Source organism: Gasterosteus aculeatus, chromosome 3, assembly GCF_964276395.1.
Source record: "Gasterosteus aculeatus chromosome 3, fGasAcu3.hap1.1, whole genome shotgun sequence".
NCBI classification, from domain to species: Eukaryota; Metazoa; Chordata; class Actinopteri; order Perciformes; family Gasterosteidae; genus Gasterosteus; species Gasterosteus aculeatus.
The window spans coordinates 16,256,073-16,397,329 of record NC_135690.1 but is presented as its reverse complement, the minus strand read 5'-3'; the positions used below and the strand labels follow the sequence as shown (position 1 = coordinate 16,397,329).

The 141,257-nt window shown below is 48.7% G+C and overlaps 3 protein-coding genes, 1 long non-coding RNA gene and 4 other non-coding genes across 26 annotated transcripts; 5 read left to right on the top strand and 3 right to left on the bottom strand.

Moving 5' to 3' along the window:
• Positions 1 to 810: 810 nt before the first annotated feature.
• On the top strand, positions 811 to 15,254 carry LOC120815833 (kinesin-1 heavy chain). Its single transcript, XM_040170850.2, has 26 exons — positions 811 to 1,284; positions 5,038 to 5,125; positions 5,229 to 5,302; positions 5,391 to 5,495; positions 5,828 to 5,876; positions 6,319 to 6,374; positions 6,456 to 6,543; positions 6,670 to 6,794; positions 6,964 to 7,068; positions 7,886 to 8,031; positions 8,165 to 8,313; positions 8,455 to 8,642; positions 8,910 to 8,978; positions 9,818 to 10,024; positions 10,181 to 10,324; positions 10,503 to 10,691; positions 10,778 to 10,895; positions 11,152 to 11,207; positions 11,335 to 11,444; positions 11,572 to 11,673; positions 11,811 to 11,871; positions 12,115 to 12,186; positions 12,296 to 12,400; positions 12,549 to 12,765; positions 12,848 to 13,013; positions 13,171 to 15,254. The coding sequence occupies exons 1-26, from the start codon at positions 1,159 to 1,161 to the stop codon at positions 13,172 to 13,174; spliced, it is 2,919 nt and encodes a 972-aa protein (XP_040026784.1). The 5' UTR covers positions 811 to 1,158; the 3' UTR covers positions 13,175 to 15,254.
• Positions 15,255 to 16,236: 982 nt separating this feature from the next.
• LOC120816033 (rho GTPase-activating protein 12) lies at positions 16,237 to 43,861 on the top strand. 18 transcript variants are annotated; one of them, XM_040171264.2, is made up of 18 exons: positions 16,333 to 16,698; positions 21,321 to 22,091; positions 35,399 to 35,659; positions 36,428 to 36,574; positions 36,777 to 36,857; positions 37,278 to 37,406; positions 38,094 to 38,162; positions 38,703 to 38,764; positions 38,854 to 38,935; positions 39,221 to 39,322; positions 39,437 to 39,535; positions 39,785 to 39,884; positions 40,173 to 40,292; positions 41,111 to 41,209; positions 41,338 to 41,415; positions 41,499 to 41,633; positions 41,903 to 42,008; positions 42,628 to 43,861. In XM_040171264.2, the coding sequence occupies exons 2-18, from the start codon at positions 21,384 to 21,386 to the stop codon at positions 42,800 to 42,802; spliced, it is 2,553 nt and encodes an 850-aa protein (XP_040027198.2). In that variant the 5' UTR covers positions 16,333 to 16,698; positions 21,321 to 21,383; the 3' UTR covers positions 42,803 to 43,861. The 18 variants fall into 18 exon arrangements, with proteins under 18 accessions (XP_077955846.1, XP_040027198.2, XP_040027196.2 ...); XM_040171262.2 differs by having other exon boundaries at positions 36,362 to 36,574; XM_040171263.2 differs by lacking the exon at positions 38,094 to 38,162 and adding an exon at positions 37,600 to 37,659 and having other exon boundaries at positions 36,362 to 36,574.
• Positions 43,862 to 70,388: 26,527 nt separating this feature from the next.
• Positions 70,389 to 70,917, bottom strand: LOC144405439 (uncharacterized). Its single transcript, XR_013467033.1, has 2 exons — positions 70,650 to 70,917; positions 70,389 to 70,539 (listed from the first exon to the last, which is right to left on the bottom strand). It is a non-coding gene; the product is annotated as an uncharacterized LOC144405439 (long non-coding RNA).
• An 806-nt stretch (positions 70,918 to 71,723) lies between these two features.
• LOC120816354 (contactin-associated protein-like 4) lies at positions 71,724 to 127,182 on the top strand. Of its 2 annotated transcripts, XM_078099711.1 has the most exons (24): positions 71,724 to 71,944; positions 85,851 to 85,961; positions 90,109 to 90,302; positions 91,794 to 91,941; positions 94,339 to 94,536; positions 98,548 to 98,723; positions 98,822 to 98,950; positions 100,071 to 100,338; positions 100,448 to 100,591; positions 101,560 to 101,731; positions 105,435 to 105,541; positions 106,641 to 106,760; positions 107,435 to 107,635; positions 109,336 to 109,498; positions 110,623 to 110,750; positions 111,336 to 111,506; positions 113,057 to 113,275; positions 116,738 to 116,977; positions 117,989 to 118,213; positions 119,827 to 119,960; positions 120,704 to 120,791; positions 123,517 to 123,735; positions 124,124 to 124,195; positions 125,307 to 127,182. In XM_078099711.1, exons 1-24 carry the CDS (start codon positions 71,788 to 71,790, stop codon positions 125,501 to 125,503), a joined length of 3,981 nt encoding a protein of 1,326 aa, XP_077955837.1. In that variant the 5' UTR covers positions 71,724 to 71,787; the 3' UTR covers positions 125,504 to 127,182. The 2 variants fall into 2 exon arrangements, with proteins under 2 accessions (XP_077955837.1, XP_077955838.1); XM_078099712.1 differs by lacking the exon at positions 124,124 to 124,195.
• Positions 102,351 to 102,433, top strand: trnal-uaa (transfer RNA leucine (anticodon UAA)). Its single transcript has one exon. It is a non-coding gene; the product is annotated as a tRNA-Leu (tRNA).
• Positions 102,928 to 103,010, top strand: trnal-uaa (transfer RNA leucine (anticodon UAA)). Its single transcript has one exon. It is a non-coding gene; the product is annotated as a tRNA-Leu (tRNA).
• Positions 103,484 to 103,566, bottom strand: trnal-uaa (transfer RNA leucine (anticodon UAA)). Its single transcript has one exon. It is a non-coding gene; the product is annotated as a tRNA-Leu (tRNA).
• Positions 103,763 to 103,845, bottom strand: trnal-uaa (transfer RNA leucine (anticodon UAA)). Its single transcript has one exon. It is a non-coding gene; the product is annotated as a tRNA-Leu (tRNA).
• Positions 127,183 to 141,257: the final 14,075 nt, after the last annotated feature.

The following is a 141,257-nucleotide window of genomic DNA, read 5'->3' as shown; positions in this document are numbered from 1 at the left end:
CACCCTCTCGCTGCAGTGGAAGGCCAGTAGAACTGGTATTTGGATTAGCCAAGCAAATGAAAAAGGATATCGCTCACTGTTTCAGGGAGCGGCCCGAAAATGTGTTTGCCCTGGCTTTTGCTCCATTACGGCATCTGTTGAGTGAGGTCAGACGTGATGCATTTTTAGTTAAGAGGAGCTCTCGCAGCTGCCTCTCTTGATGACAGCTGAGTCACAGGCTACAGTAATGTAAGTTCAATAGCACTATTGTCCTGAAGACTTCCGTTAAATCCTCCTGAAAGCAGCTTTCCGGAAACATGTCTACCCCGCTGGATCAAAGCCGGCGTCAGTGTTTTCAAGTCTTATCACACTTTTAATCAGTGACAGATTAAAGAAAGAAACATCTTGATGTACAGTAGGTGTGGTTATTTTAATATTTCCTTGCTAAATTAAATATTTGTTTCTATTATGTTTTAACCTGAATGTAATTAGAATTTTTTGGCTCTATAAAAGTAAAAAGAAAATCAATATATCTTTATTATTAATGTGAGTATTTAGCTAGATACGTACACAGACAATCCTATGAAGTTTTCTCTATCCATTAATTATTAATCTGCACAACAATATATATTTATATTATAATGTACAATTACTGGTACAGAGGATTATATCCAAGCACTCATTCCTTGCACGGCTAGTGCTGCATGTTAGACATTTTTTAGGCTTTAACTAGCAGTCCACTTAATTTCAAGAATATGACATAATGGGTTTTGACAGATAGAACCACCAAACAGAACATCTTTTTAAAAAGCTGTTCTCTTGGCGATCAAAATTTTGCAGAGATCATTAAGGTAACTTGTTCTTTTAGGTCTTGTTTTCTTTTACAGAAACACTTTTACAGCCGGACGGAGCGAGGAGGGGAGCTGACGTCATCGTGCTCCACATCAGCAGGAGGGGCGAGGTGGCTGATCCGCCGGTATCATGGCTTCCTAACATTGAGAGGAAAACAACCATTTTGCTCGAATGCCCGACAGATTATCGCCCTTCACCAGAACATTGGATTGAGACAGAGGGTCTCGCCCCTCGCCCCCTTTCTCCCCCCTAAGGCCGCCCCTAGGCTCCAGGATATACTTTTTTTTTTATTGTATTGGTGAATTTCCATTCGTAAACCCGCTGAAGATGGCCGACCCGGCGGAGTGCACCATCAAAGTGATGTGCCGCTTTAGGCCCCTGAACAGCTCCGAGGTGGTGAGAGGAGACCGATACATTCCCAAGTTTCAAGGGGAAGAGGACGTTATTATCGGGGTGAGTCATCATCTGTTGAAGGGCCCCAACTACCTATTTGACAGCCTTCTCGAAGCGTACGCCATTTTTGATTGTCTTGCGGCTAGTAGTTGGTTAGCGCGTTAGCTTGTTGGCTAACGGAGGTGTTAGCTGTTAGCTAGCGCTGACCTGTTCACCGCTGCCTTACGCCGTCGGCCCTCCGCCGACGGCATTAAGCCGTTGACTCACTCGGTCTCCAAACCGTGAATAGTGGGCAATGGCACCCAACTTTAACATTTGAACAAGCCAGTCGACTTGCTGTTGGCGCAGAATGTCACTTTTTTTTGCGGTTGCCCTGTCATGGCTAGCGAGCTGTCATTCAACAAAGCCCCAGACACATCGCCTGGCACAGGTTGCGATGTTGCCCCAGCCTTTAGCCTGCCTGTGCTGCACCCCCCGCACTACCACCGACACACCGGTTGATAAGCATCCGTGCATTCTGTAACGATTAAGCTGTTAATTATATGCGGTTTGCGTCAGCATGAAGCGGGACGCTAAGCCAGCTTTGATTTAAGATAGTCGTGGCTAACGTACTAGCAGGCTGGGCCAGCTGGTAGTTGACAGATTAGCCGGCCTTGGCTAGCTGGGTAGCTGTTAATACTTTTGCTTGATTTAAAGCTAATGTTAGTTAACGCTTGCTGGCTAGCTGGTACCACGGACACTCATTTGTTAGAGCACGTCCAGAACCTTTCATTGAATACAACATATAATAGACCTCCGTGGCCTATCTGACCATGATAACGTCATAATAATGTCATTGGAAAGTGAGCAGTCGAACTATATGCAGTCTTCTTCTTTCAGTGACTGGACATTTACAACACAGGCTCAACAAGTTCAACATTTTCAAGGCGTCCTGGTTTGGATCAAACTGAAGTTGGTTGTCTTTGGATTAATTAGCAGTAGAGATAAAGCACTTGATAGGGTAAATGTCATGTGCACAATTCCCACTATGTCAAAAGGAGGATGGAAATGTCCTTTCTATTGCTGTGCCATATTACCTCCCATTTTACTGAATCACAATTTGTCCAGAGATCAATTCGCATATGATGTGCACTGGATGCCTTGACATCTATACAGTGGCCTGGACGCTGTTTACATAACACAACCTGTGTTCTTGCCATTGCATTTCTCTGTACTACAACATCACGGCAGCATGCAAAAGGCCTTTTGCCTTTCCTAACAGCTAGCAATTAGAGAGCACAACAGCAGCTGAAATGTCCGGCTAACCTCTCAGGTTTGTACATGCTGAACATTCAAAAATATAATCCGGGTTAAACATTAGTTTTTCTTCCTGACGCCTTATTTTTTTGCGTGGACTTTGTCTTCACTCGCCCTTTTATCAAAGGAGTTTACTAGGCAATATAAACGGATCTTGAATTGCATTCACAAAGTTGTACGTTTTGGCTTAGTGGTTATGAATCATGATGTACATGGCTATTCATTTTCTGTCATGCAACACACGAAAGACAAGACTATTCAAGAAGGCAGCTGTGGAGACTTCCTGAATAGTTGACACTATTTTGAGGACTTTAACAAATGGCGAGTGTGCTGCCTGCGCCCCTCTGGCATCATGTGGCCCAGCCCAGTTCAGAGTGCTGGTCATAGTCCCAAAATACCAGTGCATATTGTGAAGGATGCAAGTTTTCCAGTGTGGAGCTTTGCAGGCTCTGCCGCTGTATCTACTGTGAGAAGTAACTCCATCACAAGCCTCCTGGGTAATCCTCCTGTGTTCTCTCTCCTGGTCATCAGCTGTTGGACCAATCAGAGAAGGCAGTTGGCCGGTCACTCGTCACTCTCTGCGGGTGGGGAGGGCAATTGTTATGGTTATGTGCTTTTTCGGACGCTCTTATCCAGGGCGACTGACTCACATGGCCCGTATTTGTATCTGTTTTTGAAACAATCAAGGGCGTGGACCCTGTTTTAGGGCTGAAGCTGACCTCGCTGCGCCTTCTAGAGACGTCGAACTAGCGGCCTTACCGCTGCCGGCTGTGGTGCTTGCAGATATGCTTGGAGATATTACCGACCACAGAGATTTAGTTCTTCCAGAGCAGTACGCCCTCACTCAGCTGTGCGCTGCTTAAAAGTCCTGCCAGCTTTGTGGTGAGGGGAAATGAGGATGACAAAATTTGGTGTTGTGGGTGCCGTGAGTAGCTCCGTTTGCTCGCTAGGACTAGTGTGCAGCAGGTGAATTATTTATGTGTCCTTTACTTCCCTGTCAGTTTTGCACATAAAAGATAAGCCCCTCATTTTTTACTGTCATCTCTTGCATGCATACAAGTAGCCTGGTGCCCCCCCAGCCCTCCCCAGGACACACACATTTTTAGTGCAATGGTGGACTTGCGTGAGACATAATTGAAAAGAAAAGGCTATAACTTAAAAAGAGATAAGTTAAAGTGATCATAATGCATTTAAACAAGTAAACAACCGACATGCATTGCAAAAGCAATTGACCTGTTATTTCCCTGCCAGCTGTATTCCAGGAAGCTAAAATAAAAACTGATGACTTATTTTGCATAACTGCACACAAATCCAATTTCATGCATCATACATTAAGAACCACGTGGCTGCTGCAGAATAACGTGCGTGTCTGTGTCCTGAATGGCTTTACCCGGGCAAATATCATAACAAAGTCATCGGAAAGCAGAGACGTGACCGAGCAGCTAATAATACTTTGACAATGCTTTTCGCTGTAATTACATTCTCGGCGAGTAATCCCATTAGACAGAAGTGTAGGTAAGGATGCCAGTAGCAGTGGTAACAATGAGGACTTTAATCTGGGGCTGTGCCGTTTGCTGACAGCGTCTGGCAGTAATGATAGTGGCTCAGGCCTCTTGTTCTGGACAGGGTTAATTACCAGGATGTGGCTGCCGGGCTGAATGATCAATGTCTTAAGATGCTGCTGCTCTGTGTTCTATCGCGCTGTAATTTGGATGTGGCTGTCTGATTATGAGTTCTTAGCTTCATTCAGAGTTTAATGCCGCTGCGTGACACGCGTGGTTTCATCTTGAGTTATGAACAAGCCCGCCATCGTCAGTGACACCAGCTGCTTGTCACCATCCTCAGCCTTCTACCACACTCACAGGTTGTTAACGCTGAATCGATTCCTGATCTTGCCACCTGGGCGATCTCGTGGGGAGGGAGACAGTGTTGTTCTTAAACTGCCCATTGTTAGAATCCCATCCATCAGGCTGGATACAAGAGGAGTTAACTTACTTCAAACCCCCAAAGAGAGCTTGGCATCTCGGTTGAACCTCAGGATTGCTTGCAACATCAGTTTTTTATTACCCCTGCGGTCGCCCCTTTAAATCCAGCTATTGATTGCTATCACAATCACTATCGCTAACACTGCTTTGAAGTTTTGACTTGCCGGCTCTTAAGCCAGTGGTGAAAGCTTGGACTGTAGTATATTTGATTATGGTTGCCGTGCCGAGATTGTTGTAAAGAAGTTCAAATATGCCCGACCAATCAGAAATGAGTGTCGTGGTGAGAATGACCATGTAGCACGAGGCCCGTCTCACCGCTCATTTCCTGTCACCCTCAACACATCTGGAATGCCCGGTGTGCCACGAACAGATGTTAAAACACTTTGTTGTGTGTTGATAAAGTTGGTGCAAACAAGGAGCACAAACGGACACATGCATACAAATCGTGTCGCGGATTATTGCTTTGTATCGCACAATACTTCTTCGTTGTGGTGCCACAGCCGTCATTCACGCTCTTCTGTCTTCGTTCCAGGGCAAACCGTACATGTTCGACAGAGTGTTTCAGTCGAACACCACACAAGAACAGGTTTACAACGCCTGCGCCCAGAAGATTGTGAAAGGTGAGGTCTCACTCTTGATCGTATGCTCTCATCACCCAACGGCATGGACACAATACATGAAAGTGAGCGCAGCATTTTTAAACCAAAGCCTTCTGTCTCATAGATGTTCTGGAGGGATACAATGGGACAATTTTTGCATACGGCCAAACGTCATCTGGCAAAACGCACACCATGGAGGTGAGGATGACTTCTCTTTTTCTAAATCGTGTCGTGTTTTTGAACCAAGAAGCTTTGCTTTACATCGTCACGTCACATTTGTCCGCAGGGGAATCTCCATGACACGGATGCAATGGGCATCATCCCCCGGATAGTTCAAGATATCTTCAACTACATCTACTCCATGGATGAAAACCTGGAGTTCCATATCAAAGTGAGTAGTTGGGAGTGGCAACCTGGTGCTCTATTTCCCCTCCCAGTTCATCGTCAACATAAGTGATGTGTAACAGGTCATGCATTCCCTGTGTTTTGTCTTTACACATAATTCTACATACTTGGTGTAGAAAGAAGGCAAATTCAAAGTGGCGAGACTTTAACTTGAGTTCATAAAAAAATACCAAACTAACTCATGTTGACTGTGAAAATATTACTGCGTATTCTTGTAAAACCTGTAAGTCACTTTGCTGCTGTTTTTATCATCCAAACATTTTGATAATCTTACAGCTGGGCTGCCAAATAATGGGATTTTTTTTTCTCTGTTCACAGGTTTCATATTTTGAAATTTACTTAGACAAGATCCGGGATCTTTTGGATGGTAAGTATGGCGATAGTGCAGTGAACACTGTAGATCTGGCTTAGCTGTACAACAGTAACAGATGTGACAGAACCAGCTGAAAACGTTGTGTAAACACATCCATTTTGTTGTTAAATGTCTTTGACAATGGCGTCAAAATGGGCTGCAGAAACGTGGAAATATATTTTTAAAAGCGTGTCATATTTTCCATTTTTGATGATGATGATAAGCAAAAAAATGATTTTGTTAAATGGAATTGAAGACTCTTCTTTCTGATGGCTAACGGCGATAGCATGTTTATTACACGGTACATTAACCTTCTGAGTCGAAGTTTTCTAGTTCCTACGTTTGCAAGTCAGCCAGTCGGGGAAACGATGTGGAATCAGTGAGATGAAATTGGAGGCATATCAGGGATATCACCTGCCAACATGCCAGGTCCATCTAAACGTCCTCTCACCTGCAGTGTCGAAGACCAACCTGTCGGTGCACGAAGACAAAAACAGAGTCCCGTACGTCAAGGTGAGACTCCACCTTCCTGTCGCACGTGTGATACCCAGTGAAAGGCGTTTGTGAGGCTCAACCTTCTGCTTCTCCGTGTAGGGCTGCACTGAGAGATTTGTCTGCAGCCCCGATGAGGTCATGGATACGATCGATGAGGGCAAATCAAACCGACATGTAGCAGTCACCAGTAAGACCTCTTCCCGTAGACCTTTGTCACAAATTCATTCACTGTATTTATTTATTTATTTATTTATTTTTTTTCCCCTTTTGAGGCTGATGCGTTTGAACGACCCGAGCTCTGTTTCTCTTTCAGACATGAACGAGCACAGCTCCAGGAGTCACAGCATCTTCCTGATAAACGTCAAACAGGAGAACACTCAGACGGAGCAGAAGCTCAGCGGCAAACTCTACCTGGTGGATCTGGCTGGCAGTGAAAAGGTACAGACAAAGCATCCCTCGTGGATATCGGTAGGCTCGTTAACCTGGGCCCTTTCGGTGGCCCATCCCCGCCCCTGTATTGTCTACTTGTGCTTCAGAGTGACTGACTTTAGGACTGCGTTGAGGTTTCTTGCTGTTCAGGTTTGTTCAGGTTTCTCTATGTTCTCAGGTCAGTAAAACGGGAGCAGAGGGATCTGTGCTGGATGAAGCCAAGAACATCAACAAGTCTCTGTCGTCTCTGGGAAACGTCATCTCCGCTCTGGCCGAAGGAACGGTCAGTAACTTTTTGACTCTCTTCGGCGGGTCGTTTTTTTACTTAAATGCACGTGTTGTTCTGTGGGGTTTCATCTCCTCATTTGCTGTGTCCACCAAAGCATTCCTTCCCACAGTATTTTAAACGTGATTGGCTTCGGGAGTGGCGTGTATTAAAGCGATGCTACAAATGGCAGCCGCATTACGGTGGGCTTAATGGGGCCCTCGTGTCTGGTGCACCGGACCGAACGCGCTGTGAGATAATAGAGTTGATCTGAGTCTGAACAACTCCGTGATATCGCCCGAGATGTTTGCTGGTCCATTAAATCCCACCGTAACCTCTGGTGAGGCTATAAAGCTTTCTCCCAAACGTATTCTAAACACCACTGTCAGTCAGTGTTTGCCAGCCGCGCAGCCCGGAGATGCTTTTCCCATCATCTAGAGGCCCTTTGTGTCGCAGAAACAACTTGAGCGGATAAGAGATTTCCTTGCAGCAATGTTTTTCTTAAATGCCTTTATAGTGATTTCACACTTTTCAATTTTAATCAACAATTGGTTTGTTCTTGAGCCCCTTGGAGCTGTAAACAACCTGAGGGAGAGAGAGGGGGGGTGGGGCTCTCAGATACACAAATGATGGTCTAAAACAAGTAAGCTATTATGCAGAGATGCCTCACTGCGGACTGAGCCGTGTGGTGTCTAAAGAAGTATTGCAGGCTGCTTCAGCTTTGCCATTTCTCTCAATACTACTAATGCAAGTTAGTTTTTGTGAGAGTTGGTCCTCTTTTACCCGTGATGTTTGGTTAAATGTCCCTGCATTCGTTTGTGTGTTTGTGTACTAGGCCTACATCCCCTACAGAGACAGCAAGATGACCCGTATCCTGCAGGACTCTCTGGGTGGTAACTGTCGAACCACTATTATCATCTGCTGCTCGCCTTCCTCCTACAATGAGTGCGAAACCAAATCCACCCTCATGTTCGGACAAAGGTTGGTAGTGTAGCCAGGTCTCCTTTAATGGGCAGCCACACAAGTATTAATGATCATTTGGTGGCTGCTACATTTCTTTTTGGAACAATACAATGTTTGCGTTGAATGAAACCTGTGTTTTTGTTTTCTTCAGAGCAAAGACCATCAAGAACACGGTCACCGTGAACGTTGAGCTGACGGCGGAGCAGTGGAAGCAGAAATATGAGCGGGAGAAGGTGAAGAATACGACCCTGAGGAACACCGTCACCTGGTTGGAGAACGAGCTCAACCGCTGGAGGAACGGTGAGGCATTGGACTGCGTCTTTGACATGAGAAGATTCCTCAAAAATAGAAGCCAATTTACTTGACTACTTGTTTATTTGCTAGCGCAAAGCTCCTTGCACACTCCTACTCAACGCGTGTGCATGCGTATCCCCGCCTCAGGTGAAAGCGTGCCGGTGGAGGAGCAGTTCGACAAGGAGAAGGCCAACGCCGAGGTGCAGGCCCTGGACAACATAATCAACGAGAAGCAGGCCTCCACGCCCAACGTGCCGGGCGTCCGCCTCACCGACGTGGAGAAAGACAAGTGTGAGGCCGAGGTGGTCAAGCTCTACAAACAGCTGGACGACAAGGTGAGCCAGATGTGGGTTTGTGGTCTGTGGCAAGCACGACCGTCATCGTGAAAATAGATATGACAATTTAAAGCTGCAACATTCCTCTGGCTCAGCTGACTGATCAGGGGTTCAGCAGTCAATTATTCAGAGGGAATAATTGGTGTTCTTTTTATTCCGACCTACATTTTTATCATCGGTCTCTCAGCTCGTACCAAATCGCCTCCAGTGATGCTTCTGGTGCCTGCTGTGAATATTAATGTCTCTTCGGGTTCCCGCTCTTTACAGGACGAGGAAATCAACCAGCAGAGCCAGCTGGCTGAGAAGCTGAAGCAGCAGATGCTGGACCAGGATGAGGTGAGTGGATGTTGATCAGCTGTAGGCCTCAAACCGCATATAATGTGTATTTAGGGCGGGTTCACACCCAAGGAGCAATGGGGACAAATACTTTTTCTTTTTTATTATCAACGGTGTGTTTTGTGCATCGTAATAAATTGTCTTTGCCTGGTGTACTGCTATTAAAAATGTTTTTAATTCTAAACGCCAACAACATTTAGTTTGATGGAAACATATTGTGAATATTGGCGCATTTGTTCCTGGACAAGTGGACTCTCGGCCAAACCATCGTCGTTTTACAGGATTGCCATCTGCTGACACGTGTGTGTGTGTAACCGAATGTGCACACTCGCTGTCAACCCGCCTATGTCAGCAAATCTTGCCATTTGAATAATGTCCTGTTTTGAATAGCAGGAAATATTGTGGCATTGACATTATGACAAGCTTTTTGTTTGTCGACGGCGCAGTCGCTGTCTGCTGCCCCCAGATAGTAATGCACCCAACAAAGCCCCCGCCTGCGCCTCACTTTAAGGCCAACACACCCATGGGTGCACAGATGGGCACAAGTACACGTGCTACCTTAAGTCTAACATCTGATAGAGTTAAAACAAAGATGTGCGCTTCAGAGACATTTGTACCAGACAAAACATTATTTTATGCTGTCAATAAGGTAATTTCATTACAGCCCTAAAGGTTGTCGCTTTGCCCTCATTGCAATTGTCATAATTATTTGCTGGTATTTAGTAGCAGACTTAACGGGCTCGTCCATATTGTGCCTATTGTAAGAAATACTGACTACACCCTAATGCCTTTTTTAAAAGGCGCAACATAATTAAACCTCTTCTCTCTCCTGCTTGCAGCTTCTAGCCTCCTCCCGTCGCGATCACGAGAACCTCCAGGCGGAGCTGAACCGCCTGCAGGCGGAGAACGAGGCCTCCAAGGACGAGGTGAAAGAGGTGCTGCAGGCTCTGGAGGAGCTCGCCGTCAACTACGACCAGAAGAGCCAGGAGGTGGAGGACAAGACCAAGGAGTTTGAGGCCATCAGCGAGGAGCTGAGCCAGAAATCGGTGAGCTGCAGCTCAATGAGTCTCTGCGGTGTTTGTGTTCATACGCCTCGTTACATGCACACGGATATCGCTGGCACAGCTCATTTTGAGGGGCCGAAAGGTAAAATCTGCACAACGTTCTCTGCCCCCCCCCCCTCACCCTCCTCACCCCTGCAGTCCATCCTGTCCTCTCTGGACTCTGAGCTTCAGAAGCTAAAGGAGATGTCCAACCATCAGAAGAAGAGGGTGACCGAGATGATGTCGTCGCTGCTCAAAGACCTCGCTGAGATCGGCATCGCCGTGGGCAGCAATGACATCAAGGTACTGCCGTGCCCTGTGAATGGTTACTATAGCAACACTCGGGCTGCAGCAGCAGCGACACAAGCTTCCAGGAATTTTGTTGAAAAAGATTGTCGCAGCAAGAGAAATCTCAGTTTAGATACTGAACACCAGGGACTGTTTCTTTCCTTCTTCAACTTTTGTTCTTCTGCCTTTCCAGCAACACGAGGGCAGTGGCCTGATAGACGAGGAGTTCACCGTGGCCCGCCTCTACATCAGTAAGATGAAGTCAGAGGTGAAGACCATGGCGAAGCGCTGCAAGCAGCTGGAGGGAACCCAGTCAGAGAGCAACCAGAAGATGGACGAGAACGAGAAGGAGCTGGCTGCCTGCCAGCTGCGCATCTCCCAGGTTCGTAGAAACAAAGAGAAATAAAGAGAGACTCATTTCATGCAGGTCATATGCATCAACACCTGTACCGTTTCCCCTCTCTGCAGCATGAGGCGAAAATCAAGTCCCTGACGGAGTACCTGCAGAACGTGGAGCAGAAGAAGAGGCAGCTGGAGGAGAACGTGGACTCTCTGAATGAGGAGCTGGTGAAGCTCAGCGCTCAGGGTATGTCAGCACTCCAGGAGAGAGCTTCGCTAACCTTCCACTTCCAGGCCATTGGAGGCCTATCGCATGAACGCTAGCTTTGGAATACAAGTTGAACAGCTTCTTTCGCCTAAACGTCCCTATCCAACTTAGAGATTTGAGATCTGCTTGTTTGCTAGAAATGATTTTTTTGTTGATCCATCATGCAACTGAATTGGAGATCCAGATTGTGTTGTTTTAAAATGTGGTGTGTTATTCCTGCATTTCGGTTTCACAGAGAAAGTCCACGCTATGGAGAAGGAGAGTGAGATCCAGACTGCCAATGAAGTCAAGGTATGTTTCTCGGCCCCACAAAACAATAAACGCAATAAACACAGATTCTATGAGAAAAGTAGATGTTGACTTTGTTTCTGTATCCCGTCTATTTGTTTCATGTATGTCTGCATTCGTGTGTGTTCAGGAGGCGGTGGAGAAGCAGATCCACTCTCACCGCGACGCTCATCAGAAGCAGATCAGCAGCCTGAGAGATGAGCTGGACAACAAGGAGAAGCTCATCACCGAGCTGCAGGAGTAAGGCTCCTTGTTCTTGTTCCTTTCTCCATTGTTCACAAATAGAATGATGACGGCCGCCAGGTGAAAGGAAGGTTTATTTGAATGCTTTTTCAATAATACTCGCTGCTGTGTGGTCTCCCATCAGTCTGAACCAGAAGATCATGCTGGAGCAGGAGAGGCTCAGAGTGGAGCACGAGAAGCTCAAATCCACCGACCAGGAGAAGAGCCGCAAGCTGCACGAGCTCACGTACGTTCCTCCCACTGCTCCACGCGGGCCGCCGTCTTCACTCTTGACGACGCGTTCCAGTTTCACCGACACGTAGCAGCTCATAGCGGTGTTGTGTTTCTTTTTGGTGTTTACTGTTGGTTTTTCTTGCTGCTCAGGGTGATGCAGGACAGAAGGGAGCAGGCCAGGCAGGACCTGAAGGGTCTGGAGGAGACTGTGGTGAGTTCCTCTAAATCAACTGGTGTCTTTGTCACATCAGACAGGAGAGCTCTTTCCCTTCGGAGGTGTGATGTCACACCCACACGTGGCAACGCCAAAATGAAAATACCAATATTAGTTTTCACACTACATTAAAAATGCTTACAAATGACCAATTCCAGGTTTTAAGAAATTGACAGATATTTACATTCTGTTCCAACCATCTCTATCTAGTTGATTTGTTTTCTTTTTTTTGAATCCAAGGCCAAGGAGCTGCAGACTCTGCACAACCTGAGGAAGCTCTTTGTTCAGGACTTGGCTACCAGAGTGAAAAAGGTAAACCGCTGCGATTTGTAGATGTTTCGTTGACAAGCAAAGGAAGCCTGTAGTTCTCTTGCGGTGTATTACTCCAGTCCTCATGCTGGTGTTTTATTCCACCGTGCAGAGCGCTGAGATGGACTCTGACGACACCGGCGGCAGCGCGGCACAGAAACAGAAAATTTCCTTTCTTGAGAACAATCTTGAGCAACTCACCAAGGTTCACAAACAGGTAGGACATCAATAAACTCACCAAGCTGAGGGATCAATGCTGTTTCTTCTTTCTCTGCCTTTCACTCCTTTTGTTTGTTTGTTCCACCATCTTCTCGGCCTTTTGTCCATCAGGCTTCATTTAACTCTATTGCCAATGTCCCCCACAGCTGGTACGTGACAATGCAGACCTGCGCTGTGAGCTTCCGAAACTGGAAAAACGCCTTCGCGCTACGGCCGAGCGGGTCAAGGCCCTTGAGTCTGCTCTGAAGGAGGCCAAAGAGAACGCCGCCCGCGACCGCAAGCGCTACCAGCAGGAGGTGGACCGCATCAAGGAGGCCGTCCGGGCCAAGAACATGGCCAGGAGGGGACATTCGGCCCAGATCGGTAAGAGGCGCCTTTTTCTGCGATGGGAAGGATGCACGGCCCGCAGTTCCACCCTCACTCTCCTCCTCTTCCTCCTCCTCAGCCAAGCCCATCCGGCCCGGGCAGCAGCCGGTGGCGTCTCCCACCCACCCAAACATCAACCGCAGCGGGGGGGGCTTCTACCAGAACAGCCAGACGGTGTCCATCCGGGGAGGAGGCAGCAGCAGCAGCAGCAGCATCGCAGGCGGAGACATTAAGCACGAGAAGAAGTAAGCGTCACACACGGAGGGTTAAAGTTCGATGCTGGTACCGAAGAAGGAAGCACTGAAATGTGAAAGCATTAAATCTTTCTATATTATGATTTATGAATAAAGTGTGTGTGTGTGTGTCGTCTAACAGCTTCCCTTTCTCTCTAAATGTCTGCAGCTAAGAGCGGCGGCACTGAAGGAAGACACCACTGAAGAAGCCGATATCGCCCCATCTGACAACGCGTCATTCCAGGACAGCGGACAAGCTCCTCGTCGCTGCTTTGGAGCCACGAAGAAGTCTCTGAAATATGACTATATTTATATATATATATATATATATATATATAAATTTTCCCGGCCTGTACAGCTCCATCCACTCCCGCCCCCCAATTCTCATCATGACTTAACTCTTTTCCTCCTGGATGTAATAGTATTAACAATAAAAACAAAAAAACAAAAAAAAGAACATTGAATTTACAAAAGGCAAGATAATATTCGTATCCACGAGCACCTCAAACGTGGAGCCTGGGCTTCTCTTTTTTTTGTTTTTGCACTATTGTCATCCGTGGTGGTCGTCGTCGTGCGAGTGGTTCTGCACTGTGACAACAAACAAATGAAAACACAAGCTAAAAATGATGAGATGAGAAAAACAAGGAGACCCAGCTCGGCCCTGTAGGCCAACCTCTACGGTTCATCGCTGAATGGAAACCGCAAGAGGAGGGATTAAATGTAAAAACCCACAACGTGCGACAGCGTAACTGTAGATTTATTTAGCTAAACACCTGTCGAGGCCAACTGTTTTTATTTTAAAATAAAACCTGTACTCACTGCTGGTGACTTGATGAGAAGGATGTAAAGAATGTAGGTGGGGAGACGCGCGCACTTAGCACAGCCCATGCTACGTAGCTATATGTGCTTTGGCCACTGGTCTCAGTGGTTTGTGCCGCTGGGAGCTCTCAGACTGAGATGTCACACACGGGCGGCTTCTCGCGTCGCCACTTTCCTTCATTTCATGATTTTTCTCCAGGGATGCCCCGCCTCTGTTGTTCTGGGGGGGGGGGGGTTCTCCTTTCTTTCTTTCTTTCTTTCTTTCTTTGGTCTTCCCTCCCTCTCACTTGGTTGTTTCCAAGAGATTTTAGGACCTGTAACTGTGCGTGCCCTTTTTTGGTTGTAAGTTTGCAGAAAGCAATGCGTTTCGCTGGGTTTCTATGTACTGTATCTCTGTTGTTGTTCCATTGATGCTTGATTGGGGGGGGGGGGCGCTGACCCTTGCTGCTGATCAGCCAGTCAGGGGAGAGCAGGGTCTATGATTGCACAACCATCAAACTAAATCTAGTCGAGGGTTTTGGGATTCATTATATTTTATTGTCTTTGTTGTGATTTTTAATTCCCACCTCGTTTTTGTTTTTTAACCCGGTAAAGCTCCGCTGCATCGGCCAAGAGCCCGTTGGGATTGTCAGCCCGGCTCGACGACACTTACCATCTCGCGCAAGTGCAATACACTGAAAAGAATACACTGTATGTCAGGATGGGTTTGCAGCCCCCACCTCCCCCACTCCTCTTGATTGTTGCTTACCTTTGGCCCCCTGTAGGACTATAAAAGCTAGACGGTGACTCGGCAGGTCTATCGCTCGCAGCAGAGGAGACATCGGATGCGTCAAAAAGCTTTTAGAAAGTTTCTAACTACAGCCTGTTTTTGCTGAGACTAGTGCAACAACTCTAGCTTGAAAAAAAAAAAAAAAAAGGCTGGGGGGAGGGGTTGATTTCTCTCCATCGGTGTCTGCTGTTAACGGGAGAGTCGGTTTGATGGCACTTCTTCACCTCGTGTGCACTCCGTGTGTGGCTGTTTCTGGTTTATTCCCTCTGTGTAATCTTCAACATTAGTTAAGACTTTGCAGCATGGACCTCAACATGTTTATCCTTTGACCTGTCACCAAAACTGGACGTGAAATGAGGGAGGGGGAGTGGAGGTGTAACTGATAATAAAGAACCCAGCAAAGAATAGTAAAGGTGTTGACCTGAATTGGATCGCCCATTAATTCTAAATTTGAAAACAAAGTGTAGCCACTTTTTTTTATTACTGTGTAATAGTTCGTCATTTTTTAGAGGGTTTTGAGGATCCATCAGTGGACAAGGTACTGGATCATTCCTGGACAACTGGGACGCAAAGAGCAAAGACTTGAGATGGGAAGTTCATGACATCAGTTTTGGATTGATTGCATGATGTAAATGTATGTGTGATTAAATAATTATGAGAAAGCACCTCTGTTTTTGTGTTTTTGTAAGATTGAGCCATTATTACATACTTGCACCGTGATGTTATTACATGATATTTTACATAATTCTACTGGGGGCATTGCTTTAGTATTCATGGAGCACTTGAGACACGCATCTAAATGATTGTTAAGTCCCTTTGCGTTTTTTTTTTTTTTTGAAAAAGTGACTTCAAGGAGATCATGCTGAAAGGGTTACAAATCCCAAACTAAATTTGGTAGTTTTGATCAACGATGCGATGAGGTCTATCTGGATGAAAGTGGATAATGTTTGTTTGTCCTCCACGAACATCAGGTCAAGTTTTTCAGTTTCGTAATTGGGCAACCATGAGTTGAAGTGTAACCACCACTCAGTCACTCCCAGATTTGCTCTACTTAAAGAAATTAAATAATTATGTCTGCCCACATGGCGCACTCACCCGCTCTCCCCTGGTTGCCTGGCAACTGGTCCTAGCCAAGAAGTAGTCCGGCACATAATCCCCTCTAAAACTGAGATTTCTTTTTCAGAAACCACATGTAAAATGTTAGTAAGTGAGTTTTATATCTTCTGGGTCGGGATTTACGCTTCCATATTTTTTAGACAGAGCAGGAACAATTATTCTGTGTCTCTGCTAACCTGCTAAGCTAAGTTCGGCAATTGATGCGAACGTTTTAGCTTATTTAGCTTACTTATTATACGGACATGAAACGATCACCAAAAGCTAAAAATGGTCACGCAAAATGTATGCGATATAACGGCAGTGGAGAAAAAACGCAAAGCAAAAACTGAAGAGTTACCATTGTAATAATTTATTAAAATAGTGGTTCTGTATTTCAACCATCGGGTGGCGCTGATTCCCTGTTTGCGTCCCATGACGCAGGACCACAGACTCACAAATTAGACAGGAGCTCTCACTCTAAAGGGATTCCGAATCAGCATATGGAGACGCTTTAAATAACTACATTCAAAAACAAAAACTAATAAAACAGGAGATAATCGATAAACACCAACTCTTCGTGGGCAATATTATTTAAATGGGACATGTTTCAATTTTGCTTAAGATATGCCACGCGATCGTCCTCTACCCCGGAACGGTCACCATGGTAACGGAAAAGTTTACACATCACGTGGTTGCGTGTCATTTTTACTGTGGCAAAAAAAAAAAAGTGGAGTGCCATGTCTTCAGAAGAGACGATCTTTGCTCTCCGAGGTAGTTGCCAAAGTTGTCGGGGCAGGACGCGAGCACCGCTGCGGATTACACCGGCCAGGGAAGAGCAGGAGAGACGGGCCGACCGGACGCGCGCACCGAAGCAGTTTCCTGACGGTAGTCGGTACCCCGGAAAGTTTTTTTTTCCACGGGCGGGGTGTATTTTCACACCTCGACCCCCCCCCAGGGGGAGCGCGTCTCGGTTGTCGGCGTTACCCCTCGCAGTGTCCCGCCCCAGGGGAGAAGGTAAGAAGGCTGACGGCGCTCGGGAGACCGAGGAATGTTTTAGCAGGGAAGCTAATTGGCTAACTAAGCTAACGTTAGCAGCTAAATCAAAGCGGTTGAGGGCTGCGGGCTCCGCGGTGGGACCACACAGCGTGGACGCAAGTTTCACATCGCTACCGAGGTGAACGAAAAGTACTTTATATCGCTTATTAAGTTTGGATTAAACGTTGTACAAATACCAGGAACTAGTTAAGTAACGTAATCCCTGTTGGAATGCTAGCCAACGCGCCTCGTCCCGCCACATGAATCCACTAACCGCTGTGTGAGGTTTATTTACCTCCGCTGGGGCAGTTGTTGTGTGACATAAAGTTGGCGTGGCTGTCACGGTGTCCGCTGCTTTGACCTTTGGCTTTGGGACCGATAGCAACGTGCGTGGGAACTCTCCTCCTCTGTGGCGGTTTGAAGAAAAGTGAATCACAGCAGAGCTGGTTGGCATTAATTTAAGTTTTATACCAAGAGGAAACATGCGACCGAGGAGTCAGCTGCTTTTTCTTATTGTAAATTATGTTATAAGGGAAACTAAAAATGTGTTGATTTCTGACCTTCTCACCTGTAACAAATAAGCAGCAGGCAGATGTCACCATGTGCTTTGGTCTCTGACGGCCTGCAGCTCTAAATCAGACTAACATATCAAAATGACACGGTGTGCCATGTCTGTTGTGAACCTCTTTGTTATGACAGCGAGCTGACGTCTCGTGGATACCACCCCCCCCTCTCATGATGCCCTTCTTCCCCAACATCAGGATACCTGCCCGGATCTAAACGCGTATCAGATAGATTTGACTTCATTCCCATAGTCCACATACAGTCCCCTGCAGCTGGCGGCGGTTTTGTTGAGGTGAGGTGGGGGGGGGGGACACGGGGGACGCGGGGGACCTTGAGTAGTGTTGAGGAGAGTCCTAAGTGGGACAGGCTGTGCTGAATCCAGGCTGTTTGGAGCGCCGGGGGCCTGTATTTGGTGTGGCTACGTGTGAAGGTCGCCGCGTTCTTTGCCGCTCTGCGATGTTACAGAAAGTGTGACTCCAGATTCCCGTTGGTTTTGAGGTTCAGTTGACCCAAAAATGACAGAAAGACGCACCGCTCTCTGACGAGCAACGCTGGTGTTTGGTATCTGTCTCTAAAAGGTGTGAGATTCCTTCTTAAAAGCATGAAAAATCAGGATATCATTACAGTTGTGCAACCTGTTTGTGGTCACACAACGTTAGCACTCAACATTCTCTTTGAGCCGTTACTTGTTTTCCTGGCTGAAGTGGTTCCAATGAATCCTGCAGATGTTGGTGATGGCCTTGTGTCTGCCCAGCTGACCTCTTGGCTGCTCTGTACACGACACCGTGTGACCATTTAGCGTGAGCCCAGTGGGCCTGATTTCACTTATCTGCAAATAACTCCATCACGACAGCAAAATAACTCGCATGGAGTAACCGCCGGCTGAACCCTACCCGGCGTCATGTGAGCCGTGGTCAAAAACGCTCTTTCCCAGGTACTGCTTCAAATACTCCCACACTCGTTTCCCCTCCTGTCTCTTCAGCCGACGGCCTTCCATCGTGTCCGATAGCTCTGGAGGTTTTAATCCCCCCCCCCCTCGACTTAGCATTACCATTGCATCGAATTAAAGTGCGTCCCCTGACTTTGCAGATTGGACTCTGGGAAGATTTGTGAGCTAAATGGCTCCGTTGATGCTGCAGCTTAATGAGTGAAACAGACAGCAGCCTCCAGGCGCCGATCCTTCTGAATACCACAAAGTCTTTGACATACGAGCTGTAATATCATGCAAAACTGCCTTAAAAAAAAAAGAAGCTCAAATCTGTCAGTTAATTATTGGTCCTTAGATGTTGTACATTTGCGTGACCTGTCGGACAGGTTTAAGATTTCCCTTGAAGGATATTGACGAGGAGCAAATGAGTGATGAGGAAACAACCGGGGTGAAATGTTGCAGTGCAACATTGTGCAGGAAATGAGCCGTCTTCTTTCCGCTGCCGGGACTCCGACTGGCAAAGTCTCCCGACCTTTTCAGGGGCGAGCGCCTGGAACAGAGCGCCTGGCGGTCGATGTTGAGTAGGCGGAGAAAGTCTGGCCCGCTGTTTGCTCCAAGTTATTACTCCCAGAACTGGTTGGCAGTACAGAAATGTGACAGGTTTGACCAAAGTCACTGTGCAGAGCGCAGACATTTTATATGAAGTGACGGATTGTGAAAAATATCACGCTTAAGCGTGGACGACGCAAGCGAGGGCTGAATGCTAATCCCGATCATTCTAATTGATCAACCTATTCCTACTGTGATGTGTGAGGCTTATTATCTTATCTAAAAATCAACCTCGATGTCATTCAACGCCCAGAAGCCAGCAGAATCAGCACGTCGCAGGTTACAGACCCCCCCCCCCCCCTGCGGTGACCCTGTCAGGAGCTATCACGACGGTGCCATCGCCGCTCGGCACGAGTCTTTATTAAGCTAATGCCAGACCGGGTTTGGTCTCCGATTGGCTTTGGACAATGTTCCCGTTCCACCACAAGTTCAACTGCACTACAAGGAGTAGCTGCAGAAATGTAAAATACTACACATGTGGATGTAAGAAGTGAACGTCAAAATTGCAGTACTGTCTTGTTGGTCTGAATTGGTCAATGATTTATGTTTAAAAGAGAGATTATGTTTCTACGGTGGGAAGTTTTTTTTTTCTCTCCTTTGAGGGATTTGTATTATAAATATTTTTGCAGGAAATTTAATTTCCGAGATCCAGAGCATTCCTGGGATGTGCTGTCATGATTTCATAACGTGGCGTTTCACTACACCTCTTCAGCTAGAGAGTGATGACAAAAGAAGATTCTCGTAAGGCCACAAGAATGAGTGTCGCTCCACAATGTTCCACTAGCAGCCTGGAGATGTGGCGGCGTTGCCTGAGAGTGGGAGCTTCTATCGTCCAGCTGGATGAGTCACACGGTGTGGAAACGCCTGGACGTTGAAGCCCGTCGCAGCCGCGATTGTTCCTTCTTCAAGTGGCGTGACTTATCGCCGTGGAACGACACGACCGTAGCTCAGCTGGGAAGAATCTCTTTCCTCATTCTGGAGCTCCAGGTGTTTGTCTTCGTCGCCGCTTGGATTATTATTGTTGCGCAACTCCAGCTCGCCCACGATGCTCCCCACAGATCAGACCTGGCTTCTTGCATGAAACGCTCCTTGTTCACACCGGCGTTTGTCGAAATAACTTTTAGAAGCTCAGCTTGCTCAAGGTGTGCTGGAGCCCCACCTCATGACGTAAGAGAGAGCGAGCGAGTGTGTGTGTGTGTGAGACTGCAGCAGAAACTATGCGTGTGTGATCTGACTAACCCGACCGCTCAGGAGCGCCATGCCTCACTTGCTGCTGGACTCGCCGCCCCGGGCGGAGCGAGTTTGGGCGGAGCGAGTCAGAGGTGGAAGGAGCCCACCTGAGCCCCGTCACTGCCTCCGCTCCTCGTGTCTCGCCTTCTGCGGCGCTCCGAAGCCTTCAGGAGGATTAAACCTCTGTTTGTCTTCTAATCATTCGGTCTGATGAGTTGATTCGGCTCTAAGAGGCTTCTTGTCACCTCTTGTGGTTAATGAGTATATTACCAAAAGGTTACGGACAACATTTATATGTGTATCTATATTTTGTACAATTGGTTTTCAGTCGATTCTTAGCCGCTTCTGCAAATGTTCAACAATTCAATTCATTTTATTTTATATAGTCCAAAATTGCATATTACAAATTTGCCTCAGAGGGCTTTACAGTCGGTACACATGCGACATCCTCTGTCCCCAAAACCCTCACATCGGCACAGGAAAAACTCCCCAAAAAATGAAAACCCTTCCACGGGGGGAAAAAAGGGAAGAAACCTTAGTGAGAACGTCAGAGGAGGATCCGTCTCCTGATGGACAGACTACAATGGATGTCACAGAATGAACAATGTAAAAGATTTACAATACATTCAATTCCTTTAACAGAAATTATTCAAATAATTGCGAGTAGCAAGCCAGATGTACGGCAGGACCACTGCCGCGACAACCACCATCAGGTACAACCACCATCAGGTAGAACCACCACCAGGTACAACCACCATCCGCAGAAGCTTGTGGGGAGGGAAAGCACAAAGACTTTAGGAGAGGCTAATGTTGGTTTATGATGACAGTAATATGTTTAATATTTAAAATAATAATAATGATGATGGCAGCAGCAGGTGTCAGCAGGGCCACGGCAGGTGTCAGGACCTGTCAGGACAGGGTCCAGAAGGAACTACGATCTACGGGAGAAAGCACAAAAAACTCCCGGAAAGAAGCTGAATTGGTCATGTGCATTAATAAAACTTGGATTATTGTAGAAAGAGAGAGGAGCTCGATGTGTCCTAAGAAGTCCCCCAGCAGCCTAACCGTATAGCAGCTTAACTAAGGGCTGGTCCGGACCTGAGCCAGCCCTAACTATAAGCGTTATCAAAGAGGAAAGTTTTGAGCTTTATCTTAAAAGTGAGTGTCTCTGTGCTGAAGGATGTCACACCCCTTACCCCCCCCACCCCGCCCCCTCTCCTCAAATGTGATACATGGACACTTACTTTGGTCCCTTGTGGTTTTCCCTCAGGAAACAATGCCGATAGAGGTCTTCCTTAGGCGGTGAGCCGCCCTCCGGACAGTCCGAGGCGTCATGGCGGAACTGCCTATAGCCCCGGGCGAGGTCTACATCGAGGTGGAGTACGACTATGAGTACGAGTTCAAGGGGCGCTTGGTCGTCATCCAGCAGGGGGAGTGCTACATGCTGGTGAAGAAAGCTAACGAAGACTGGTGGCAGGTGAAGAAGGAGGAAGGGACCAAATCCTTCTACGTGCCCGCGCGCTACGTCCGAGAAGTGCGCAAAGCCCTCATGCCGCCTCCGAAACCTCTCCAGCATCCTCCCCCCGCCGCCACCACCACCGGCCACACGCCTCCGCGCGCTGTGGGGGCGCTGTGGGTGAAGCCCACCACTCTGGAGCTGGCGCCCCACGGCCCGTCCACCGAGAACCTTCACCGGCACGAGTCCGGCTCCCGGCGCTCGCCCTCCGCGCACACCGCCTCCTCGGGGCATTTCAGTCCGCCCCGTCAGCGCCGGGGCAGCGACCTCCACCAACCCCACCCCCCCGGATCCCCCACCGACCACGAGCGGCCTCTGCCGGACGTCCTCGGCGGAGCGCCGCAGCCCCCTCCGAAAGGCGGCCACGGCAGTCTCCCGCTCAGCCGAGCTCGATCCCCGGACCTGGGCCGGGCCCCTCTGGACGCCGACGCCGCCCGGCACTGTGACTCCGCGGGCGAAGAGAGACGCACCAACGACTCCGAGTCGGGGGACGAACTGAGCAGCAGCTCCACGGAACCCCCCCAGGTAAGAAGCCTTTCACCAAATGTGGATTTCCCGGCCTTAGTTTGTGCTGTTGATTGTTTGAATGGTTTAATCCACGTGGAGCTCTCTGCGTTCATTTTGACTTTTAACCCCCCCCCAACTTCCCTCGTTCATTCGTTCATCCAGTTGTGTCTGTGCAAGACTTTAAAAGTGTGTTTTGTGCAGCTGGTTCTTTACATTTCTGCCGTGTTTGAGCGACCTGACTTGGACATTACTTGTGGGGGGGGTCCAGAAATCATTAGCTCAGGCTGCTCCTGAACAAGAGCCAGAGTGAGAATAGAAACTGGCCCTTTGTGGTTTACGCCTCCCTCTTTGTGCAGACAGGAGGGGGCCTGTAGTTCAAGTTACATAAATAGTCTTACTCTTTTCAGTGTTTTTCAAGGTGAGGAAGCTTGAGAGAAACTGCTGTAGGCCGAGTGCAGCTCGTTCCCATGAGATGCTTTGAGAATTTTCCAGGCCAAGTAGATTCTGCTTAACTTTGCGTAAATGACTGTTGATACTCACACAAACTTCCCTTTCCTCACACGGGGGTCGTAAACTTCTCAGAAACCTCTCGCTCTGTAAGAAGGGAAAGGTCATCAAAAAGTGGGTGAATGCGCGCGACGCGATGGAGTTCCTTCCTCCCCGTAGCCACCGGCCGCCATTTAAACAGCAGGAGAAAAGGTCACGGTGGTGGAGCTTGTTCCGGTAATCTCCACCACACATCACAAGTGAACGGTGTGATTTATTTTTCATTCTACAACAAATAAAATAAAAAAAGACACGTTTTATATTTTTTGTTGCTTGTTAAAACTCTTGATACTGTCTGACAACTACGTCGTGTCTTTACGTCTCCAAACCAACGGCTGTTGCTCCCAAACGTCTACTGAATGTAGCAGCGGGCGCGTAAATGCAGGAAGTAGAGCGTGAGTTTTCCAGCAGAGGATTCCTTTACGGCTCGTCCAGCTGATGAACTCGCTTGCTTTTGAGGAGTAACGAGTGCGACGGAGCGGAGTGGACCACCACCTACCCCACCCCCTCTCTGTACGCGACCCCGGAGCCCACTTTGTCACCACTTTAGAGGCCGGTCGGCCATCAACAGCCGCCGCTCTCCTCGTGCTCCGGGCGTTACTCGTTGGCGCTGGTGTGATTCTGTCCTCCGTCAGCGGCTTAATTCAGATGTTGTTTTCAAGCTCCCTGCTTATTGTGAACTTTTGGATCAAGAGTCTTCTTTAATATCATATTTCCTTCTGCTGTCATTAGGTCGTGAATTTATTTATTTATTACTATTCGTGGAGTTTCCTTTTGTTTCTCTTTCCTTTTAATTACTTTGATCCAGTGGAGATGATTGGAAGTAGCGTTTCATCGATCCTCGGTTCAGAGACGTTCCTCGACGCTTTCGCGTGTTGGTTTGCGTCTTCAAGCCGCCACGCGTTGGACTTTGTTCCCACCCGAGCCGGCGCTCCCTCCAGCCATCCAATAGAAAGGGCCGTCCAGGTCTCAGTGTGTTTTAATTTTCTGCTTCACCGCACCTCCTCCTCCTCCTCCTCCTCCGCTCTGCTGTTTCTTTATCCTCGCTCATCTGCCTCCAGGATGAAAAGAAGCTAAAAACACTCGTCTGTATGTAAGAAACTCCCCTTTTCAGTTTTCACTTCTGTGAAATGTTTAATCCTGGCAGCTGAACCCTTTTCTCTTTCATGTCCTCTTGTCTCCCGTCACGTGAGAACACGTCTCGATATCGGGCGTTATTAAATAACGGACGACGGGGGAGAGCTTCCAGGTGGCTCTTCGCGGGATGACGGATCGGAGGAAGCACTTCCTCATTCCTTGGCAGGAAGTCGCGCCTCTTGTGTGCACGAGGTCGTTAAACACATCCGTGAACGTCAACGCACGTCCATCGCACATGTAATGAGTCATCTATTAATTCTATACACACACACAGTCTGAGGGATCTATTAACTAGAGCCAGACCATCTGCACTGTCGATCCTCTTTTTTTTCTTCCTTGTTTAAAAAGCAGTTTTATATCACATGCTGCAACCGTCGCAGGGTTATTTAGAGGCTGAGTCATCCTCTCTCTCAGCTACTACTTCAAACGCCTTGCTCAAGGGCACTCGAGGTTGACAACTCGAACGAGCCGTTCATGCGTGTGTCCTCCGTCCCGCTGGCCTCCTCTCGCTGCGTCATGTTTCCTGAAAGATTGTGGGTGGATTACGGCCGGTGACCTGCCGTCACCGAGCCTCTTCTCTCACATCTGGGTCAGCGCTGAGCCGCCGCCGCCGAGCCGTCTCCTCGTTGTATTGTTTATTAGATTGTTGTCGAGAAAAAAAACGGTGAAAAGTGTCCCCGTCTCCCAGAGCGACGTCATCGTGTTGAAGTCCGATTAAAAATAACAAAAAGTCCGTCATTTCAGGGGAAAAATAAACTGTATCTTATAGTATTCTTGCTCGATTGGGCGTTTCTTTTTTATTTGGGGCGTCTTCGAGCCTCAAGGTGACTTTCACAGATGTCCCCTTTATGGAACGTCACGTTGAGCAAACAGCGACTCATCGGGGAAAAGGCCCCTGTGGGGGCGTCGGCCCGCGTGCTCATTACTAACGTTCTGAAGCCGCCCGGAGGGGTTTATTGCTCTGTTCTCAACCTGAGCGCGCGCACACACACACACACACACACACACACACACACACACACACACCAGCTGACCTGCTCCTCCCAGTGTGTTTGGTGCTTGTGCAACTGAACAGTGGCGAGTTTGACTTTCTCTCTCTCTCTCTCTCCCTCTTTATTCACACTCTCCTAAAGTTGCACCGAACATTAACATTTTGCCACTTGTCCCACCTGAGGGATCACCAGCTCCCTGTTCTGTTTGTATGAAATACATTCTGCTGTGTGGCAGACGGTCATGTGTGACATCTAAAACCATCTCACTCAACACTGTTTGTCTTATTGGATCTTGGGGCGTCCACGTGAAAGCCCCACTTGTAGATCCATATTTTAGCCACGTGGTGATAAATCGATACCTCCCAGAGGTAATAGGCCGACGAGGAGCAGTCGGACGTATAATAAACGTCCTGGTGGTGATTATAGGGGATCGCACTGTGTGTGTGACTTCTTTGATTAGAGACACAGAGAGTGTGTGTGTGTGTGTGTGTGTGTGTGTGCGCGTCCTCACTTCACAGAGCTTTTCTTAATCCCTTTGGGAGCTTCCATTGGATATCTCTCTCTGTGTGTGTGTGTGTGTGTGTGTGTGTGTGTGTGTGTGTGTGTGTGTGTGTGTGTGTGTGTGTGTGTGTGTGTGTGTGTGTTGGGGCGTCCTGTGTTCATCACGTATCCAGCCCCACTGAGCTCTCTCTCTCTCTCATCCCCCCCCTCCTCCCGTTTATGTAAGAACGTGTGAGTGAATAGTGTGTCTGTGTGCGTGTGTCGGGCCTCAGAGCGCCACAGTGGCATCTGAGTCGTGGCGAGTACGCTGCCCGCCGTGTTTCACTCTTGTCTGCTGTCCTCGCCGGCAGCCTCCGGAGCCCCCAGCATGTACCCGGACGGGAACCAGACGGTAGGACGGCTTCTTCGCCTCGGCCTGTCTTTTGCGCGTTCGCCGCGTCCCTCCCAATGTTGAGTCCCGTCGGAGCGAAGCGGGCGCGCGGTGACTATCGCTCATTCCGGCGCCCTCGGGTGTCTTTTTCTTACTCACTGTGTTCGTCGCACTGTGACAGAATTATCTTTGCGCTGCCTCCTTCACGTTTCACCTGTCGTGCTCCTGCGCTCGCGTCCTGATCCCAAGTCACGCAAGCGGAGCGGTTTGTGGATCCCTGAAGTTCCGCACACGCGCCGGATCACGTGACCGTCCCTCCTCGGCCCCCGTGTCCGCCGTTGCATCCTTCGCGCGATAACGTCGATTAAACCAAAGCTGCCCTGCGGCCAAAGGCAGCGGGTGAGGAGGTCCCGGAGACGTCCTGTGAACCGGCGAACGGCGTGCAGCAGGACCGCTGAGAGGCTCAGGTCCGTTACATAAGAGCCGCTACGTAACGTTTGTTTGGACAGCTGGCTGTGAGACGGACCAGGGGGGGGGCAGAATATTCTATAATTGTACAGTCAGAATGATACTGATACGAACACGATGTGTTTTACGGAGTTATTAACTGACTGTAAACTTCACTCAAGTCTCTTAGAGTATAAATTTACTACTCAATTTAAAGTTTAAAGTAAAGATCTCGTTTGCAACTGACATAAACAAACCTTTCGTTTTTTGCGACTCATCAGAAAGTCAGAACTTTCAATCAGGAGGACCTTCTTTCTCGGCAGTGTTTGAACCACTAAACAGCAGGTGATGAATGAGGATCCTTCAGTGTCGTTACAGCATAAGGAAGCCAGTGTGTGAAGGGGAGTAATATGAACTGGCTGAGGATCAGTGACACGTCTCTCTCCCATACGTTCATCTCTAGATTGGTTGAAAGGTGATTGTGTGGACGCAGCGAGGCATTAACGCTGTAATGTCAAATGGACACGCCTCTAGTTTCAATAAAACGTATTTGTCTTTAGGAGTCATATCCCGAGAACAAAGCGAATTGTCTCTGGATGTTTTCAGTCAACGTTTTAACACAACAGAACGTTCCCTAAATGTTGTGTTTGTTCGATGTGGAACAAGATTGCTCAGTTGTAACGTCTTTTTGGGCTGATAATTACTACCCAGACTGCTTCTTGTTGGGCTGAAACCACCTGAACGGTCCAGAGCCTCTTCCCTGTGTTTTCTCGTACCTGCTCAAGGCCGCCTCATTTGGAATTAATCCTAAATTACCTCCCGACACGTTTGGCCGGTTGCTGAAATCAACGCCTCAGTGGAGCCTTTTTAACCGCACAGCTCGCCATCGTTTCTGCTCATTCGTCTCATTGTGGGTCCTCTGACCCCGGGACGTCTGTGCCGAGCGGGGCGTCTGGAACTGGATGTTTCTGGTGAACCCGAAGAGAACGAACAGTAGAGCGTCAGTCGACCTGCACAGTCATGCTGGGAAATTAGCTGCACCCTGTCAGCTCTGCTTTGCTTTCATGTCGGCTCCTCTCCTGCAGGATAAAAGCTCCACAACTTCCGGTGTGGACTGTGCCCCCCCCCCCCTGGGATAATTCCATTTCAGATTAGATTAGTAGATTATTCCAGGAGCCTGCTTGGTTCCTCTTTCCTCCTACGACAATATTGCCTTCAGCATCGCGTGTGTGACGTCCCGCTTTTGCACTTATCTGAAAATGATGTCAAGATTTCCCCCTTCCGGTCTCGTCGAACTGGTTTGGCTCGAGCCGGTTCTTTTTTCGTCTCGATACAGGTTTTATGTCGTAGAAGCGAGAGACACGGGGGGCCACTTTTGTTCATCAGCAGTTGAGACCAGAAATACAGGTTTGGGTTCTGTGAATGGCGAGTAGGAGAGCGAAAAGCAAGCAGCCCTTTGAGCGAGCTGCATTCAGGGATTTTTACTTCTCTCAGGAACCTGCACTTTAAAGATGAAATGAAAGTATGAATGTGCTGATGTCTTGGCGACCATCTGTTATCGCAACGCAGCCGAGCTCCAGAGCAGAGAAATGGGTTTGGTGGCTCAGTACCCGATAGGATGATCTGACGTCACCTCGTTGTTCCCCTTCAGCCCTGAAGCTCGACTGGGGGGGGGGGGGGGGGGGGGGCGATAGCTGTCTATTGTCTCTGCTGCATAAGCTCCTATCTCCCCCCCCCCCGTCCTATCGGAATGACCTTGCACGCCGCTCATCCCCGGGAGTGAAAGCCCGTTGATGGGAAGCTGGCAGAGTTGATTCGAATCGCTTCGTCCCGTCTTGTACCTCCTTCTGCTTTCTTTGGTGTTTTAGTGTCGGTCACGAAAGCCGCTGTGTCTTTTTGTCACTTAGCCGCCCGCCTGCTACGGCTGGGACGAGGTGCTTGACCCCCACGGGGGGGCTTCTTGTCGTTCCCTTGGCAAGCCGGTTGAATCCCGCAAAAGGTTCTTTAAGCCACAAGCTCGCGTCTGTCATCACTGACATTGACATTTTGACACGGTTGATCACAAGATATTGATCAGTATCTTGAAAAAAATCGGCATTTCTAACCAGGCATCCACCTGGTTTGCTGATTACCTGTCCAACAGGACTCAGTCAGTCCAGTTAGCCAATGCCACATCATCCTCACTTGAGATCACTAAAGGTGTGCCTCAGGGCTCGGTCCGAGGACCTATTTTATTTTCTATTTATATAAATGATCTTTGTGTAAATGTATCAAATACTGCCTATCATTTTTATGCTGACGACACTGTTATTTATTGTTGTGCGTCCACGGTTGTGCTTGCATTTGAGTTGTTACAATCTGCTTTTAACGCCGTACAGGACCGCCTACAAAACCTCAAATTAGTTTTAAATGCCAACAAATCATAGTTATGGTGTTTCCAAAAGCTCCTTACTCAAATGAAAGTGTATCTTCTGTAAAAACTGCCCAAGGTAAGCCAATAGAGATTGTCACCAATTATAAATACATGGGTGTTCTTTTAGATAGGGAGCTCTCTTTTAAATCACACATTGAAAACCTGGTAAAAAAAACTAAGACTAAAGCTTGGCTTCTTTTACAGAAATCGCTTGTGTTTCTCTTTGAGAGCGCGTAAAATGCTTGTCTCGTCAACTTTTTTTACCATTAGTTGACTATGGAGATGTGCTGTATATATGTGCTTCGTTCAAAAGCCTAGCAGCTCTGGACACTGTATATCACAGTGCACTGAGGTTTTTCACTCACACATCACTGTCAGCTTTATATGACGTCTGGGTGGCCATCTTTGAGCACTCGGAGAGAAACTCACTGGTTGTCCTTGATCTACAAGGCTCTCCTCGGTATGGTCCCGTCTTATCTATGTTCACTCCTCCGTGAAGCAGAAAACCGGTACGCTTTAAGGTCCAGCGACATTTACTGCCTGTACATTCCACGAGTGCGGACTGAATTGGGGGGAAAAAAGCGTTCAGTTTTGCCGCCCCATCAACATGGAACAATCTCCAGGCTGAACTGAAATTGTCTCAACCTGTATCTTTTAATATTTTCCAACGTCTCCAAATGGACGGACAACAAAAATCTATTGAACGGGGCCCATGCTTTTGACCATTTTTTCTTTGTATTTTAGTTTTTTAACTTAATTTGTATTGTGGTTTTACTCATGTCATGTATATGTATTTTATGGCCGTTTTTTAACGACGTGTGCTGCTGCCTTCTTGGCCAGGTCGCCCTTGAAAATGAGATCTTGATCTCAATGGGACTTTTACCTGGTTAAATAAAGGTTAAAAAATAAATAAAAATAAAATAATTGAGCAGGTTTACTCATTAGCTCATTTGAAATAGATTGTGATGAAACACAAACCTAAAGAGATGTTATGTTTACACCCAGCATGTGATGAAACATCACCTCGTCTTCCTCACGGCTGTGACCGATACATCAATGTCGTGCTAGCTTGACGTGACGTAGCTGTAATAGTGCTTTAGGGTGGATGACCTCATTTTAATTACTTTAAGGGTTAAATCCTCATCTGACGTTGAAGCAGTGCTTCGCCCGCCAGCGCTGCTCAACCTGAGGAAAGTGCTTTTTAAAAGGAGTCGTGACTTGGAGTCGTGACTTGCTGCAGGCGGGATGAAGGATCATCCTTATCCACGGGGATCTTCCCTCCTCATACCTGCCCTCCTCCCCCTCCTCCTCCTCCTCCTCGCCCATAAAGTGGTGCGCTGTCGGGGCATGCGGCTGTAAGGAAAGCGGGACACGTGGGCTCCTCTCTGCAGCCGGAGGAGGACTTGGAGCACTCGTTTACCTCCCCGCCGCATTCTTTAAGGTGCGCAGAGACGAGTCGATACTCGATTCTCAGGTGAACGGAAAGAACTGGGAAATATTTAGAGGAAAAGATGCACAAAAAAGTAAAAAGGTGGGGAGATTAAAAAAAGGCACTTTTTCTGCAAATATTCCAAAGGACCTTCATCCACATCTTTGCACCGATCGTCTTGTGCGTCGTTTTCCTCGTCGTTACTCGCTACCCATCACGTTGGCTCTTCACTCGCTGTGTAACGACTCCTTAAACTGGCAAGTGACCCCAAAATGTGACCTGGCGGCCATTATCTATGCAGAGACAAGAAGCCAGAAGCTGATGTTCATTGGGGAGAAATCAATGTTCTGATCTGGAATCTCTTCGTCATCCGATACCATCAATGAGAATAATAACTTTATTGTAAAACCGAGTTTACCCAGCTCAACAGCTAAGGGGGGAGATAAACTAGGTAAAGATGGCTCCTTAGGAACCGTCACAGAAAAGGGAGGTAGTGACGTTTTGGAAACAATGGATGTCTCATGTAGAGTTTTGATTGGATATTTGTCCTCATTCTGAAAACCTTTTTTTAAGCCACAGTGTGTCCTCTTTCTATCGGAGGTCACCGCGCCGCGTCAGAGGGCCACAGAGCCGCATTCATGTGGGTGAATGGACCCCCGGCCCGATGGAACCAACCGGCCTCAGAGGACCCGTGTCTACGTTAGGAGGAATAATCCTCCGTTGTGTTCCTCCCCGCTGGCTTTTTGGTCTTTAACCCGTTCAGGGAGGTCCAGCTGCTCCACACTGGCACCGTGTGTGCGTGTGTGCGCGCACGTGTGTGTTTGTGTGTGTGTGTTAATCTGAGAACGCAGCGACACTCAAACAGGCTTTGGTTCTTGCTTCTTTACTGGATGAAAGCATCGCTCAGAGTAGATTGGGTTCTTTTTGTCGTGGACATTAATCTTGTCCGGTTTTGTGCAGTTTGTTTCCCCTCATGTGCTGCTGGATGGGAAGTGGACGACATTCACCCCGTCTGCCACAGAGGGGTTTCAACACACACACACACACACACACCCACACACACACGGCCATCGGTTTATCAGATGAGGTTCGCGAGTGTTAAACGAGGTCGGACAGGAAGTTAAATGCTTTCTGCTTTCTGACTGAAGAAGCTCCGGTGACCTCTGAACCAGTGACCCCAGACCACTCACTCTCTCTCCACCGTTCTCATTGCATCAAGAAGTCATTCATCAGAACCGGAGAGGCCATATATTTTTTTTTACATACTCGCTGCTATTTCGGTTTTCCGGGTCGAACTGGAGACACAGGCGAGCAGCTGTTCTGCACATTACGTTAACGGAGTCGCAGGAGTTTACTCCAGCGGTCCGATAACGGGCGCCGGGACGTAGACCCCCGTCAGTAAGGATTCACTGTCAGAAAGCCGGTTGTGATGTTTATGTCTAAAAAATAAAACCCAAAGGCTAATCTATTGTGCATGTAGTAAATACGCCTTTCTAATGATGAGGAATGATGATTCCTCATTCCTGTTTTAACTCACCCACCAGGACTTTGTTCTCTCATTTTATGCTGCTCAGACCTTTTTGCAGATTTGCGCTTTCTACCTGGCAACAGAGCTCCGTGTGGGATAGTGACGTAAAGCACGCTGTTCTCAAAGTCCCTTCCATCCCATTGCATCATGTGTCTTACCTGTCCCCATGCTGTCCTCACTGGACGCCCCCCCCCCCCCCCCCTTCAACCTCCACCGCGCACAAGAATCAGCGCCATTATCTGCAAGCGGTAGAGTGGAGGATTAATCATTCGATGGAGGCTGTCAGCGGTTCTACCGTGTGGCCTCGGAAAAAAAGATAAACACACATAGCTGATCATAAATTCAAGGCTGAGTAAACAGAGAATGTACTGAGAAAGAAAAGAAAGAAGTGTGTATCATGATGGGAAGAGCTACAAGCCTCTGGGAAATATGTCAGCGAGCGACGCTGAAACCTCCTCCCACTTTAAGTCTCGGCGGCTTAAAGATGTCAGCCAGGACGTTTGAGAACTAACAGTGTTTTTCCGTAAAATGTGATTCTGTGTTCAGGCGTCGTGTCTCAGCCTGCAGGGAGGACACACACACACACACACACACACACACACACACACACACACACACACACACACTCAGGCACACAGAAAAACACAGGCACACTGGAAAGTGTACTTCCTCCTACGTTTGGCCAGTGCCAACACTAGTCACTTTTCGCTGGTGTGAAACTTTGACTCGTGCACTTTTGTTTGTCCTTTCAGGCCGTGCCGTCCGCCGCGTCGCACACTGTGTCGCACACTGTGTCGCACACTGTGTCGCACACTGTGTCGCACACTGCGTCGCACACTGCACAACTTGGGGACATCTTGCTTTGAAATCAGAATTCCAACATAAACTGTATTTAGGAGGTGGACGTAGCTGGTGTGACGTCACCGCTTGAGGCCCAAAGTTCCACATTTTTGCCGTCGCCACCTTGTGTTTTCTTTAGTGTGAGGCTCCGGTAGAGACCTGTCAATCAGAGTTTAGCCCCGCCCTAAAGCATCCCTCGCTGTTGGTTCCATTTGACTCTAAATGAAGCATGAATGAACCCATGTTTACAACGTTTACTGAGGGAATAAATCCAGAGAGAAGTAGTCATTTTCTCATTGACTTGTACATAAAGTACTAAAATAAACCCATAATCCAAACGTTGACATCCTGCTCTGTTTCAGCTACACATGAAATGCTGATGAAAACCACGGGTTGCGTAGCACAGACGGTCTTTCCCGTTGTGGGTCTCCTTGTGCAGCTTCCGGCTTCGCTCTCGGAGATCCTTCCTCTGTCGCTCACATTTGACCCATTTGGAGACTCGAGTAGATCAGAGATAGATTCAGAACGAGAGCAGGATTCCTCTGGGGACCCCCGTCTCTGGCAGCCTTCATTAAAAGAGGGCACCGCCCGGCCCTCCTCTCTTCTCTGTACCTAAACTGTACTCCAGATAGATCCGATCTCTGCAGTGGAGGCATTTATCTGATGTAGGTTTGTCTCAACAAAAGGGAATTGAAACCAATTGAGACTCCCTCGTGATTTAAAACGCCCAAAGTCCAATAAATGAATAATGCATTTGATTGTAATTTCTTTCGTGACTCCATTTTTTGCACAATTCTGACACCACCTCTCGCGCTGCAGGAATTTATGTAAACAAACGTCCTTATCCGGACACATGGAAGTGTGACGCGTCCTAGCGAGTGTCTTTGTCTCAGCCCTGCATGTGGGCGGAGCTTCCGGGCCGGGCGTCCGCTGCTTCCAGTCACACGAGGTCGACTCCGGCTCCTCGCCGTGTTTTCCCTGCACCGCCTCTTCTCCTCTCACCGCTGCCGAGTTCGCTGATCTCTTTGGGTGGCGGCGGCGGCGTTTCCCGAGGCCCTCCTCCGCGTTAGAGCTGCAGTGCGTTTGTCAGATTTTGTGAGATCACCACAGACTGAAGGAGTCGGCGGGCCGGAGGGCGTGTTCTTCCTAAAGCCGCGTGCTCTTCAAGCTCCTCTCCAGGAGGAAGTGCTCTATTTATTTAGGCTCCTGGTCAACTATTTGTGTAATCTGCACCTCACTCGTCTGCACTCAACGCTTCCTACCTGCTGTTAGTGAATAAAGGTCCTTTCAAACTGCTTTTTCAATTGTGTCTGTGATGCAGCTCCACAAAGCTGCCTCATTTATAAAATATACACATTTTTTTATCCAGGTGTATGGATTAGTTTTGAATCTCACAGCAATCTGGTCAAAATCGGGTTTGAATCAGTAAGTGACTTGAAGGGAAAAGCCAGCTACAGTGGAGATGTAAATATATTCCAATCATGAGGCACTTTTGTCAAGTGAAAAAAGAAATGACACCAGGAAGTAGCAGTCTGTTTGTTTTTGTGGAAACGTTTGGACATGCCTGAACCTGCTTGTTGTGTGTCGGTGGAAACAGCTAACGCGTTTGTCGGCAAAGTGTGTGCGTGTGCGTGTGTGTCTTGTGTTTGCACTGCCCAGTTGCCTGCAGGTATGCAGCAGAGCAGGTTCACCTGTGTCAGACCGGGAAGGAGGAGGGAGGAGGAGGGGGTGCGTGTGGAGTCAATGGCCAATTCCCTTTTCAGGACGTTTTTTAATCATTGCAATTTTGAAATATGCTTTTCTTCCTTTTCCTTGTCCGGCTCTGTGAATCGGGACCACGGCTTCGCATTCCAACGGACACAGAAAGCGTGCGACGCCACTCGTTCATTCTCCGCCTCTTGTTCTCTCGGCCTCTGATGGGGCTGGAGAACACTGCGCCGGCCTGATTAGTATTCCACCGCAGAGCCGCAGGCGGCCCGGATAATCCCGAGCAGCTCCATCCATCTGGAGCTCTCGGACACGTTGGTTTGCTGAACTCGGGTTGTAATCAAATCAACACACTTTTTTTAAGTTAATGAAACCGCCTCGTCTGCGAGCTGTGAGAGAGTTCCTCAAAGAGAGTTCAGCTTAAATGACTTCTTCCTTCTTGGAAAATGCTGATTCATAAAAATAAAAAAAAGTCTTCCAGAAAGAGACTTTTCCTCTTGAGGTTCTGGATATTTCTGGTAAATGTGTTTGACTGAGGCTTACTGACCCAGCTGTATCGCTTCTTCAAATCGCTCGCTTCTCTTTTGGGCCGACTTCTCCTCTTGAATAAATAATGACTCATCAGGTTGAAGAGAACAGTTGGGCTCTTATTTTATCAGGTTTTTGATCATCTGGAACATTTTAAAAAAGACTGGATATTCACGTTCTACATCAACACAGCCGGGGAAAAGAAACTCTGCGCTTGAATGTCATTGCGGAAAGTTTATTGCGGCTAAGTTTAATTATCAGAACCGCTTTGGGAGGAGAACAACGTGGTTTTGTTTCTGCTCCATCGACCACCACCACAGCTGAATTATGTATGTAATGTAAAATCTATGCACTCTCCACTGTGGTGCTGCAGCCGGCGTCTCCGCCTCCGTCAAGTCCATCGACCATTCCATCCTCTGCGGGGTCTCCGGCTGCTGGCTGCTGAATATTTCATCCTTATTGATCCCCGGCGAATAAAACCCCCGTCTGGTGTTTGTGATGCTGAGCGCCGGGGTTCACACTACATAGATACAGGAGCTAACCTTTAAATCAATACTGATGTTCATGTGCTCTCTCCCCCACGAAAACATTTTATTTGTACAAGCTTCTAACTCCGTTTAAAGCCAGAATGAGCCGATTTAAACATACAAACTAGAGGACGCATATTTAGCCTGAGAGGAGGTGATTGACTTGTTGTGGCATTAATGGGGGGGGGTGATTGATGGGTGCTCAGGTGGGGGTCTTTTCTCGATAAAACAGTTTGCCAGCTTGCTTGTGCAGCTGTTGATTTGCACTCTGAAAGGTGTGAATCTATTCCGAAACTGTCGAACCTTTCCATGATTATATAAGAGTCACACCTCTCTCCCCCTCCCTCCCCCCTCCATCAGACGGTGTCCTCCCGCCGCTCCGAGTCGCCCGTCTACGCCAACCTCCAGGAGCTGAAGATCTCCGGGAGCCACGTGCCCCCTTTCCCCTCCGGCTCCTCGCTCAACGTGATGGGCGACTGGGAGACCTTCAAGGACCAGAGCGGCAGGTACTTCTACTACAACCGCTCCACCCAGGAGAGGACCTGGAAGCCCCCGCGAGTCAAGGACACGAGCGCCGGCAGCTCCAGGGGGGAGAGCCAGAGCGCAGGGGAGAGCTCCGAGGTACGAGTCCTGTGCAGAAGGTTCCCGTGTGGGGGGGCGGGGTCTGGAGTCAATGTCAGTCACTGGTTACTCTGAGCAATAGCTATTAGCTCATGAAACACCTGGATCGTTCTCATTGGTCCAAACTGACTGGGTCGCTCGCTCAAAATGGACTGACTTTGCAAAGATGTTGTCACTCAATCTGGTTCTCACAAGCATAGAATTACAGCAACTCACACACACACACACACAACATGATGAGTCGGAGAGAAAAAATGCTTCATAACATGAGCAGTACCTCCTGACCTGTTGTAACTGTCAGACAGGGTGAGATGTTCCTTCAACACTGACACAAAAAACAAGTTCTGTCTCGATTAACTTAACGATCTTCTCCACACACACACACACACACACACACACACACACACACACACACACACACATGCAGCTTCTGAAATGATTCCACTTTTAATCTAATTGAAGAACAGGGAATCAATTGGGGCGAGTCATGCAGTGGTTGTACCACGCTGCCCCCTGCAGGCGAGCAGCCGCCGCTGTCACTCATTCGCTCCACGCTCGGTTTCCTGATGCGTCTCCTGGTTCCTCTGCGCTCTGTTCGGGGGTCGTTTGGTGCTCGAACTTTCTGCTTCACTCCATTCGGTGAAAAGATTCCCACTTTCTCTTCTCCTTTTCTCTCCCCTCTCTCTCGCCCCGCGGCGTCAGACCACCCCTCTCTCGCTCTCGCCCTCTTTCTTCCCTTTCCTCTCGCTCTCCATTGGTCGCCTCCAGCCGCCGTCGTCGTCGTCGGAGGACGCCTGCTTCAGCGCCTGCTCCAGCCAGTCGGACAGTCAGTACGGCTCGCCGCCGCGCGGCTGGTCGGAGGAGATGGACGAGCGCGGCCACACGCTGTACGTCAGCGAGCACACCAACGAGAAGGTACCGGCTGCTCAGCTGGCTCTTTGCGGTGGTGGTTCCTGGGGATGCATGATGGGAGCGGCTTCTCCTAAAGCCACAGAGTGTTTCCTACACGCAGATGAAGCAGGAGAACCAAAACAAAAAAAACTCATGCAGATTAAAAGAAATACGTGATGTTTCCGTGTGAGGACCTAACGAGTCCCGTCTGTGCGTTCGCCTGCAGTGGTTAAAACACGTGGACGAGCAGGGACGGTCGTACTACTACAGCGCCGACGGCTCCAGGTCAGAATGGGAGCTGCCGAAGGTGAGAGGTCATGGCGCCGTTCAGAGTGATGTGACGAGAATGTTCCGTCCTAGTTGGTAATGCAATTATTTTATGCATTTTTTTAAACTATTAACAGCAAACACTGTTGTACTACACAGTGAGATACAGAAACACAATAAAGTACATGAATACATTCAAGTTAAAATCAATTAAGCATGAAGGTGAAGAGCTCCGCCCCCTGCACCTGCCTGCAGTGAGATGTGTAAATATCAACAGGGATGCTGCGCTCACATCTTCATTTCAGCCGCACACTAACAAGACCGACCTCCAGTCGTTTCTTCACACACACACACACACAGACTCGTGGGAGCGATGGAACGCTTGTTGCATTCGGCTGTTAAAGCCCCGTAGGAGGCGGGGCCAAAGCGAGCAACGACCTCCCTGTTTCCTCCCCTACAGTACAACCACTCCCCCCCCCAACCGCCTGGAGACGCTCTAAAGAGCTACAGTCTGGACAGGAAGCGCGTCGACCCCATCGTCCTCACCAAGTTGAGGCACAGCACCTACCTGCCGGACGCCAACGACAAGGTGTGACACGCGCCTCAGACCGGCCGGAGCTCAAATGTCTGCAGAAACGATAATTGGATGACGCTTTTCTGTTTAAGTACAGCCTGAATGAGCGTGTGTGTGATGTGATGTGATGTGATGCCTGTTTCATCTCACGAGTCCAGATGTTAAAATTGTGGACCGTTTATTTATTTTTTTCTTGCCTTTTCTGCAGCCGTTAAAAAACAGGCGTTTCCGCGCAGGCTCCGCCCGCCCACCCTCGCACAGACAGCAAGTCAGTGGCCCGTCCAGTCGACCAATCGGCCGCTCGCCCCTGAATCTAAAGCGCACAATCGACTCGCATGTCAACAAAATCAATAATCGCATCTTTTCGATTCGCCGAGTTTGATCGAGTCGGTTCGCCCCAATCAATCGGTCGCAAACCCGATGAGGAGGTTTCGGCCTCAGACATCCACAAACGGTTCGTCTTGCACGCCGAAGACGGAGTGGTTTGATAAATTCTCGCCTCCACATCTAATTACCCCCCCCCCCCCCCCCCCCACCCCGGGACCCCGCTCAGGTCCTCGACACGCTGTAATCCCACTGCTAATTGCCCTCGCAGTCCTCCACACGTTGTGTTCCTAACCTCTCATCTTCTTCCCATTAACCTCCTGCTGTTAGTGACTCTGTGTGTGTGTTTTCCCCCCCCAACCCATGTCTCCTCACCAGGACGCTCCTCCGATGCACAAGCCCACCTCCCCCGACTCTGACTGCTGCCCTCCGTCTCCCCCCGCCTCCGTTAGTACGCCCCCCTGCCCCCCTTTGCCTCCCCCGCGGGCTCCGCCCTGCGGGGGGGGGGGGGTCCGCCTGCTGCAGCTCACGGCAGGGTTTCTACACAGGAGGGTCGCGTGGCCTCCGTCACCTCGCGTACGAGTCCTCGACCAGAGGGAACAACACGCTTGAGCCTGTGTAGAATCCGCGTCGTGGGCAGAAGTGATTCGGGGCGCCAGGCGGCTGCTTGGTTTCCGAGTGTCCACCGGTTGTTTTCCCGGGTGCGCGGCTCCTCTGTGTTTCCCCCCAAAAGGAACAAAAGATCCGCTGAAGTCTTTTTCTGGTTTTGATTTAGTCTGACGTCTAGTGTCGAGTCACGAGTGGAAATGATGGTGTTCTGAAGGCTGCGATTGTTCTGGTGGCGGGTGGAGCGGGTGCTTGTGTGGCGGTGTTTTCTCTTAATTGTTTTGCTGATATTTGCTTCTGACGTCTCTCTCCTGTCGGCCTTCTGATGGGTGCGTTGCCCTTTTTCCTCAGACCCTCCCCTAATACTTAGTTTCTCTCCAGCCGTCAGAAAAAAGCAGCGACCTGAATGTGACCAAGATCACCGAGCACGGCAAGAAAGTACGGTGAGTAGGAGTAGTAGTAGGACTCCGGCCCGGACCCGCGTTGCTCCGCAGTGAGCCCAGCTGAGCGTTTCCTGTACCGTCTGTTGCAGGAAGAACTGGGCGTCCTCCTGGACCGTGCTGCGGGGATCCACGCTGATATTTGCCAAAGGCCAAGGAGGCGGAACCAGCTGGGTGAGTGACGGGAAGCTCGTACTTTATTTCTGTGTTCAAGCTCACGAGCTTTTAGTTGCAAGCATCTGTGCTGCGAGAGCCCACAAACTCTGGCGCCTCTGCAGGTCATCAGCTCCGCAGTGATGATGATCGGCAGTTTTTCTTCCTTGAGAAATTGAATCTCGGGCACCTGTCAAATGACGAAACGCGGCAGTGAAAGACTTGTCATGTCACATGACCAAGTCGTGCGCTCTTCTTCATCACTTGTTTGGTCCGCTCTCTCTCTCTCTCGTTCTCTCTGTGCAGTTCGGGGGCGGTCAGTCGCTGCCAGAGTTCACGGTGGATCTGCGGGGCGGCTCGGTGGAGTGGGCCTCCAAGGACAAGTCCAGCAAGAAGCACGTGCTGGAGGTGGGGTGGACCTCGCCTGTTTCAGCCTGTGTTTGTGTCCTCGAGAGACATCTAATGGAGACGCTTCAAAATAAAAAATAAAAAACCCCAAATCTCTCCCTCCCCCGGCGGCAGGTGAAGACTCGTCAGGGCACGGAGCTGCTGATCCAGTCTGACAACGACAGCTTGATCAACGAGTGGCACCAGAAGCTGCAGGAAACCATCAGCACGCACGTGAGGACTTTGTCTCACTCTGTAATGAAAATGCACATTTAAAGTCGCACGTCTTCAGACGGATATTTGCTGTTTGGCAGTTGTGAAGTTTTCCTGGTTGCTACGAAAAAATACAAACGATTTCTGGAAAGCCACTTTGTGTAAACTAACACAAGCTGAGCGCTTGTCACCACTGTTGTAGCTTTACTCCCCCGAGGGTCCAAAGGTGCCCCCGTGAGAGGTTTTTACGACTTGTATCTAATCTCTTAGGCCTGGGAGTCGGACGAGGCCATCGAGGAGGACATGCCCGAGTCGCCCGTGGCAGAGAAACCGCCTCCGCAAGAACTCAGGGACTCAAAGAAAGGCCGAGGTCTGTTGGGCGGATGAAATAACATGCGCTGAACGTTTAACAGTGAAGCACCACGCGAACGTTTCAGTGACACTGAAAACGCGTCACGCAAAGTTCAAAGCGTTTAATCAAGTGGGTGAAAGGCCAAATCGGGTGACGACGCGGACATTACGCAAGCGCCACACGTGCCCTATAAGAGAAGTACGCTTCAGTCAAGAGTCCCTCAAAGCGCGCAGCGGCCCGCCATGGCGCTCAATGCGTTTAGACGAGCGGTGGACAACTCTGTCCGGTCTCATCTGTCCTCTGCAGGCGTGAAGATCTCCTCCAGCATGGACACCTCCGACAACAAGAAGACCCGACACAAGCTGAAGAAGTTCCTGACCCGCCGTCCCACGCTGCAGGCCGTCAGGGACAAGGGTTACATCCAAGGTAGGCCTCGCGTTCGCCTTTTGTTTTGGACGTCTCACCAGCAAGAAACGCACCATGAATCTGTTTGTTAATTGTGGCCTATTTTCATTTTAATTCATTCTCTAACGAGCCGATTTGCTCCTGAAAAAGGTTTTAAAGGCATAATTTTATTTGTATAGCACTTTTCATACACAAGGCAGACTCAAAGTGCTTCACATCATAACATTTCATGCAATAAAGTGAAATAAAATGCAGGAATTAAAAGACAATTAAAAACAGCAAATAAAATTATATATTAAAATCTTGTTTAAATTGTTTAATTAAAAGCAGAGGTTAAAAGTGCAATGTAGGTCAAATTTAGCAGAAGGCGAAGCTGAACATAAAAGTTTTCAGTCTTGTTTTAAACGTGGTCAGAGTTGGGGCAAGTCTTAAATCTTCAGGAAGTTTATTCCAGCTGTTTGTTGCGTAGTAACTAAATGATGCTTTCCCATGATGTGTATTTACTCTGGGAATCACTAACAGATTGGTGTCAGAAGATCTTAGTGATCTTGAAGGCTTATGTAGTGGAAGCATATCAGTGATATACTTTGGCCCTAAACCATGTAGTGATTTATATGTGAGCAGTAGGATTTTGAAATTAATTCTCTGACATACTGGGAGCCAATGTAAGGATTTAAGAATTGGTGTAATGTGCTCACATTATAGTCTTCCAATAATAAGTTTCTGTAGCCATTTTTCTAGATGTTTCTTTGGCCTTGTAACGAGCCCGCAGGAAGAGAAGCCGCGCCTCCTTGTGCGAGTGTCTTTACGACGGTGCTCTTGTGTCTCCGTGTCCTCAGACCAGGTCTTCGGCTGCAGCCTGTCCAGCTTGTGCCTCAGGGAGAGCGGCACGGTGCCGACCTTCGTCCGGATGTGCATCGACCATGTGGAGAACAACGGTGGGTTTTCGATCCCAGGTGACGGTAACGGAACCCGCAGTCCAAGAAGGGGCGGGGCTTACTGCCACCTTCTCTTCCGCTGCTCAAATAAAACTGACCGGCGTTTTTGCTCCCATGGTGCCTTGCAGCGCTGTCTGTAGACGGGCTGTACAGAGTCAGCGGGAACCTGGCGATCATACAGAAGCTACGCTTTGTGGTCAACCACGGTGAGTTACACGACGGAAGAAAAGGAAAAGAGAATTAGACTCAAAGCCTCTTGGATGCGCGGACACATTGTGTTTGTGTCCAGATGAGAAGGTGAACCTGAACGACGAGAAGTGGGAGGACATCCACGTGACCACCGGAGCTCTAAAGATGTACTTCAGGGAGCTGCCGGAGCCGCTCTTCACCTACACCTTCTTCCACGACTTTGTCGGCGCCATCAGTACGTGACAGGAACTAAATTCCCCCCCTCCCCCCCCCCAGTTAGCAATAGTGGAACATTTGATTTGAGCTTCATTTTACTTTTCACGGCAGATTAGGAATTCTGATTTAAAATAATAAAACCACCCAGCTGGTGATTCGGTAGCAGTGACTCCGCCGTCGACCAGCAGCATCAGAGGCCGTTTGTCCAACGCGTCGGGGAAACGATAGAAGGAACTATTTGATGAATCCAGGTCGCTGCACTTTGATGAGTGTTTTTCTGCTCTGCAGAGATTTCAGACTACAAGCAGCGAGTTCAGTCCATCAAGGATCTGGTCCGACAGCTTCCCAAACCAAACCACGACACCATGCAGGCGCTCTTCAAACACCTCAGGAGGTAAGAAACTCCACAACATTTTAAAAAGAAAAATAACAGCCAACGGGCACCTCCCCCCCCCCCTCAGAACCATCAAACCGTGTTTTCACTCGCACGGGGTTAAAGATGACAACACCATTTAAATGTTCATGAGGATCTAAAGCAGAAACAAGCGAATGTTTTGGTATTTCTGCTCACGCTCCCTTAAAATCAATCCTCCCAAGGATTTAATTTCTCGTCATTTGTGACCCACAGAGATTAAACTGTAGCTTTGTTTAGTGAAGCTGACGGGAAAATACAAACGCTGCTTATTATTAACTTCAGCACATTAACGCATGTACTGTTCTCAGGTATTTTCATTTTCCGCTACTGAGACAAACTGTTACTTATTTTTTATATTCTGAATAATAATAAGAAAAGAATGAGACTATTTTGATGCTTTCAAATTCCTCCGACTTTAACCGGTCTAAAAGTGAGTACTTCTCCGTCCTTTAGATGATACTACTCGTCTGTTTTTAAAGTTCATCCCTCCTTCTTGTTTTTATTTTGTCAGTGTTTGAATAATAATAATAATAATAATATTATCATCATAATAATGATAATAAATCCCATTACAAGAAATCTAATAATGCTCCTCCAGGGTGATCGAGTACGGCGAGGAGAACCGCATGACCACCCAGAGCGTGGCCATCGTGTTCGGCCCCACGCTGCTGAGGCCCGAGACGGAGACCTGGAACATCGCGGTCCACATGGTCTACCAGAACCAGATCGTGGAGCTGATTCTGCTCGAGTACGAGAACATTTTCTGCAGGTAGAAAGAGACGCCTGGATGAGCCGCTCTCTCTCGCTCTCTCTCTTTCTCTCTCTCTCTCTCTCTCTCTTCCATCAGAGCCGGGTTTGGCCCGGCTTGGATTGGCTCGGCTTAGCTTCTTTTCATCTCAATCCATCCTGTGGGGGCCGAAGCCACGCCGATACGTCACCAAACCAAAACACGGCTGTAACGAACTAGCGACCAAAACAAAAAACAAAAAAAACGTTTGCACTTTCCAGTGTGTCGTGTTTCTCCTGCAGCTGCATTGGTGCCACTTCACTGCAGAAAGGTGACGTCCTGCTGTCGCGACACTGGATTCTTAAAGTAGCACGCGGGCCCAACGGGCCTCTGCTGCTGACCGACCGAGACCAAAGCTAAAGGAGGGGCCCTCGGGGCCCTCAGGGGCCCTCATGCACTGTACTGTACAACCCCCACCGTCACTCCCGTGCACCACACTGGAAACGTCTCTATGCGTTTGGCTTGAGACGTTCAGACGCTATGAGGAGGAGAAGGGAGGATTTCTGAGTGGCTTCAAAGTGTTTTCTTTCGTTCCTTTTCCTTCCTGTAACCCTGACGCACTGGACCGGGTCCTCTGAACACATCAGAGGTCATCTCTCTGTAACATACGTCTGCAGGTCTCCTTTAAGCTTTAAGAACAAATCATCTTCTAGTCAGAAGTTTATAATGAATAAAAAAAGGTACTCAAGTGTCTTTCCTCGACCCCTGGATATTAAACGTTGGGTTGATGAATCTGTACAGTGTTTTAGGTGTGTGGATGAGGGCGCGGCGGATGGATGGATGAATGAATGAATGGAATCAATGACCGTTTATTGTAAAAATAGTAAATATAAGTATGTACGCCTGGAATGTGGAAAATATGACACAGGGGAGGAATCTCTATTGTGTGATCGTTGTGTGACGAACAGATGAGGGGCGACGTTATGAACTCAGGTTCACCGGCGTGTCGGGTGGACAGAATGTTGTTGAATGTAAATCTCGCGAGTAACTGTTGGGCTTTAACTAACTGGAATAAAGAGCTCTATTAAGAGGTATTTCCAAAGGAGACGTGCTTTTTGTTTTTATTCATTTATTCATACATTTATTTATTCGTACATTTATGCGTTTTATAATGTTTTTATAATAATCTTGTCACAGTGAAGCCAAAATATGAATATATTTAGGGTTCATTAAGTCAAATGCATACAAATTAAATCCAGCCTACTATAAAACAAAGTCAAAATAAGTCATAAAATGTCCAAAAATATTGGATCAAAAAATGTTTTGAAGAAAAAGTATGTTGGATAAAAATATCTGAGAAAAAAGTAAAAACATATTAGGTAGAAAAGAAAATCGTCTATTTTTGTTTTGTTTTTTGACATATTTTTACTTTTCACAATCCAGCTGCCTTCAGGATTTCCTCAACACGACTCACGCATACGTTTTATAACTGAAATGCGGCATCGCCACAGACTGTGTAATAACACAAAGATCCATGCGTCTCCGATGACGCTGATCCCTGCAGACTCCTACAGATGTCTAGTTCAAACCCCCCCTAAGCGTCTCATGTCGGGTGGAGCTTCGCTTCACATCAACATCTTTTCCTCTGAAACGTCTGAAAAGGTTCAGCTCTTCGCGAGCAGCAGCAGCAGCAGGACGTGTCATCAAAGTCCTTTTGTTCGCCGTCTCTCAGCAGCCTCTCCGTCCTGGTGAAGTTGCTCCCTCGGGGACCCAGAGAAGAGAAGTTTTGCTGAGCTCGCATGCTCCTTCTTTAGGAATGTCCCACCTCCACCTGACGGAGGAGTTCAGGACAACATCTCGTCGTCACGGCTGAATACACGTATGAGCAATTCATCTGGATTCACTGATGACTGTGACGTTAGGAACGCTGCATTGGTTCTCTGCGCATTAATTAAACGGTGATGTGTTACACGTAACCAAACATACTTAGTTGACATCAAATAATTACAGCCTGCAACTAAGAAATATTTACGTTAAAATTAGATCCGTTAGGAGAAAGATTATAAAGGCCACTCCCAAACACAAATAAATATACAATAAAAGAAACCGCAGCTTCTTATTGTTGCACTTTGTGTTGATGGTTGTTAAATGGAACAAATTGAGGATTGAGAGAACTTCATGCAGCCGATCTGAGGCAACATGGACCCTGACCCCCCCCCACCCCAGTCCCCCCCCAGCCCAGTCCCCCCCCAGCCCTCCCTCGCCCTCGACTTAGAATGAACTTGAAAGCCATAATTAAATCGACACGGTGGCAGAGAAGTTGTGGTGTCAGGAGATCCCCCCCCCCCCCCCCCCCCCCGGGCTCCCTCAGGCTCCGGCCGATAAGGCCGAGCTGACATCCCGTCTGCGGCTGCACGCCGAGCGATAAACGCCGTCCACGCGGACCGCAGTCTAACCCCCACAATGCAACTTGGTTTTTCCATTTTTCTTAAGAGCTGTTCTTTAAAGTGTCATGTAGATTATCGTAAACGACTAATGAGGTCAGTTTCCAGTTTGGATGAAATCGTAACCTGGGGGGGATTATGAGGGTGGACGTCGATGAGAAAAGGACTCGGTAAACATCGTAAAGGGTTATGGTTCAGGTTTATGCTCCTGACCGCTCTACTACGCCACTCCTCTGCATTCCAAACGCGACGCCCGCCGTTGGTTACCAGCGTTTACCAGCGTTTACCACACCGCCACATCCGCGTTGGTTTAATTTAATGGCTCTGCGCTCCCTTGATGAGACGCCGCCTGTCTGTCACTTCAATCGATGCCCTTTTCACCGCAGTTAATTCAGGGTTTGGTTAAACAGCCGAGTGACAAACGTCCTCAGAGGACGAGGAGACACGAGGAACATCGACAATGGTGGACAGCGTCAGGTCAACACACACACACACACACACACACACGTGGCCTTTCATCTCGCTGAGTGTGTGTGTGTGTGTGTGAGAGAGACACCACCTCCAACCAGCTCCCTTCCCATCTGCACCTCCTCCGTGTCTCTAACTACCCGTCCTGCATGGTGATCACATTCCCCTCGGCGGCGGTCACTTAGGAGGCTGCCGGAGTTCCTCCCGCTCGCTGCGCCGCGCCGGCGAGTGCGTGTGTTCGTTCGCGCACTCGTTTCAAGGTGTCGACGTGCACCTGGCTGAGTTTGAACCCGGGCAGACTCTGCATGCGGCACGTCGGTTCTGTGCAGCTTGGGTGTGGAGTGTTTTCAACCGGTACATCAAAAGAGGCCTAATAGAAGATGATCACGCGGCTCCAGATGTTCTGTTTTATAGATCTCTCTTTGTCAATAAGGGGAAACCGTCTTGGGGCTTTTTGTGCCGCATCAAGCTCTCCGTGCTTTGGAGGTCCGGGGTCACGTTAGTTCACTCTTTCCACCCAACGACCCTTTTCCCCACTGATGAAACCTGTTGGAGGATAAAGTCCTTCTGAAGGACTTTTTCTGGTGCGATCAGGCACCTCGAGGAGGTTGCGCGTGACCGACACGCCACACCGGCTGTAACAGCCGCCCAAACACACCAATCGTGGTCGTCCAACAGTGCTGTTGTGCTCAAACAAACTCTTTTCTGTTTCCTTCGTGACCGAGTAGCTGAGGCTTTTGAGTGACGAGACGCCGCTAAAATGTACGAATATCCGTGGTCGCCGTGTAAGTCGAACTCTACGGGAGAAGATGCCGCCGAGCGTCTGGAAGCTGCTCGCTCTCTCACAAGAAAAGGGAACGTGATACGATACGATACACAGATTCTTCTCTGTCCGAATGAGCTGAAGACTCATTCTGTCAAAAAGGCGTTTCACACCCAACTCCCTCCCCACCAAACGTTCTCCCTGCTGCTCTCCTCCTGCCGAAAGACGCCCGCGGCTCCGATGGCGATCACCAGGTTGGGTTTCACAAGCGGCGCTCACGTGCTTTGAGTTGAGAGAACGACAACACGCCAAGAATTGTGTTCATTTTCTGTACCGGGGGTTTAAACCTGGGTCGTGATGGCTGTGTCTGCACGCCGCGCCGGCCCGAGTCGCGAAAGAAGCCGAACCCTCCGTTCCAACAATTCAGTTGGGAGGACGCAGTGAAATATGCAACGACTGCGATGGGTGTTCATGATGGGACGGCGGGGAGGCCGAAACGTCCTCCTCTAACGCAGAATAAACTCACTCCCCCCCCCGGGTGGATGAACCATCACCTCGATCGCCTCAATCATGGCTTATCTGCTGATGGATCTGAGGCTTTGTGCTGTAAGCTCCGCTGAGCTGACGGGCCGGCTCATTTGGCGCCGACTGACTCCAGCGGGACAGATCTCCTGTTCAGGGTGACGTGACACCTGCTTCAGAAGGCGCCTGATGCCCTGAGGACCCGGTTTGGACGGGATTTAGTTCTGAGGTGCTGGATGAGGGATCGCGTGTTTATTGAGAGGTTTGTCATTTATTTAAAGTGAATATTTTTAGAATCCGCCCACGACAAACGTGAAGTTACTTCCTCCAAAGCGCCTTGTTTGAATCCCCTCGCCGCTCCTGTCGGAGGTGACGGTTTCTCTCGACATTTTGGTCTGATGGCTGACAGCAAAATGGCAAAAGTTCCAAAGTTAATGTCACTTGAGGCCAAACTGCTAATCCCCAGAGACGCTGTGACATTTGTCTTAGAAGCAGATTGATCGATATGTGGGCAGAGCTTCCCCCGAACAATGAAACCAAAACACACACAAGAACAGGCCTTAAAATACTCACTGGAATAAAGCAAAAGCCTTTTTTCTTTCTCCAGCTTCTCCAAGTTCTCCAGAGACTGTGAACATTTGTAAAATTGTAAAAGACGGATAAAGAAATTTGATTCAAACTAGAGACACGGAAGCTGTAAAAAGATACAAAAAACAGCTTTGAAGAAGTTTGATTCATTCTTTTGTGTGGTTGATTTTTTCTTTGCGGCTCAAAGAAGCCAACAGAAAGCAATCTGATCTTCTGAGCTCTTTTCTTCACCAACGCTGCATTTCTCAACATAGATGACATTCGAGAACTTAATCTGATCAACATCCAGTGGAATTTTAAACAGCAACAGATTTTCTCTGCAGCAGCTGTCTCCATCAAGGGCAAAAGGCGGCAAATAATGGAGCGTATTAGCATGAAGCGTCAAGAGCTCTGGGATTTGTCTGCTGCGCGCCGTCTCCCGGGAAATGTGTTCGGGCGCCTCGAGGGGCATCGAGGAGCACGCGGAGAAACGGCTCCAGCGCCGTCGACCCGCCGACTCGAGCGTGGCTCGGCTCGTCTGTGGGCACCGAAGCAGGAAGAAGCGTGCTCGTCTCGCCTGATGACGCCCAGCGAGTTCCTCTTGTCCACTCGGCGGCTGTCAACAAGTTTTCCCAGCGGAAAACGTCCCCACACTTTGATGTCAGAAGTCATTCGCGGAGCAGCGGCCCTCTCTGGCTCTTTGAGCCTCGTGAGGAAAATCCACTTTCTCTCCGTTGATCCTCCATCCAGCTTCTCAGACTTTGTCATTTTTCTCTCCAAATAATTCCCTCTTTTATATGAAAAAAAACAACCTTGGGTGGCGAGGAGGGTTAAAAAAAAGGAAACGCGTTGCCTGTGGCGACGGAGGAGGCGCGTTGGCAGCAAGTGGAGACAATGTTTTCTCCGTGTTTCCATCACTAATCGCTGCGTTACCCAGAGCAACGCAACAGCTGTAGGAATCACAGCAGCGTGACTCAAAGTGGGGAATCCTCCCGCTCTGTGTAACAAGTTAACGGGTTTAACTGCAGCTGAGATGGACGGCGGGACGCCGCGGGACTGAAGACGGACGACCGCAAAGGGACGCAGAGACGCCGACAGAGAGAGTTATGCAGATTTCCAGAAGCCTTTTCCACTGATGGTTTCCAGTGTAGATTGTGGTGTAATTGTGCAGCTGTTTGCTGCTGATAAACCGCTGGAAGAGTCCCGTCTCCACTGGATTCTATCAGGAGGCCGTCAGACACACACAAAGTTCTGGCTTTGTTCCTGGCGGCATCGGCTTTACCTCTGTGTCCGTCTGCACCAAGAAGACGAGTCGGCGTGCGAAGGGAAGACAGAAGCAGCAGACGGAGACAGATACCAACACCTCGGTGTCTTCACATGCACATGCAGCTCTTATCTGCAGCGGCTCACAGGGTCGAGCGTGCGCGGACTCTTGAGATGCTCCACCGCGTGAGCTTCACAGGACGTCCATGTCTCTCAAAACACGACGCGGCGTCACCCCGCGCAGCTTCCTGCTAATGAACGTCCGGGCCCACGCGTCCAGACGGCTGCATGTGTTTCGCTCGGAGCCACCACGACCACGCGGCGGCTTCGTCGCTGGTTCCTCTTTGTTTCCGTGGTAACCGTGTAGGGTCAGCGGTCCGGCGGGGGGAGACGCCGCCGCGGCGGCGCGGCCGGCTGTCATTAGAGTAGTCAAATATGTTCAACACCACTGAAAGAAAAAGTATAAATGCCACTGGCCGCGCAGCGCGTACGCCGTCCTCAGATAAATGTTCTCCACTCCGTGAAGAATGAGAACCAAACAAGAGGTGTGGAACCTTTGTGGAATGACTTTTCAGAGAGTAAGCACTTGGTGAGAGAAGCAATCAGTGAAGAACACCCACTCGTCGTGTGGGCAGGGGTTTGTTTCCTGCTGGGATCCATGTTCTGCTAAACGTCTTCACTCCCAGTATGCAGAGAAATGTTGGATGAAAGAATCCGCTAAGCAGCGTTTTGTTAAAAGACAACAAAATCTGTTCTTTATTCTCTGTTGGCGCATTTTCCGTCTACTCAATTAACCCCCCGAGGAGATTTAAAGCGTGAAAATCAAGGCCTGCGGGGAAAAAAAAGCGAGAGGAGGATAAGGAGAGAATGGGATAATTAAGGAAATGAAAGCAGAAGACAAAAGGGCAGATGCTTCAGGGGAGGAGGGCACGGCAGGGGGTGAGCAGGGGAGAAGAGGCAGGTCGACTCGGCCTCTCATTATAAAGGTCATTAGCGGGTTCCTCTCCTCTGGCGGCCGATAATAACGTCATTTAGATCAAAAGGCTGCTTAATTTGAGACCTTTGAATTCTAGTTCAGAGAAAATAAGGTCGCCGGAGAGAGGTGGAGAACCTCTCACTGCAGCGAACGCAAGCTTCGGAACATAAATACTTTTATCTTTCTGTGACCGGATGAGGGTTTTCCCCTCTCTCTTTCCTGCACACAGGGGTGTGGACCAGCACACCTGGGGCTAATTGTGATTGATTGGGAGAGGCAGGGATATTACTTAAGCCTCTGGTGTGTGTGGACTCGTCCTGTGGTCTTCTCCTGCTGGGTGTCTGTGGAGACGGCCCGGGAGGCGCGCTTTATGTTTTGGCCGCTGCCCTAGGTCAACATTCTGCTGTGGTGTGGTAAGGGAAATTTTTCCATCTTTTGTGCCTTTTTAGTCTCCTGTGTCGCCGTGTATGCGGCACTAATGTGCATCCTTCCATATAGTGACCCTGTCTGGGTCATGGATGTCCCCACGTGGGTGGATGAATGCCTGGACTGCTGGTGTTCGGTGTCTCGGTACGATGCACGCCTCCCTTTTTTTCAACACATTTGGGCGTTATTATAAAAATCTAAATGGTCTTAATTGTTATAGTGTGGGCCGCTGTCTGTGAGTGTGCGCGAGGTGGGTGCTGCCGCCGGGGTCTGTGGGCAGCTTGACCTGTAATTTGCATAGCTGGACCCGGCTGCAGCCTTGGACATGCTGTTGTGGTGCTATCCTGGTGCCGCGACCAATTAATGGGCCGATCTTCCCCGGCGCGCTCTCTCCCCCCCCTCACTGAGACTGTTCTTGATACCGGCTAAAAACCTTTCGGAAGAACAGTACAAATGTGGCTCTCTATTGGGTGAACTGTTGGACATATTACATGTTTTCTTTCCTTTTTTTTGTTTGAGTTGAATTTGTTTACATCTTTATTATGCATGCGGGTTTATGGATTTGAATTGTTTGATTTGAATTTGTTTACATCTTTATTATGCATGCTGGTTTATTGATTTGAATTGTTTGTTTGTTTTCTTTATAGTCCTCAAACTCCCTATCGCAGAACATATTGCCATTTTAAAAAGAGTATTAAACAAATAAAACTATATTTTTATAATTATCTTATGGTCTCTGACCCCTGATTTGGTGAACGGCTCTGCGTGCCTTAATAAGAATGGTATTGGGCCTATCCCAAGTGGCGTTGCTGGAGATTATTCTTCCTGGAGTGTCATAGGACGCTCGTATTGCCACAAGTGGCGTTGCTGGCAGGACTGATCAAAACATTAAAGGGGCAGAGACCATAGATGTATGTATATATAAATTTGTTTTGTTGTTCAAACGGTTTAATTATTGTGTTGTGTTTGTGATCAAGAACAGTTTCAGTGGTTTTGAGGGACCTTACATTCCATAATTCTCATCTCTGTGGGGCTTTTGGTTCAACTTCCTCCGCTGTCATGGAAGAGGAGGTACAGCAGCTAAAAGAACTTGTGTTGCAGCTTCAGGCGGACAACGGGCGACTCCGTCGGGAGTGCGCTGCTTCTTCAGACCCCGGTGGCAGTGCATCCGGTTCGACGGCTTCCGGCAGCGGGACCCCACCCCTTGCCCCCTCTGTAACGGAGCGGTTAGTGGTCATTCCGAGGGACCGCAGGTGTCCAATGTTTAACGGTAGGACAGGTTTGGGAATAACTGAATGGGTCGAGGAGGTGGAGGCGTGCATGCGTGCTCGACACTTAGCTGCTGCTGAACAGGCTCTTTTCATCTTCGATCACTTGGAAGGAGAGGCAAAGGAAGAAATTAAGTTCTGCTCGAGTGCTGATCGAAGGGACCCTGCTAAAATCTTGGCCATCTTGAATAAGCTTTATGAGTGTGATCAGTCCTACATCGCCCTACAACAGGTTTTCTTCTCCCGGCGACAGCTCGAGGGTGAAACGTTACAAGAGTTTTCTTTAGCGCTCATGTCTTTAATGGGCCGTGTTAGACAACAAGCCCCAGATGGTATGCCCAATGCTGATGTGCTGCTCCGGGACCAATTTATCGAACATGTCCTTGACTGCTCTCTTCGCCGTGAGCTTAAACAACTTGTTCGTCGTGATCTGACCATGGTTATGATGGAACTTCGCGCTGAAGCGGTGCGCTGGGAACGTGAAGGTTTGCCAGGTGGTGTGCGAGGTCGTAGCTATTCACTGCCTTCAGCTCTTGGTCTTCAGTGTGGTGTGCAGGGTCGTGTTCAATCTAGCCCTCGGGTCTCTCCAACAGAACCCACTTTAGGTGAACTGATGGATCTGATGAAGCGCCAGCAAGAGCAGTTGAACCAACTTACCCAGACTGTAGCTTCACTCCGGGCTCTGCCCCCACCGGGATTAAGGTCCCATGCTGGCCCTGTCATTTGTCGGCGGTGTCAGCTGCCTGGCCACTTTGCGAGAGACTGCACTGGGGAAAGGGTTTACCGCCAGGGTCCAGATAGGTCCAGTGGTCAGCAGTCAGACAGTATTAGGCAGGTTCCGCCCAATTGGCAGCCGGAAAACTAGCACCCACTGAGCTATTGAGCCACAGCTCAGGTGGGGAGCCCTCAGGCTCACAGGAAGTTGCGACATGTGAATTGGTTGCCTCCTGCCCAAATATGGATGTTTCTATTGGGGGGGTGAGTGTTTCCTGCTTGGTGGACACTGGGTCCATGGTGTCCACCATCACAGAGTCTCTCTTCATGGCACAGTTCGCACCTTGGGGCCAGGATTGCCTTCGGTCTTGCAATTGGCTTCAGCTTCGAGCGGCAAATGGCCTGACGATCCCCTACATCGGCTATTTAGAATTGGATGTAGAGTTGTGCGGAAAGGTCATGCCCCGATGTGGAATCCTTGTAGTGAGGGATCCCTCTGGCGCTGAGTCTTCTTCCCCGGGAATCTTGGGGATGAATGTTATTCGTAGTTGCTATAGAGAACTTTTCGGTGCGCTGGGACCTTCTCTTTTTGAGTCACCTGTAGTTTCACAGGCACCGCGTCCGGTTGTTGTGGCACTACAGCAGTGCCATAAATCAGTTGGTCAAGAATCCGTCTCCGCTACTGGCACAGTCAGAGTTCGAGGTAGGGGAGCTGTGCGGGTACCAGGAGGCCACATGAAGTTGGTTGCCAGTACTTGTTCGGAGCAGCTGGCAGGTGAGACGGTTCTGCTGGAGCCTCCTGAGACTGGGCTACCCGCTGGGCTACTTGTTTCATCTTGCCTGGTGAGGGTCGTCCGGGGCACGGTGTACGTCCCCGTGGTCAATGTGGGGACAACGGCTGTTCTGCTCTACCCACGGACTGGTCTGGGCAATCTAAGTACAGCACAGGTTGTCAGTCTGCCAGCTGGCGTGACTGAGGATAGGACCACTTGGGTGGCCGTTAACACTCAAACTGTTCCTTCCTCTGTGCCTGATAGGTTGGAGTCTGTGGCTCTGCCTGCGCTTGTTGATCCAGATAGGGAAAAAATACGGTCCTTGCTGAAAAAGTATGACTCGGTCTTTGCCACTCATGAAGGTGACTTGGGCTGTACCAATCTCCTTTCCCATGACATACCCTTGCTTGATGATATCCCAGTCAGGCAGAGATATCGCCGCTTACCGCCTTCTGAGTATGAGGCAGTGAAGACTCATATCAATCAGCTGCTTGAGTCCCAGGTCATACGGGAGAGCTGTAGTCCGTACGCTTCACCAATTGTGTTGGTGCGGAAAAAGGACGGAAGTCTGCGCTTATGCGTGGACTATCGGTTGCTAAACAGCAAGACTCGGAAGGATGCATTTCCTTTGCCGCGAATAGAGGAAAGTCTCGATGCGCTGTCAGGGGCCCGCTGGTTTTCAACTCTCGATCTTGCCAGCGGTTACAATCAGGTCCCTGTTGCAGAACAAGACAAGCCTAAAACAGCCTTTTGTACCCCCTTCGGTCTCTTTGAGTTCAATCGTATGCCATTCGGCTTGTGCAACGCGCCGGGCACCTTCCAGCGATTGATGCAGAGGATGTTTGGCGATCAGCAGGGTCAGTCTCTCTTGCTCTATCTCGATGACATCATTGTGTTTTCATCCTCAGTAGATCAACATCTGCAGCGTCTTGAGATGGTGCTCAGGCGCCTTCAGACTGAGGGCTTGAAGGCTAGGCTTGAGAAATGCTCCTTTTTCCAACAAGAAGTGGGGTACTTGGGTCATGTCATCTCATCCCAGGGAGTGTCTACTGACCCCAAGAAGTGTGAGGCTGTGGCTGAGTGGAGGCGACCACAGAACACATCTGAGCTGCGCTCATTTCTGGGGTTTGCCAGCTATTATCGTCGATTCGTCGAGGGGTTTGCCCAGCTGGCGGCACCATTGCATCGCTTGGTGGCTGAGACGTCAGGCAAGAGGTCCAAGAAGGGTGCCAGTAAGACTCTGGATGCTGTATGGACTCCGCAATGTGAGCAGAGTTTTGAGGGACTGAAAGATCGGCTTGTCTCCGCTCCTGTGTTGGCATTCGCAGACTTTTCGCGTCCCTTCATTTTAGAGGTAGACGCTAGCTATAGTGGCCTGGGCGCTGTTCTCTCCCAGGAAACTGACAGTGGGGTGAGACCAGTGGCTTACGCCAGCAGAGGACTTCGGCAGACTGAGCGTAATACGGCGACTTACAGCTCCATGAAGTTGGAGTTCTTGGCTCTTAAGTGGGCTATGACAGAAAAGTTTCGAGACTACCTGTTGGGTCACAAGTGCACGGTGTACACCGATAATAATCCGTTAAGCCATCTCCAGTCTGCTAAACTGGGGGCTACGGAACATCGGTGGGCGGCTCAGCTTGCAGTTTTTGACTTTGAGATAAAGTACAGATCCGGTCGTAGTAACCGGAATGCTGATGCCCTTTCAAGACAGTATTCTTCGGGTTTAGATTCTGCTGTCCCGTTGTTGCCGGGAGGCCAAGTCTTGCCTGACCTTCAGCCTGGGCAACCGTTGGAGCAGCCTGTAGTAGCCACTTTAGCCCTGGTCTCTGCGCTCCCAGCCCATTCAGCTTCTGATCTCCAGTTATTACAACAGAATGATCCCTTGTTGAAGGAGATTATGGTGTTCTGGCGACAAAAATCTCCACCTACCGCAGTTGAACGGCGGCATCTTTCTAAACCAGCTTTGAAGATGTTAACACAGTGGGGGCGCCTGGTGGAGCGGGATGGGGTCTTGTTCCGCCAGGTCCTTCGCTCAGATGGGGGGGAGGGATTCCTCCAACTGTTGCTGCCTGCAGTTCTCCAGCGGGAAACCCTGAATCTGCTTCATCAGCAACATGGCCATCAAGGTATTGAAAGAACCACAGAGTTGGTCCGGCAGCGTTGTTACTGGCCCGGGATGTCTACTGACATCCGCAATTGGGTGCGTGAGTGTGAGCGGTGTCAGGTCGCTAAGGACTCTGGACCGGTGCCACATAGTTTTATGGGCCATCTGCTTGCCTCCCGACCAAATGAAATACTGGCCATTGATTTTACACTGTTGGAGCCTTCTCGAAATGGGTTTGAAAATGTGTTGGTCATGACAGATGTTTTTAGTAAGTTCACGGTGGCTGTGCCTACACGTGACCAGACTGCCTCTACTGTGGCCCAGGTTCTTGTGGCAGAGTGGTTCTATAAGTTTGGTGTGCCAAGTCGCTTGCACTCTGATCAAGGGAGGAGTTTTGAAAGCACTTTGATCCAACAACTTTGTTTGATGTATGGGATAACTAAATCTCGTACTACTCCTTACCATCCGGCAGGAAATGGGCAGTGTGAGCGCTTCAATCGAACACTGCACAACCTTCTCCGAACATTGCCCTTGACACAGAAGCGGAATTGGGCATCTTGTCTACCTTATGTCCTCTTCTGTTATAATACAACACCTCATCAGAGTACTGGGGAGTCCCCTTATTACTTGATGTTTGGCCAACAACCAAGGCTGCCCATTGACTTCCTTTTGGGGCGTGTGGAAGAACCAAGGCCGGGTGAGGTGCAAGGATGGGTGGCAGAGCACCAGGAAAAGTTGAGGGTTGCCTTTGATTGTGCTCGTGAGCGGCTGCTTACAGCAGCAAGTCGTCGGAAGGAGCGGCATGATCAGCACGTGAGAGAGGTGCCGCTGCTGGTGGGCCAGCTGGTGTATGTGAGGGATCATGGTGCCAGGGGCCGTCATAAGCTGCGAGATCTGTGGAACTCGGAGGTTCATCAGGTGGTGAGTGCTTCATCGGAAGGGGCAGTTTATGCAGTGGCACCGGTGAACGCACTGCACAAAGTAAGGAATGTGCATCGCGACATGTTGAAGGCTGTGGTACAGCCAGTTGAGGTTGATCTTTTACCCACTCAAGCACCATCACCTTTGGGTGTGGCTCAGCTGGACGAGTCGTCAAATAGTGACTTGTGGCTATTGGTGTCCAGCACTACACCAGGTGCCCCAGCTCCTGGGCCCCTCGTACCTTCCACAGCAACTAGGCCGGACCAGGGCCTATTGCTTCCGTCCTTTCAGTCACAGTCGCAAGTGCCATTGTCCTTGGCCTCGGAGCAGCCTAGTACGAGTGGGCAAGTTATGCGTCGCACCACCCGTCCCACTGCCGGGCATCATTCGAATGTTCATCGGCTTCCTCAGCCTGTTAGGGGTACGGCTGGCGGCCTGGTCGGGAGGCCTTCAGACCCAACAATGAATCTGCAATCTGTCATTTTTCGGCCATGGTCTTGACCTAGGGGGCCTTCTTTACCGTCGGGACGACGATACAAAAAACGAGGGGTAGGTGTGACCGGATGAGGGTTTTCCCCTCTCTCTTTCCTGCACACAGGGGTGTGGACCAGCACACCTGGGGCTAATTGTGATTGATTGGGAGAGGCAGGGATATTACTTAAGCCTCTGGTGTGTGTGGACTCGTCCTGTGGTCTTCTCCTGCTGGGTGTCTGTGGAGACGGCCCGGGAGGCGCGCTTTATGTTTTGGCCGCTGCCCTAGGTCAACATTCTGCTGTGGTGTGGTAAGGGAAATTTTTCCATCTTTTGTGCCTTTTTAGTCTCCTGTGTCGCCGTGTATGCGGCACTAATGTGCATCCTTCCATATAGTGACCCTGTCTGGGTCATGGATGTCCCCACGTGGGTGGATGAATGCCTGGACTGCTGGTGTTCGGTGTCTCGGTACGATGCACGCCTCCCTTTTTTTCAACACATTTGGGCGTTATTATAAAAATCTAAATGGTCTTAATTGTTATAGTGTGGGCCGCTGTCTGTGAGTGTGCGCGAGGTGGGTGCTGCCGCCGGGGTCTGTGGGCAGCTTGACCTGTAATTTGCATAGCTGGACCCGGCTGCAGCCTTGGACATGCTGTTGTGGTGCTATCCTGGTGCCGCGACCAATTAATGGGCCGATCTTCCCCGGCGCGCTCTCTCCCCCCCCTCACTGAGACTGTTCTTGATACCGGCTAAAAACCTTTCGGAAGAACAGTACAAATGTGGCTCTCTATTGGGTGAACTGTTGGACATATTACATGTTTTCTTTCCTTTTTTTTGTTTGAGTTGAATTTGTTTACATCTTTATTATGCATGCGGGTTTATGGATTTGAATTGTTTGATTTGAATTTGTTTACATCTTTATTATGCATGCTGGTTTATTGATTTGAATTGTTTGTTTGTTTTCTTTATAGTCCTCAAACTCCCTATCGCAGAACATATTGCCATTTTAAAAAGAGTATTAAACAAATAAAACTATATTTTTATAATTATCTTATGGTCTCTGACCCCTGATTTGGTGAACGGCTCTGCGTGCCTTAATAAGAATGGTCTTGGGCCTATCCCAAGTGGCGTTGCTGGAGATTATTCTTCCTGGAGTGTCATAGGACGCTCGTATTGCCACATTTCCAACATTCGGATTGGCAAAAGTCTGCGAGGACGTGATTCAGAGACGCGGGAGGGAATTTAATGTTTTGAATCCTTGTGCAGCTAAAAATACAAGACTCAATATGGAGAGAAAGTGTTTCTCTTATTACCGTCTTAATATCCGTCCGAAGGGGAAGCGGCTTCCGACTGAGTGTTCAGCCCTTCTCTAAAGAAACAGAAGAGCCGCAGAGCGAACCTTCACGCTTGAATCGTGGTTGGACGGTAAACGCGGCGGCCGTTGTTACGTGTGGCCGCTGCCCAACCTTTTTCCAGCAAGTCAACGTCCAATGTAAATAGCCAGCTAGCTAGCTTGCTAATTCCCCGCCAGGTCCATCCAACGACGAGCTACGGCCCGTCTGCTTCCTCCCCCGGCGAGCTGATCGGCACCATGACGACGAACGATTTCGACTGGAGCGAGAAATTGTTGAAACTCTCTTCTGTCGTCAGTGACGTCGTGAAAGTTGTATCAGAAATTGAGGGAAATGTAATTCTGTACTGGAGGGCTCTGCAATATAAAAACTACACAATCTCCGCCTGTATGACCTCATTTTAGTTGTTGAGGGAGCAGCTAAAGTGTTAGCATAGCTTAGCACTGACTCGTTCCAGGTAGAACTCCACAGAGCTGCTGTGCGGAAAAAGACCACCTCCAACGTCTACAATATCGTCGGCCAGCGTGCCGCAGACCTCCTGCTGGGCCGAGAGGCAGATGCAGACAGGAAGTAGGTGTGCGTCACACGCCGTGCGGAGACGCCGCTCTCGCTGTGTCGGCGCTGACGGCGCTCAGCTCTCAGTCCTCATCGGAGCCCCACGTCCTCTCCCCGCGCGCCGTTTAACGCCTCAACAGTTATGAAATCATTAATTAAGCCTTCATCAAATCTACTCCCACAGAGGCTGCTGTGTGTGTGTGTGTGTGTGGCTGTGTTTTACCAGCCTTATGGGGACATACGTCTCTTCACACAGCTACATTGTGGGGACTCTCCTTTTAGGAAGAGAATAATGTAAATTGGGATATTTTAGGGCAAAGACTAGTTTCTCTGAGTAGAAGTCAGTTTGATCAATTGCCAAATTTCTAGCAAATCACAGCCGGCTGTTTTCTGAGACTCGATGGCGGTGACGCCACAGTGGTGACCAGAGAGCATTGTTGCATCACGGAGGAACACTCGGTCACAACGTGGTCCAAAGGGAAATTAACGCTGCTGGAAATGAAGCTACGTTCCTGTAAGTGTTTAGTCTTTAGGAGCCTGTAAATCATCAACAGCACATTAAGGGCCGCTGTGATGTTCCAGGACTCACCAGGCTGAGGTTCCCCTCCTCATTACAACAGCCACAGAGTAACACAGAGGCTGCAAAGACCTGAGACAGAAGCTTTACCGTAATGGCCGGTGTATCATGTATATTTGTTGTTTTTTTGCCTTTGTTAAAATAAAATTACCCTATACTTATTTTGTTCTTAGGTCCTGGTTTTGTGTGTGCGTGTTAATCTACCGGCAGGCGATCCAGAATCCTTTCAATCAAAGGCTCGTATGGAAAAGTATCCCGAGCAGTTTAGTGTGAAAATCTTCTCAGTGAATTCGCCAAATGGTTGTTGTTCCAAACTTCAAATTGGCTGAACATCTAAGCTGAAGCGGAGCCTCCTGCGTCGGCCTCTGAAGGCAGAGACTGAATACTGAACCTTCCCAGAAGAAAGGAGGAAATCATTTACAAGCTGGAACAGACTCAAGGGACCTTCTGAAATGAAACGTTTAAAAATGAAAAGAATTTTTTTTTTTTCCAGGGTCTCTGTCCTTCTCTCTGAGTGCAGAATGGTGTCCGGGTCAGATCGCGGGTTCTTTCACGCCGGCACAATGATGCCCTTGCTCAGAGGCCCGTCGGCAGCTCACCGGATGATTAAGGGACTCGGGTTTGCCGTCGATGAACGCGAGACAGTGGGAATACGGCGGTTTGTGGGACGTCCCCCGGGGAGCTCCTTTGATCGCCTTTCATCCTCTCCTCCCTTTCTTCTTACCTTCTGTCCGCCCTGGAAGACGTTACGCGACGGTTGGCTCTAAGTTCTGAACATGTCTCCGCGTCTTTGTTCTCGCTCTGGCTCCGTCCGTCTCAGGTGTCCTCCGTCACCGCACCTGAGAGCTGAATGTCTCTCCCGTCTCTTTGAGGTTGGTTGTGTCACAATTTACCCCGTCGTCCAACCCCCCCGGTTACTGTTGCTAGGCCTGTCAAGCCTTCGCCCGCTGCATTTCAATACATCAACAATATAAGTGAGAGAAAACTGCCGATTTAGTTTTTTATTCAATCTACTGACACAAAAGTGAAAAATGCTTTTCATAAGAACCCCACAATTCTCTCAATGGGTGAAAATAACATCAGCTACGGTCACATCAACGCGTCTTTTCAACCTTCAGAGCAGCCGAAAACAATTAACACGCTTTCCTTCAGTTACCTCCACTGAGTTTTAGTTTCCTTTGTCCCATACGAGCCTTTGGACGGAGCTGAAAAGAAAGGATTGGATTTGATTCACAAGGACGTCTTTGTGTGTTTTGGATGAGCGTGTTTTACGAAGGTGGAGGCCAAAGAGGCTGTTTGAAACGCTGCGTTTCTCCTTAGTTTAATCAAAGGTCGGCAAACAGGATGTGATGACAAACCGGGCCGGACGGGACCTCGTGCATCAGGGGTCCGGATTCCCACGAGCACACACACAGAAATCATGCAGCTCTTATTAGCTCCATGGCCGAAAGCCGCACTCATCGATAGCAGGTCTGGGCTCTGTGCCACGCGGCCTCTGTCCACCTGCAACACGCTGGCTGATATTTAGGATTTACAGCAGGAACTCGCCTCTGAAAGGAGGCAAACTACCGGCCTGGAGACGTGAGGAGGCCTCAGAGCAGATGCTCGTTGCGTGTTAGGGGAGCACATCCACGCCGGGCGTCGATGCTTCTTTCAGCTACGAGGCTTCGGCCCGCCGTCATCTCAGTGTTCATTTTGCTGAGAGAGCTTTATTTTTAGTGCCGATGTGATGTGACTGGTCCCAGTCCAGTTCTGGGAAGAGTGGTTGGACACCATCGACCCACCGCTGTCTGCTGTGTTTCTATGAAGACTATGAAGTTCAACAGGATGAAGCTGAATGTTCCTGTCAAATAAAGTCAAATAAACTTATTTGCCCAAATTGTGAGTTGAAAATTAAAATGTACTTTTTGTAAACATTTTTTTTCCTGAGTTCCAGCTTAAGCGGGAAACCCTCTTTTGTGTTGCTGAACTAATCATTTCAAAATCACTTAAATTTGAGTTTTTAATTACCATTTACAGCCTTCATTTAATCTTAATTAAGATTCTGAACTGCTGAATGCAAATGTCAACACAACCGTGTCAGTTTTCATTTCAATATTTATTTATCATGTTGTTGTAGTTTGAAGGTTTTTCTTCTTCTCCTCTTTTGTCGGGTCAAAGCATTCATTAATTCTACCGGGACGAAAAGGGCCCATTAAGCATTTAATAAGTCTTGGTGGAACATAAATGAGTTTAACTGGGAATAAATTACCTGCTGAATCACAACTGCTGTTTTACGGCTCTGAGGAGGATTAAAATGAGTTTGCACCTTTAGAGACTGAGACGGAGGGAAGAGACAGAAGAAGAGGAAGACTTTTTCTTCCTCTCCTCGGATTGCCATGATTTTCCCTCCTGGCCCTGAAGGAGAAACGATCCACTAACCCTCTGAACCTGCAGCCACTGAAGCACAAACAGCTCCAGCCTGATTCAGGAGAGTCATTAGCGTCTCCATTAATCCTTTCGCACTCAGCGGGTCGGCTCCCAGAATGCACCTCAAACCCTCCTGGACTAAACAAGCACGTGTCCAGTCACTGAGAAGAAGCTCCTCACAGCAGAGCCCATCGGTTCTTCCTAATATTCAGCTTGGAGAGAAAGTCACGAATCCAAATAGAGCCGTGCGGGTCAGATGTTTACGACGCTGAACCAGCAGAAGGTTGGTGGCGTGTTGGTGGCGAGCGCTCTGAGAAACGTTCCAGCTCCCCCATGAACACGCTGAATGGCCGTACGATTGCTTGACCTTTGCTAGCAAAGTGCTGATGGGAAATGAGCAGCTTAGCGGACTTTATTTCCATCCGAGCGTCGCTGTCAGTGTAGATCGAGCACGACTGGAAGGGACGAGAGGTGTCGGTGTCTGAAGAGCTTCTTTTTTTTTTTTCATTAAGGAAAACAAACAGCTGTTATTTTTCTTCTTCCCCTCTTATGAAAAGATAAAACATCCCCTAAGAAAAGGCGCACGAATCCTCCAACTCGCACTGGGCTACGGTATTGTATAATATGGAAATGTGCAGAATCTTTGGCCATTGGACTCCACCCTAAACCGGGATAATCAAGGGGTCCTGCTCGGCAGAATCCCCCCCCCCCTGGAGTCCAGACACTGGTGGTGCTGGTGAAGAAGAGTTGATGAAAACCAAGGACGAGTGAAGAATGCCTGATAGCTGATGGGGGCGCCTGATGGGTGGAGGAGGGTCGCATCCGCTTTCGGCACTGAAATGAGCCCCGACAGCAAACACAGAGAGAACCCCTTAAAAAGGTTTGACAGCAACTATGTGATGAGCGTGTTCGCAGTGACTTGATAAAGCAAATGATGTTTCCAGCGGGGATTTCCTTTTCCCGTCCCGGACCTTTGGTGATGAGGCCGGTGCTGAATTTAATGTCACTATCCAGTCAATAAAAAAGACGACTGTGCAGTCGCCGCACGTCTTTTCTCCTTCACTGTTAGGAGCTGCTGTTGGAAACAACTGATGCCCGGGCTCTTGTAATAGAAGCAACGCCCTGCATGGAAATGTCCTCACCTGTTGGCGGAATTGGGGTCAAAGCCTTCGCGGGGTTTTGTTTTGTTTGCCCAATGCAACAACACCCGGCGGCGCCTTCGCCGCCCCGTCCGTCTCCCTCGGCGGTCGGTAATAGATGTTTGGATAGGAGGAGAAATAGTTTGCTCGGATCCGTCAGCGGGAGATTGGGGCGGATTGGTAACAAGCGTCGACCCCCCGCCGAGAGAAATGAGAAGAAGCGCGGGAGGAAATGACAAGTGCGAAGGAGGAACTTGATCCGAATGGAGAATGTGTCCCGGGGGGCGGAGCTAAATGCATTACGGGACGGGGGAGAGCGGGAAATGATGTCATTACCAAGAAGTGTGGAGCAGGTTATTAGAAATGAATAGTTTCCCAAATATACGTGTGGGCAATTTTCCCTTTCACGAGTTTGGCGTCTGAATCCGAGACAGCAGCACTGCAATTTTTTGCAAAATGACGGGAATTTACAATTTTGTGGATTGAAGGACTATAAACACACGCACAGTCCGGTATTGCATCCCTGCATCTTAATTGCTCCTCGTCCACAGTCCAGCATCCCGGCGGCTGTGAACTGCTTCTTCAATCAGTTGAAACTGCAGAAATCGACTGAAAAGTCTCAGTGTTTTAACGGTCAAGATTAAAGTCGGATGGAAGATGCAAGTTCCGCATTCTTCATTCTTTCGGTATTTTCTCACTTCGCTCACGTCACATTATGAACTACAGCAGCAGTCCGAGATTCTCCGCCTGAATCTAGACACTCAGTTGTGTCTTCATGTTGTCTCCTGATCGGGGGTCCGTCCACACCCGTCCATGACCCACAGACAGTCACTCTGTGCTAATAGCTAATAGCTTCTTCATCATTTCACACTATTGAGGCAGCTTCTCTCTCCTGGCGGCGTTTGGTTCCAGACGAGGGAAGCTGTCAATCACCGCTGTTGTTGGGACTCGGCCGCCCCCCCCCCCCCCCCCCCACCCCCCCGTTGTGAAGCTCGGGGTTTAATATCACGCTTCACAACACGCCTCAGGGATCCCACCGCTGGCTCATACCTCAGAACAGACAAAAGGTCATTCACATACTTACAGGTATTTAGGGGAAGCTGTGACGGCAGCTCGCTGCCAGAACGCCCGTCAACCAAACGCACACACGCGTGTAAACCGAGGCCGTTAAACGCGGCGAGCGGCTGGCGGTCTTCACTACCACCGAGGGACGTCTTCAGCCTCCTGCTGTTTCCGCCGTGATTCAGCCGTTGGAGAGCCGGTGAGCCATGTTGGGCCACTCCTCCTGCACGCCTTCAAGATTTACACCCGCACGGATATAATTGCAGCGGCGTTTTTCCTCTTACTGCTCTCCTGTTATCGTCCTCGCCGTCCTGTGTAAGTGTCTGCAGGCAGACGCCGCTCGCCTGACTCCATCTCCCCGTTTATGTCTAAATAGGGAGAATAATAGGTGGTGATTCCGTCCTTTGTTCACTTGATGGAGGGAATCTGCAGTTGTGCAACAAGCGTCATGGTAAATAAGTGGGTTTGTGGCCGTTAGTTCTTAATTGTCCTCGCAGCGTCACAGAGAAGACACCACATATTCTTCATAAGAACTTTTCTGACGTTGTTCAATTTAGATAAACGCGTCTTTATCACATGACTTGCGGTGGGTTTGTCCTATTTCAGAAGGGACGATCGTAATACGAAGAGGAAGTAAAATACAGCTCACCAACATGCCTGGCATCTCTCCTAAAGGTGAGACAGAATTTGGCTGCTGCACACGCAGTTCGGTTTATTTGATCAATGCTAATCTTATCCTTTAAAGCCCTGTGCTATCAAAGCCGCTTGGGTCGATTCCCCCCCCCGCTGTGACTTTGTAATAGAGCGCAGCACAGCGCCGCTGCAGCAACACGTGCTCTTTTCCTCCACTCGGTGTACCAGCGTGATTCTGAGGTTTCTGCACCGTGTACCTGAATTCATTGCCGTGGTTCCCTTTGATATAGTATTAATTCATCCCCTGTTTAGCCTTATTCCCCCCGTGGTTACGTGGGTACTATTCCAGCCGGGGTCTTTAGTCTGAGAGCCTCGCCGAGTACCGGCGCGTCGCCTCTGGATATCCGTCTGACGGGGTCGACTCGGAGCCCTGGATCTGCCGCTGGTTCCGTCCTCTGGAGGCTGCGCTGCAGGCGGCTCCTGCAGACATCCAGGTGGTTTGATACTTGCTCTTGTCGCTCCGCTCCCTCGCTGTGCAGCTGCTCTGCTGTCCAACACGTCTCGTCCTCCCTCCTCTGTGACCCAAGCGTTTGGGAGCGGCTGGCGTTCCTCCGTCCGGCCGCTTCCGTGCTGTTGCCCCGCTGGTCTTCTGGCGGCCTTTTGGTCACACGTTTCTTCGTCCTTTGTTTTCTCTGAGGAGCACAAACTGCACCTTGGCAACAGTGACTTAATGGAGCGGACCAACCTTCAATGCAAAAAAGCACCCATGTAAATCCGGAATAAACTCAAGTGCTTAAGAAGTCAGGACGCCGTTCTACTTCCTTCTCCTCTCAGGTAGACGTTACTCAGCTCTTTCTCAACCGTTGCAAATATCAAATTTAGATCCTTTTTAATGACGCAGGTGAATTTCAGGTTTAATAAGAACCTGATTTTCTTTTAAAGAGGCCGTTAATGCAAAAAAAGCTCCGGCTTTGGTGCAGAGGAGCCGCTGCCTCGTTTCCTGGCAGAGACGCGTGGAAGCCGCCGACCGCTCGACCCCCTGGAGCTTCCAGGAGGCCGCGGGCCGAACGACCACAAAAACCCGCCGCTCCTGGAAGAGAAGCGCAGAGGATCAGCGCAGCTGCTGCCGCTGGTCGTCCAGCGCCGGGATCCAGGGATGAAACGGGAGGAAAAGTTACACCGAGCTCACTTTGAAGCGCTGTTTGTATCTCCTCGTCTCCTCGCCTGTTTTTAACCGTTGTGGAACGGGACGTGTTGTCTAATAAATGCAGTCTGAGCCCGAGAAGAAGCCACTCGGTGCCTTGCTCAAAGGCAGACCAATTTGAAATGAGGCCTTTTTAATGTGGCGGCTGACGTTGGCATTTCTGCTGCTGTGGGAAACAGAGCACGCAGTGACGTTGGGCTTCTGGACGCCGGGGACGTTGGTAATCACAGCTGGTGGCTGCAGATGTGCGGCGCAGCGTGAAGGGCTTACCTCTCCATTTGCTGTTTTATTGATGCTTCCCTGTTGTTAGCTCGGCTGTTCCAGAGCAATGAGACGAGTGACGTGACCCGAGCTGAATCACAGTTATTATTGTCACATTAAAATGGGATCCGGGGGGGTTTGTGTCTGCTGGCATGCCGGGTGAGCCGAGCATCGGCATTCAGATGATCACTACACCAACGATTATTTACTCAATATCAGAAGATCTGTTCATCTGCCAGGTCTTTTTTTTTGTAGGGAGTAATTTACCCCCTCATTAAAAACATAGAGACGCTTCCAGTATTTGCGCTCAGCTAATCGCCACCTGGGTCAAACACAGACGCGAGAGAAGCATCGGTCTTATGCAGCTCTACCGAGGAAAGAAAATAATCCTTTTCTTGCCGCCGCGACGCGTCCCTATCTGCCTTCTCTCCATTTGAAAATAAAAAAGCAATACAGATAAATCAAAAGCCCCCCACAGCCGAGCGTTTTCTACAAAAGCAAACAGGTGGAGGAGGAATGCGTTTTATAGGTCATCTGTTCCCTGAAAGTCCCGGTGAGAGGGAACCATCGTAAAACTGTGGGGACATTATTCCTACAGCCGCAGACGGACGAGAACTCGACGGCTAAACAAAACCCTTAATCCCCCCCCCTCCATCACCTGGGGGAGCTCTGATGCAGAGCGGCTCACCTGTAGCCCGCCAGGCAGAAGGGCCTCTGCGAGGGAACCTGCGGCGGTCCTAATCATGTGACCGGCAGCCTGCGGGCATCTCGCGCCATCTGTCAGGGGAGGAGGTAACGGCGCAGAACGGAGGGTCCGACACCTCTAACAACCTCCATTGTCTCACACGCACACACACACACACACACACACGCACACACGTGCACATGCACACACGCACACGCGTGCACACAATGGGGTTTGCAGGAGATGATTTTTCCTTTACTTTTCAGAAGTGTTCTTTTTTTAATTCACAGAGAAGTTCCTTCAGACACCGGAGGTAATTACACGAGGCGGTTAAGCGCGTTGGGTGTCAATCCTCTTATTAAAATGACATATTCTTGGATTTAAACGTTTCAGATGGACGGATTAACCAGCGACCGTCGGGGGGGGATTCATGTCAGATGGAGGAGAGGATCATTTGAGCGCCGTTTCGTTTGTTTTTTCTTTGCGTTCAGAGGAGTTCGGTCTAATTACACCTCGCAGAGGACTCTGAATGGAGCTAGCACACCGTTGACCCATTTTGATGACTCATGGCGTCCAACACTCTCATCCATTAGTCGTCTCTGCGACTGCCCTCGAAGGCCCTCATCCTCACATTTGGGTGCATACTGTTATTTGGGGTTTCCAACAGAATTTGTATGCGTTCGTTTGGAGAGTCGAGGGATGCGTTCTGGGCGTCGGGGTTAAATTCCCCTCCGGGTGTCGGCTCTGGTTGACGAGATGTATCGGCGAGGTGTCAGAGTACAGTGGAGCCGTTTCTCCGCCTCCTCTCTGGCCTCCATCAGCCTGATCTCTGCTCTGCTCTCCTTGAACCTTCCCACTGCCTTTTTTGTTTCTTCTGTTTTTTCAGCTTGGGCCAATATGGCAGCCGGCCTCGAACCGCAAAGCGTCGAAACCGCCCGCGGCCGCCGCCGGCGTGAATACAAAGCGGGGTCGGAGAGCATCGACCGGCGTGACGCCAGGGGCACTTTAGGCCTGCGATGCCGCGGTTTACTCCGTCATACGCTGAGCAGCACACACGGATGGGCCATGTAGCAGCAAACATCCCAGTATTGAGAGAGTATTCCTAGAATAACACATTTAATGCTGTTTAGCAGTGAAGAGAGCTGCTAAGGTGGGAAGAGGACGTAGCATCAGGACTTTTAAGAGGCTCGCTAACCTTAAAAAAGGGACATTCGTTAGCTCAGTCGCTAACGGGCCCGTGTGCTGACCGTGATCGCGGGCAGAGGACTGGATCCAGCAGCGCTGATGTCATAATGTTAAAATACAACCTCACAGCAAAACGTGTAATAGCTACGTTGTGGAGCGCGGTATTCTCACGCTTTTTGGGGAGAAAGCGTGAGAATACCACGTTTCGTTTGCAAAGAGGTCACGTGACCATCAACTTCCCCTCAGCTAAAAAAAGAAAAGTCGGTCCATTATCTGTGAAAAACACAATATTTTCAGCATTTGTATGCATTTCTAGTGAGAAGTATGCGTTATATTTTCATAATCTTTCATCAGAGAACGTTTCTTAGTTTCTGGTGATGTAGTTTCAAGGCGATGTAAATGAATGGGCCGAAATAAAACGTAGTATTGTCACGATTTTGGGGAGAAAGCGTGAAAATACCACGTTCCACAACGTGGCTACTACACGTTTTGCTGTGAGACTCGGTTGTAAAATATTCTAAGGGGCTCTGCTGATCTCTGTCCCCTCATTGGTCCACATGCTCGACAGTGCTTCTTCGTGCCGGGGGTCAGAGGTCGATTTCTGCAGTCAAGTTTGACCCAACATTTCCTCTGAATGTGCAAATGGTTAATTGTGGAACGCTGTCACCTCCCTCTGCACCCTTCTTCACCTGACGCGGTGGTGGTTATCCAGAGAATCTCACAGAATTACTTACCAGACTCGCCTCTAAAATATTCAGTTCCTACATAAATATTCAGCTTTCCCAAAATGATGTATGAGAAAATGTTCCCGAAGTTGCCGGTGGGATGATCTCATAATTAGAAATCATAACTCGTATAACTCAGTTTCAGTTTCATTCAAATTCAACCCCCCCCCACCTCCCCCCTCAGCTCATTCTCATGCCGCTCTCCTTTCCGTGTTTCGTCCGTGTTGGAGGAGAACTCGGCAGAAAGAGAAAAGCCGACGTGATGCAAAATGACCGTCTGTGATTGAGCTCGCTCTGAAGGAACTATCTTCCAACAACAAGAAGATCCGAATGTGAAGTGCAGGGTCCTCATCTGCTACAGGAAACAACCACATCTCACATAGAAACCATCTGTTTGTTGAATGAAGGAAGATGATTGAATCTGATGGGGGGGTTTAATTGTAACTTCCACTTTACCTTCATCCACGCGTCCGAGCTCTCAGGTCAAATGTGTTGAGTTAAGATGAGCCAAGTCCTCATTGTGTCCTTTACTCTAAACCCGAGTGGCCCTTGTGGGGTTGAACTTGTGCTGTATCACTTCTTTCTTGCATGTTAAAATGCTAAAATGCTCCCGTCGGCACGGAGGACAGAGTCAGTTGACTGTGTCAGGAGAAGGAGGTGAACTATTTATTTGCATCATATGTCCGGCCCCCGCCTGTATACGAATGACGACATTCTGACAGCTGCTAGTTTCTCATTCCCGTTCCCTTGCAAATTGCTACCCGTCCCCCCGTCCCCCCGTCCCCCCTCGCCTCCCATTACCTCCACTGTCATCACATTTCTGTTTGAGTTCCTTCTGCTTCAAAATTCTCCAAGCTGACACGGCGGTGCTGAATTTACCAAAAATGAGCCATCTTCTTGAGGAGGAGGAGGAGGAGGAGGAGGAGAGGCCTCCATCTCTCAGCCCCTCTGTGTGTGTGTGTGTGTGTGCGTGCGTGACGAGAGTGTTATTCAGAAACAAACTTCCTCTTGATTGAGAGACGCCTCTCCCTCACTCTCCCTCTCCCTCACCTCCTCTCCGGTCCATGACCGCGTCCGGGCACAACTTCCTCTAATTGGTCCAAAAGGTCAAACAAAAAGATGGTTCCACACCAGAAGGATCCAGCTGCGGGAGGTGTGAAGGAAGCCTGAGACGAGAGAAGTGAGCCCCCCCCCCCCCACGCTGGGCCCCAGTTTCACCCACAAACAACCAACGGAGCCATTTACAGATAAAGTGACATTCCAGTGTCCCCGTCCTGTTTTTAAAGGAGATATTTCATTTCTGAAAAGCTGAGATGTTTTTTGCCTCGGCACCCAGAAGGTCTGCTGTTTCCTCTCAGGGTGCTTTGACAGCCGCCGAGGTGTGTGTCCAGTGTGTGTGTGTGTGTGTGTGTGTGTGTGTGTGTGGTGGGATCCCTTCTTGCCCACAAACCCTGTCCGTTTCCGTGTGTAACATAAGGGTTCTGAAGCACTTTGCTGCGTTGATTCCTTGTTGCTTTGAAGCAACAAGGAATCAACGCAGGAATCACGACCTTTCATTCAATCATTCATTCTGAATTTTTCCAGAATAATCAGCAAAACGGACGCTATTAAAACCTCACGGAAGACGGTCTGGTGGTGTCGTTTATTCTGGACCCTCGAACCTCGACGGGAAGCTTCACTCTCAGCGTTTGCTGCCGAGCAGAAATCAAGGTCGCGAGAAGGAGTCTTTGCTTTTGTCACCAGCACTTCAGAAGCAGCAGAGAGGCTGATTGACCGCATGGCCGTTTCTGGACTTTTTCTGAGCGACTTTTTCCTTCTGCCGGAGGAAAAGAAATGTGTGTGCAGTCAGCCGACGAAGAGAGGCGTGACGTTCCTGTCCGCTGTTCCTTTACGATTCCTACGATATCTTTCTCTCATGGCAGCCGCCCGTCTAGATCTATTTCAGGACACTTTATGAGGTATTTTGAGGAATATGTTGTGCTTTAACAATGAAAACAGGATTTTCTTTCCTATTATCAGCCCCGTCTTTTGTTAAGTTACTTTACGAATTAAATACAGCATTAACATTTTACACATAGAGCATAAATTTAGACTCAAATTTATTTGATTTACTGTTTGGAGGTCTGGAATCGTCTGAAAATATACCACGAGCACACAAGATGTTCAGTTCTAAAGTCTAATATGATTGTTTATTCATTAAAGTGAACCAGAAGTATTAATAATAATAATAATAACTTCTTCTCGTCGCTCTCACTGGTTTTCTGTTTCTCTTTCGGCTCACCCACCACTGGCACCAAATGTTCCTCTGGGGTTCATCTGTGAGACAGACGAGGAATAATCATTAATGTTCATTTATTGTGACTAAATCACATTCACCGTGATGAGCAGCCAATGCAAAGGGCTCATTGTCCTCACTGTCCACTTACTCGGCGGGGACGCCAGGAGCTTCCCTCATCATGCCGCACAACTCGATTTCCTTCAGCCGGATGCAGAGCTCACATATGTCGTCCGCCTCGCTGCACGGGGCCGAACCGGGACCCTCCGCCGTCCCACCAAAGACCTCCAGAGGTCTGTACGCGGGCGCCGTCAAACCGCCCGGCGCGTTGTTGTCGTTGTTGTTTTCCTCTGCGTCCTCGTGGGTGGAGGGGAAGCGACTGACCGCGGCCATATTGAGCGTGTTGTTTTTGCGTGGATTCAAAGAGGAGGGAAGGTTATGAAGGTGTTCTGGAACCAGGAAGGGAACACGGCACACACCCAACTGCCATGTTGTGACAACCAGGGTGCACACAGAGCTGTGATTGACAGGTGATCTCCTGAGAGGGGGGGGGGGGCGGGATATGCGTAACCGTGGTAACCCATGGCAAACTCCTGGGCCCCAAAAAAAAATCATGATTTGTAACTCTGAAGCAACGTTTTTTTTGTGCTTCACAGAGCCGTCACCCGCTGTCGTCTGTCATGAAGGTTGCCGTCACTACCGCATTGCATTGTGGGATATTCCCGCCAGGCAAAAAACTAGTGAGCAGTTTGTGTGCTTTGGGTTTCTGACACCCCAAAAACATCTCACGTGCTGTCTTAGCGTTCTAAATAGCATTTTTTAGTTCGTCAGACGCAACCAGAGTCTGAAGGATGAATTGTTTGTTTAACATTTGGGGAGAATTTGCAGGTTTGTTTCTTCAGCCATGTGGTCAGTGAGCTTCCTGAAGCCGGCCTACCGGCTCTCCTCCACTTTAGAGATTAACCTTGTTCTAGAATCAAAGGCGTTTGCAAACAGGAGACCATCAATTAAATGAGTTGAGCTAACGGACCCGACGGAGAACTTTGGTTTTCAATTTCAAATGAAACGCATGTTGCTACTGATCCCGACACGCAAACTAAATGATGCACATATTATTTTGTATATTTACTTCACATTTTCCCTCACCCTCCCTCTCCCTCTCCTTCCCACTCCCTCTCTCTCCCTCTCTCTCCCTCTCCCTCCCTCCTCTCTCCCTCCTGTCGGGTTTGAGGAGATCTCTCTTGGAGCCGGAGAGGAGAAGTTGTCCGTCTCTCTCTCGCGTCCTCATCATGGATTCTAGGAGTCATTCTAGGAGTCGTCGTAGGAGTCAATCTAGGAGTCGTCGTAGGAGTCATTGTAGGAGTCCTCGTAGGAGTCAAGGGGCCGCTGGGATCGTCGCTCAGGTCGCGCTGCTCCTCTGCAGCGCGCGCGGGACGAGCGGAGAAGGTGAGCGGGCGATGCGGCGTTTTTAGACACTTCTCCCCGGAGGAGACGCGGCGAGTCCGGGCAGCGCGCAGCCGGAAGGGTCGCGCTTTAAACGGGGGGGGTCCCGATATATGAATGATATTCCACCAACGTCATCGCGGGCGTGTGAGCGATATTAATGTAAATGATGACTTATTTGCGTAAGTGTACCAATGATAACCGGATGAGTTAAACGGTGAATTGCGGACCGAATAACGTTCACGCACGTGCCCCCCCCCCCCCCCCCCCCCCCCCCGCCGCGCGCCTTTAACTTTTATTCCACGTCTTATTTACTTATGTTTTGTAGTTTGAGGACTGAGAGCAGCATCTATGTGGAGGTTCGTGGTTCATCCTCCGGGGGGGCTGTTTGTTGGTGCTCAGTGCAGAAGCATCCTGGGTCCAGGCAGGACTGGAGCGGGGGAGGAGGGTGCAGAGGGGGGAGAAAAAGCTGCTCGTCCCTCCTCTCTGCTCCCCCCAATGAGCATCATGTGTCTTGTCTTTGTTTTCTCCCTTTTCTCCCCCCCCTGGCTTCTCATCGGCCCCTCTGTATTTCTATTATCTTTCCTCAACTCCCCCTCACAAATCCCCCCAAAGCTCTGCTTTCATTTGTAGTGCAGGAGAATATGTTGGGCTGAATTTCCAGTAAATGATTTATTAAATGATGCACGAAAAAAAAAAAAATCTTTCCAATTTTTCACTCTTCTGCTCCAATTCGTGAATTCACGGAGAGGATCCCGGTTCTTCATCTTGTGATGTTGCTACAGAGAGAGTGAAACAATGAGAGACGGCAGTGAGGAGGACAGCATGTTTTTAGGTCCTCCTCCGTCCTTCCTCTGTTCTTCTTCCTCCACGGAACCACCGTCTCACTAAAGTATCCGTCTCCCCTCCTGCTGTGTCTCCTCTGCTGTTTCTCACTCAGATCTGCTGCAAACTTTTAAGTCCTCCTCTTTCTTCCTCCATCCTCCCGATACCTTTGTCTTCATTTCTCTCCTCCCCACCTGCATCTCCGCCCTCCTGCTGCTGTGGCACTCTTTCATCTCCAAGTTCTCACTCTTTTCTATGCCTATATATATATATATATGCAAACACCTATTGGTTATAATATATATTTGGTTTCAAATGATACGGTTTGGTGAATATCAGACGTTAATGTAAAGGTGCTCAGTCTTAAATGTGAGCATTGATATAAAAGCAAGCGATCACTTGGTTGGATTTGGGGTCCTGGCGTGTTAGGCATGTTACGGTTTGTACGCCAGCTGTGAGCCTCTCAAAGCCGCGGTTACCCAGAAGCCCCCTGGTTGTGTTGCTTTGCGGAGAAAACTTTCCATCTTTTAAAAATCTCCGTAACATGAATGTTTCATTGCCTCCGGCTTCATTAAAAGCATTGTCTTGCTACTTTTATATGTTAAAAAAAAAGCCCTACAAAATGGGGTTTACCACCTCGCAAGAAATAAAATGAGCAATTACAATATTATAATTTTTTTTAAGTGTATTCTCACACAATTGTGTCACCGTGTCAGAGAAACTTGTTGGATTCCATTATTCATGTGTAATGTAAGGCTGATACAAACAGTCTCTATTTGGTGCAGTTGTTGCAGAAATAGTTTTCTGCTCTTCACTTTAGTTTTGTCTTCCTTTGCCTCCCTCTCTCTCCCTCTCTCTCCCTCTCTCTCTCTCTCTCTCAATGTCTCTTTATCTGTTTAAACCACAGCGGCACATTGAGTTAAGATGGAGGAAGATGGAGGGACTCCCGGCCTCGCTGTGCGTTTATCGGCCATGAGACCGTCACACCAAAGGCCCCTCTGAGCCGCCACGAGTGGTGGTTTTAGTCACGTGTCTCGTGGCCTCGGTTCGGCGCTCGGCCAGAACGGGGACGCGCTGGCATTTAAGCGCGCGGCTCCGCTTTTGCCGTTAATCACGGTGGCGTTTTTTGACCCGCGGCTCGTCCGAAAGTCCAAAGGTGGAAGTGTCCTTCGGCAGGACCCGAAACCGCAAAGCGCCCCTGATAAGGACCAGGTTGTGCTGGTGAATATGCCTTGAAACGCTTCGCCTGAAGGTGTAAAGTATCTCCCGGTCGGGTTGAGAGGTAATGCATTATGAAAGTGCATCTTTCCAAAGTTTGCTAAGCGAGGGGGGGGTCAGGCTTTAGAAAGAAGCCCTTTTTAATACCCGATAGAAGGCAGTCACAGGGCCCAAAATATGAAGGAATAACCGAAAACCAGTGGAATGATTTGTAAGTACAGTTCTTTCTCATTTGATTTCATCCTAGAAAAGCACGTCTCCGTGTACTTCAGCCGCCTTTTTGTGACAGCAGACAATCCACGTCACAACAATCGCACTTTTAGATGTCAACACATTTCCAAACAAACGTCGCCGCCTCGGCTGATAAAGAGACAATATTCAAGACTTTGCAAAATCAGAAGAGTTTAAAAATAGATTTTTAAGACTCACGCGCCGGAGCGGTTCAGCGCCGCACGCGAAGGTCAGACCGGATTCTATACGTTGGGCCACCGGATCGTTGGAAACATCGCGTTGGCGAGCGCCGGGTGTTCACGGTCCATCGGTGGCCGTTTAAACGGTTTTAACGGAGATGCCGACCGTCACAGATGTTTTTATTGTACGATTGAAATCGTGGGATTGAATCGGAACGAGTCTGAAGGGTTTTAGCAGACGTTCCCCGGATGACGGTAGTAACGCCAGGGGAGGTTTCTTTCATTACAAGTTTATTTAATTAGAGCCGGTTGTGTTTCGCTACTGTTTATTGCTTCTCTCCTGCGTCTCTAATTGTGCCCTTAGAAAGTTTCGTTGTCTTATAACTGGTTTTGTTCTGATTTATTTCACCGGCTCCTCGGAGCTCTGCACTACTTTGCATTCGTGTCTGTATTAATTACTGGATTTAATTAGCTTTGCGGTATTGTTGGCTGGTGCTTTTCCTCAGGTGCCTTAAGAAATCCTGCTGATCCCTTGATTACTTGTACTGGATTTCGTCTGCTTGCGTGTAAGCGCTCTGCGTTTTCGCGTCTGCAGCCTCCAGCGTTGCTCTGATGCGAGAAGGTTCTTCCGTGAGCCTCGAACCAGACGTGCTTGACGGTCGGATCTGAACAAATGTCTGATAATTCCTGTTTCTTCCATCTCGCCCCGTCGGAGAAGTTAAATGAATACATCTTCAAAGTGTTACGTCTTGAGCCGCTTCCACTTAATTTCCCAGAATGCCTTCTGTTTCCCAGCACGTTGTTCTCTGGTGCGCTGTGAACGTGTGGGAGGATGGAGTGATGGCGATGAAGTAATGAGCTTCCAGTGGAGAAAAAGTAGAATAGAGAGGCAAAGAGCATTGTTGCAGCGTCTGTAATATGTTGTTCCTCTCGTAATGAGGCTTTAGAAGTGGCTCCTTTGGGTGCAAAATTGGTCTCCAGCGTCTTCCCAGATGAGTTTCTCTGCGTGTGAACGCAGAACACTGCGACAAAAGTCAGATGCCTGAAAGAAGCTCTCGCTGTTCAATTGTCTGAGGCTAAACTTAAAATGAAAGGCTCCCAATATTCAGAGCACATGTGCACATGGCCCAGCAGCTAACGGCGCTAACGGCGTTCACCGGAGGGGAAACAGGAGGCCGTTCTGCTGATCAATACGACGGTCCAGATGTGTGGGTGCATCACAAAACAATTAGTCATCATAGTGGGTGAAGGTTTCGACGGCCTCCGTCACCTCCTGAGGGAAACATCTGGCTCTTTAGCTCCTCCAGCTAGTTGCTAACTTTGTCCAGTTTACTTAATCGGATCGGAGGTTCCTTTCCGGAAAAAAACAAAACAAGACGCTGAAACGCTTTGTATTCATCATCATCATTTGGTGTTAAGTCTTTAAAGCCCAGTTTGTTTCCCCCGAACGTTGTGCAGCAACCTGAATGAAACACAAACCATCGATTCAGTTCATCGACCCCCAAAGGGAAGCCAAGCTTTAGTTATCATGTACAATATTTATTACAGTTAAACAAGGAGGATGCTGGTACCCATGCAAGCACCCGAGGGGGAAGGAGGGGGTTTCATTAAACCAATGTGGAAAATGAAGTCATTATCGACAGAGCAGGATTCAGGACGGATCGATGAGGAGAAGAGTCGTAAGCTCCTCGGGAGAAAGAAGGCGAATGAGAAGAGGAGAGAAAAATTAAGCTTTAATGTTCCCTGTGGGAGAACTGGGTCATTGCTGCTGGGAAGAGACAACACACACACACACACACACACATCTAAAAATGTAACAAATCCCCCAAAATACTGCACGATGGATGCAAAAGTGTGAACTCGTATATTAGTCATGGACGAAGCGGATCGCTTGCAGCCTGCGTGCGTGATGACGTACGGGCAGCAATGGATTCACCACGAATCAATGCTGAGCAGATAAAACGATTCCATTCGAATCGCGATTCATGGTTGCCGATGATTAACAATTAATTATGGATATTATAAACAAGCAAACAACAATTAATGGCAAATGTATTAACCTTTTATTTGAATCAAGTGCCATTTTCAATGTGAACATTACACAATAATTACACAATGTTTGGATCAATTCACAGAACCCCGGATTTTCAACCACATTGTAGGGTCGCACTTCTTTACAGATAAACTTGGCAATTGTTACTGTGATGTTGAGTTTGGTGCTGGCGAGGCCTGAGGTGTCAGCAGAGCTGCAGTTACCTGCTGCTGCTGCTGCTGCAGCGGTGACGCTGCTAGAGGTCCTGACTGTCGGCGTTGTTTAATCCCACGGCGCCTTAGTAGACGGCCGGAAAGATTCGTCGTGTTTCTGTGTTTTTTTTATTTGTCTTCTACATATTCAACAAACAGCGACCGACTTATTTAGAACACCTCCGTGTTTGCAAAAGCCAAAATGTTTCCACGCGCTGGATCGATGAGATGGTTTGTAAACGTCTCGCTCGCAGTCGTCTCCTCCACGCTGTGTTTTGTTGTTCAGAGTTTTGTACTTAAATCCAATGTGCTGTTTCCAAGTATCGATGCAATCGATTAATTACCATTTCAATCGATTTGTAATCGATACATGTCGTCCGGAACGCCGATTTGCGGAGCACAGATCGATTCAGTTGGATCGCAGGAATATAAATCGATTAATCGATTCAGTAAATGAATCGTTACACCCCTAATAGACGGACATTTCACAACCGTTGAGGGCGTGAATTAGGTTTTGAGGGTCTGAATCGAGTTGACGCAACGGACCCCTTCGCCTTGACGGAACGCTCTCATCTGACCATCATAAACCGTCACCGAAAAACAAACATGGCTCCCTGGAACCAAGGAGAACTCCTTCAGCCATTTATTCCCCAAAGAGCCCACCCGTAGAACATCAGCCACTTAATAACTTTGCTCTCTGCACATTTCATTTGTTTCCAGCGCTCGGGGCGAGTCGCAGCTCAAGCCGTTTATCAGAGTGAAATGAGCGAGCTGAAACACGTCCGGAGAGGTTCGATATTTGTGTTTCCCGCTCTCGCAGTAATTCGGCGTCTCGAGCGGCGGAGCCTGAAAACCCCGTTCTGTAAGTGGAGCCGCTTCATGTCCCTCTTTGTAGGAGACGGCGTGGAAATGCAGTTTATCTGCTAAAACGTCCGTGTCCGAAGCGAACAGCGAAACGGGAAGTTCCTCCTCAGCAGCAGGGAGTGGAAACTGAAAGTGGCTCCATCGATTCTTCATTCAGCTTCATCGTTGGCCTCAGACAACCACCATTAAGCAACAGAAAGATACTGTATGGTTCTTCATTTTAATACCTCTCCCTAGCATCTGAAATAGAGCATTGAACAAAAACGAATAATGGGCTTCTGTTCAGCCGTGGATAATTGTGGATCGTTTAACATTTGCCTTTGAACCTGATAATTCTGACACGGAGACTCGTCGCGCCGCCCACGCTGACAGCTGTCAGCTGAAGTCTCACTTGATTATTGTTAATAATATCTAATCATACAGAAGGACAGAGGGAGCGTCTACGGCTTCGTCTGCTGAACAAAGAAAAAAAGACTCCTCGCAACATGGCGGAACAATATATGTGTGTGCGATTCTCGGCTCAATCGCATACCCTTTAAAACACGCGGCTGCCGTCGAGTTTCTCGAAGCTCGTTCCGCTTCGGAGATCCTTCCCTCATCTTTTAAGTGTTGCTTCCCCCGCTGGTGTTTATCTCCCCGTCGTCTCCGCTGATGTGGAACCGCCGCAGCGTGTGTGTCCTCTGATCGCGGCCCAACGGAAGATAATCTGGAGAGCGCTAAGAGACGTTTTAATCCTCGCCTAATGGCGGGTAACTCCTCTTCCCGCGCGTCTCCGTGCTGCTTTGCGTCGCCATGGGTCGCGGATCTGTTTGAGCTGACGACTGAAGAAATGCGAAACTCCCGGCCTGAAAGTGTCAAATCTGAAAGGAAGTTTGTGCGCCAGGTTGTAATTCATTCTGCTTCCGTCCCGCTGATTAAACGTCAGGAGGGCTGACGTGACGGACAGGTAATCACAGAACCCGCTGACCGGTGCGTCCGCTAATTAGGCCTTTCGGCTCTGCGTGGTTCCGCTTATTTACGTGCTCGGTGTTGGAGGAGCGGCTTTAGATTATTCGGCGGACTGCAGACTCCGGAGCGATTTAATACACAGTCGCAGTAAATGATTGAGATGCTGGAGGCTGATTGGCAAATTCGCGGGCGTCATTACTGGCGGGCGTCATTACTCGCGGGCGTTGAAGGCAATTTGTTGCCTTAAGTAAGAGTTGGTTATTTGAAGCTCCAGCGGAATGTTGGAGGTGTTTGATTAAATCCGTAAACTGGAGAATTGCCCCTCAGCTGCTGCAGCATCCGTCTGGTTAGAGGAAAGCGCCGAGGACGGAGGTGCACGCCGGAGCGGTCCGCCGTGCAACGAACTCCCCGGCAACCATTTACCGCGTGGGGGGGGTGGGGAGGGGCTTCCGTCCAAGATGGCCGTCTGATGAGGTCACGAGACTCATACATAAAGGGATGTTACACTTGCAGCTCCATTAGGGGCCAGCGGATGCTTTAGTTATGGTCATAATTGGATATTTTACTGGGGACATTCGACCTGCCAACTGTAACTGCATTAGTCACCAAGGTCACCGCGCTCTTTCAGCGCCGGGAAAACCGATTATCCTCGCCGGTGCAATCGCGGCATATCATTCCACAGACTGTGAAGTCAAACCGACGGTTATATTGGCTTGTATGCAAAGTTCGAACCTTTGGCCTGAGTGTGTAACACCAGAGAAACTTTAGCGTCAGGATTCATCCTCTGGGGATTTAAACAATGTGACAATGTCAAAAATAAAAAGGAATGAATTAATATTATTTATGTTGTGAATCACTTTTCATAAAGTCACAAAGCTCCCCACAAGGCTACTAATTAGAATCTATGAATTATACTGCTGAGAGGAGTCAGTGGCACTGAGCTGGACACGAGGAGGAGGAGGAGGAGGAGGAAGAGGAGGAGGAAAAGCAATGAAAGGTATGAGAGGATAAAGTTTAGGGGGTCAGAGTCTGCAGGCTGTCTGGCTGCAGGGCTTCCTCTGTTTCTCACAACCGCAGTGACATTTTCTGCTGCCTTTCCCATTTTATCCCTCAGTGACTTTGCCGCGCGTGTGCGTGCGCATGTGTGCGTGCGTGTGTGTGTGTGTGTGTGTGTGTGTGTGTGCGTGTGTGTGTCTGTCCCGGCCACCATCTGCTTTCTGGAGGCACCGCCTCACATCGTTTGCGGAGATTTGACTTCATAAGATGAAGCAGCAGGAGGTGGAGGATGACCGGGAGGACATCAGGTACGACGGAGAGTGGGCGAGGGAGGAAGGAGACGAGGAGGCGACCGTGAGGAGGAACTAGGAGCCGACAGTTCTCACCCGCTTCCACCAGAGTGTGTGTTTGTGTGCGTTCATGTTCACTTTCTGCATAACCGCGGGAATATAGATATATTGATGCCTGGCGATTTCGCCCGTTGATTCGAGTTGTTTTGCGTGTCGGTTGCTCGGATACGTTATCAACCGGGTGATAAAATGGTTCAACTCTCAGGAAAAGAAAGAAAGATTAGATTTAAGACAGGCGGAGAACAAATGTGTGTAATACTGTTCTGGAGGGAAGCCACCTGCAATCCTCTGCTCCCAAAACCATCATCATCACCGCCACCACCACCACCGGCCTCCTCTGACAGGGAGTCCAGAGCGCCGCCGCCGGGAGGCGCTTCATCAGTTTTATCCGACGCGACGCGTTCCGAAAGTTTGATTTACGCCCCGACGCATTGGCACCGTCGGACGCGGTGGATTACAGGAAGTGACACGGCGTCCTCTGTCCCCCCCGGGGGAGCCTTTGATGAACAGCCGAGGAAGACGATGCCGAGGCCAACGCTCGATCACAGGTTGTAATTCGAGCGGAAATACGCGGAGGAAGCCGGCGTCCCGATGAAGTCCTCGTTCCTGTTTGTTGCGCTTGTCTCTAATCGAGTATTCAGAAGAAACACACATCTTATTTCTTATTTAGGAAATGAAATGCAGCATTTCAGTCGGTCAAAGCAAAACCAGATAAACAGAATAAACATTTCCAATTATTACATTTCCGTAACTGTGATTGCTTTTTGAATATGCAATCATTTTGGTCTAATTAATACTGGATTCATTCAGGTAATAATGAACAGAATAATTATCCATCAAAAGCGTTTTTGTTGCCTGGTGTAAAAGTCGTGCTCTCGTTTTTTATTCCTGAACTGAAGAGAGAATCGGTGGATTTTCCTATTGCAGAAGTGTGACTATCTGTGCGACGGCAGCTTTGCTCTCTTTGTGCTGAAATTTCACATGGAGAACAATCTGCTGAGAGCAGCATGTGACCCGCCAGCTTTGACAGGAAATATTCACCACCATATCTAATACCGATGCCCTAATCGCAGTCTGTCACGACTCCACAACTTCTCCCCCCAATTAGTCCGTCCCGTGACGGGTCGGTAGTTCAGAGCATCGGCGCCCGTCTCCTCTGGATGGGACAGAAAGTCCTATCTTGGTTGGTCAAAGCAGCAGCCTTTGTGTCTCCAGCCTCAGGGGAAGATGGAGAACTTCAAATTACCTGCCGAGAGGTTTATTTATACGTTCATTTATAACGTATAAACTGTGCAGTGCGGCTGTGGGTGTGACAAAGCTACACGCACACAAACACAGGCACAGGTGGGGCTGTTTGGGGTGTGATCTTCCTCCGGTCACTGGAATCCAGTCTCCCCCACCTTAACGAGATTACTCAGATGGATCTTTTCTTCTCCCCCCACGCTGCTTTGACGAGTAGCGAAGTGTCTGCAGAGCCGTTTCAAGACGCTTAAAGACGCTTAAAGTCGTTTAAAGACGTTTAAAGACGTTTAAATACGTTTAAAGTTGTGCATCGTCGGCTTGTGGTGACGATGAATTGGAGGGCCGTCGCGGTTTTGCCTTCACGTTGACCCGCGGGGGCTCAGGGAGGCGTTCTCTAATTCCACGTGTTGAAGTGAAAAATGATCTTTATCGTGAACCAGTAATTCCAGTTAAAATTAAAAGTATTCATCGCCCGGCGTTCCTGGCGACTGGTTGTGCGTGTCGTCCCCCCGCAGTGCTTAACGACGGACGCCAACGTCATCCATCACCAGCTGACACCAGCTGAGCTAATTAGACCCACATGTGGGCCGTGAGAGGCAATATTATCATTAAGACTTTCATAATTATTAATGAGCTGTTTCGGCGAGCTAGCATGCTAATTAGAAAACTCCCTGCGCTAACGCTAACTAGCCTGCTAGCATACTAGAAAGAGCAGCCTAGCTGGAGTGGTAAAACAGCTGGTTAGGGTTCCAGATGTGCTGCATTCACACACTCACGTACTTACAGAGTATCGGAGCCGGCAGTCGTGGTTCTATCAGCCCGTTCATGACGCTCTGCTGCCGTACAAACGGCGCCGCGCGCTGCATCCGGTCGAAGCGCTGCAGGCGTCTGACCTGCGACTTACAATAAGTGAGACCAAATAATTTACATGTTACATGTTAATACCAGGAGTGGGATTCGAACCCACAAGGCCTGATGCCCATTGGGTCCAACGCCTTAACCACTCAGACATCCTGGACACGTTATTAACAAATGTGCGTTTTCTGGCACGTTGATGTTTCATCCTCTTTTTTTTTAGACGGTCGAGAAGACGTTGAAAGGCGGTTTTAGGCGTTCGGACCTCATTTGAACTCGATTTAAACAAGATTTCAACGTTAAAATGACGTCTAGCGCTCGACTACAGACTTACGCTCACAATATTTGAGCAGTTGCATGCGTTACTCCCTGTGAAATGACTGAAGGTACAGTATGCTGCTCAGGCACTCGTTTGCATAAAAATAGTTGGTATAAGCTCTGGTGCAATTAAACGTTTTCAGTTTTATGAATCCCCCGTGTTTCCTATTTTAGATAAATTAGATTTGCCGAGGTGCATGGATGATGTGCATATCCTCGCGTGGAGTATTTTATTTGAATGACAGAACACAATTACATTATGTGCCGAACATTTACTCCCCACGGAGGCATGTTGCTCCGCTGCTCGCTATTAAGAGACGTTTGCAGGCAAATATATTCAAGCTATTTAGTCAGTGTGGCCAGTGAATTAGGAGATATTTTATTATACCCATCAGCACCAGTGATGTAGCCCGCAGCTTTTATTCGCTCTAACTATAATAACCATAATTACTGCGTTCTAATTTGCAGTGAATATTTGGTGCATAAATAAAAAAATCTCGACGGCTTCTTTCAACTCTCTTGTCTTCGTTAATCTGAGCGGAAACTGGCGGTTTGGAAAAAACACAAAAATAGTTTTAAATGCTGCTCGTCGCGGTGTTTTTGATCCATCATTTGGGGGATGTCGGCCCACGTGGCCACTCGGCGTGACGAGCCTGGGGGAGGAGGAGGAGGAGGAGGAGGAAGAGGAGGAGGAGGAGGAAGAGGAGGAGGACCGTTCCCTCTCAACGGCTCCTTGCTGCAGACTGCACGAGTCTCCTGAACGTGTGGCCTCCACTCTCACCGATTGAGCTCCAACTAATGATCTTATTATCGGTGTATGTTTGCCGGTTGAGGGCCAAAGGCCGGAAAGAATCGACATTATGCAGCAGCGCGTTTGACAGGCGGGTGAAGAATTGAAGATGAGGATCAAACACTCCTGTTGTTAACGGGGAGAAGTGCTGAGCTTCTCAGTCCGGAGGCTGTCGGGCCGGCAGGAGGCTCGTTATAAAAACCACTATGTGGAGAAAAAACAGGAATTAACTGAGCTTTTCGCTTCGTGTTCAGCAAAATTTGACATTTTTCATGTTTTTCTTATTTCGCCAACATGTGCTCACACCATAAACGAGTGAACAGGTGGCTTCGCACTGATTTTGAAATGAATAAAGGGACTTTTTGGGCTCCTAATCTGGTTCGTCAAGCAACTAAAAGTAGCTGGTGGAGGTTAAAGAAAGATTCCCTTTTTGGAAAACAAAATACGAAGTTATGGAAGAAAACATAAACCAAATCATCATCCTCATATGACACCATCGGCAACGGTACGGTCTTTATTCATATTTACACATGTTGTTGATATAGATGTTCCTCCTCTGTGGGAAACTTCCATTCAGCTAAAGAGAGCAATCGCACTGTATGAAGCAAAGTCATACCAGTCCTCACTAAGCGTTCCTATGGAAACCGGACCGTGTCTCCGTGGATGAGACCAAAAAACATGTCGGACAGGAGTCGCACGTTTGGGTCTCGTAGTTCGTTTCTGTTCCCACGATGAGTTGCAACTTCTATCTTTGTTCTTTACATCTAGAGGAAAATACAAGGATCCAAAGCATCTCCCTTCTTTCTCTTTTTAATGCTTCCTTTGTTTGCACGAGCAGCTTTGAACCTCCTCTTCTGGTCGATCCGAAAGTAGGAGTTGAGAACGACGAACGTGGCCGTTTCTTCTGCTGCAGGATGATCGTGGCAGGCGAGGCCGTGCTTGTCGAAGGCCTCAAACCTCCGGAGATCTTTTAAACGCTCATTTGAGCAGAATGACAAACTGTGTGGATGGACGAGCTGCATCGACATAATAGTTTCCTCAACAATTGTGGCTGAGATTTCAGTGACTTCTCTTCTTTTATGGTTTCATCTGAGGCTGACACTCCTTTTGTGGGCCGGTATTAAATCAGTTTAATATCCTGCTGGTGTCAGTAAAGACACCACAGTATGCCTTTATAATTTGAAGAAGGGTCTCATCCCACGATGCAGTGTGAAACGCTGCCAGTTGTTTAGTCTGCGAGGTGAGAACCCGACAGGAGGTGCGTTTGTTCTCCAGTGGACGGTGAAGCTGCAGCCGTTTGTTATTCAGAGGACGTCTCTGTCCAACGCCGCCGAGGTCGCTGTCGAGGTCCGGCGGCTTCTCAGCATCCGGCTCCATTTCCCCTCCGAGTCGTCTGCTCGTTTCTTCGCCGGTCACGATGCCGCCGACGCCGGCTCCCGAAAAAGGGCCAAAGCACCGGCGGAGAGCAGGTCGTCCCGGTGCCGTCAGGCCGCTCGTTTCCTCAGCGAGGCTCTGCACCTCGACGCGCATTATCTCCTCAGAGATCACAGCGCTCGGCGTCGGAGAGCCGTCCCTCTCGTTTTCACCTCTTCAGACTGCTGCAGTTCAGCTGCTTCTCCCGCCGCCCGCAGCAGCAGGTGTGTGGACGCCTGCAGGGAGAAAGAGTTTCAGAGTCAGAGGACCAAAGAGCCGGAGGCCTCATGGAGGCTCTGCATTTAAAGCAGAGGATCTCATTCTGCACCGAGCCCAAAGCCGCTCTATTACCAATGATAGAGAGGAATCCATACGTCAAATCAACCAGATCATGACATAACATCCTAAATGAGATCTTCGGAGGCCCTGCTGCATGCGGAGAAGCTACCGAAGGCTCCCCCCCCGCCGCTGTCCAGCCGAAGCGCTCGACCCCCCGAGGTCGACGGAGCGATCGCGGCTAAAAGCCTCGTTGTCAGAGTCGGCGGGCTCGGATCGGGCCGCAGCGCCAGTCGTGATAATTGTCTCTTGTCTCGGCGCTGGAGAATAACATCCACTAACGGGAGGCTGTTGGATGGAGCCACAGTTAATTCGGCTTTAGCTCACGGAGCTCGAGTGCGAGAAATTGTGAACATTTATCGAGGCGACGTTCATGAATGAGGTGAGTGTGGGTTTATTCCTCATAAAACAAACACACTGTAAAAGCATTTTATCTCAAGTAAGGGGAAAAGCTACAGCTTCATTTGGGAATTAATTGATTTCCATTGATTTTAGAGTCAATTAAAACAGGCACACAGAATAACAACAGTCCTGAAAAGCACCAACAGACAGTTAAATGACAAATAAATGATACAAATAGTGCAAATAATGAAACACTGCTGGACGAACTGCATGATTGATTCTGTGTTCGCAGCAGAGCATCTGTTGGTGTCTGAATACGCGCATTTGTCGCACATTGTGTGTTTAGTGTGTCGGATGAAACTGACAGTGACACACGATGTGCGCGCGACGTGAAGTCGGCGCGCTAACAACTGTAAGATCAGGATCTGCAGCGACAGGAGCAGGTGTTTTCCGGGTGTAAATGATTAACGCGTTGATCGGGGAGACGCTCTGCAGGGACGAGCTGTCGCCGTCTGCGTTGGTTGGGACGGGACGAGCGAGTGATCCTGCGCTGTCACGAAAACAACACCATAGGCGCCGTTGTTGAAGAAGGCAGAAGTTAAAGCCTTAATTCAGTAACTTCTATTCCAACAAATTGTCCCCGCCCTAAAAAAATGGGCACACGGCGCTGAAAATACTCTGAAACGATTCACAAGCTGTTTGAGAACTGAATCCTTTACTAAGTGTGCTTTTCTTTGTGCTCTGTGATTGGTCGACAGAGGTGTGCGACGGCCCGCTGGTGTCCAATCTGCCGCCGGCGTCCTTCAGAAGCTCCTCCCAGCTGTCCAGCAGCCACGCGCCGGGCTTCGCCAAGCTCAACAGGAGGGACGGTGAGGACCGGGGGCCGCGTGTCCAGTCGAGGAGAGAATATAGAGTCCGCCCGAGTCCGGCGGGGAGACGAGCCGCGCTGCCCGATCGCTCCTGCGTCCCACGGGAGACAATTAAGCTCGAGAACCGGCTCCACCGGACACACGCAGACAGGGGCTCCAAGTGATGTCACAGAGACGTGGTTCTCTTTAGATGCTGTTTGTACTCCAGGTTCAGAAGGAGGAAAGCGCCCGTTAAAGCGCCAGCAGGGAGTCCCGTGCTGGATGAGCGGCTCTGACAAAGTGAGATCATGTGATGCAATGTGGGAGGGGGAGGGGTGGGGAAGGGGGAGGGTGGGGGTTGCTCCACTGCTTCATCCCGACATCAAAGCCCAGAATGAGCTGGGAGGGTTTAGATGGGTTTTATTCCGGATCTGAATGATTTTCACCAGCTGTGACGCTGAAGGGATGCGGGCCTGCCGAGCGCGGCTCGCTGCATCACTTCGCTCCCTCTTTGTTCGCTCACCTGGTCCCGTTTACACAAAGTTAAGCTTTTTACTTCAAAGTGCCTCTGAAGAATCCGACTCACCTCCACGAGCTGCGAGAACATCACGAGTTGGAGGAAGTGGAAGGTGCACTGACACTCTGTCTGTCTAGTCAGAATTTCAAATTAAAAGTCGATGCAAAATAACTGCGCACGGTTCTGCTGCATGATTAACAACCGCGTTTTACCTCATGCGGCACATTAAAATGCTTCACAAACAACTGATATCATTCAAGCGTATTCCTAATCAAGCCCCGGCACGTAAGAGATGGATACGAATAACTGCGCCTGTGTCACATCCCCCCCCCCCCTCCAGAAGCATTCGCGATGCGATTCCAGCTGCTCGCCAGGAAAATCAATGAATAAATGAAGGCCTCCCCTCTTATTGCTGCCGCTGCGTGCTAACACAGTGCCTCCTCCAGTTGTTCTCCGGAGGATGCAATTACCCGCTAAGTGAACAGATATTATGCCTTTTGGAACACTACCTGCACGGCATCTGTGCGAAGCATCGCATCAGCCTGTCGGGCCTCGCAGCCGTGATCCTGCAACATGACACGCACGCACGCACGCACCCGGAATAACTCGGGCAGCGCGTTTCACAGGTACGCCGACGCACACGAAGCAGACGTTTCGCACTGAACGTCTCACCTCGTCAAGAACCAAATATTCACTTCAGAAATGGCGAGACCTATTTTTTTTTTTTTCGTTGCCGCCGGAGGGAACAGACGACCTCGCGTGACCTATTTCTTTAACAGCGGCAGCTTGACGGAAGCCGGAGGACCTGACATTGACCCGGCGTAGCTGCCGGCTCGCAGTCCGACACCAAAAAGCCCTGATAGACTATTGATTGGAGATGAATGGCCTTTTTAACCGGGAACCGGAGGAGGAACCCACCGCCTCTTTGTTTCTCTCTCTCGCCCTCCCTTCTGCTCTCCCTTTTCGGCCTTTCTTTCTTTCCCATCCGTCTCCTGAATCGTCCCCGTCCATCGTCCCTCCGCTCTGTTCAGTCCGCGTCCTGCTGGAATCATTAGTCTCTGTCTTTCTGACAGTCTTCAGTCATCGTGACGCCGCTGCAATGGTGCCGCATCCGACCTGAGTGTGACGATTGTGTGTTGCGCCACAATAGTGGCTCAGTGGAATTAAACTGTAATTGGAGCTCGTAAATGTAACTGTGTTAAACGAGCCAAATGAACCAGCTGTGTTTTGCGTCTGAAAGGTTGAAAGCCGCAAACGCTTAAATATCTATGCGATGTTGTCATGACAACAACCTTTTTTCGACCCAATTAAAATAAACGCAATAAATTGGCTGCACATCAGCAACGCTGACCTTGGAACAAGTTTCCCAACGGGGATGCAAAATGGTATTTTGGAAAACAAATATGATGCAATCAGAGTAGAACGGGATTTCTTTTATTTCAAACACGCAAATCCCTCGTGCTTCACCTGCAGAGAAGCTGCAGGTGTTTTCCGGCCAGCTGCTGCTGTCGGTTCGGCGTCGGACTCTCTGTCACGCCGGCGCCTTATCGGGCTGCCGCTGTGGATTCTGATGCAAATGACCGGCGCTCACTCCAGACTTGGCGCTGCGAACGGTCCATTCCGCATTCATTCTGCTCGTCTCCCTCTGCCGCTTCCTCTCCTCCCTCCCTCCCTCCCTCCCTCCCTCCCTCGCTGACCCCCCCGTTGCTGCTGTACCGCGGATCAAACGGGCGCTTGTGTAATCACGGCGAGGTGCAGACAGGCTGTGGCTGCAGTTGGCTCGCTGCACCTCGTACCATGTCACAATTAAACCCAGACAAAGACCACACTCGGCCCAAAAAAAACCATTCTCCCTTTGTTGCAATCACTGTTATTACTGCACGGAGTCCCGTGGCGTGTTATCATTTAGGCCTCAGTGGTCTGCTTTGACCGCTCAGATTGTTCCCAACACGCTACCCGGCACACACTTTATGACGGGGTCGTCTTGTTCTTCCTTCTTCTCTCGCTCCCCGGTCTGACCCTCGGGGGGGGGGCAAAGGTCGGGGGCGTCTGCTCTTTTCTGTCCCGCTGCCACTGCACACTGTCTGTTAGTCCACTGCTCGCTAAGCTTTGGCCTTCAGCTCTTTAAAGATCTCCCTCCTCCGCGCGTCTGAATGACTTACGTGCCGTGATGCGACACGGGAGGCGACACATCGATGAGCGCGTGCGTCGGTGGGATGCGGTTTGCACAAAAGTGCGTCTCAGACTCACAACACCAGACGCACTCGTGAGTAATTAGACCATCAGAAGAGATCAATGTTTGAGTAGCTTACTGTAATATTTACTACCGTTGACTGATGGTTGCAGTTCATGCATTCAGAACAAGAACCCCTCGGTAGAAACGAGCCAGCATGAAGATGGAGTAGAAGAACCTGTTTCTATAGTAAATATTTCTTATAGCAAAGTGGTCACATGGTAACTCGTGTGCATAACTAGTAACATCCATAACTAGTGAGAGACGTGGAGAGGGAGCTTTCCTTCAGCACGTTTCCTCGGGAGGAGAGACCTGAGTACGGTCGCAAGCAGGCAGCGTTCCGTGTGCTCGTGCTTCGTTAGGTTTTCTGTTGTGTGTGTGTGTTTGTGTGTGTGTGTGGGTGTGTGTGTGTGTGTGTGTGTGTTTGTGCTCGCAAAGTGGGACGCTGGTCAAAAGCCTTCTCCTTCAGAATTTGTCCATATGGTGTTTGAGCTCGGAGTTGTTGTTTTGGCTGAGGTAAAGTATTTTCCTCTGCACACACACACACACACACACACACACACACACACACACACATCCTGGTGCATATTTCCAGTATTGGAAATGTCTTTATTGTGCAGCAGCCCATTCAATCAAACCCCAGTTTATCTGTGCGCGCAGACTTCTGTCAACCCCCCCCCCCCCTTCGAACCAGACACACACATTTGCATTGGCAGTGTGTGCAGTGTGCATGGTTACACACACACACACACACATAAAAAAACGGCTGCCAGCATGCACCTTGTGTAGAATCCATCATGTGCAGTGTGACTAAGCGTATTGCATCAGAGGAAGGTTGCAGGAAACGTGCACATTTCTTCAATAATTCCGCCCCGGTCACCTGGTTTGTGTTCTGCGGGTAAACATCACGTGTCGTGGCTGAAGCAGCTGATATACTTTCACACTCAAATACTCAGTAGTATATGAAAAACCCCGGTGTTACTCATGTAGTTTAGAATTTTGTGGTTTTTATTTTTTTTTCTGCTCCTCTGACGGGTGAAGTATGAAAATCGGATTGTTCTGCATGTTTTTCTCTCACGACTGAACACGATACGCTTGTTTCTCCGCTAGAAATAATAAAAGGAGACAAACCGGCGCCACTGTAAACACTGAGAAGATTAGCAATTCAAATCCAGCTGAAAAGTTCCGAAAGTGTGATTCAAATCCCATTATTGCCTCAGAATAGATTTCCAGGTGTTTGTTGTTGTTCAATCAATTTTTTCTTCACTCTTCACTTTGCTTTCATAACAGAAAAGTGTGATTTTCTTTCCCTTCAGAATAAAAGGTCAAGCAATGCAATTTATTTCTCAGTATCTACCAGAGATTATTTCGCCTCCTCCGGCGAGGACGGAAATCTAATAAATGACTCGTGCCCGCAGGCGCCGGAGGCTGGTCTCCTCTCACCTCGGACGGGTATCAGTGGCTGGAGGTCGACCTCGGCCAGCGGACCAAGATCGCCGCCGTCGCCACGCAGGGCCGCTACGGCAGCTCTGATTGGCTGACGTCGTACCTGCTGATGTTCAGCGACACGGGGCACAACTGGAAACAGCACCGGCAGGAGGACAGCATCGGGGTGAGTGGAGTCGGAAAACGACAGCGGGGGGTCGAAGGTCGCAGGGAACAACGCTAACAGCTCATTTAGTTCGGTGGTGTTCGTACGGAGTGATCTTCGTGGCTCCGTCGAGTCATCACCGCCTCATTTATAATCCACCAACCGCGGCTGCGTCTCTGCTGACTCGACACACCTGTTGACATCCACTTTTTGTCATCCTCACTGCTGTTTGTGGAGGAGGACACAGCAGCTTGTGCGAGGCACCGAGGATGTCCTCATAGTTATTAGATCACTATAAACAAATGAGGGTTCTCGTGGAAAACGCACGCACACTGTGATGTGTGATGTCGGCCTCGTATTTGTCCCGCCGTGCAACCGCATGTTGTTTTGACACCGTGCCGCTTTAGCGTGACTTGCTCCCCTCGTGATGCCAAATACAATAAATAGAACAGGTGTAATATTTTGCCTTCTGTTGGCATGGACATTAAACCCCGGGTGAACCCGGCGTTTGTCACGGTGATGCAGAGGGGAGCTTTTGATTAAAAGTAGAGCCGAGCCAACTCGCCCACATGGAAGGGAGTCCGGCTAATCTCGGCAAGCGAGGACTCGTCTCGTCGGGGAGCGGGAGGGACGACTTTGTCACGGCTTAAAAAACGTGTCGATCTGACTCTCCGCTTAAACTCAGCACAAACCCAGCCGCGTTTCAAAGTGTTCCCCCGACTTCTGAGCATTAGTCAGGGAGGCGAGAGGAGGCAGAGGATGCCGCAGCTTCGGCTTCGAGCAGAATCGCCAGTGGAGGAAAAAGCCTGCTTCCTTTTTTCCATCCTTACTTTCTGTACTTTGGCCCGTGGGAGCTTTAAAATATAGCAATCCATCTTTCTTTTATATTCTCTCTCATCTTTATCGGTTTGTGTTCTCCTGCCCGGAGGAAGGATCTTTTCCCCGTTCTTCTCAAATTGTTCTCCCTCCCTTGTACTTCCTAGCTCTCATTTTCTGACCCCCCCCCCCCCCCTCCAACCTCCTCACCAGCCTCTTCTGTCCCCTTTATTTCGTCCTGCTGCCATTTACTTTTCATTCTCTCCCTCCCCTGCCTTTTCTCCTCCGTGTCTTCATCCCTGTCTCCCATTCACAGTTAATCTCGACCATCATGTCTCTTTCACTCTGCTCGACCGAGGCAGCTGTTGAAGTCACTGTGTTAAAGATGTATACGATTGTGTCCATTCCTCTGTGTCAATTTATTTTTCTTTGTTTGGTTTAAAGTCCATTTTCCAAGAGAATGACGAGGTTCAAAATCAGAAGTGTGTGTTAGCCAGAATAATGACATATAACAGTTTAATTATGGGACATGAGCTAACTAAACATTCTAAAATCCTTTTCACAGTTTATTAAAGTCAATTGCATCATTCAAAGCCCCAATTCTTAATCCTACGTCCCGTTTGGTTTAAATTGAACACAATTCTCCGTGCGTAGTTGTATTAATTTGAATGTGCGTTTCTTGTTTGTGGGTTCCAGTCTTTCCCAGGTAACAGTAACGCAGACAGCGTGGTTCAGTACAAACTGCAGCAGCCGGCCGTCGCTCGCTTCCTGCGCCTCCTCCCTCTGCGCTGGAACCCCAGCGGGAGGATGGGACTGCGGCTGGAGGCCTACGGGTGTCCTCACAGTGAGTCGCTTCTGCTCCCGTTGGGCCGAGAGGACAGCGTGGAGATGTGAAACAATGGACGCTGGCTGAGGCAGAGGAGGACTCCACGTCCCACCCGTCAATGGATGACACGTGTCATCACAGTCACAGGAAAAGAAACGCTCAATGCGTTTGTCTTTTCCTGGGAAGTATTTTCCATATTTCATTGGTTTACACTCAAAGAACTCAAAGAACTCAACACGCATCTCACAAAAACACATGTTCGGACTTTCTGCCACGCTGTGTTTGAATTCCACCACAATTTATTGTATCATTTTAAATGCATGATGGGAGCAAATTTGGTTTTCTTATTCAAGACAAATTTAATAATCCTTCAAAAAACAAATACAACAAATAAGAGTTTGGGATGAGCAATCGAAATCCACTCTACCTCCTCCTCGTCTTCTTTATGAGTTGCCTGAGGAAGCAGGTCATTGTCCTATTTTGTTGTTTCTTTGCCCTCATTTCCGTCCTCACGGCGGGTTTTTCTCCATATTGTCCCTCATAGAAACAACACCCCTGGATATCAAAAACAGCCCCACACATTAACATATATATGCTGAGATATATTCCTCTAACAGTAAACATTAATGTGCAGACATGATTTCCATATAGACTGTGTCTGGCGTTCTATCCCGTGTGTTATTTATGGCTCCCCTTTCCTCGCAAATTCCAACGCGCTTCAACGCCAATCTGCTCATAGAAAATGAGCCGAACGGCGAGCTGGTGTTCATTGTCACCATAGCAACAAACAACAAACACCAACAATCTTTTGATAAATCCCTTTGAAAAATACGTCAATGTCTGTTCTACTCCTCTTCTATAGCTGTAGCCGGCATGCTAATATGCTAGCATACTCGCTATGCTACATTTGCACTTAACACATAGCTGAAGCTAATTGTTAGCGCATTAGTTTTGCAGGTATTTCGTCATAAACCGCAAAGTATAGTAAAGTATCAGACAAAGTGTCAACGTCATCGCTGTAACGCAATTAAATCCACGGTAAATTACAATTATCAAGAAAATAATATAAGATGACATCGAGATTTCACAGGTTTTTTGCCTCCAGTTTAATATTTCGGGTTTCACGTCCAGTCGCTTGCATCCCGTTAGTTGACCTTGCACCGATACTGATTTACGTATTTAGAGGCCCAGATGCAGGTGCACCAAAGCAACATAACCCTCCCAGTACTATTTCATTATATCAGTTCACCAAGTGGAAAGATGATTTATGACAAAACCGTGTCCCCTCTGGAAGAAGATGGATAATGGGACACATTAAAAGAGAAGGATTTTGATAAATAGCTTGTAGTGGTTTGGATACAGCTGATATATTATTGTAATATGTTTGTCAGTCGGCGTGACGGTTGGCGGAGGAGACTCGTGCCTTTCCTGGTGGTGAGCTAATGTGCCGTGCACAGCACAATCCTCCTTGGAAAAACAAATGCAATGTGCTGATGACACAGCTGCGATACAGCTGTTTTGTGGGTTTTGGTCTGTTATTTATAGGCCACGGCAACCAAAGCTTTCATAGAGTGTCTCGGAGGATCACGCGATGATTAAAACTGACTCAAAGGTGGTAAAAAACGGGATGAAGCACAAGTAAAGGTTGTGGAGACTATTTTAATAAACTGTTGTTGCACTCTGTACTTTTCCAGACATGCAAAGAGTCAAAGCTTTTTCACAAGGTTACAAAGTGTTATGGTCGTTGCTGCAAATGAACCGCAATGCACTGTAGACATTTTGCAAGAGAATACAATAGTTGTTTTTTTTTCCAACCCTTATGAAATACTTCAGCCCACGTTCCTTCTGGGGAAACCGAGGTTCAGACACTTCTAAGTTTGTAAGCTCGTTGGTTCACCGCTTTCTGCAGAAAGAATACGAGCTACATCTGCCTGATGCGTAAACAGCTATTTACCACCTAATATTTAAAAGGTGATTAAAGGTGAGCATCACTGTTGTGTGCAGCTCGTTTCCAGAGACTGTGAATAAAAACACAGAATTAAATAGAAACTGAGAGGTTAATGTCCTGTGAGCCGCTAAAGACTCACCTGACTAATGTTCTGCAGACTGCTTATCGTAAGATGAAGAGTAGGTGACCCGAGCTTCAGCTCGCTTTGCTCTGCAGCTTCACCTCGCTGCCCTGCAGAAGATGCACAGGACCAGTAGGAGCATCTCCCCGAGCAACATTATCACTCTGACACTTTATCATCTGATGTGGACGTCTGATTGGCAGTACGTCCCTCCGCAACGAAAGCGCTGTGTTAAAATAAAACAAATAAAAAAACGCAGCCCGGTTGCCTGGCGACAGGAATTATGCTCATTGTTCCTCTACAATTGTCACAGCTCCTCTGTTCTTTCACCGTCTCCGTCTTTCAGCCTCTGACGTCTTGAGCTTGAGGGGCGGCGGTCTGGCGTACCGGCTGAGTCCCGGGCCGCGGCGCCCGTCCGGAGAGGTCGTCTCCCTGGAGTTTAAAACCGCGAGGAGCTCTGGGACGCTGCTGCAGGCGGAGGGGGAGGGAGGACTCGGCCTCAGCCTGGAGCTGGAGAGAGGGAAGCTGCTGCTGCTCACACGAGGTACGGAGCGCCACGTGCTCGTGTCTCATCTCACCAAACGGTTTATGCAATGGGACGAAGGCTCTTCAAATAGACCCAATTTGCAACAAGAGAAACATTTGTGCATTAAATTACTAGATTTAGAAGCATTCAAATTTGAATTATTGGTGCCTGTTGAAGACTTAAAAGCTTTTGCATCCATTTTTCATCAAAATGCATAATCAAGAAATAAATGTGCCCAATTTTAATGTTTTTGCAGCCATTGAGAAATAAAGACAGTTATATAAAGAACCGAAATCTCCCAATCGTGTTCTAGTAAGCTGCCGCCTCTTTGTAATGTGGTTTGATCAGCAAGGAGACATTTTGTTCTATGAGGACAATAGAAAGCCCCGTGAGATAACTTTCAGATTGGTTGCGGTTGGGTGGGATGGCGGATACGCACGCCGCCGCCTGATTGGTTTAAATCTTGGCCCAGTTCTGCTGCTGCAGTTGTATCTCAGTCTCGTTGCAGACATGATGGATGGCACCGTTCACTGCGGCGTGTGTTCGGGCCGGCGCCTGGAGGGGGTGATGCATGGCTTACAGTCATTACATGGGGAGGTGTGTGTGTGTAAACGGGGTTAAACCAGAGGTTGCCATGCTGAATCATCACCATATGGCTCACCTCTCATCAGAAAGCCCATCTGGCTGCTAAAATACTTTAAAAACTTTATCCGTCCATCCATCTCCGTTCTTTCACTTTCTAAACACTGTCCTCCATCCATTCTTCCCTCACTTGTCCACCCGAACGCTCATCCGTGTCCCTCCCATGTCCATCTGCCTCCTCCTCGTCCCTGTAACGCTCAAAAATACGGCGAGGACGTAGTCATGGTAACGGCGCAGATCAGTCGGTTTGGAAGACTTCAGTCTGGCGATTCCCCTCTCACAGCCGTCACCGTGTTAATGAAGGAAAAGTGACCACATTTTGAATGCGGAGGAGGGACATAGACACCTGTCAATCACACTAAGCCCCGCCCTATAGAAGACTGTTGAAGAAGACTTGAGACTGGCGGGTGGAGTCGCCCCCCTGCTGGTCCGGAGAGAGAATGCAAGGTTTAAGGAACGTTTGCATTGGCTTCATCTGAAGGCGGCTTCCCCTTAAACCTAAACTCTGTGGCACCTTTTCGTACAGTAGCTCCACCGTAAGAACTCTACTGTGACATTGAAAAGCAGCCCAGCGAGAGAATATCAGAGGCATCCGTTAGAATGACTGCAGAGAAACGGAGAGAGGAGCTCAGACCATCACAGCAAACAACCGGCCGCCTTTGTTCTTGATCTCCTGCGTCGGTCCCGCTCAGTTCCTCGGCACGTGACACTCTGCTCCTGTGCCATCTGTCGACATCGGCATTCCTCTTGTTGATATCGGTTTGTCTCCATAGATCTCGTATTCTGTTCCACACCTGAAGAGACCGTTTGATTTCCCCCCTTCAACCGTCCTCTCCGGTGTCCTCTTCCTTCATTGTCTTCATTGTCTTGTGTCTCCATGGTTTTCAATCTGCCGATTTTCCCAGCGTGTCAACTAAGCCTTTTTCTGTTCTGTGTCCAACAAGTTTATGTCATTTCCCCCCAACTTTATTTGCCCCCTCACCTCTTTCTCTCCAATTTCAATTACCAAAAACCCAACTTGGGTTAGGTTGTGTAAAAGATCCTGGGTTTGGTTTAGTGCAGCTGAAGCTTTGTATCGATGCTCGAAGTGAAAAAGTCTGTGTGTAGATTTGCTTAAATTATCAAAAGGTAACAGAGAACCTCTGCTCAGGTCACAACATGTGTCTTTATTACTAAAATGACGCCCTTTGATCACAATTGTCTTAAGTTACAGCTCCGTATCAAATCCCCACATGCTATAAAAGTACAATTTAGTTAGTAGAAAGCAGATAATAATTCTGCATGATCACTTTAACTGCTGCACTTATAATCTTGTTCGTGATCTTGTTTCTGCAGTTTGTCCAGTGACGCATTGACTCTGCAGTCAGAGCTTATGAGTATGTGACAGGTGTCGCGCTTTACGAGAGTCGATTGCAGAAAGGACGGAGCCGGCCTGTTTTCCGATAAGAGCCGTCAGTGTCTCTCTCTCCGTAATCGGGTTTTGAGCGGCAGTAACAGAACAGCAGACGAGGTGATTCCGTCTCGAGGACGAGTGGAGAATGATGAGGTAATAAGCGGCGGAGCTACTTTATAGGCTTTATCCTTTGTGTGAAGCAGCGCCGATACAGTTTGCTCTGCCGCTGGCGGGTCCATCCACTGAATCAGTGTATCAGTGGTCCGACGAAGCTAATACCTCACGGGGGGAAGCACAGCTTTTGGGAGAGGGATCAGCCACAGAGCTGCAGAGGCGAGAGGCACCAATAAGAGGGCTCATTTGGAGATGCAGCCCGGCATTGTGACTCGGTCAATTGTATCACTAAATAATTTGACAGCATCATCAAATCTACGGTGCAGCTGTCGCCTGCGTCACACGCCTTCACGAATAATTGACATTTTACCAACACGGGCGACTGTAACAGCTCGTTAGAGAAGAGATTCAACTGACACGTCGAGCAAAGTGGTTATATATTACAATTAAAAAGGATGACAATAACAACACTGCAAGTGTCGTCCCCTCACACCCCCAAATGTGACAGAATGGATCCAAAGAGTGAGACGTTGTAAAAGTAAGTGGACGGGGGGGATTGGAAAAGAAAGCATGAAAGCGAATTTGCATTTTGTGAGAGGAGGCAGAAATAAATAGAAAGCAAAGTGACCTTTAGTAGATTGTACATAAAAACATGGCTCCCAAACGTGCGGGATAAGGACTGCTTCATCAGCCCCCGCGTAGCTTTGCTTTTTCTTTCTGCCCCTTTTCTGCTACGCGGTGCAGAATTTAAATACCTGAGTCATGGAGGCAAAAGTATCTACTGTAACAAAGGTCGGTGGTGACGGGGAGGACTGACAGGCGCTCTCAGCTGCCAAAAAGCCCGACTGTGCGAGTATCAGCAGAGCGGTGTTCTAGTTGTTTGGCCTCTGATCCCTGATCATTGATTCCTGCTTTCTCCTTCCAGTCATTCGAATCACCCGTCCCGTAAAGCCCTCTGCTACAAGATCCTGCTCCTCAACATCGTAATTGTTCCATCAATCAGTCCGATTTGATACATCTGATTCGTTTGTGCGTCTCAACCCGTCACAATAAAAGTCCCCGGCACTTTGGATGAAGTTGTTTCTTCTCATCCGAGCTGCAGACGAATAAACCCTCTGACAAAATGCTGCTGCATTATCAGAAAATACGTTCGTCCGTCATCTTCAAACTGTCTCCTTTGAAGTCGGAGTCGTCTCTCTCCCCGAAGAATGTCTAATACATTTTTAATAGCTGACTGTTTGCCTCTTTCTCTCTGCAGAAAACACAAAAAGTTTCTCCTCCACTTGTTCGAATAGGGACCGATCATCAATCATTAATGGCGTCCCGCCGGGTTCCCTCTTCCCTCCCGGCGTTCTCCGAGCGCGTAGGCGGAGCACGCCGTCCCTAACGAGAGGAGAGAGAGGGCGACCTCGCCGGGATGCTCGCCGCGGGATTCACAGAGAGAGAGACGTATTTAGACACGATGCTCGACGCGGGGGTCAGATAAGAGGACAACAAACAAACAACACACACAAACAAACGGGTCGGATGACTCAAGATAGGAAGAGGAGAAAACGACAGGATTAATGAAGGAATATGGGTTAGAACAACAGACTCAAATAACTATAAAACAAATCCAAAAGTATTTTTAGCGCTTTTGAAAGTTGATTAAAAGCCAGTATGTGATTAATCTTCTCCGTCCGCTTCATTCTCCCCCGCCTCCCTTCCTGTCATCTCATCATCTGCATCCTCTCCCCTCCACCTCACCTCCACCATCTCCGTACCCGCACCTCCTCTTTTTAACCACCTGTCAATTAATGTCCCTCCCTTTTCCTTGCCCGTCCTCATCCTCGCCATCTCTTCTCTTCCTTCCCTCCTTCCTTCCTCCTCGTCTCCTCCAGGTCCTCCCTCCTCGGAGCCCCGGCGCGTCGCCTCCCTCGGCAGCCTGCTGGACGATCAGCAGTGGCACCGGTTGGCGGTGGAGCGGCGCGGCTCTCAGCTCAACGTCACGGTGGACGAACACGCCGCGGAGCGCCTCCGGCTCCCCGCGGAGTTCGCCGGCTGGGAGGCGGAGCAGGTGGGGGGCAGGCCGGCGCTCTGACACCAGCTGGTATGACATGCGCGCGCATTTTCACAGCGAGCGTCTCTCGCCCCCCCCCCCCCCTCCCCGTGCAGCTGAGCGTCGCGGCGGCCCGGGGCCTCGTCTCCGAGAGGAACTTTGACGGCTGCCTGGAGAACCTCGTGTACAACGGCCTCGACCTGGTGGAGTTATTCAAAAGCAAAGACCGCCGAGTTACCGTTGTGGTGAGAGCGTTTTATCATCAAGTCTTCCTATTTGAACTGAAACAAAATCCACACCTCATCATCAGATGCTTAACAGCAACAGATCAGACCTCCATCCACCTCGTAGAAGATCCACGGGGGGGAAAACGGCCTGCGACTCCTCTGAGGCAGAGCATCGTTTTCATTCCTCCCTCCCGTGCGATGAGGACAGATCTCGTTGATCATCCGGGGAAAGCGAGACGCTTTTGATGTTCGCCGAGCTGATGAAAGACTGCGAGGTTTCGTGGCTTAGGGTCACCAGAAGGGAGGCGAGGAGCCGATCCCTCACGTGCTCCGTGGATGAGGTCTCGCTTGGCGGCGTGCAGGTCAGGAGCACCCTGAGTGACGGGTGGACTTTCAGTTTAGCTCCCTTGTCTTTGTCATTAGGACCATCAGGTGCTACAAAGACAGTAAGTGGAGAGCAGAGCCCAAGCGTTTCTAATAAAAGGTGTGCGGTTACAGCGCGGGACGAGGGATTAAGAAAGAAAGTCTCAGAGATTCACATGGCTGAAGATGTAATAGGGCTCTACTAGTTTTAGTCGTTTTTAATATAGAGGACCCCTTCTGGCCATTTCCAAAGGTATGAGGACTAAATCAAGTAGGACTTTATATGGTAAATGTGTGTTTGAGTGACTGAGGGGATTTTGGGGTCCACAGTGTGTTTGTGAATGGATTTTGGGGGATTTTACTGCTCACTTTTTACTAATACATTTTGCGGTGGTGCGGCATCCTCCACCACCTACGTCCATGCGCCGCTTTAACTGCTCCACACGGGGCTCGAGGACGTCGTCTGTGTTTCTGGAAGCCTTGTGGAGGTCGCAGGCCGCTGGGACTCTACTACAGAGCCGCTGCAGCCTTTGCAACGGACCGCCACTCAAATCAATGGGTCCACAGAGCACGTTCACACTCACGCCCACCTCCACGCACCCCTCTCGGGGGGACCTTCACGCCTTCTATTCTCAAGGAGACTCGCTGATGAGATCAAGTGACCGGAGGTCACGTCGGCCCGCCCTCTGCAGCTGATTAATTATTCATGTTTAATGTTGTTTAATCTCTCTTGTAATCATCTCTCTCTCTCTTTCCCCCCACGTTTCTCTCTCAGGGCAACGTGACCTTTTCCTGCGCTGAGTCGGTTTCCGTCGCCGTGACGTTCCCGGGCCCCCGGAGCTTCCTCCGGTTGCCGGGGGCGGCACCGTCCTTGTCGGAGGGCGTGTCCGTCGGGCTGCAGTTCAGGACGTGGAACGATGCGGGGCTTCTGCTGACCTTTGACCTTCCCGAGGAAGGGGGCGTGGCCTGGCTGTACCTGAGCGAGGCCAGACTGCGGCTGCAGATCCATAAAGCCGGCGGGGCGCTGCTGGAGCTCAGTGCAGGTCGGAGATGTATCACCACTTGTATCCAATTGAATTTACCTCAAAAGAGGTTGAACATTTTTTGCAAACTTCCTAAACACTTCCTGGTTATCATTAAACGTCGGCCCAGGCTCCGCCCTCAACGACGGCCAGTGGCATTCAGTGGAGCTGACCTCCGGACGGGGTCGTCTGACCATCGCCGTGGATACCGAGGAAAGGGGCGTTGCTAACGCCGGCCACCCCGTCGCCGCAGGAAGTCAACTCTTCTTCGGTGGTAACGACGTGACACAAATGATGCCTGTAGAGGGGCAGTTCGCCCTTTTACATCATTATTATACTGGACATGATTTGAATTAGTGTTCATTACGTATCGAAAACACTGCGCGTGTGGAGCGAACATTAGTATTCAAAGAAGGTTCTGCCATGAGTTCAACAACATGTTGCAGTATTTACTGCTTCTCTTTTTATTTTTCATGTCAAGACCCAGACTCAATGCAACCCAGCTAACATTTATATTATTATTCCCGTTACCTTTTTAGTACCTTTTGTTCAAATTGTGCATTTCTATATTTTAGAAGCTGCTACCTTTTCTGACTACACTCTTATAATTAAAACCATCGTTGCAGCGGTCAATCCTCTAAACCGACTGTTAACTTTTCCATCTCTCCACACTGTTCGGAGCGGCTGTCTCACCGCCGCCGTTGTGTTTTGCCTGAGACAGATTCAGCTGCAGGCTGTTTTATAATGAGTCATAAGGTTTGCTTCATCTTCTCCTCCCTCTTTTCGCCGCTCATCATCTCTCCTCGTCTCTCTGCTCTTCTCCCTCCCTGTTTCTCTCCTCGCTTCCTTCCCTCCAGTCACTTTCCTTTCCCTCTGCTCCTCCTGCTTTCTCCGCTGACTTCCTCGCAGCCTCCTTTTCTTAAATCTCATCTCTTCCGGCCGCTCTTTGCTCAGAGGTGTAACAATCCAGGCTTGTTTTCAAACCGCCTCGAGCTTAATATCGTCTCTCACACACACTCACACACTCACACTAACTCTGTTTCCACTCTAAATGGACTACTAAGTAATGAAATAACGATATACTCATTGTGTGTCTTAACTCCAGTAGAACACTCTGAGCAACGACCAGCAGATGCGAGTGTTTTTAGTCTAAACTCCCAGTGGGATGTCTTCCACTTCAGCTCTGATTTGTCTTCATTCTGTCTCTGTCCTCTCGTGTTTTTTCTTTGCTTTCCCATCCAGGTTGTCCTGCTGCAGAAGACACTCAGGACTGTAAGAATCCCTTCGGCGTCTTTCAGGGCTGCATGCGTCTCCTCAGACTGGAGGACCAGCCGGTGGACCTGATCAAGGTGCAGCAAAGACTGCTGGGAAATTACAGCCACCTGCAGATCGACATGTGCGGCATCATCGACAGGTGAGAACGCCGCCGTCCCGGTGGTCGTTTTACCCGCGCTGAACTTTTATGATCTTTGTTAAAAAGTAAGTGATAGAAAAAAGTTTTGACATTGAATACTAAACACAGCAGGAGTTGGATGCATTACATCCACTCCGCCATCTTAGTGATGACATTTATTGAAACTGCTGACTCAATTGAAATTATTTCTAAGCCGAAGCCCGAGAATTGCCTTCATCTTTTCTTTTCCGTTTAAAAGCTAATTAAGGTCATCACAAAGCACAACGCGTCCATCGCTCCTTCTTGGTTAGTTTACTTATTTACGTTAAATGGTGAAAGAATTATGAAGTTAATTCCATGCGGTTTTCAGCACCAAATTTTCTTTTTTCTTTTGAATATGAGCATTCGTTTTAAATTCAATTCATTGTTTTTTTACTTCCTTTTTTTATTGCCATGGAAATTATTTATTTGAGTGACACGATGAAACAAAAAAAACACAATTGACTCACTTTAGAGCCTTTTTTAATCCCACATAAATCCTTCAACTTCTACATCCTCTGTTCTGTCTTTGTGAATGCACGTAACTTTATCAGAGCCTAGACGATCACGTCATTCATGTCTTTTATAGCTGAACTGCAGCACCAGGATGGCCGAGTGGTTAAGGCGTTGGACTTAAGACCCAATGGGCAGATGCCCTCGTGGGTTCGAACCCCACTCCTGGTATTCAGATTATCTCTACACTGCTTTAAATCTAAGAGTGCCTTGCAGATGACGCTTTAAATTTGCATTGGCATCCGTATTTCCGAATTATGTGATTGCATTTAATATCCATCCCTTTGGCGCGTTAGTACAAAGTCTCAATGAAAGTAACTCGTTTGAGCCTTTTAGTTCTTAAGAATTCTATACTTCACATCTCCAGTTTCATCACAGAGAAGCAGGATGGCCGAGCGGTTGAGGCGTTGGACGTAAGACCCAATGGGCCCTTGTGGGTTTGAATCCCGCTCCTGGTATTCTAATACAATTACAATTTTTGGTCAATGCAACCAGATATGTGATGAATTGCAGCACTATGTAGGAGACAAGTCCCTCACATCCCAAGCAAGAGGATCTAGTATCTGCAGACTCAAGAAACCTGTTGGTATTTAAATGTGTGAATCTACATCTGTTTAACAGGGACATCAAGTGGTTGATCCATTCCTCAGATTGCATCTCAGGGAACCAGGATGGCCGAGTGGTTAAGGCGTTGGACTTAAGACCCAATGGGCAGATGCCCTCGTGGGTTCGAACCCCACTCCTGGTATTATGTTTCTGCTAAATGCATGTATCGACTGCACTGTTGATTAATATATTGATTTTAACTAGTACTGACAAGTACTCTGATATCTAAAATCAACAGCACTGTTATATTACATAATTGATTTAAACTAGTACTAGTGATTAAGGCGTTGGACTTAAAACCCAATGGGCAAATGCCCTCGTGGGTTCGAACCCCGCTCCTGGTATTGTATCATGTTGTCTCTGCCATATACATCAATTACGCTGTCAGGTACAAATATAGGTGATAAAATGTGGCACCATATAGGAGCAGACCAAACACTTCCTTAGAAGACCACAACAAAGGACAGATGTTTTGACGGACTTGAGAGAAGTTGATTTTTTGAGTGTCCAATAAAAGGAATTAGAGGTGAGAGTACCGTTGCTCTGGTCAGTACTAGTTAAAATCAATATATTAATCAACAGTGCAGTCGATACATGCATTTAGCAGAAACATAATACCAGGAGTGGGGTTCGAACCCACGAGGGCATCTGCCCATTGGGTCTTAAGTCCAACGCCTTAACCACTCGGCCATCCTGGTTCTTTTTGATGTAATCTGAGGAACGGATCAAGTACTTGATGTCCCTGTCAAACAGATGTAGATTCACACATTTAAATATCAACAGGTTTCTTGAGTCTGCAGATGCTAGATCCTCTTGCATGTTTGTGATATAAAGGACTTGTTTCCTACATAGTGCTGCAATTTATCACATAACTGACTTCATTCAGAAGCATAATACCAGGAGTGGTGTTCGAACCCACGAGGACATCTGCCCATTGGGTCTTAAGTCCAACGCCTTAACCACTCGGCCATCCTGGTTCTGCCTGATGAAGCTGGAGATGTGAAGTATAGTGCGAATTTAAAGCGAAATGCTTTATCTGCAGGTTACTCTTAGTTAAAGTCTTAGATTAAAAAGTCCTACTGAAGCAGCCAGACAGGCTAATGACTCAGCATTTTTATCTAAATAAAAAGGGCTGCAGATTCTGCACAGTCATCGGTTTTCTCTTCAATATTCCACCCCGCGAAAACATGTGACGTAAACACGCTCTGGAACACGGATATAGGAAGGTAAAGACGGAGGACGGAGACCAACCTTCTACACCGGTGCTATACGGTTCAGATAAACTGATGTCGTGATGTTTGATATTCATCTATAAATAGCACACAGAGCTTCCCTGAGAGTTCATAGAGCTTCTGCAAACGCTTCACATCTGCTGCTGAAGAGAAGCAGAAGAATATTTTCCTTTCAGCGGCAAACTTCCTCATTTTTACAGAAAATGAAAGAAACATCTAAAGCCAGAAAGTTATGAAATTCATCTTTTGATCTCACTGTGGAACGGTGAAAGGTTTTTCATTTGGAATTTTCTGCAGGAGACATCTTTTCATTCAACATAATGAAGTTCTCTTTTTTTAACAACCTGCCAAAATATAAATACATGAACCAATATTAAAAATGTAAGATGTTCTTTTCCTAAATAACCTCGAGGAGCTTGGGCTGAAAGGTTTTTCCCCGCCAGAAATGGAAAGAGGCTCATTTAATTTAATGAGGCAGTTAGTTAGCAGGAGTGGAGTTTGAAAGCAATCATCACACTTTTTATAAAGATGAAGCGGAAATGACGTAGTGGGAGATTATGTGTAGAGAGCACTTTCACTTCTGATTGCTGATTATAACCGCAGTGAGGCAGCGGCTACTTCATATACCTTAAAAGGCTGCATTGTTCTTCCATGTCGAAAAAACCCTCCCGCATATATATATATATATATATATATATATATATATATATATATATATATATTACCCACAATGCCACTCAGACTCCACGAAATTAGGTTTCATTTTCAGCACCAGGGATTCTGTTGGGAAAACTTAATTGTCTCTCGAACTGAGACACATGGTGCTCTGGGCAACAGATGTTCAGGATGATACGTTAAATTCGAATGAGTCTCGAAATATTTTTAATTTAAAAAAAAATAAATTAAGGTCGAAAAATGTTTTGCAAAGAAAGTTGTTTAAAAAAATGATGGAGAAAAAAGTCAAAAAATGCTAGGTCAAAACTAGTTGAGTGACTGAAAAAAAAAGTGAATGAAAAAAATGTCATGGAAATAAAAAGTCCAAAAAATGTCATCGTAATTTAAAAAAAGTCAAAATATGTTAATTCGAAAAATGTTTTTATTTAAAGAGTCGAAATATGTTTGCTTGAAAAAAGTAACAAAAAAAAGTTAAAGTTAAGTAAAAAAAAATGTTAGGTTAAAAAATGTCATGGGGATTTTTTTTTTAAATATTAGGTTAAGAAATGTTTTGAAGAAAAAGTCACATCCTACTGGTAAGTTACCGTAACAATCAAATAGATCCAACCAAATCTCTCTCTCTCTCTCTCTCTCTCTCTCTCTCTCTCTCTGTCTCCCAGGTGCTCGCCCAGTCGCTGTGAACATGGCGGCCGCTGCACTCAGTCCTGGACCGCCTTCCGCTGTAACTGCTCGGCCAGCGGTTACAGCGGAGCGACCTGCCACAGCTGTGAGTCAAACGTCTTCAACAACCCGCCTGCAGGCGGGGAAGTGATACAGAATAATGAAGGTTTTCAAGCCTCCTGCATAATTTAATCTCGGAGGCAGAACAGAGAAATAGAGTTAGATTAAATTTACCGTGTTACCAACCTATTAAACCCCATTAACGCAGTAAACAAAGATCATAAACGTTTGTTTGTTTGGCGAACATTAAAAGGCCACCGCCTAATCTATAATGCAGTGAAAACAAACAGAAAAGGTTCATTACAAACCAACTGAGGATAGTCAACAACCTTTGATTGAATGAAGGACGTATAAAACTCCCACTGTTTACCACAACACTCGTGGGAATTGCCTGATATCTAAAATGTCAACTCGTTTACCCTTTGATTCAAATGTATTTATTCACGTCGCCCGCGCTCTGATGAGATGATTAAAGTTGTGGTAAGGCCTCGCCTGGGCTCAGATCAGATAACTGCACGTGTTTTCTCCCCAGTGGTTATAGGGTCGTGCAACATGTTTGCATGGGAGATATACGATGAACGTCGATGACACTGTAGCTGTGACTAAACTGCCAAATACGACATAAATAAATCAAACCCCAGCGGTGAGGGGAGGGTAACAGTTTCTCTTCACGGTTCTCCCCTGGCTTCATTTTCATCGCCGGGTTTTTCTGTGGAAATCTTTTTCTAACCACACTGAGGGAAGAAAAGGCCTTTGGCTGTGGGGAAGAAGATAGATGCACATGGGAGCAGAGTGTGGGGACCTCGAGATATGGATTCGACTGGAATGGCCTGATTCTTTGATTTTGGAGGAAGCCGCTGCGTGTGTGTGTGTGTGTGTGTGTGCGTGGGAGAGGCAGGGCTGATAAAGCTCTAAAGTTTTATTTATTGAGTCTCTCAGTCATCACCGTCCTCTCCAGATGGATTCCTCTCTACTTTACGGGACGTGGCTGCAGGAATCAAACGGAGGATGATTTTCCTGCTCTGGTTATGAGACAGTGATCCAGAACACACGATCCTCCTCAGTGTGTAGTCGCTCACAGCTCCTGTGTGCGTGTGCCAGCCGACGTGATTCATGTTGAGCTGATCTCATTATTTCCCTCCCAGCTGTGTACGAACAGTCCTGTGAGGCGTACAAACACAACGGCAACACGTCGGGACACTTTTATATCGACGTGGACGGCAGCGGACCAATCAGACCGCAGCTGGTCTACTGCAACATGACAGGTGACACACACACACACACACACACACACACACACACCCTCGTATCACCACACAACGATTTTTATGATTAACATTTACATAAGTTGAAAGGAAGTAATGATGATGCTCTTTTCTTCACAGTCTGATCTGCTTTATCTTGTACTCTCCTTTTTTATTCTTTTTTTCTTATGTAATGTCATGTTAAATTATATGAATATCAATTACAGTCCCTCAGTGCTATAAAATGTATGTATGTATTTTAATCTCCATAGAGATGATGCTATTTTTTTTCTTTTAAAAGTTTATCCTCATTACTTTCCTGATATTAGACAGAGAAAGAAAATCACCAGACCAGAAAAATACGTCACAACAAAGCAGATAGTTCAATAATTTATTAAGAAGTTAACTTAACGTAGATGAAGATTCATGGATGTATAAGTGTGGTTTTGAGATTCCATTGCTTCCAACTGACCATTAATCACAGTTCTGATTAATGCGTTTTGAAGCATCATTCAACCAAATTGGAAAATATTTCACGTCTGATTTACCAGGAGGTAAAATACAGCTTCCTCTAAAAAAATACAGTTTAAAAAATACATAATAAGCAATGTGCAAATGTACTTTCGGCCTATCAGACTCTTTGCTTCCAGTATTTATGCTAAGCTAAGCTAATTCCCCGCCCCCGCCCTCCCCAGAGGAGAACACGTGGATGGAGATCCGGCACAACAACACGGAGCTGACCGGAGTCCGGCCGTCTGCAGGAGTCGACCAGCACTCGGTTCACTTTGACTACTCCGCCGAAGAGGAGCAGCTATCGGCCGTCATCAGCCAATCGGAGCACTGCGAACAGGAGCTGTCCTACCGCTGCAGGAAGTCCCGCCTCCTCAACACCCCGGGTGAGGCGCCATCCGGGAGATTAAACACGTTGATGAAACACGTTCATTTTAGTTTTGCAGATTTTCTCACATGTGTGATGAACTAAACCATCCAGCTGCTACAGTTATGCATTCAATGCTGTTTTATTAGTATCTAGACATTGTGTTATTGCTTCTTCTTACTTGAACTCTACTGGAGCCAAAAGTTGTGTAAAATGTTGAGTTTGTGATTATACTTAGAAAGTAGATCTCACTTATAAAAAAAAATCGTATCTAATCTTTTAATCCTTTAATCTTATTTCGGGGAGAGCCCTCGGGGGCTGTGGCTCCTCCCCGTTCCCCCGACACCCCTCAAGTGCGCATGGAAATCCAAAAAGACTGTAAACAAGCGCGTGTTCTTAATTTGTCTGGTTTGGTTAAATAAAAACAAGTAAAAGCTTTGTTAAGCCGACTCTCTTCAGCTGGGAACCCCCCTTCAGCCCCCCGACCCGAACAGGATCATTACGCTCGTTGCTGCAAACTTGGTTACAGGGATTTTCTTCTCTCTCACTAATGATTCAGACAAATTGATTATTCAGGATTTGCTTAACACCCTCTGCTTTTGAGCAATGAGTATTGAGCGCGACCCGTGTTTTCTTTGCTTCGCCCCGTGTTCGCCCCGGTGCTCGGATTGACCAGAGAACCGGGGCGAATCCCTTCGATCCCCACGTTCCATCCGATTTCTCCCTGTTTGTGCGACTGCTAACGCTTTTAACGCCACGTCCACAACACGAGAGACGCGTCGCTAAGCGTGAAGAAACGCAGCGGGATGCATCGGGGACGCTATGCTTCTCTTTCTCTGCCTCCCATCATGTTGTCTCCATTGTGGGACCTGCTGCAGGAGCCGCTTGTGCGTTGCAAAAGTAGTAAAAGTGGTGGGAAGCGCAGAATGGGTGGAGAGATGGAGGTTCCACCCCCCCACCACCCCACCCGCTGCTCTCTGGGAAAATAAAGACTTGCTGACTCAACGGAGACATTTCCAATCACCTTCTCTCACTCGTCTCCACCCGCGCACCCAAGAGATGAGAAGTACATTTCTTCACTGCGCACAATCATCACCATGAAACAATATATTCAGCTGGCGAACAAACCCCGGATTCATGGTGCAGAGGGATGGGGGGGGCAGGGGGGGCCTCTGTCCATACAGCGCTCAGCTGTTTCCTCTCTGCGCCGTTCCTCCGCCGACATAATGCAGCTTTCTGCATCTGTGGAACTTTTGCGTCCTGCAAGCATCTTTTGTGTGGTGGCGTTTCTCCACTAATAGTCCCAAAAAAAAAGCATCTCTTGGATGAGTATCTGTTTTTGTTCATTAGCGGACGTGAAATAGGTTGCGTTCATGACTTAAAGAGAAAGAACAGGAAGATACAACAATTGATGAGGCCTTTCTTCAAGCTTATTTATTTATTTTATTATTTATTTTTTGTATAAAAGGGAATTTTTTTTTACTATTTGTACACAAAAAGAAAAAATATATATAATAAAAAAAAATAGAATAACAAAAAAAAAATAGAATAACAAAGAGCTAAGACACAAGAGAAGAAGCTTTATTCTTTATGCTGAAATGTGTTGCTGAATCTACGTTTGCAAAAAGACACCCGTCAGTGTTGTTGTTGGAAATGATCGTAGAAAGTAAAGCTGTGTGTGTGTGTGTGTGTGTGTGTGTGTGTGTGTGTGTGTTTCAGAGGGCTCTCCGTTCAGCTGGTGGCTCGGGGGTCCCGGTCCCGGTCGGGTCCAGACCTACTGGGGCGGCGCTCAGCCGGGCAGCCGGCAGTGTGCGTGCGGCCTGCGGGGCGACTGCGTGGACCCACAGCACTACTGCAACTGTGACGCCGACCGCACGGAGTGGTACTCACTTAATAAACACACGTTTAGTATTACGCTGTACATATATATCTCAATTTGGTTGAATAGATGGCTTCTTTTCTCTCTCGGCACTCAATCCGGTGAAAAGCTTTCAGCCAACCGAGCAGAGATTTGACGTGCGTGTTGATGTGATCGTCTCGTCTCCTTAAATCGTACCTCTCGGAACTGTCAAACTACCGACCATTCATCCGCTGATCCCCGGAGGGAAGCCGCTCCGCCCGCTTCCTGTCCCGGAGAAAGCGTCTCTCGTGACGGCGAGACACGGACACGCGGCTCATCAGAGAACCACGGAGCCGAACACGGGCGCAAATGGACGGGCGCGCCTCACTCAAGGGCTCCTTCTGGGGCGCCACGTTGGAAAATAGCTAAAAGGATGCAGTGTCGAATGTCGGGGCGGAATATGATGAGCGTCAAAGTTCTTTTGTCATTTTTCTTTGACTATTCATGCTGGTACCTTATCATCTCATCGCCTTTTTCTCTGTTCCGTCCACTTCCCCTGATTCTAATTCATTTATTTTAGTGGTTCCTTTTCTACTCCAGACGTTTTATCGCTTCTCGTCAGTCTCCTTCATCTCCTCCCTTCTCTTCTTCCTCCTCTGCTTGGTATCCCTTCCGCGTGCACTTCCCTTTCATTTTCATCTTGATTTATTCCCCTTCCTCTTCCGGTCGTTTTCTTGTTCTACAACTACTTCCTCTTCATTGCTTTCCCCGTCACCTCCACCTCCTCCCCCTTCTCTTCTTCCATCTCCCCCTTTTAGTCTCGCCTTGCCCCCTAATTTCCTCCTTGTCCTCCTCTTCTTATTCCCCCCATGTCCTCCCTCCCTTCTTCTTCGTTCTCTTTACTTTCGTCCTTCTTCTTGTTTCTCCTCCATCCCACCATCACCTCCTCTGTCCCGTCATCTCCCCTCTTCCTTCTCCTCATCGACGCTCCTCCCGCCTTTGCTTTTCCCTTCTATGTCTTTCTACTTCTTCATCCGCTCTTCAAGCTTTTCCTCCCATCGTTGTCATCCTCAACTTCTCCAAATCCTAATTCCTAATTCCTAATCCTTCACTGTTCTCCCCCCCCCCCCCCCTTCTGTTTTCTCCCTGCGCTCCTCCTCCTCCAGGGCTGAAGACTCGGGCCTGCTCACCCACGAGGAGAGCCTCCCCGTCCGGTCTCTGGTGCTGGGTGACATCCAGCGGGCGGGTTCGGAGGCCGCCTACAGAGTGGGACCGCTCCGTTGTTATGGAGACAGTAAGTCCAGCTCCTGGTTGCCTGGTTACGCATGATGGAGAGATGACAGAAATATTTCTGCTGTGGAAAAATGCCGTTTCGTTTTTTGGTATGAACTGGTGGAAGGACTCAAAGCAACAAACTTAAATTTACATCCGGCCGATCAGCCAGTTTTTTTTTTTATATTTGGCAGATAATGACTCATTATTTCTAAAGATTCCTTTCAGGCCCATTTGTTGTTATGGAAATACGGTGTCAGGTGTGAGAATTCTCCCGGGTGAGAGCACAGCAACACCTAGAAGCTAATTATCATTAACGCAACCGTTGCTAATTCAGATTTCCTTTTTAGTTCTGACGCTCTGAAACTTGCTCCTCATTAATGCATTACAAGGTACAACACGGCACGCTGTTTTTTTCCATTATTAGTAATTACAGCTTTTCTCCTCGTACCCCGGGCAGATAAATAAATAATTATTTCAAATTAAATTTCAAAGGAACCACGTAATATTAATCATGCCATTGTGTAAGCTCATTAACGCCTCGCTTGTTTGCTGCACGATTTGCATCCAAAGATCTCCACCGGTGTCTTTTCATGGTGCTTCTCAGAGAACTTCTGGAACGCGGCGTTCTTCGACAAGGAGACGTCGTACCTCCACTTCCCCACCTTCCACGGCGAGCTGAGCGCAGACATCTCCTTCCTGTTCAAAACCACGGCCTCCTCCGGGGTCTTCCTGGAGAACCTGGGCATCAAAGACTTCATCCGGATCGAACTGAGCTGTGAGTCGGAGCTGCAGGGGGGGGGGCAGATTTAATACGGATTAGACGGATGCGTCAGTCGAACCTGCAAGTCAGAGTCTAATGTGGATCCATGTAGCGCCGCGAGGTTGCAGACTTAATCCGCTGCAGAACACCCTGCGGGGGAAATATTGTTTGTCAAGGTTGAACGAAGCCGTCTTCTCCTTCCTGACCGGAATTTGACTTCAGCCCGGAGAAGCCTTTTTACAAATATTTGGTTTTGGGCTCGAGGAATTTGACCCATTCAGAGCTTTGCTCCGTTGTTCCACTTCATCCCAAAGGTGCTGCGCCGGGTTGAGGCCCGTGACCTGTGGAGATCAGTCCTTCCACACGCAGTTGGGTTTAAAACACGTTTAATGCAGCGGGCTTTGTGCACTGGGGCTGGAAACACAACGGTGGAATTTACGTTTCCCTAAAAATATCATTGCAAACTGTAGCAGTGAAGCCCCTAAAAACCTGACGCGTGTGTCTCTCTTGAACATTTAATATATTCCAGAAGCAGTAATTCAAGTTAATTTTAAGAGACAACCAAACTTTTACGCATTCGTTTGAGATGCAGCGACTTTAACGTCTTCTAAGTGAGCCACTCAATTTGTGTTTTAGTGGGAGTTAAGTGCTGCAAAATCAGACCAAATATGAACTGACGTTTATTCTTTGCTCTTTGCTTCAGAAATGGTTTAATTATCTGAGAATAAAAACACAAAGAATTCCTTCTTTGCTTCGCTCCAGCCGTTCCGTATGTGTTTCTATGCCTCTATCAGGAACGGCCAAAAGTCCACCTGGACTGAGGCTGAGCTGATTAAAATCTGGCGTCACTTTCACCTCACAAAGCGTATCTCCATAGCTCCATAGCTGACATGGATGGAGAGTGTTGAGTCACTTAGAGATGTTGCCTTTCGATGCTTCGAAGCAGTAATGAGGGTCATAGTTGCCTTCTGAATCCTCCCACATCGCCAGTGTAGTTTTCGTGTTTGTGCCGCGCTGTTAACGATGGCACAGACCGGGATGCAGACAGACAGGCCGGGATGCAGACAGACCGGGATGCAGACAGACCGGGATGCGGGACTCTGCTTCGCCCAAAGATCCAAACAGGGACGTTTTGACAGATGGTCTGATATTGTTGTGTAATATTTGTCAGCTGCCTCTCAAAAAACACTCAAACCCTAAATGTTTGGAGGCAAAACGCGGGTCACTTCTGTAATAACTGCAAGTTAAGAGAAAACTCAAACCAGACTTTAGATGATTGCAGCAATTCATTTTTACGGACGGAACACAAAAATCGAATGCAAATGATTGGAAACTGGATAAATAAAGAGAGAAGTGGGAAATTATTTATTTCTTTGTTGTTCTGGCAGAGCGAGGAATGATTTGACGTTTGTCTTATTAGTTTAAAGCTGCTCCGCAAATCAAACATGGAAGCAGATGTTTCGTTCTCATCGTCAAGCTAAAACGCTGTTAAACGCTCGTGCGTTCCCTCCGACTCCCCCACCTCCTGTCTCACCCGTCTCCTCTCTCCCCCCTCCCTCCGCCAGCCTCCACCCGGGTGGTGTTCTCCCTGGACGTCGGCGACGGCCCGCTGGAGGTCCGCGTGGAGTCGAGCGTCCCCCTGAACGACGACCGGTGGCATCGCGTCCGGGCCGAGCGCAACGTCAGGGAGGCGTCGCTCCGCCTGGACGCGCTTCCTGCGGCCAGGCGGGGGGCCCCCGCCGACGGACACCTCCACCTGCAGCTCAACAGCCAGCTGTTCATCGGTGAGGGGGCGAGACACGCCCGTGAACAGCAGCGCTTATTCCACGCTCACACAAAGCCGCCTTTCAGCGCCGCTTCCTTTTGTTGTTTTTCTGTATTTGTGATCGATGCGCAGCAGCTTTCTATGAATAACAACGATGTTCATTCGAGTAACAATTATCGGTACGTGTCAGCTTTAATAGAGCTCTGACTCTCTGTGTTTTTCATTATGAGTTTTGTTTCGTGTGCACGGCGTCATTTCAGGCAAAGATATTGACGGTGTTTCAAACAGGCTCGGCCGTTATTGACTAAATGCCACCAAACGGTGTCCAATATGGAAGATGGCAATCTGACACATGCTTCCCCCCCGTACACCTCAACCAGCATCCGGTTGATCCTCTCTTCTTTGGCTAATCCGCTGTCAGCTGAATCCTGAGGTTTGATCTTCAGTATTGGATGTAGAAGGTGCTCCCACTGCCTCTCCATCCTCAGTCACCCAGAGTCCTACTTACTCCTATTAAAGGAAAAATACATATTCTGTTTTAAAGTGCTAAGCTGCTAGCGGCTAAATGCCGTAAGCCGCTCACCACTATTGGATACTAAAGCGCTGAGTCGCTGGTTTTGTGACCACGAAACAGTGATCATGTTCCATAAATAAAACATGCATCAGGGAGCAGCGAGAGCGTCGTGTGCGAAGTGAAGTGATTCTCCAGGCAGTCGCGTTATTAACCTTCAGCGAGCACAAACTTCATCAATACTGCAGCCGGTTAATCTCAACTGGGTTATGAATTCTCTCTGTGACCCCCCCCCCCCCCCCCCCCCTCCCCACCCCTCCCCCGGAGCTACAGGGGGAGAAAATGATGAAAATACATTTATCATCAGGTCTTTTCATTCTGCAAATACAATGTACGTCTCTTCATATCAGTAAACACACCGTGTGCGGGGAAACCAGACGGTGATGAGATGAGAAGCTGAATGCCGATTGGCTGAATAATCTGCCCCGAGGTCGCATTCTTCTACAGACATTCAGCCGATTCCTCCTACTTTCACATTAGCTTTAAAAGAAAACGGTCCATAGTTCTCCATAGTTACTGACGCAGGCCAATAGTGAACCGCCTGGACGTGTCGCTCATTTCGGTGTTGGGCCGCTGTTGTGCGACCCACATGTTCATTCATGAGCGCACAATCCCCTCGTGAGGCAAAGCATGAAGTTATTTGGATTGGAATGATTCATGAACCATCTTACCACACGCGCCGTATTTACGAGTCTTGATTCGCAAAGCAAACTGTTCCTTTGTTTGAATTATAAGTCGCTGTGTTGGTTTGTTTAAATTTCACACTGTATTTATGAGCCTAATCCCGCCTTGCTTTATACCGGACCGAGTCCCATTGTTTTGATTAATAAGCCGTGTTATTGGCTGGCTCGTATCTTTAATCCGCACCATTGTTCATTTTCCAATTCCTTTCATTCGCGTTGCAGGTGCTAAAAACCCCCACGCAGCGATTTTGAGTGAGCTGAGCAATGAATGCAGAAATAACTTCCTTTGTGAAGGTTTAGAGGCAATTATTTTTGCCCTGTTTGGGGAGTTAAGCCTTTGTGTGTTCGAGCCACATTGCGGTTTGCCTCTCCGCCGCAAGCAGGCCGCATCCAGGCCGCGTGGACGAGGAGCTCGAGGATTCCTCAGATCCTCGCTTCACAAATCCCTCGTCAGATTCTCCCCCCTTAGAACCGTCAGCGCCGCGAGCCGCGTCTTGACCTGCCGATCCGTTAGCTGCCACGTCTTTTTCTGCCGCGTCTTTAGCTGCCGAACCTTTAGCTGCCGATCCTTTAGTTGCCGCGTCTTTAGCTGCCGCGTCTTTAGCTGCCGAACCTTTAGCTGCCGATCCTTTAGTTGCCGCGTCTTTAGCTGCCGATCCTTTAGCTGCCACGTCTTTAGCTGCCGCGCCTTTAGCTGCCGATCCTTTAGCTGCCGATCCTTTAGCTGCCGCGTCTTTAGCTGCTGAACCTTTAGCTGCCGATCCTTTAGTTGCCGCGTCTTTAGCTGCCACGTCTTTAGCTGCCGCGCCTTTAGCTGCCGATCCTTTAGCTGCCGATCCTTTAGCTGCCGATCCGCGAGGCCTCTTCGCAGATCAGTAGACGCGATTTGTTTGAAAACCTGCTGTCGAGGTATCTTTTGATTCCATCATCGGGACATTTGGAGGAACCATTAGCATGAGACCGTTAATGCTGTTCTCTCCCGTCCGTCCACGTTTCGCTCTCTCCGCGCGTGATGCCGATGTTTGCACATGCGTCGCCTTTGATGGAGACTTTGACGCTAATCGTTTTCCACGCTCGTGCGTTCTCACGGGCTCCAGTCTGCGCGCTGCAGGATGGAAGCTGAGACACTAGCTGAGCTGATATGACGACTGGAAGCTCTCACTGATCGTTTCATCTCTCTGTCTTTGATCTGCACGCTGTTGCGCCCTTTTAAGTTCTACCTGTAAGCATTTTGATGTGCGGAGGGTGTTCTCCATGTTGTAGACGTGAAGCCGATATCCTCCCCACTCTGATAACCTTTGATCAGAGGTGGCGGTCCTCAGGGATCCGTCTCCGGCTCCCGCTGGGACACAACTTTCACACATGTCATGTTAACCTTAAGTGACTACTAGAGAGTTGCAAACACATTCCGGTTAAATCACCAGGAACGTTAATGGATATCTAATATCTTGAAAGTAAAATATGAGTTCCACAGAAAACTGTAACATCCAATCACCTCATTTCTATCTGAAGCAAAATGTTTTTTTCAATCTTTTGGGTAACATCTAGTAAACAATTTCCTTAACTTTAATGTAGCAGCGCTACATTCATCAGTTTTGAAGCGAGGGGATTTATGGGGTAACCGCGTCTGATTGGCTGCATGAATTTCTAAATTTAATAACACTTGCAATAGGATGCTGATTAAAATAAAAAAATGCATTTACAAAATGGAAGGCACATTAAAGTAAGTTGTTATTAGAGTGCAGGTGAGAGCAGTCGGTGTGCCAACCTTATGAATTTAATATTTCCAATTTCAAAGATAGTTTTTTTTCTATTCGAGTCCTTAAGGTCCCGAATCTTAATCACATGACTTTCAGTCGACTTTAATGAGGATGAAAAAAGACTCCCTGCTGTTTTCTTGACAGAGGAAATGTTGAGACGAGTTTCTCTGTCGGTTCAATAATTCAAACGGGTCAAATCAGAGCAGAGGGAGGCGGCCTGGAGGAGCTGAGGAGGTGATTTATTGACCTTTACAACAGCAAGTTGTCAGCTTCTGACTCGGAGAGCAAAGAGCGCCTCCGAACCCAACAACACTTCCAATTCTTTGCAGGAATGGGAAGCTGTCGTGTTGCATCGCGGGGCGAACGCGCAGCCCGTTCGCGGCTGAAGCGTTGAGCGATGAGGCGGCCGCTTTGCCTCCACAGCTTGACGCGGCTGAGTTTCCTCTCCTTGTCGTCGGCGTTTGCAGGAGGCACGGCGTCCAGGCAGAAGGGCTTCCGGGGCTGCATTCGCGCCCTGCAGCTGAACGGCGTCACGCTGGACCTGGAGGAGAGGGCGAGGATCACGCCGGGGGTTCGGGCCGGCTGCCCGGGTCACTGCGGCAGCTACGGGTCGCTGTGCCGCAACCGGGGCCGCTGCGCCGAGAGGGCCAACGGCTTCCTGTGCGACTGCGGCCTGTCGGCGCACACCGGAGCCTTCTGCCACACAGGTACACGCACACATGAACGAGCGAACCAGAGAAAAGGCGTCCGTGTGTATGAGGTAAGCAGCGTTCAGCACCATGGACAGCGGGATGGAAGGAGGTCCACGCTTAGATGTGGAGGACGAGTCGACTTGAGAGTGAACAATGTCCTGTTGTGAAATTACGACGGTAGTGAAGACGTCATCTGCTGGAAAGATCTCACGTCTTTGTTTTTTGTGACTTAATGTAAACGCTGTGCATTATTTCAGAGAAGTTGTTACTGAACACACACATGAACACGTAGCACCCAATGACAGAGTCCGTTTGATGTCTGTTTGATGTGGTTTATTTGATTTGAACAAAGTCCATCTCTGTTTTCTGTTGTGAAATTGGTCTCGACGGTTCGACTATTTCGTTTGCTATAATATGTACATACATATATATATTTTCAATGCTTTGTAGATATTTTGAGAGCCTCTTTTACTTCTCTTGCTTACTAATCAAACATGGAGAGTTGATCTGAGGCTTCCTTTGGAAGTTAATTAAAGCCGAGGATCTCTGGGGATGAAACTCTAAATATATGTTTGTTTGTACTCTGCCCTTTGAAATTGATCATGTAGGATTTTTTAATGTTGTATTAAAAACTTGACATTCTCCAACACCGAATAAGATAATAAACACACATAAGTGAAGTTCATTCATATTGATAGTCTAATAAACAGGGACGTGGTTTAATGAAAAATAAAAGTTTCTGCTTATTACTGATATTTATCAGACAAAGCGATATTTTTCAAATCAAGTGTTTCTGCTTCTGCTCACTGCCGATGGAAAGCAATTGGCAAGATGGTCGCAGGGTGGAGAATATACAGACTAAATCAGCAATGCAGATAATGTGTTGAAGTTTAATATATGTATAGTTTTTATTCCCAATGGGTGAGGCACTGGCCTCCTACGCCCGTAGCTTTAGATCTCATGTGTTTATCGATGACAAATCCTCATCGCAGAACAGCAACGACTCCCGACAAATTCTTTCTCCAGAGGTGTCGGCCAGCTTCCTGCCGGGGACCACCGTCAGCTACACCTTCAAGCATCCGCATGAGTCAGGACGGAACAGCAGCGCCCGGCCCTCCTCCGTCTACTCCGACACCACCCTGAGAGGAGAGGACGTCTCCCTGAGCTTCAGGACCAACCAGAGTCCGGCTCTGCTGCTCTACGTCAGCTCGCACCACGGGGAGTCCCTGGCCCTGCTCATCAACAAGCACGGTGAGGAGGCTTTTATTTTGAAGGAGTTCCTTCGCGGGGCAGATCTTTAAGCCTCGTGGGGGAGGAGCTTTGTTTTGTTCGCCTATTTGTATTTGTTATAATTACCTCGAGTTACTCCCCTCTGTTTTGTTTTTGTTCACGTTTGTTAAACCTGCTACGAGTCTCTTCCTCTTCCTCTTCCTCTTCCTCGCTCAACCTTTTTCAATCACTTTCCTCCGTCTGCATCTCACCTCTCGTTTCCTCTTTCTTTCACTCATGCAATTTTCTCCCGTTATCGACCTCTCCTCCTTTACCAGATCCGCTCTGTCACATCTCTCCTCTCCCTGGATTCACCCTGTCAGCCTCCACTGCCTTTTAATCCGTCCAGCTATCACATTTAGTCTCAGGCTGAAGAAGTTGTTGTCTTATCACTCATTCTTTTTCCTTCAATTTGAGCGTGTGACTTGTTCATTTCACCGTTTCACCATTTTGTAAAGCTCTCCTGTCCTCACTCTTAAACAGGACTTCTTCTCAGGTCGAATGTTTGCGCTCAGATGTCCTGGTCTCCGACACGTCTGCTCTTAGATTCTTCTTCCTCATAACTGCCCAGCTAATAGAAGAGCGGGTGTGTGATGACCAATGAATTCATCTCTGACTTGTTGGCTTTACTTTTCCCCTGATGGGCGGTTACCCTTTAACCTAAAAGTCTTTTTTTTTTCCAGCTCCTGTTTTACTCCTAAACCGATGCTCAAATCACAGTTAACATCGGCGCTATTGAATAAATATAATAAAGCCTTGGAGGCGGCGGCCGTTTCATCGGTCGTCTCGCTTGGTGGAATTCTATTTTGGCGGGTTTGTTGCGCCCAGAAGACAGAAACCAGAGAGCTATTTGTGGTATGAATACAGGGTGAATTCGATTTGTCATGCTCTGAAATTGAAAAACAAAAGGGCAGAAAACTTGCTCATGCGCTTTGTTTACTTTTGTGCGACATAATGTTGTGTTGCCGAGTTTGGCTGTTAAGAGATGTTTAAAGGCCCCAAAATCTAGAAGTCACTTTGCGGGCAGATTAGCCGCAAATGGATGTTTTCTTCCCCGGCGTTAATGACTGATGGACTGCGGGGCGTTCAGGCGTCCCGCGGGCCGCGGAGATGTCAGGTGGACACACTTAAACTGAAGTGTCCAATTAAATCCCTAAGAGCTTTCTCTTATTCGCCTTGAGAGGGCTCGTTTCTTTTCACCCTCGACTGCAATTACACCTCCTCAGCGCGAACGCACCCTGCGGCCTTTCTTCCAGAACAAATGTGTTATCATCAGCAGGTAGCTGCAGGTCCTCCCACAAAAACCAATTATTCCCTCACACCTTTGATGTAGGATGTATTCATGTACACCATTATGGTTAAAGCTGCTCTTTTTGTTCTAAATATTAACTGGAATAATTACAACTAATTAGATTAGCTGCAGTGTCAATATGGAACTCTTAATATAGACATATCAATTAATAAAGGAAGCCCCTCTTTGGATTCACATATATCAACATCATCTAGAACTCAGCAGGCTCTAAATGATAATCACATTTTAATTGTGAATCTCTTACTCTGTAACCCGATGGTTGGATGTGCGTTTGTGTGTGAAGAGGCGCTGGAGGTGAGGTACAAGCTGGACGGCCGCCGGGCCGCCGAGGTGCTGAGGAGCACCGCGAGGAGCCTGGCGGACGGACGCCTCCACGCCGTCTCCGTCCGGAGGCGGACCGACGCCGTGTCCCTGCAGGTGACAACACCTCGCCGCATCGTTAAGGCCCGACAGGACGTTGACAAGGACCCGGGTTGTTGCCGAGCAACAGAATTACATTGATTCCGTATCCGCCTCCAGCTGCATCGTGTTAAACGTTTGGGTGCATTTCACGAACGGGAACTAGAGGCTGACGGCGGGCGGCTGAACCCTTTTTCGATGTTTTCCAAATGAGGCACCGATCCCAGAGGGCGAATGTACCACGTACACACAGATGCACACGCGGGGGCGGACCCGTCTACTTCCTGTGTCCACTATGACACAGTACAGTGATACTCATCTATATGGGAAGCCCCCCGTCATCCCTTTAAGGGGACAAACCACACATTAAATATGAAATATGGAGCATTGAAATCATATCTGGATCTTCTGAATGTTTTATCTTGGTAACTGCAGCGGCTCGTGATATATGAGGTTCACTTCCACTAACCAGCTGCCGTATTGAATAATTATCAACGGCCCGAGATGGAAAACAAGGTGACCTCGTGTTGCAGCGGCCCGGCTGTGTGAGGCTCCGGTGAAATATCAGTTTCCATCATACCAAAGCTTTGTGTATTTAGAGACATGCATATGGAGACGCTTTCGTCTGGATAAAGATACTTACAGGTTACATTCGTGGAACTTTTGTGGCTGAGATGTAACGTTTACACGGTAAGCGTCCACTGCCACGAGTCATCCTCCTTCTAAAGGCAAATTCAAAGCAAACAATCGTTCCCTTTCAGATCGACCAGAGACCCAAAGAAGACTTCAACCTGACAGCCGACGGAGAATTCAACGCCATCAAGTCGCTGGTGTTGGGCCGAGTGCACGGTGGGTGAGGAGGCGTCGAGGTCACGAGGTTCACGGCCTCGGCGCGTGCATGTCAGTGACTGATGGGCAGGTGGCTCCGCTCATCAGCGCATGAATGGGGGTGAACGGGTGAATGAGGACGTGTAGTGAAAAGGTCGGTCCTCTCACCGCTTCGACCGTACGCTCTGCGGACCCGACGGCACGGGTGAATGACCTGAACCGTCTACTTGTGAAGAAGAAGAAGACGACTTGGTCCAGAATCATTGATTTAGTCAACGACCTAGTTTATCGCCCTTTTTATAATCATGAGTCGTTGCACACTATATTATAATTGTAAATTAATTGACATTATTCACTGTTCTATAGTTTGTAAATTGGTGAAAATCAGTTAAGTGAAAAAAGCAAAAATTAAAAAAACTCCCCCAACTTTGTGTATATTTAACTCACTAACTTAAAAGAGCTTGATGCGTAATTGATTGGCTTGATAATAATTGATTACCTTTCACTGGTCGTCATGAAGACAGAAGCACGTCGTACAGATGTGCTCAGCATCAGTAAAAGGCGGGAGTTGAACCGGGAGTCTGACTTCCTGTAAATCACCTGAACACCTGTCAACCTGTAAAGAAAAAGCCCCCCCCCCGTGGGCGAGTTTAACCACGTCCTCTGAGCCGAGCCCCCGCGGGGCGTCCTGGACATCACCTGCGTCATGACTTATTCATGTTCCCTGTGAGGCGAGAGCTGCTCATAGCGCGAGGGGCCGAGGGGCCGCGGATCTCTGAGTCACATTAACGGGAAACCAAGCGGCATGCGACCAGGACCACGCCGACTTAAAGGATCAGAAGTAGAACCATTTGTTGCAGAGGAATTGTTCTCGTCAGGATGCTGCAAACATTTAACATAAATACACATAAATAGACAAGAATAACGTTGAGCCTCCTTCTCTTCTGTTTGTGTCACTAGAAAGGAGGCAGCAGCAGTGTGACACTCTAAATAAAAATAATAAGCTTTCTTCGTTGATCTGTTTATGTGCTTGAAGACGCAAAGGAATATTTCATTGAATTGCATGAGTACGTGTTATTTAGATATTCTTTATTTCCACAGAGTATTTGCACAGAGATGATGAACACATTCCGGTTCATCCCACAATATCGGCCTTTGGTTTCTGCCTTCAAACCCTTTGGTGAAATAATCAAAATCAAACGTGTGTGAAGCTCCAGGACGTCGTCTCTCCGCTCGGCCCGTTTGAACCCCGTCGCGTCGGCATGTGACCCCCCCCCCGCCCCCCCATCATCCTCCTTCTCCCGCGGGGTGAAAACACAGCAGGCAGACAGTCACATCAAGATCAGAAAAGCAGCAGGATTTTCTGTTGTTTCCAGCAGAACCCTGTCATCCATCTCCCTAACTAATGCCCCCGGATGGAATACAGGGAGACACAGATGTGGGTGGGGGGGTGGGTGGGGGTGACGGAGTGATGCTGTTCCTGCTGAGGGGCGCTTACCGTAACGTTTCCCGGTGCTCTCGTCACGGACGCGCCGCCTCTCAGTCATCTGAGCGGCCCGCTCACGGAGGAAGGAGGTGAACGATGAAGCGATTTAAGTCGATGAAGTAAGCCGACAGGAGGCACATCTGTCTGCGGGAGTGATGGATGCAGACCGGGAGCCAAAGCAACGCCGGTTTTGTCTGCTGCGTTGTGCGCGCGCGCCTGTGTGTTTGTGCGCTAATCACTAAAGTCAATCTGCTGCCACTATTGTCCTGCTCCAGATGTGCGAGGCGGAGTCAATGAGCCTGTCAGCGCGATAGCCTCTAAACGAGAGGTCGAAAGTTCAATCGATAGTATCGATGAGTCAAATCCTGTTTCTGAGCTCTTTCTAAAACTCAAGGCTTTCGGTTCGTTAACCCGTGCACCGATAAAATAAAGTCTTTGTTCTATTTTTAAGAGGAAAGTCTGCCGTTGTGAGGAACCATCTTTAGCAACCAGGCCCTTTGTTTCACGCTGGGTGCAGAAATAAGGGACTAAAATAACAGCAAAACATTTGTGAATAAGAAGAGTGTAATTAAAAGCTACGATCAGCGCCTGTAAGACCACAAAGATGTAGTTGTGTCTTTTTATTGTGATTATAATGTCCCGGTGTGGTTTATTTCCTGTCTTATTTTGTAGTTTCTGCATCATGTCTCCCTGGGTAACTTCACTTCCTGCCTTGTCCCGTCGTCCCCTGTGATTGTCTGATTGTGTCCACCTGTGTCCAATCACCTGCACCGCCCTAGTGGATTTAAACCATGTGTGTCTGTTGTCACTTGTCGCGTCATTGTTAGCTGTTACTCGTCAGAAGCCCATGTCCTTGTCCATGTTCCTGTCTCCTGTTCCCTGCACCTCGTTCATGTCTTTTTTGAGTTTTGAGTTTTGGAAGTTTTTGACTATTAAAGTCCCTTTTTGGACTAAACTCTGCGTTTGAGTCCTGCCTTCCCACCCCGACATATAACGACATATAACACGTTAGCGTTTATAGGAGCATTTTGTTCCAATTGGACACACCTGAGCTTTTTAATGTCTTTATGCTAAGCTAAGCTAAACAAATCTTCTTATCTACTACCCTGCAGTTTTCTATTAACTCTTTTTTTTAAAACGTGGCAGAATTGAGTATTAAAAAAGGTGTAATATCACATTTTAGGATGAATAAACCGTGTTTTACAATATAAACATGTATGTCCAACCACAATTTCCAGTCTCTCACTTTTCTGTCTCCAGGGTCGGAGGACGTGGACCCGGAGCTGTCCCCGTTGGCGTCTCTGGGTTTTACCGGCTGTCTCTCGGTGGTTCGCTTTAACCCCGTCAGCCCTCTGAAAGCTGCTCTGCTCCACCCGCACAGCAGCCCCGTCGTCATCACGGGACCTCTGGTCCAGTCCACCTGCGGCTCCTCGGGGTCGGCCAATCCGCACGCAGCGGAGGACACGCACCACCTGTCAGGTAGGAGGGGAGGAGTCACAGGTTTAGTTTAGTTTGAGTTGAGGGGCTCAACCGCCCTAAGAGCCGCAAGATCGGAGGATGTTATCACCTCAATTTAGGCCTCACTGCCCAATAATTACGATTTTTGTGCTGAATGCGAGCAGCCGCTTCGTTCCTGCTCTCGGTAGGAGCTCCCGTTTCAAACTGTTCAACGGGCTCGTCGAGGAGAATCACGGCGACGCGCTCGACGAGATAATTAATGTGGGACGCGGTTTCCAGAGTCTCTCCTCGGCTCTCGTCTTCGTCCCGCTTCACGTCGCTCTGGAGAGCTGCTGCTGTTTTTCCCCCGTCGGCTCTGATGTTCTCTCTGGTGTTTCCTACTTCCTGCCTTTCTCTCTCTCTGCTGTAGACCAGTCTGGTTCCGCGGGTTCGGGTCAACCTTTGGTCAACGCCGTCAGGACTGACTCGGCCCTGATCGGAGGTACGGAACCCGTTTCACCTTTTTCTTCTTTTTCTTGAGCTACATCAGAATTCCACCAACGGCGACAGTGACGAAATCGGCCCTGTCAGATTGGCTCAAAGTGATGAGCTGTTATCAGTCAGAAGTCACTGAAAAGTGTCCGTTATTAAATGTGTGTGTCTGTGTCTCGGTGCACAACGGGTAATTAAATAGAAACCTTCGCGCTCGTATCTTCCAACACCACAGTTTAAATTCACACACTTGTGCCGGAGGGAGGGGGGGGGGAGGAGGGGGGCAGAAACCATCGCAGCAGCTCCACAAAGTCCACTGAAATCGATTAAATCCCCCCCAGAAGGTCAGCGTGTCCGTCGGGACGCACACCCACAACACCACAATCACATTGGTGTAACTCGTGCCGCTGCTCAGTGTGGACGCCGCTCGGTTGGTTGTCACCGGCGGAGTAAAAGAAGTACTTAATTAAATAATGTAGAAGTGGAAATACCACAATGTGTAAATACAAGCAAAAGTCCTGCATTGCAAAGGTCACTTAAAAGGTCACCGAGTTGCATTTATCAGCAGAAGTAGCGTAAATATTGTGAGGGAATGGAATTGTTTTCATGAAAGGATTTTGCCTGGAAAAAAAGCTACTTTATTTACTGCTTATTGAGGCCACAAGAGGCGGAAGTGCACCTCTTTATTATCATGCTTTAAATAGGAATAAAAACTATTTGTTGTTGAGGGTTCATGTACTTCAGGTTAGTAAAAAAACAATAACGCGGCAGCTACAATAACGCGACACGCTCCTCAACACTTCTTTCCCCCTTTTCTCCTTTTTCTCCATCCTCTCCTTCACAATAAAAGCACCGAAACACCAGTGAAATAATTGCTCACGATCTTTTCTCTCTCGTGTGGCAAAACTTTTCTCCACCTGCCGAAATATTCAAAGGAGTTGATTCAGGATCATTTTGAATTGGGAGATTGTTACTGTTTAGCTTAGCTTAGCTTAGCACAATGTGCTTTTTGCGTATTTTTGGCCAGCTGGCTCGAGCTAAACACGCCCCGGGGATCCTTCTCTTCTAACTGCTGGTAAGAAATGAAATGAGTCTCACAGCGGATGTCCTCCACCTCGCAGGTGTCATAGCGGTGGCCATCTTCCTGATCGCCAGCGGTCTGGCGCTAACCGCCCGGTTCCTGTACCGCCGGAAAGAGACGTACGGCAACCAGGAAGCCGGGGGAGTCAAACAGGAGGACAGCGGAGATTTCACTTTCACCACCCAGAGGGACTCCCAGAGCGTCTCCACCGAAAACCCAAAGGAGTACTTCATCTGAGCGACGAGCCCGACGGACAGACGCTCCACTCAGAGCCGCTCAGAGGCTTCGCCGGAGAATGCGGCTGCACAGGAAACATCACTGTACATACTGCGAATGTAAATACAAACAGTGCTGGACTTAAAACCTGTTGATATCCTTTTAAATATTCAAAAATGTAAACGTGGAAGTGAAGTCTACGGCCAACTAAAGCCAACGTGTCAAATGGAAAGGTTCTGATTTTTACTTAAACACAACTTTATTTCAGTCAATCTGGGCGCCTGAAACCGTGACTGGAGTCGTTTCCATGACGTTGACGGACGCTCGTTTGAACTGTGATTAGACAGCGACGCCAGTCATGAGTCATCAAACACGCATGGTGTCTCTTCAAAATAAACCTCCCTCTGTACCGCAAGTAAATATTTCCAGAGCGAACCCACTGGCAAAAACGTGGCTATAACCTGAGCAGACACACGCCGGACACGAAGCGAACAGCTGACCCTCGGTGGAAAGTCCAGTGTCTGTAAGAATCTGCTGTTTGGAGCTTTAAGTGGTTTGGGGTTTTTCCTCAGAGCCTCTCAGGCCTGATTAAGGGGAAACGTGCCGAGCTTGTAGATAGTGGGAGAGAATTTTTTACTCTCTTTCTGTCATACTTATTTCTTTCTTTTCTCTTCCGTCGTTACACGCTTCTTGGTTCCTATAGTTTGCAAGCTTTTTTTTTTTTTGCAAGGGATTTTCAGCTTTTCCTCTCTATTCCAAATGTTTCCTCCTTCCGGCTGTGTGCAGCTCTCTACATGCCGCTGAAGAGTAAAGCTTTCAGCCGTACAGCGTGCGGCCGCGTGTCGCCGCCTGCGCAGACAGTTAATGCGTTTTTGAAACGCTAATCTGCTCGGCTCTGACAGGTGGACGGTGACTCCAAAGGGGAGCAGAGAGCCAGAGCGAGAGACGAATGTCAACACTTGAAAATGAGCTAAAGGTGTTGATTCGCTGAATAAAACTTCATCTGTTTCTTTGTGTTTTTCCGTGTTCGCCAACTCAACGGGTGACCTTGACAGCGGATCGACCCCCGGCGGCCGAGCGCAGCTGGAAGGACGCTGCGAAAAATAAATAGTTTATCGAGATACAGAGAGGGGATGTTGTTTTTTTATTTCCTTTAGTCGATATGCGGGAAACATTAGCAGGAAGTCGAGGACGCGAGCGCTGATGTGTGCAAACGAGCAGGCGGGGGAAAAGAGGGTTTGACCTTCAGCCAGAGAGAAATAAAAAGATAAGACAACGCTGTCAAAGTCATCCACATGTCTTCAGGGAATATGTTGATCCCGGGCGAACTTACTGCGGCTGTTTTGTAGAATGTTTTAGCTGGCGAGCTAAAGGCTAACGTGCTAACGCGTGCTAGAGCCGCTGCCCTAAAGACTCTCCAGAGAAAACAATGTGCACTAATCCGCTGAAAACCGTCCCCGTTTTTGTCTCTTCTGTTGAAACTGAAGAAAAAATAAACAGGTCTGTATTTTGTGACCTTTTTCCACATCTAATATCTACATGTTGACCAGTGCGTTTGGGTCAGAAACAGACAAGTTGTTCCATTTGCTGCTCAGTGTATCCGTGATGTTGTGAGTGACACATTCTCTCATTCCGGTTTGTTTTGATCAGCTAAATTCTGTTGATGATTCACCAGAGGAATAAATGTTAACAGGAGAGAATCCAATCGGCTCGTGGAGCAGTTTGTTCCTACATTCACACCTCGGGAAGGACAGAAAGCACATTTGTCACATTTGTCAAATTCACATTTGTCACAGTGGGATTCTTTCTCCAAAACTTTCAAACCGCCGAGCTCTTTTGTTTCTTTGTTAAATCAAGCCGACACACAGCAAAGACGTCCCCGTCAATAACCGGAACAATTTACATACATTTACATCTTTTTATATTTGCTCCTTTCAAACCGCGCAGCGTGGGAGGGGACACGTCCGTCCACGGCGATGAGGTAATTATGTAAAGCTGTGAAGCATCCAGGAGCCGAGGAGATCAAAGCGACTCCTCAGCGAGGAGCCACTCGGCCCCCGACCGCCTGTTCAAACACTCGAGACGCGCAGGACTCGGTTTAAATCTTCTCATCTGCCGGTTGGGATCAGAGGACAGATGTGAAGATGATAAACCGGCATCGTGAGCGATGTCAAAAGACGCGGGAGGAGAGAACCTTCCCGAGGGCCTCCACTAATCTACCGCGTGCGGCGCGCGTGTTTCATGTGGTCGAACGCGGTGATGAACACCGACGGTAACCAGATAACGCGCGGTGAAAAGGTCCTTAGACCCGAGCGTATACGTGAGACGACGTCATCAGCTCACGTTCACAATGTTTACTGAGGAAATAAATCCAGAGAGAAGTAGAGTCATTTTCTCACAGACTACTGTAGGACCGGAGGAGTCGCCCCCTAGTGGCCACTGCAGAGAATGCAGCTTTAAGACAGTTTCAGTGGCTTCACTTTTCAACTGCAAAGCTGGACGACTGCTGAATGCTAATGTTAGCGATGCTAACATGTACTAATCGGCACTGAGACCAACGAGGTTGAACAAGCCCCGAATAAAACCAGGAGCCTGGAGGAGACAAAGCAAGCTTCTGGTTTCCATTCATCACATCTGTACTGTTCATCTCTAATGGACACATCTGCATGTTGATGACGCGTGCAGGGATTCGTCCTGTTGTGATGCTATCCAAGCAGGATCTGATAACTGCGCCGTCATTAGATAAAAAGGTGCAGTTATCTTTGCATAAAGTTAGCAGATCACGCGCCAACATAAGCATCAATGTGTTGTTACTTTAAGAAGCAACGTTACCGCTTCTCGTCGGCTCCGTAGATGAAGACAGGCCTCCTTCATCGAGCAGGTCCCTCTGCAGGAATGTCGATTTCACATGGGGATGCGCAGAAGATTTAATCAACGGGGGGGGGGGGACGATTAACGCCAAATGATCCGTGTCTCTTCTCTGGGATTCAAGTGGTTTTCCGCTCACGAGGGGAGTTAAACTCCGATTGTAATCGCCTGGATGCTGCCGTGTGGAAGGCCTGCAGCCTCTTCCTCAAACCTCCTCAACACGCCTGACAAGCGTGTGCACAAATCTATTCCTTATTGGATAGGCGGACCGTTATGGGGCTGGATGCGTATCAGGAGGACCACGGACCGCTCTGTGTGGAGGCCGATGGAAACGTGAGGATAATCCCTTCAGAAGTACACCTGGTCTGCAGCCAGCCGTGTTTCGAATGTTGTTATTTCTCCGTCACAGATTAGCTCTGTTCCTCCCGGTTATTTTCCCATTAGAGATTAGACCGTCGTTATCTCCTGCCGAGGAGGACAGGCGGAGTCAAGGTGCTCTTAAAACCGAAGACCGCTGAGCCATCTGATAAATATCGTCTGCAAAACCGACAACTTTTAAACGTTTTGTCCCTCGCTTGTTCTCCTCTTTGCTCCTTTAAAATGTTCTGCGTCATACTAGATACACACTTTCTCTCTCACAACTACTCAGCATCGGGAAAACTCCACCCGGAACGGCGGTGCTGACCACTGCACCACCACCGCCCCTCAAAAGCAGATGGTTTCAATTCCTCATGACTTCTTTTTACAAAATATTCTGAATTATTAGCAAACGTATGTTTTCACACAACCGTGGCCCATCAAAAGACATCATATCTTATTTTTGCAAAAACACAACATTGTGTTGAGTTGCCTCATTGTAGTCAACATCGCGAGGTTTCTGTCCCGCTAAAGGCGCTCGTTGACCCCGCTGCGGCTCCCCCCCCCCCCCCCCTGCCCCCATTACAGAAGCCCCCTGTTAAGCTAAGCCACCCTCATCTCCCACCGCCCTCCCTCGTCTCCCCGTCTCTCTCCTGGCTCTTGCCGCCTCCACTGTGGCGTTGTCAGTGCGGATAGACGGCTTCAGCAGGGCCTGTCGCGGGTTTCGGTGCCCGACGATACGCTCAGAAAAGCGTTTTATCGACACGTTTACACGCGTCGACGCCACAGCCGACCGTAAGCAGATTACAGTCGCGCGGCTCATTAGTGTCTGCGCTCTAAAAGGCCGGCGAGGCGGGAGAAACGTTCGCAGCCTCAGTTAAATGTCTACTAAAAGGAACATGAATAATGCATCAACCAAATATATTCATTTCGGTGTTTTCTGTATTTAGCTCAAGTTTAATTTCCCCACAGGGCAGAGTTTGGTTTTAGCTTGTCCTTGTTCTCAATTATTCTTTTATTATGTAGGCGTCGTTGAAGCCCAGCGAGACTGCAACCTTGATTAAAGGCAGCGCAAATGAGATTGACTCGTGCGGTGTGTTAAGCGCTGCAGCGGACCAGATGGGGGAAAAAATCCCTTTTTTATCCAACAAGTAGAGAAAAGAGAAAATGGCCTTTGGCAATAAGAGGCATCCCGTCTCCCCACTGTGACCTACGACCCCGCTTCCCCGGATTGAAATTCTGTGGACGTCAGTGAGGAATTGTCTCCACAGACAGGGGGACAAATGGAGGCTGGAGAGGGGAAAAGAGAAGTGATTGAGCGCTCCTTCCAGACGTGGCGTGTTTCCCTCCTTCTCAAACCTAAAGCTACTTTTTTGTAGAAAAAGTACACAACTCGAATGTATGTCGCAGGAAATCCTCAACACAATGTATTATTCCCATGAAACGACATGAGCGGGATTGTATTCATGTCTCTGAAGTGACATAAACGTTAAAGCTGTAATAATTGCAACAGAATATAAACTGTTTTCGCATTAAAGGACGTATCGCTTATATTAGTTGAAAGGATCTTTATTTATCATTCATTATCCCCCCACAGCCAGGCGCACTTTAAAAGTCCCGCTCGCTCCTCATTCATCCTCCCATGACGTCGACCCGAGCTTTAATAAAGACGTTTTCGACACGTGGATTAAGAGAGCTCGATGAATGGCTGATGGTTATGGTCAATTATGGTTGAATGCACTTATTGTACGTCGCTTTGGATAAAAGCGTCAGCTAAATGACATGTAATGTAATGTAATGTAATGAATCTTTGATCGAAAGGTAACGTCCTCTGTTGCATCTCATCCAAGGACGTTCTGCTTTCCCTTTTGTTCATATCTAAATGATTCATGATTCAGCCTTTCATTCGGTTGGTGGTCACGCGGCTCCTCCACTCCGATCATCTGTTCGGGGGGGTTTGTTGTTGTCGTCGCAGAGGTGCAGCAGATCTCTGGGGACTCCGGAGGGGAAAACAACAACCTGGTTACTGCCGGCAGGGTTTTTTTGTTTTGTTTTTTTTCACCTTCAATCAGCGTTCAGCCGAATGCACGGAACGAAAGCGCCTCTCCGTGTTCAACGGGCCTTGTTCTCAGCGCCGGTCTCCAGGGTTCCGATAAGAGTTTGCCCGGCTCGGCGCTCCTCTGTCTCTTAAAAACAGTTTTGCTGACAGAAAAGTGAAATTTTGGAAGATTTGATTTCCAGAAGAACACAGAAGACGGCAAATCCCCTTCAGGTTTCCGCCCAACGGAGCATCGGTTGGGAAGATCGACTTTGACGGGAAGAAGACGTTTTCTTTCCTTTTGGTTCGTCTGGGGGGGGGGGGGATTCGTACGAGCACCGAAGGACGACGCCGGCCCGTCAAGCAACGCACATGCAGCTGTTTGGGGCCACGCCTGCCCGACCAAAGACGAACCGCACGTGGCCACATGGCCGACTCCTCCGAGAGAGAAGCCATCGGCGGCACCGGCTGCCGCTCGTGAGAAATCGAACAAGCATCCTGCACGATTCCAGACATTATTCTGATCCCAGCTGCTGTGCATGTACCTCCTCCTTCTCACACACCTGCTGCTCGTTAGCCATCGGCTGGAGCGGACCCCCCCCCCCCCCCCCGAACTCTCACCTCCGGGTTACCTTCTGGATGTCGCATCTCTTCCTCCTCTTCCTCAACCGGGTCCTTTTGTGCGACCCACCCACCGGCCTCCCGGCCTCATTCACGCTGTTTAGCGTGAATGAGGCCCTCCTGATGCGCATTTTCCTCTCCTGCTCTCCTGATGCGCATTTTCATTTGAAATAGAATCAACCTGCGAAACGGGAATCAAGGAGCAAATCGTGGTGTGGATCTTTGAAAAAGGAAGTCAATGATTCCGAGCAGCTTTCAGGGAAAGAAAGATGAACGGCGATCACCGCGGCCTGTTTATCAGGTGAGAACGTTTCATGAGGTTGATTTCCCCGGAGCCTCACGGTGGCTCTTTTCTGCTCAGATCCTTCGACCTTCTCGTAACTCTGCAGCCAGACACTAAAAAAGAAGTGATTATGCAGCTGCTTTTTATTTCCCCTCAACAGCAGCTGTTATCTTTCTGTTTCCAACGTCTGCTGCTTTTCCACTCCTTCCACGGTGTGATTAACTTTTATATTCCTCACTGCAGTTAAATCCCCAGCTGCCTTCATTCACGCACCTGAATGCTCGCTTCTTCTCAGCCGGCGGCGTCTTCCCAGAAGGCCTGCTGGCTCGGAGCTCGTTTACCGCGTCGTCCCCGGGGCGGCCCGACGCGACCCCGTCTGCGCGTCTCTGCCGGCTCACGGGTGATCTATCGCGTCTGCGAGGAAACAAAACCATCGCAATCCATCGGCCGAGACTCCCGAGCGCACCCACACATAACTGATCAGAGCCCATGTAATCACTTCGCCATCTGTGGGAAAATATGTTATTTCAAAAAATCTTCGCCAGTCCCCAAAACTTCCAGGATTCAAGAAGGAAAGTGATAATAATTATACTTGGTAATCATGTCAGAAATTGTGTTAAAATGAGTCTTTTTGAGGGTTTTTGAGGGGTTCAACCGGCGTATTAAAAGGTGACATTGTGCGATCTTGACACCTGTTTGTCTACACGACTTGGCTTTTAAAAACCCACATTTAATTTCAGAAGAGACCCTAATCACCGCTTTCAGATCTCCCGAGCTCCATATTCACCCCGACGGCAGGATTCGGCCTTTTCACCGCTCTGAGTGCAAATGAGTCGAGCAGCTTGAAGTGATCCCAATCAGCTCCGAGTGTTTTCCCACACGTTGTCATCAGTGCGGAATGCGCTGATTGGGATCAGCTCAAACAGCCATGAATATGACAATTATCCTCGTCCTGGGACAAGAAGGTACAAGCGGGTTTCAGTGCTAATACATGTAGAAAATAATGAATTTCGTAGTGTTGCAGCAACTTACTGATCAAGGAAACTGTCAGGGGTGCTGGTGGGAGGCAGGACTCAGACGCAGAGTTTTCCAATACAAAAAGACTTTAATAGTCAAAAGGTCCAAAATCCAAGGGGCAAAAACACTCAGGCATGAAACTATGGGCATCCAAGACAAAGACAGGACATGCGTGGCTAAAGACAATGACGCGACAAGTGACACAGGAGACACATGGCTTAAATACACAAGGGAGGTGCAGGTGATTGGAACACAGGTGGAAACTATTAGACGAACACAGGGGATGACGAGACAAGGCAGGAAGTGAAGTTACCCGGGGACACGAGTGGCAGAAAACTACAAAATAAGACAGGAAGTGAACCACACCGTGACAGTACCCCCCCCTCAAGGACCGACTTCCAGGCGGCTCACACTAGAGCAAAACAAGGGGTGGGGGGGCAGGGAAACCAGAGACGTTGGTCGGACCACCCGGGAAACTCTGGCGGGCGGCCCGGCGGGTGGCCAGACGAGCGGGGAGCCTCTGGGGGTCGGCCCGGCGGGCGGTCACCAAGCCGGCTCCGGAGCGGCGACTGCAGGGCACGGAACGTATCTATAATGGCAGGTTCGGGGACACGGGAAACCTCCGCGGTTGTCGGCGGCGGCGGCGGCTCGGGGACAGGGAACACCTCCGGCGGCGGCTCCGGCTCGGGGACAGGGAACACCTCCGTAGTCGGCTCCGGCTCGGGGACAGGGAACACCTCCGTAGTCGGCTCCGGCTCGGGGACAGGGAACACCTCCGTAGTCGGCTCCGGCTCGGGGACAGGGAACACCTCCGTAGTCGGCTCCGGCTCGGGGACAGGGAACACCTCCGTAGTCGGCTCCGGCTCGGGGACAGGGAACACCTCCGTAGTCGGCTCCGGCTCGGGGACAGGGAACACCTCCGTAGTCGGCTCCGGCTCGGGGACAGGGAACACCTCCGTAGTCGGCTCCGGCTCGGGGACAGGGAACACCTCCGTAGTCGGCTCCGGCTCGGGGACAGGGAACACCTCCGTAGTCGGCTCCGGCTCGGGGACAGGGAACACCTCCGTAGTCGGCTCCGGCTCGGGGACAGGGAACACCTCCGCAGTCGGCTCCGGCTCGGGGACAGGGAACACCTCCGTAGTCGGCTCCGGCTCGGGGACAGGGAACACCTCCGCAGTCGGCTCCGGCTCGGGGACAGGGAACACCTCCGCAGTCGGCTCCGGCTCGGGGACAGGGAACACCTCCGCAGTCGGCTCCGGCTCGGGGACAGGGAACACCTCCGCAGTCGGCTCCGGCTCGGGGACAGGGAACACCTCCGCAGTCGGCTCCGGCTCGGGGACAGGGAACACCTCCGCAGTCGGCTCCGGCTCGGGGACAGGGAACACCTCCGCAGTTGGCTCCGGCTCGGGGACACGGAACACCTCCGTAGTCGGCTCCAGCTCGGGGACACGGAACACCTCCGTAGTCGGCTCCAGCTCGGGGACACGGAACACCTCCGTAGTCGGCTCCAGCTCGGGGACACGGAACACCTCCGCGGTTGTCGCCGTCGGCTCGGGGACACGGAACACCTCCGCGGTTGTCGCCGTCGGCTCGGGGACACGGAACACCTCCGCGGTTGTCGCCGTCGGCTCGGGGACACGGAACACCTCCGCGGTTGTCGCCGTCGGCTCGGGGACACGGAACACCTCCGCGGTTGTCGCCGTCGGCTCGGGGACACGGAACACCTCCGCGGTTGTCGCCGTCGGCTCGGGGACACGGAACACCTCCGCGGTTGTCGCCGTCGGCTCGGGGACACGGAACACCTCCGCGGTTGTCGCCGTCGGCTCGGGGACACGGAACACCTCCGCGGTTGTCGCCGTCGGCTCGGGGACACGGAACACCTCCGCGGTTGTCGCCGTCGGCTCGGGGACACGGAACACCTCCGCGGTTGTCGCCGTCGGCTCGGGGACACGGAACACCTCCGCAGTTGTCGCCGTCGGCTCGGGGACACGGAATACCTCCGCGGTTGTCGCCGTCGGCTCGGGGACACGGAACACCTCCGTAGTCGTCGCCGTCGGCTCGGGGGTCGGGGACATGGATCGTGGCACTGGCTCGGGGGTCGGGGACATGGATCGTGGCACTGGCTCGGGGGTCATGGGCTTGGGTCGGGAGGCCGGGACGGGAATCTGCTGCGGCCCAGCGCGGGACATCTTGCGCTGCGACCGAGCGGGGTCGGGACGTCGCTGCGGCCCAGCGTGGGGAGCATAGGTGGCCTGGAGTCGGACCGCAAGGTCCATTACCCGCTCCCAATGAGAATCGCCGCCGGACGACCACGAAATGGCCTCCTCCTCTGGGGACCATGTGGTAGGCGGCGGATGGTGACCCAGATGCCTAGTGAGGGCTCCAGATGGGGAGACGGAGTAGTACAAGTACCCAGCTGGAACCCCCTGGAGGACCGTTCCCCCATTACCAGCAGCCCGCTGGAGACTCCGTGGACCGCCCATTGCCAGACGGGTTCCCCTGAACTCGTCCAGGGGAAAAAACTCTGCTGAGTCCTTTCTTGGTCGCGTCATTCTGTCAGGGGTGCTGGTGGGAGGCAGGACTCAGACGCAGAGTTTTCCAATACAAAAAGACTTTAATAGTCAAAAGGTCCAAAATCCAAGGGGCAAAAACACTCAGGCATGAAACTATGGGCATCCAAGACAAAGACAGGACATGCGTGGCTAAAGACAATGACGCGACAAGTGACACAGGAGACACATGGCTTAAATACACAAGGGAGGTGCAGGTGATTGGAACACAGGTGGAAACTATTAGACGAACACAGGGGATGACGAGACAAGGCAGGAAGTGAAGTTACCCGGGGACACGAGTGGCAGAAAACTACAAAATAAGACAGGAAGTGAACCACACCGTGACAGAAACCTTAAAGGAATAGTTCAACATTATGGGAAATATTGTTTTTTTAGAAGACAAAGACCACTTTCATATCTGTGTGGATTAGATGCTACAGCCGGTTAGCTTAGCTTATCTTAGCTTAGCTTAGCGCAAAGACTGTGTGTGTGATAATAAAATCAAAAGTTAGAAAAAAACAAAACAAAGGGGTTGAAATGAGAGCAAACATTAATGTCAAACTTTTCATTAAAACAAGAGATTAAAGTAGATACACAGTGGCTAGAATTTTCATTTATTCTACTTTACATTTTACTGTTAAATGTCCATGTTTATGTTTTTATTTAAACTTACAACCTAGTTTTGTCTCATATCTTAAAGATAATTTCAAAACACCATCGGTCAAAAACAGGGAAAACTCATCCTCTCGATACAGAACACATCAGCAAACGTCATTTATCTCTCTATTATTTCTAGTCTTATTAATCAGACTTTCATTCAAACTGGTCTGACTGCTATCTGCAAAATACTCTCATTGACGTGCATTAATAATGACTTTTGTAAATGGAACATTGCCTTTCATTTGTCCCAATAATTAAACTGCACGCAAATCGTTTATGGATGAATGGTGTTAGAGAATATTAACGTAAGCCACAAATCATTGTGGGATGCTTGAAACATTTTGTTGAATATTCATTGAGGTAATTTAATTTTTTTTTTTTTACTATTATTCGACTAATACGTTAATCTCCCGCTGAACTTAAATAAAGCTCATATTTTCTTTCGCTCACAGCACATCTGTTTCTAATTCAGCAGAAAAATGCAGCAGCTGTAGAAAATAAATGCACCATCTTAAGGTTGTATTAGCGTAATAAATATACAGATCTGCTTTGCTCGTTTTAAGAAAACACCAATTATAATTAGTGATTTAGAAAGAAGAGGAAGGATTTATTATTTGTTTGTGCCTTCGAGTGTGTGTGTTTGACCTTGACCGTGTGTGCATTTAATTCATTTAAATCACATATTTAAATAAAAACAGTAAATAACAGAACCCTCCTCCTCCTCTGCCCTCCACCTCCTCCTCTTCCTCCTCCTCCTCCTCCTCCTCTGCCCTCCACCTCCTCCTCTTCCTCCTCCTCCTCCTCCTCCTCTGCCCTCCACCTCCCCTGCTTCCTGCTGTCATGTGACCCCTCGTCACTCGTCCTTTTGTTCCTCCATCACCCCCTTCAAGTGCGTCACTGTGCACTCGGCGTGGAGAGGGCAGAGTGCACAGCTCCTGTCGGGATGTTTATCTGCGTGTCTGAGGTTCGGACTGGTTGCGCTTTCGACTTCTTCCTCCTCGATGAATTTTTCTTTTTGAAAACAGAGATAAGAGCCCGTGCTGTTCTGAAACATCGACAGACAGCTCTAAGCAACCTTTAGAAAATGGATTTTTGAGAGTTTGAGGAAGGCGAGGAACGAGGCGAGGAACGTGGCGAGGAACGTGGCGAGGAACCCAATGGGTCCCCCGGACGCTTGCCTCAAGATGTATGAATGACAACGGGTTTTATGGGTAGAAGCACGAGTCCTTTTACAGACTCCATCCCGATGCCGTGTGGTTTACATGCAAAGACCATAAACTATAAATGTGCTCTCTTTAACCACAGGAGCCATTTCACACACGGAGACCATTTGTCTTTAAAGTGACCTGTTATGACCTCTAGGACAAACGCAGCTTAACAACCACAAGCTGGAGATGCAGAGCATTCAGAGGATGGGTGGTTGTGCTGGAGATGTTGACATTAAAGGTCCCTGAGAAGTTTACAGGACAGAAAGTTTGATCGCAGAAAACTGCACATCTTGTAGAAACCTTTAAATGTCAAACGGTTAATAATTTAGTCCTTTATTGCTGCCGAGGTGAAGAAAGTTGCAGTATTATTACAGCAAGGAGGATGGTGCAACAACGCGTCATTGAAAAACAAAACAATAACAGATTAATAAGCAAACAGTGAAGATATAATAAATAACTAAAAGCCGTAAAACCAAGAAAAACTCACGTAAGCTGCGTAAACCGGTCTGTATTTAATCATTGTGTTTTTGTGATGTCTGAAGACGAACCGTTGCATCTCCAATAGATCCTCTAGGATTACATGCACCACTTCTGGGGGCGGCTGATCCCTCTTCTGAGGAGCTCAGAAAGACAAATGCCGGGTGTGTGCGGGTCTCCCGGGGGTGGATGTGAGGAGGTGGACAAAGGCAGAAGGAGAAAACTCGCCAGAGGAGGAGGAAGCTGAAAGAAAGACTGTCAAGGTGAAGGAGGGGAGCGGTTTTTCTTTTCTCTTCGTGTGGCTCCCCAGAGGATCTCCATTTATCTCTGTTATTCTCCCCCCTCCCCCCTTTCTCGGCATCAAATAGAAATTCCCTGATTTCCACCTCCTGGTTCTCTGCAAGTCAATGGGCATTCATCCTCAAGCCTGCGGAGATGCCGGAAAGCTTCCAACCTCCACTTTACACCTTCGGCCTCAGTGGCGCCGCGTCGTCTCACCTCCTTCTCCCCTTTGCTGCTTTTTCTTCCCCTTCGTGCAATCAGAGAGACCAATCTGCAAACTCCCTCCCTCCCTCTCCTGTGGATACGGAGTCATGCACACAACGGGCTCAGACTCCCTGCAGGAACGTGACCCCGTCGTCTCCACAGATCCATCTGACCCGCTGCAGCAGCCAGCGTGTGGGATGAAAATCAAGTGCATGTTTACACTTTATTTTCCACGTGGCCGAAACAAAACATCTCCTTGTGTCACGTAATGTCTCCCTTATTTATTTATAGCTTCAATCTGTTTCCCTCTTTAATAAAAACAGCCAATGCGCGTTTAAATGATGGTGCACATTTGATTTAACAAGCTCCCCCTGCGCACGGGTCTTTTTCTGTTTATAGTGCCAATAGAACTGCTGCATTCTGGGTCGTATCCAAGCAAGAAACCGGAGGATCACATCCAACTGAACATAAACCTGACATGGACACAAACACCGCAGGTATTAGTTGATTTAACTAGTCTTTCTCACTTGGATGATTCAAAGAGAGGCAACAGGTACTGAGACGTTCTCTATCGTATCGACATTCCCTCATGCTGTCTTCACCAGTTGAGACAATCACACAAACTACTTCTGTCGTGTTTTTCCAAATGGAGTCAAAATAGGAAACTTCTTTCATCTAAATTCCACAGGGCTCTTCAGGGAACCATAAATAAAAATAAAACGCAGACACACGGCGCTAAAGGAAAGGTCCTCTCTGTGGGTGCAGAGGACAGTCTGGGGACGAAAGAATCCCAACAACACTGACGTGTCCTGCAGCGCCTCCTGTCTGCTTGACCTGCGCTGACTCGGGTCAATGGAGGTGATTGTTTCGTGGTCACCGGGAGGAGAAAACGAGTTTGGAAACTGGAGGAGAAGCTCCGCGGCGTCCTGTCAGAGACACTAATTGGTCCAAATCCGAAGGTGGTTTCACAATTCATCGAGAATTGTGAAACCGCAGCACAGGAGCCGGTTTCAGGCTCAGTGAAGCGCACGGCGACTCCACAGCGTTCTCCTCCTAAGGGGGGAGGCGCGTTTACTCTTTCCCACCCAAAAGATTCACAGCAGAACTTTGTTTCCTGTTTGCAGGCGAGTCGAGCTGATCGCAGAGTGTGGCACCACAATACTGCCGGCTGGTCTCGGGGGTCCCACGTTCCCCCCCTGTAGAGCTCCTGCCTCCTGACGCTGACAGTATAAATAAATTTATAGTCCTGTAAGTCATATAAACACTGTACACATTAACATGTCACGATGTGATGTTAAAACCTGGGGACGGATGCTAATTGCCGTCCTCTAAGGATTTCCCCCAAAGAGGGTTTTAGGAGAGTTTTTTTTCTCCTGTCAGGTAGGAAATGAGCAACTGGATGCAAGATCTTGGCAAATATCTGGAGTATTGGACCACATGAACTGTGTTAAACCTTAAGATGAACAGTGATCATTTATGATGTGTTGTTATTAACGCGTACCAGCTATAGGATACAGTATATAAACTATGGATGCGTTGGAATGTGACGGACAGATAAGACAGAGAGGTTCCAGGTTGCAGCAGCAGATTCACACCTGGACGTGAAGGGGACAAACCAGGAGGAGACACGTTTGAACGAGGAGCCAATGACATTCAAATAAACCTAAAAGACACCCGGGAGTTTTCAAAGGACTAAGGAACAGTTTTCCTGCAGCTGCTTTGGTACGTCGCATTAGACTTGCTCATAGAATCTATTGTATTTTGCGAAATATTTTACTATTCACATTGTATTTCATTTTGTAATTGTATTATTATTATTATTATCACGAGAACAAAGGAGCGTGATCTCCCTCGAACCCCCCAACAGGTTTATTCTTTTGTGCAGAAGATTGAACCAAGTTGAATGCAATAACAAGTTAGGGAATTAGGGCTATTATTTAAGGACACTAGATAATGTTAACTTAGACTCCTCGCCCAAACTGCAAAAAAAACTCCATTACTTAATAAATTTCATTTTTTTCCGGCGCGCCTTTCCTCGTCCTTGTAGTCGTCCTCTTCCCTTTTTTAGGTTTTCGCTCCTCTCTGCATGACGAGTCCTTTCATTCCCCAAGACTCAGCGATTTAAGTATTAAACCGCCCAGAGGTTTGGCCCGATATCCCACCGTCAACATGCATTCATTATGTCATCTGAAGTCAAATCCAGCTTTTATTACTTGTTATAAAAATAAAACTCACACGGCCACCTTTTTTTTTTTTTATTCTCGGCCTCCATATTTTTAGCCTTGTGTCTCCCTTCGATAACATTTACAAGGAAATGTGGATTCACATTTAAGGTCAAATCACCTTAAAGCATGAAACCCTCAGCGTGTATTTTCAGTCCTATTTGAGGAGAGTTGTAAAGCTTCCCGCCAAGGACGAGTGTGTCAGCAGATAAACCTCCGCAAGCCGCTCCACTATTTTTAAATGTAGAAATATTTTGACTCCGTCCTTGGCGAGGACAAAGACGAACCATCCCGTGGTGCATGCTGGGTAAAAGTCACCGTCCTGTGGTCTTTAGTGTCCTTGCGCCACGTTGTTTCCTGCAGCTCCGCTGAGGATCGCTCTCATAACTGCGATGTACTTGATGCGTTTACCGTCCTGCTGCAGACGTGGGTTTCAGTCTCAGCTGCACGACGATGCAACAACAATGGCCGCTTGATTTGCTTCCCGCACAGACAGACGGGCCGACACGCGCTGGTGGAGGAGACGATCGCCTGCTTCCGCAGCTTAAGGGTTGTTCGGGCAGATGGAGGGAAACAAAGCGGTTTGATACGGGCCGAGCTGTCCGACAATGAGCCATATGCACAGCAGGAAACGAAATGTCTGCAGGGCCTGGAGGTTCAGCTGAAGGCTCGTGTAACACATGCTGCACAACGTATTCCCACGCGGAGCGTGAGCGATCTGTCGCGTTTCCTCGGCAGGTTGTATTGATCTCGACCTCGGCGGGAATGATTCCTGCTGCACAGCTTCGTCTCGGGCCTGCAGATAAAAGTCCCGTCCTCCCTTTTGGTTTGAGCTTTGGGGGGGTCGGTGGCCTCGGTGACACATCGCAGGCAGGTCACACGCTGATTTAAGGAGTACGTCTTTGTGACGCTGACAGTCTTCTGCCACTGCAGTAATTGAGGTTTATTAATCTGAATCTCAGCCGTGTTTGATCGTTTTGGGAGTA

Excerpts from the sequence above, each read along its gene's own strand:
- LOC120815833 (XM_040170850.2), top strand. The coding sequence starts at position 1,159 with ATGGCCGACCCGGCGGAGTGCACCATCAAAGTGATGTGCCGCTTTAGG. Across the intron at positions 8,032-8,164 it reads ACCCTCATGTTCGGACAAAG|AGCAAAGACCATCAAGAACA; the intron begins GTTGGTAGTGTA and ends TGTTTTCTTCAG. Across the intron at positions 12,401-12,548 it reads TCACCAAGGTTCACAAACAG|CTGGTACGTGACAATGCAGA; the intron begins GTAGGACATCAA and ends TGTCCCCCACAG.
- LOC120816033 (XM_040171262.2), top strand. The coding sequence starts at position 21,384 with ATGGCGGAACTGCCTATAGCCCCGGGCGAGGTCTACATCGAGGTGGAG. Across the intron at positions 35,660-36,361 it reads GCGCAGGGGAGAGCTCCGAG|ACCACCCCTCTCTCGCTCTC; the intron begins GTACGAGTCCTG and ends CCGCGGCGTCAG. Across the intron at positions 38,765-38,853 it reads GAGCACGGCAAGAAAGTACG|GAAGAACTGGGCGTCCTCCT; the intron begins GTGAGTAGGAGT and ends CGTCTGTTGCAG.
- LOC120816354 (XM_078099711.1), top strand. The coding sequence starts at position 71,788 with ATGGATTCTAGGAGTCATTCTAGGAGTCGTCGTAGGAGTCAATCTAGG. Across the intron at positions 100,592-101,559 it reads AAGTCAACTCTTCTTCGGTG|GTTGTCCTGCTGCAGAAGAC; the intron begins GTAACGACGTGA and ends TTTCCCATCCAG. Across the intron at positions 105,542-106,640 it reads CGGAGCGACCTGCCACAGCT|CTGTGTACGAACAGTCCTGT; the intron begins GTGAGTCAAACG and ends TTTCCCTCCCAG.